This window comes from Vespa velutina, chromosome 9 (assembly GCF_912470025.1).
Source record: "Vespa velutina chromosome 9, iVesVel2.1, whole genome shotgun sequence".
Classification (NCBI taxonomy): domain Eukaryota; kingdom Metazoa; phylum Arthropoda; class Insecta; order Hymenoptera; family Vespidae; genus Vespa; species Vespa velutina.
Window position 1 is genome coordinate 8892129 of NC_062196.1, and position 138909 is coordinate 9031037.

General features: G+C 42.9%; 4 protein-coding genes and 1 long non-coding RNA gene across 14 annotated transcripts; 2 read left to right on the forward strand and 3 right to left on the reverse strand.

Moving 5' to 3' along the window:
- The first annotated feature begins 10434 nt into the window (after positions 1-10434).
- LOC124951777 (nephrin-like) lies at positions 10435-83792 on the forward strand. 5 transcript variants are annotated; one of them, XM_047500653.1, is made up of 14 exons: positions 10435-10896; positions 55318-55450; positions 56963-57171; positions 65595-65705; positions 65850-66053; positions 75784-75935; positions 77982-78126; positions 78384-78514; positions 78837-78996; positions 79754-80047; positions 81006-81314; positions 81509-81835; positions 81935-82125; positions 82320-83792. In XM_047500653.1, the coding sequence occupies exons 1-14, from the start codon at positions 10773-10775 to the stop codon at positions 82587-82589; spliced, it is 2760 nt and encodes a 919-aa protein (XP_047356609.1). In that variant the 5' UTR covers positions 10435-10772; the 3' UTR covers positions 82590-83792. The 5 variants fall into 5 exon arrangements, with proteins under 5 accessions (XP_047356609.1, XP_047356611.1, XP_047356608.1 ...); XM_047500652.1 differs by lacking the exon at positions 10435-10896 and adding an exon at positions 18251-22534 and having other exon boundaries at positions 82326-83792; XM_047500651.1 differs by lacking the exon at positions 10435-10896 and adding an exon at positions 18260-22534.
- A 1130-nt stretch (positions 83793-84922) lies between these two features.
- LOC124951779 (DNA primase small subunit-like) lies at positions 84923-92300 on the reverse strand. 5 transcript variants are annotated; one of them, XM_047500662.1, is made up of 10 exons: positions 92164-92300; positions 89424-89574; positions 89188-89357; positions 88934-89129; positions 88640-88850; positions 87779-88547; positions 87115-87699; positions 86843-87001; positions 86592-86760; positions 84923-85184 (listed from the first exon to the last, which is right to left on the reverse strand). In XM_047500662.1, the coding sequence occupies exons 2-6, from the start codon at positions 89486-89488 to the stop codon at positions 88191-88193; spliced, it is 999 nt and encodes a 332-aa protein (XP_047356618.1). In that variant the 5' UTR covers positions 89489-89574; positions 92164-92300; the 3' UTR covers positions 84923-85184; positions 86592-86760; positions 86843-87001; positions 87115-87699; positions 87779-88190. The 5 variants fall into 5 exon arrangements, with proteins under 5 accessions (XP_047356618.1, XP_047356617.1, XP_047356615.1 ...); XM_047500661.1 differs by lacking the exon at positions 92164-92300 and adding an exon at positions 89749-89937; XM_047500659.1 differs by lacking the exon at positions 92164-92300 and adding an exon at positions 89653-89937 and having other exon boundaries at positions 86843-86957.
- Positions 89959-93655, forward strand: LOC124951778 (intraflagellar transport protein 74 homolog). The gene is made up of 2 exons (XM_047500657.1): positions 89959-90425; positions 90583-93655. The coding sequence occupies exons 1-2, from the start codon at positions 90070-90072 to the stop codon at positions 92138-92140; spliced, it is 1914 nt and encodes a 637-aa protein (XP_047356613.1). The 5' UTR covers positions 89959-90069; the 3' UTR covers positions 92141-93655.
- On the reverse strand, positions 92111-95732 carry LOC124951775 (leucine-rich PPR motif-containing protein, mitochondrial-like). Of its 2 annotated transcripts, XM_047500650.1 has the most exons (4): positions 95021-95161; positions 92684-94908; positions 92453-92606; positions 92111-92358 (listed from the first exon to the last, which is right to left on the reverse strand). In XM_047500650.1, exons 2-4 carry the CDS (start codon positions 94901-94903, stop codon positions 92252-92254), a joined length of 2481 nt encoding a protein of 826 aa, XP_047356606.1. In that variant the 5' UTR covers positions 94904-94908; positions 95021-95161; the 3' UTR covers positions 92111-92251. The 2 variants fall into 2 exon arrangements, with proteins under 2 accessions (XP_047356606.1, XP_047356605.1); XM_047500649.1 differs by having other exon boundaries at positions 92684-95732.
- A 3259-nt stretch (positions 95733-98991) lies between these two features.
- On the reverse strand, positions 98992-100069 carry LOC124951504. Its single transcript, XR_007101623.1, has 2 exons — positions 99645-100069; positions 98992-99504 (listed from the first exon to the last, which is right to left on the reverse strand). It is a non-coding gene; the product is annotated as an uncharacterized LOC124951504 (long non-coding RNA).
- Positions 100070-138909: the final 38840 nt, after the last annotated feature.

The following is a 138909-nucleotide window of genomic DNA, read 5'->3' on the forward strand; positions in this document are numbered from 1 at the left end:
AAAGTTTGAGCGAAACTTTTTAACCGTCCTGAGATTTCAAAGTTGTAGGACAAGAAGACTCGGTCTGGCAAACGACTCGGTACTCAAACGCAAAAGTGCGAAGTAACGGTCGAACGTGAATATCGGCGTGTTTTTTTCGCGAAGCTGCGAGCTCTAAGGGGAACGCTCCGTTCCATTCCCGTTATATTATGGTTTTTCTCTATTATCGAAACTAGAAAAAGATTTGCCGAGAGATGAAGTTTTCGAACGGAGCGTGCCGATGGCCAGGAACGACTATCGATTCGTCCACCATAGTTTCTTTAGATCCCAGAGACACTTGAAATTTACTTTTGCCTTTCCTTTGTCCTTTCGTGTTACAGGCTTCGCGATTCTCCTTCGAGGATCACTGATTTAATCGATCAGTTTAGAAATAGCGATTTTCGATTGGTGCCGGCGAAGGAAAGCTAGATAAAACGAGATGTACCTTTCCGTTATCAGAATTACCGCGTAATTGAATTTCCTTGGAACGTACTTTAAAAGAAGGAGACAAAGTTTTGCGCGTGACTCGTTCATGATTTTACCAAGAATATTATTTTTACCTCGAGAGCACGGAGAAAAAAGCGAGGCTAGGAAGAAGAAGAAGAAGAAGAAGAAGAAGAAGAAGAAGAAGAAGAAGAAGAAGAAGAAGAAGAAGGAGGAGGAGGAGGAGGAGGAGGAGGAGGAGGAGAAGAAAAAGACGAAGAAGAATGAAGGAGAAACAAGGAGAAACAAGTACCGCTACCTCTTATTTCGAACTAAGAAAGATCTTAAGCTGGAAAAGAGCAAAGTGTAGGAGGACGAAGAAAAGATACGGAGCGTCGTTTGATCCTATCGGAACAGTACCCGAAGCTAGCTGACGCGATCGGTTCTAAAACGCTCGATTGGCTCTAAACAATCAGCTTTTTTCTTTTCTCAAAGTACGAGAGCGCACTCGACGCGATACGAGCTCGTTAGCAATAAGTTAAGAATTTCCTTTCGAAATCTTTATTTTAAAATTGCTCTGATCTTTTTCGAAAAAGAAAAAGAAAGAAAAGAGGAATCCGAATTTTCAAGAGCAGATCGAAACGAAAAGAAGATATTTCCTTCGTTTTCGAGAAACGCCCGTCTCCCAGATAATTGCCAGTTTTTTTTCTAACGGCCAGAGGAAAACAATTGACGCTAATTATCATGACGACGGCAAGTAACATCTAATTACCAACGTCGGCTTCTCGCCTCGCCCCTGCCTCGGCTCCCTCCCCCTCACTTCTCTCCGGCACTTACTCTTCTTTCTTCCTACCTCTCCGGACGCCTACTCTTTCTCCCTCTCTCTCTCTCTCTCTCAACGGACGACCAACTCGGTGTCTTTTTTTGTGGACCAAGAGATGATTTATCGAACGCTCGAGCTGCGCGCGGCTGAACAGCGTCGTTTTTTCGATGTCTACGAGAGAAACGAAACTGGACGAAGATAAGAGCCGTAGTCGTAGCCATGGACGTTCTCGACTCTGCGCTCGCTTTTCTTTCGCGTTAATTTCTTCTAACCTTTCCTCTCTCTCTCTCTCTCTCTCTCTCTCTCTCTCTCGCCCCCTCCAACGCTATGTCCTTAAACCAAAGAAAGGTCTGTTTGAAATTGTTTCGCCACATTTTTTTCGACCCTCCGCACGTCGCCGTTCCTCTTTCATTTATTTTCTCCTCGCGAGCTCTCTTTCTTCGATCAAAAGGAAGAGCGCGCACGCGCTTGTATTACGTACGTGTGTTCGCGCATGAGAAAAAGAAAGAAAGCGAGAAAAGTTGATAGAGCCGAGACCAAGAATGAGCGCGCGCTCTCTCTCTCTCTCTCTCTCGAGGCGCCCCTTTGTACGATGGAATTCAGAGAATACACGGACTCGAGTAATTCGCGCTCGTTTAACGTGAAATTTGAGAAAAATAGTAGACGGAGAAGAAGGAAAAAAATAGAAAAGAAGCTTTACATTTTTTTCCTCGATGTGTAATTTGAAAAAAGAAATGGTTACCGTGTGCTTGAAACAAAACAGACGAGGAACAGCGAGAGGGATGGGACTATTAAGGTCTCCGTATGATGACCCTTAAGGATGCAACCGTTAAGATCTTAAAATCGTTCCAAGTGCATTTAAAAAGGGATAATCCCTTTATTTACGAGCAAACACGTAGATATCATTCGTTGCTTCGTATTAACGAACGATTTCGTTCGATCGGCTAAAGGCAGAGAGAGAGAGAGAGAGAGAGAGAGAGAGAGAGAGAGAGAGAGAGAGCTAAAGAATGATTCCTTCGGAGACGTATTGAAAAAAGAAAACAAAAACTATTTATTAAGCACTCGCGTGCGGTATAATTGCCTGGAGTATATCTTTTCTTTTTTTTTTTTTTTCTTTTTCGAAAAATAATCGCAAATACTGGATGAGAGCTGATTCAGAATTAGTCGAATGGGAACAACGAACGGACAACGAACGTACAACGAACGGACAGCGAACGAACAACGAATGGACAACGAACGAACGTGGAGGAGGAAGATGAGTGGATAAAGTGTGGGTTGCTCGACGTAATTAATTAAAACGCGAATCACTTTGTCGGCGGATATCCTATGGGCGGTCGCCGTGCGCGATACGTACGTTGAAACGATTATTGCGACCGAATGAAATACAATATTCTTCATTCGACATCGATTAACCGATACTGCCCGCATAGAGATACGTCCTCCCCAGTCGTCACCACCCCATATCTTGTCTTTTGCGACGAATTATTCGCGCTGTATTATTTTATCAAGTTGGAAAATCGCATTAGAACGTCTCAAGCACGTTACCCTTCTGCGTTGAGCGTCCTTTGTGCGACGACCAGCTTCCGGTGGTGTCCTTCATAAAGGAGGCGCCGAAGCGAACGCGCTGTAATTTACAGTCGCTAAGAGGAGGTTTATAACGTTGTCTCGGGAAAACTGGAAATAGAAAGGGTCGATTAAGGGACGACACGATGGGAGGGAGAAAGAGTTTAAAACGATCTTAATCATGCATGTAGGTAGATAGGACGCGGTGAAAGGTGTAGGTACATAGGATGGAGGAGAAAGATGCACTTGCACTCGGGATACTCGGGAGAATGGGAACGATAGACAGAGAATTGGATATTGGAGAGGGAGGGACGGTTATCAATTAATTTTTTCAAAGCGCGATCGATGGAGTCCTCCTATATGTCACCGAATGCATAAATGTATGAGTGGTGTAGATTCGCTTCGGCAACGCCACGTCGACTTTAAAGAGCAATATGTCTCCTCCGTAGAAGGAGTACGATTCGTCGCAGTAGTATCGATGGGAAGCTGGACTACTCTTTCGCTCGGGCGCCGGGGGAAGGGGAGGGAAGGAGAGCTTGGAAACAAGGTGGATCTCTCGGCGCTGGTGCAATGAAAATTTCAAGGAGAGGGCTCTTGGAAGGCTTCGCCCTCGATGAGTGCCGTCGACCGCGGTAGTTCCTAGTGCGACACGAGTACGACGATACATCCCGATACTTTTTCCTCTATTTTCCATCTCGAACACGTTCCTAACCTATCCTATTATGTCTAAGGAAAGCGTCTAAAGGGAGAGAGAGAGAGAGAGAGAGAGAGAGAGAGAGAGAGAGAGAGAGAGAGAGAGAGAGAGAATTTTGCAGCAATAGCAGTTTCGACAATAACGGATCGCAGCTTGAGAAATAATGGCGCGAGTAATAGGAGCTCCGTCCCCGATAATGCGATCAATCGTAAGAATAAATTGCCAGGGTACAAAATAAGGGACTTGCAACGAACGGAATATATAGTTTGATGAATAGAAATTTAATAAGGGCGGGTAATCGGACGGGTGTCGCGAGTACGTTATTTTCCATGACTTTTACACTGCCGAACATACGGATGGATCTCTAACGATCGACGAAAGGAGACTGAGGAAGAGGAATACGAAGAAGAAGAAGAAGAAGAAGAAGAAGATAACGTCGGTGAGAAGGGAGACCATTAGGAAATATAGGCTCGTTAGGAAAATAAGAGAGACGAGAAAGAGTATCGCGGCTCTATCTATCTTCCTGCTATACATAGATTTATTCTTTTCTTTCTCGAGAAACGTCATTCCTATTTTCTTTGCTAGTTGATCTAATAACGATGCCAAAGGAAGAATAAAGGAAGGTAAAAGAGAAATGTAACTCGTCGAACGTCTCTTCGATGTATGCTCGTCCTTGCCTCCCGAAACTCCATTTAATTGGTATTACGAGCAGCACTCACGGAGATATAGAGCCCGCCAGCAAATGGTATTATATCAATATCGATACTTTTCCATGCATCCTATAAATTTATACCTATCCTCTCCTGGCTCCTCGAATATAATTTCACGAATTAATTCGCGTTCGAGATTACCAACAGATTTTACGTCTAAGCTCGTTTATCCGCTTATAAGCTCCTATTTGACAAGAAATATCACGAGGATGTGGTATCTGGCCGTTAAAATATCTATATACCACCGCTTTTATACCTACGGGCCATTTCGAATACCTTCGTCGTTTTCTTTCCTTCCTTCCTTCTCTTCCCCCTTATGCTTTCGCGCGAGACCCAAAGCACTTTTATTTTCTTCTTCATATATTGGCCCGCTCGCGAATACAAGTGTATATTTTATCGCGATGTCGGAAGTATCTTTGCCTATTCGAACGCGGTAAAATATTTCTCTTCGTAGACGGGTAGCAACGGGGACCGACGTTCGAGAAAAATTCTCGGTAAGCCTGGACACACGCTACGGAGAACTCTGCGTAGAAAATATCGGACATTATCTACGTGCGACGAATAAAAAAGAATGACCGGTGAAATAGAGGAACGGGACAATAGTAGCGTGCAAACAAAGCTTCGAATGGAGGAAGCGTAACGTTAAAAAAAGAAAAAAAAGAACTCACACACACACACACACACACACGGCGCAAAAGAGCAAACTAAATAAATCGTGGAAACGATAGCCGAGATGAAACGTCGAAATGGTATTCGCGGTTATTATTATAAACCATCTCCTTTTTATTTTCATTTTTCCCTTTTCCACCGTGGGTCAAAATCTAACGTATCAATGAAACGTTAATAGCGTGTATATAAAAAATGAGATGCGGGACGTGCCGGGAAAATCTCATTAAGCTATCGACCCAGCGCCATCAAATTGAGATTGCAAAGCGCCCAAAATTCTATTCCATTTCGTTAATGGAACTTGATTGGTCTCATGCCCAATTATGAATGATTGTCACGGCAAACGCGTAACGACGCACAATGCTTTCGATATTTTTACCCTTCTCCTCTACTCTCCATTCTCTCCAAGGGCTTTAGATACTGGTTAATTTCCATCGTCATATACACCTAAATCTGTGTATGATTTAACACAGTGCTGATCAAACGAATTTCTGACTCCTTTCGATAAGCTAAGAATTTAAAATGTGGTGTCGTATCCAGAAGAAACACTTTCTCCCGCGAATACATTTCTACCACTAAATTTTTCCAAACTCTTCTGCTATACGTTCATGCAAAATAAAAGTACTCGAATGACGGAAGACGAGAGACGTTGGGTGATATCCAAGTGGATCGACTTAAACGGATTAACCGAGAGAGGTCGGAAAGTATATGAGAAGAGTCGTGAAAGAGAGAGAGAGAGAGAGAGAGAGAGAGCCCGTGAGATTCGAAGGGAAAAGAGTAAAGAAAAAGTAGGCCGCGTAAAACTGGAACACCGATTGTTGCTATTCTTTCCTTTGCGCTTTATACTCTCTCTCTCTCTCTCTCCCTCTCCCTCTCTCTCCCTATCTGTGTCTCCTGTATAAAATAAGAAAAAACAAATATATAAATCCGAAAATCAGCCAGTTATGGATTCTCCACCCTTCGCACCTTTAAGATCCAAAGTGTTAACCCAAGTTAAGTGTTATATTAGCCTTCGATGAGCCGAATGAAACTTAACTTTAAGAATTTTAACGTGCCATCGGAAAAATTATGGAAACGAACCAGCTGTTCTTTTCGGTTCGTTTCTGTTTTTCCTGGAATCGGCATTGTCGCAAAGGAAAGAGATAGATAGATAGATAGATAGATAGATAGATAGAGAGAGAGAGAGAGAGAGAGGGAGGGAGAGAGAGAGAAAAGATTCGATGGAAAAGGAACGCAGTCAAGGGTGCGTTCGTCCGTAAAAGATTGTCGTTTTCTACGATGATATTTGTCGCCACGAAAGACTTTGAAACTTTATTCTTCCTCTCTTTTCCAGGCCTCTCTATTCATGTAAGAGAAAAAGAAAGAAAGAGAGTGAGAAATAGAGCGAACCGATTCAACGGTAGGTGTCGAGTAAAAGGATAAAACCGTGGGATACTTGCTTTTTCTTTCTTCTTTCTCCTTTCTCTTCTTTTAGGGAAACGCAATGGAATTGAAAGAGCCGCATGCCTTTACAGCACTTTACTCGCACTTGCTTCAAGCTCAATATTTACCATAAATTTATCTTTTAGGCATCGTCGATCCAATTTTTCCAAAGTAGACCGAGACAAGAGAGAGAGAGAGAGAGAGAGAAATTTGTTTCGACGCGCAGAAGATAGGACTGCGCCTCGTTAAATTTCATTCCGTCTATCCGTCTATCGCTCTGTTATATTTAGCCATAAAAGTGGCGTTATTATTCTCACTTTAGCGGAACGTACGACAGAGAGTGGCGGCGAGAGAGCGAGCGACGGACGGAAGGTGCCTTTAAGCTGTCCGATATCCGGTTCAACGTAGATACTGGCACGTGGCACGCGTCACGAGTATGTACGAGCGAAAAGAAAGGCAAAGACGAAGCAAGGTAGAACCATTCTCTATGTTCGCGTCTTCATAAATTTAAAGACACGTCAAATATAAAATGTAACGATTTCGGAAATTTATTCCTTTCGATGGCACGTGCTCCCTCGGGTTTCCGCGATATTACATCTGCCAGTGATATTTATCGAGAGTCGGTTTTCTATTTACGTACAACGAAATAAACGAGCTTCTCCTCTCTGTTTCTCTCTCTCTCTCTCTCTCTCTCTCTCTCTCTCTCTCTCTCTCTCCTTTCTATTTCTTTCATCAAATGGATACTGTGCTGGGTGCAAACTTTAGCGGTCATCTTCTTACGGCAAATCGTTGCTAAAGTTCTTTCCCTGTCCAAAGTATAAAATAAGTACTTTGTTCTTGCGATCCTCGCTGCAGTCATTCTGTAGCGCAAATATAAGCAGCTTTTTCATTTTCAAGCGTTATAAATATTTCATCGAATTTTTTGTTTCGTAAGAGAGGTGGATAAACTTATAAAATATTAGAAAAGCGGGCCAAGAGATAAACGTGCACGCGCGCGTGCGAGATAAAGCAGACCGTTGTGAAAAATGTTAAAACGACCGAAAGATCTCTCGTACGAGTAGGATTCCCTTGGAAATATATACATATACACACACGCGCGCGCGCGCGCGCGCATATTTTTTCTGGTTCTCTTAGAGCGAGTTCGAATAATGCGACTGGCTAATAACTGCAGCATCGAAGCTTATTTTTTGGCGTTTATTCGTAGATCAAAATCCGTTGGTACCTTGGCTCTCGACCTACCCCTTAAAGATATCAAGTCGAACGTTATAGAATACGCGTAGATCGGGAAAAAGAAGATGCGACCTTGTCGAAAAGTTTAGACGATTTAGGAGAGAAAAAATGTTAAGGACCGAATTACCCGCCCGCCCATTTCAAGTCCCTTTCATATTTCTAGATAAGAAATGAGCTATTCTCTCATTTTTCTTCCTCGATCGTCGTTAAGGACGGAAAGATTAGCATCGGTCCGTAAGTATCGCACGTACGATCGAGTCGTAGATCTTGTACGCTGCTTACGGTTATCGCCTTACCCAGCCGAGCACAGGTAGGCGTGTACCGTCGCACCCTCTTCGCTCTTATGAATAATGCCTAGGATATATCTCCGTCGTGGAACGTAGGAAGCTCGCGTTAACTTTGATATTTTTTCCAAACACGAATTTATCACGAAGCATAAAAGGACAGCGAGCTATCCCTTTGAATAACGGAAAACTCGAGTTCGACTCGTGTCCGAGTTGACGCGCGAGCCGTCCAACTGGCGAACGGCCAGATCTTCTTTTTCTCTTACGTCCGTGCTTCATCCATCGTTTATCGAACGATTAACGAACTTTCGTTCGTATGGACGAGTGGAGGTGCGTGCCTCTCCTATCCCCGTTTCTTTGAAAGAACGAAAGCATAGATTTTAAATCGAGTTACGGTATGATATCGGGGAATGCCTGTATCTACAAATTTCTTTCTTCGAGAGAAAAAAGTGGCCGATTCTCTCCTTTATATCCAACGCCCCATGAATACTTTCTAATACGATGTTTTCCTTGCCTCCTCTCTGATCCCTATTACTCCAGTTTACTCCCGTTTACAGATTCCTCCTCATCATCATCTTCTTCTTCCTCTTCTTCTTCCTCTTCTTCTTCTTCTTCTTCTTCTTATTTTTATCAAAAAGTTCCTCTATCGGGATTTAGTAATAGAGATTGCCATCGATTCGATGTAAATTTTGCAAGAACGAAGAGAAAATTAGTCTCCGTGATAACACGCAGAACGCAATACTCGTGATAATTACGGCGTATATTCAATTTCTCGGTACTTCATCGTTCTTGTAGCCGAGTTCTTCGTTCGCGAGGTTATTGGACGCGTTGATCGTTGTTATACGAGATTGCTCTGGAATATTTTCTGATTAACTCTTGTCCGATCTCGTTTCTCTATCGTGACACGTGATACAACGATACTGACAAGAACAAGAAGAAAAGCGATGCGAAAAAAGGGCTCGAGAGGCAAAAGAGTTAATCTTCGAAAGAAGAATAAGCAAAATGGAAAAAAGAAGGAAAGTCCGAAAGAATCGATTCGAGAAGCGAAATAAAAAGAGGGAGATGCAATGTTTTGTAAGAGTCATCCAGTAGTACCTTTTTTTTCTCTTCAAAAAACAATCTAGCAACGTGCCCCCCCCCTCTCTCTCTCTCTTTCTCTTGCAAGAAGTGCACGCGTGACAAAGATATATCTATTCGAAATCGGTCGACTTTAACGCGGAAATGTGAAATAAACGAGCATGTAAAAATCTCAATCCGGAAAAGAAATATATAAACGGTGGATGAGCGAGAGAGAACAGCTTTCATATCGTGCCGTCGACTTTGCGTTAAATTGCATTCCTACAGGCGACAACTCGATTCTAACGTTGCCAGACGTGCATTTGACCGCGAGTCACACGAGTATTTACTTTTAATATGAGAAACAATGTCTCTCGAATTTTCGATAATGAAAACGTACTCCTACTTGATCAAATCAAGTACGATCCTTCTTGGAGTTTTCGATAAATGAGGAAAGAAGAAAAGGGGGAAGAATGCTTTGTTTCGCCAGGCGCGTGTAAGAAGTTGGTCGGAGGCACGTTACGCGAGAAAAACCGTAGAGGTCGAGTATGAAGAGGAAGAAAGACACGGGGGGGAGAGAGAGAGAGAGAGAGAGAGAGAGAACAAGGGTCGTTCGTCGCGTTCAATACGCATGCGAGGTAAAGCGTGTGCGCGGGCGCGTACAACGCGGGAGGCCACTTTTCGATCGACGTAGCTCGCCACGTCGACGACGACGACGACGACGACGACGACGACGACGACGACGACGACGTCGACAACGACGACGACGACGACGACGACGACGACGACGACGACGACGACGACGACAAACACGACGAGAAAGAGGACAACGTGGACGTCGAGGAATAAGAAGAAGAAGAAGAAGAAGAAGAAGGAGAAGAAGAAGAAGAAGAAGAAGGAGAAGAAGAAGAAGAAGAAGAAGAAGAGAAGAAGAAGAAGACGAGAAGGAGAAGAAGGAGGTGGGAGAGAAGAAGAAGAAAGAGAAGGAGAAGGGGTAGAAGAAGAAAGAGGATCCACGAGGAGGACGCTGCTGATACTGCGGCCGGCGCCAGTGGCGTTAGTAGGGGTGCTGCTACCGGCGGTGGTAGTGGTGGTGGTGGTGGTAGTAGCGGTTAAACCGTTGGTGGGGGTGCCGGCGGCAGGTGAGCGCATCGCGGAGTGCGCCGTACACACGACTCCGTTCGTTTCAGACAATACGCTCTCGCGAAACGTGTACGTGCGCAGGAGGGTTTACGTATGTGTGCTTCGAGAGAGAGAGAGAGAGAGAGAAAGAGGGAGACAAGGAAATCTCGCCGACGGCGAGTGGCGCGCATTACGTCGTTGTCGTTCGAGTACCGCTACGTTTTCGCTCCATCGCTTGGCGGCTGCGTGCGAAAGAAAAGAGATAAATATAGCGGACTAGACTTGCGTGCGTAAAAAAGAAATTCGAGCTATCGGCTCTTTGGGTGCGAGGAAGGAGGGAGAGGATCGAGAGAGAGAGAGAGAGAGAGAGAGAGAGAGAGAGAGAGATAGGGGGGAGGGCGGGTGGGCGGGCGGGGAGGGAGAGGATAATAGTGCGTATCGTGCGTGTGCTTTTCGTTTCTCGAGAGAGCCGAGAGCAAAGGGAAAACGTGTCTGGGTCGGTGCAACGATGCAAGAATAAAGGAACTCGAAGACGTGTTCGCGAGTTATTTTCTCGTTTCCCCCTTGGAAAAGTGTCTCCCGTGAAAAGTTTTTCTATCGCGAAATGAGCGAAAGGTGCGCGAGATCCACGCTGCTTTCCGGAGGTGATGGTGATTTCGTTTGAAAGGAAAAACTAGAACGAGAAATGTGCGGTGGAACGTCGTTTTACGATTGCGATCGGTTGCTATGATCGAGCCGCGAAAGGTTAACGTCGAACGATCATGGTTTACCCGAGGCTGCACGTCGGGAGGAGTCTACGATCGAACGCAAACACGAGATATCTCAACGTCCTGATCGTGCCGCTCTTCCCGCTCTGGATTATCGGCGCGTTCTGCGTCAAAGATGGTAAGTGAATCCTCGTGTCGGTGTCGAAACAAGGCTCTCTCCTTTACTCTTCTATCGTTCGTTCCCTTTTAAATCCTTGAGCTTGCTTCCTCAAGAATTGAATTTGGATTTTTCGGAACGCGGAACGTTGTCCTAACGCGGCGGCATCGAGAGCTCGCGTAAAAGGGTCCCTTCTTCCCTATCGCTTTTCCCGCGAACGAAATGCCGCAAAATATACAGATGGATATCGAACAGAAGCGAGTGCGCTCGGCAAGTTCTCGGATAGTAATATTTTAGCACCCACGAATCGAAGCCAATATTCCTATCTTTTACGGATGCCTTCGGAGCTAACGCCGACGGTAGAAGCGCGTTTACATCGATGAAACGTATCTCTAATCGGCTCTTTTTCCGTCGTACCACCACCACCACCGGCTGGCTACGTTTTCTCGCCGATCGCTATTCTCTACGTAAGATCATCTCCCCTTATACTTTCAAATGGCACGCGTTACCGTTGCTTATTTATTAACGAAATGGCTCGTCGCAAAAGGGAGCGATTTCTTTTCCTCTCTTTTCCTTCTTTTACCCTTCTTTGCGCCAGACGATTTTAAATCATCGGCGAAACGAGGAAAAAGAGTCGGCCACGATGTAAGAAAGCCGTGGAAATAAATGCGCGATCGTTTATCCTTGTCGACTACGACGAGACCACCTTGATGTATAAAAGATAGTCGACGCTCGGTTCCGAAGTAAAAAGATCGTATGCAATGACGAGGACGCGTCGGTCGACGCGTAAAAGCGTCCTTTCTACGGGGAACTTGGCCGAGAGTCTGTAATTTGTTCACGAAATTGCATAGACCGGAATATGGTCAACGGTGCTCTCTAATCTCCCAGGAACTGCATTAGCTCGACCAGCAAATCGATGGCAAATAGATCCAGAGAGAGGGAGAGAGAGAGAGAGAGAGAGAGAGAGAGAGAGAGACGCGATCCAGAACGACACTCGAGAAGTTTATTAAGCGCGGGCGTTACAACGGGAATTAACATTTTTCCCAATATTTTGGGACTAACGCTTCGGATTACTAATAACGAAAAACGAATTTCTTTAACGAAAAAACGTTGGTTTTCTCTAGACGCGAGCCGAAAGACGTAAAAAAGAAAAATTTTCGCGCTGTACTAAAATTACGATGATAATATTCGTTCCGGTTCGAGGCTTAATGGCTTTTACACACCGATGAAAACCGTTAACGAACGGTTCCACCGTCGTTAGGATCGATCGAAAAATTCGTTCCAAGTGGATTACGCCGAAGAGATATATACTACGGGCCGTCTTTGATTTTGTTCTCGCGTTGAAACGCGAGGTCAAAGAATAGAGTAAGAATGAGGGACGTCGAGAGCAAATAAAATGCAAAAAGAAAAAAAGAAAAAAAGGAAAAAAGAATGGTCGAGAAACATTTATCGGCCGGGATATATGGGTTGTAAATGTTTCTCCAAAGTTACCCAAGTCCTCGTCTCGCTACATTTTAATAACCTTCGAAAAGTATCTTTACGAGTAAACTTTTTAAAAGGCTTAGAACTAGAGTTCGAGTTCCTAAATTCTTTTGGAAGTCGTCGAAGCTCTTGTCCCGAACTTGAAATCGAAGGAGAATGGAAAATGCTCGGCAAGAACGCAAAGCGGCGGCAAGTTCCTCCTTTCGAATGAAGTTGCACTTTAAAACGACGATATCGATCTTTTCTCGTCTACGACTTTTCTTGGAGTCTTAAAAATAATTTTCTTGGTTTGTTCTCGCTTACAAATCTCGTTACAAATCCCGTTCCGGTGTATCAGGAAATAAGAGAGAGAGAGAGAGAGAGAGAGAGAGAGAGAGAGAGAGAGAGAGAAATCTATCGAGCCGATAACGAAATTGCCTTTGCAAAAAAAGGAAGCGACGGAGCGCTTTGATCGAATTAAGAAAGTTGGCAAAGTTATTGAGGTAAGAGCACTCGCGAACAATAGCGCAATTTTATTAAACAATCTAGCCGTAAGAAAAACTTGCTTCCAATCTCGAGGATGGCGGCCTGCTTAAGAAGCGATAATTCATTACAGGCAGTTGGCGGATAGAGGCGCGCGCGCGCGCGCTGAGAAGATCGACGAGAAGATTAGACGGTCGGTTTATCATCGGATGAAACTTGCCGGATCTCGGGAGATCGTTCCTTCGACAAACAGATTCCAATCTAGCGTACCTATCTTCTCTCCGTCCATCCGTCCGCTCTAGGTCCCTCTGCCTATCAAAGTCAAGCCTCGCGACTATATTCTATTAAATCGAATATGGTACGTCCGAGGAATGACCCTTGTAACGCTCCATCGGCCGTTGGCCCGCGACTCTTCCAATTTCCGATTCATGGAATTTTAAAAACCCGGCTCGTCGCCGTAGAGAGCAGACGCGTAAAGGTAAATATCGGGTTCGACGCGTTTTCCAAAGTCATCTCCGAGACAAAGTTCGATCGATCGAAGGCGGATACGCGCGAGCGTGCGCGTACCCACGCGATACGACTCTTCTCCAGTCGTACACGCGCACGTACAAACGTTCGGGCAAATTTCTAACGGTCGTATTATGCGTCCGAACGTCGCTCGACGCGTCCGCAACACGCAAGACAAGTTCGATTGATTTTTGAAAGTCGTTTAAGCGTCGCACCGTCACTCTTCCCGCTTATTACCATTTTTCCTCGAAAAGAGAATTCGAGCACGTTCATCTTTTTTACCCCTTCCCATTTGCCCCTTCACGCGCGATCCTTATTCCTTGCAATTATACGGGGCTACGTTTTAATCGGCGATTTCGAAATTCATTTTCCTTTCTTTCTAATTCTACAACGATACTCGCGGCGTTGTACCGTGCGACCGTTTCATTAGCATGCTAATTTATGCGAGCGCGCAGTCCCTGCCCCCTTCCCGTTTACCGTACCTTCTATGCTCGTCCCCGACGACTGAATTTCTATTATATAGTAGTATCCACCTCGTGTCATTTAACCGCACGATATCTGTTCGTTCCCAATAGAATCTCATTGAGAAAATATTTTATTAGCTACCGTCATCGTTTATCGAAAGATCTCCTCTATCCTTATGCATCGAAATTGTGCGTTACCCGTGAATGAACGTTAATGAATGACTCGTCCACGCGAGGGCCGCATTCATTTTCTTATATGACCTTAGAGATCCTGTCGAACGACTCTCCAAAGAATAGTCCTTCTTCCATCCAGCGATCCCTTGTCTCGCGTGGCATCTTTGAAAAAAACCTTTTAGCTAAAAGTACTATTAACCGAGAGACACGAATAAAGACTTAAATTATTACCGCGACCACGACATCACCCTATTCTTAATTTAACGCGCCGAGTGCCGTCAAGCGTTGAATATTACAAGCCTGGCTGAGTTCCAAACCCTGTGGCTTTGCAGAATTAGTGCTACGTCTAACGGGAGGGGAGGGGGGGGGGGGTTAGATCGCGACGATGAGGTATCCATTTTCGATGAGACAGTTGCCACTGTCGTTGCGCGTATCTACCTAAACCCGACATCGCCATTATTAGAAGATGGAGGAAAGGTAGAAATGGAAAGGAAAGAAGTGCAAACGGTCGAGGGGAGAAAGGGGAAAAGTCATTGCGTTCTTACGGCTCTTTCATTCTTCCGTTCGTTCCTTCTTCCTTCCTTCCTTCCTTCCTTCCGTTCGTTCCTCCCTCCCTCCCTCCCTCTCGCCCTTCCGTTCTTCCTTCCTTTGACACGAAAAAAAAAAAAAAAAAAATCTCTTTACGCTTGCACGCACACCTCTCTCGTCGTTATTTCTTCGTTATTATTCGTCCGCTCCAGTTACTTAAAGGCTCGAGAGTGGTACAAGGAACGCAAACTATCTCGCGTAACAATACCACCCCTCGACACCCTACCCCTCGCCTCGATTTACCCCCTCGTCCCGATTTACCAATCCTCGAGAATCCTCGCGTTTGGCCACCATCCTCGCGTTCTCCTCTCGCATGACCCATTACTCGCCTTATTTTTTTCGAATTTAACACCGCTTGTACGAGCATTATTCATCTTATTTATCGTTCTTTACTACATTCTATACGATTTTACTTTTCGATCTTACTTTTCGATCTTACTTTTCGATCTTACTTTGAATGAGAAAATAAACAGGAAAGAGATTCGCTTGTTCCTCGAGGATTCTTGGAAGGTAGGTACGAAGAATGTCCTATATCGTTTTCGTAGTTACACGCAGACAGGCGATAGGCCGATGGTAGAAGTAGTGCCATTCACCGTGAAACGTCTCGAGATCTCGATCACGCAAATTGCTTCCTTCGGTTCCCCTTTCTTTCTCCATCCGCCGATAACGAGATTTCAAGATTTTCTCGGGTCAATGGCTAATAGCCGACGGAATAATTCACAATGGTCTTCTAATGAAGAACATTTCGCGAATAGTGAGTCGCCGTGGGGGGGGGGGGGGTTCTATCGATGATGAGACCTTCTAAACGTTATTATACCCGGCGTTAATCCGGAACGGTCGTTCGCGAATCTCATACTCGTTACGAGAGTTTTTAAGAACGAGAGAGAGCGAGCGAGAGAGAGAGAGAGAGAGAGAGAGAGAGAGAGGACGTATACAACGCCCTACTTATTTCCATCGTGCAACTCGCTTTGGCAAGCGCTTCTCCGTCATCATCGTATCACAACGTTCCTCTATCCAGCTAAGTTTACCTATATCTCGCGCGCAACCAAACGAGTTATTCCTTCCCTCCTTTAGCATGCCTTGGTAAGAAGAAACGCTCGAGAGTTGATGGAGGACAATACGCCGAGGGCATCGATAATCTCTGTATTACTCTCTCAGGGACCTACTTGCGCTACGTACGCAACGTAATGACCCGGCCCATCTTCAGCGCTAATCTTGCCAATCTTCATATCCTATAAGTACTCTTGAACTCGGGCTAAGTACGAGAGGTGCTTACTCGGCTCCTGGCGATGCTATCCACGATCGCGTTACACGTCGCAGCGACAGCTAGTACCCGCTCGACGGTAATTTCTCGAGAGTCCTTTCGCGCGTATCTCACAAAGAGAGACAAAGACACCGACGTCTAAATTACGTTCAAGATGGATGACGCGATTCAAACGCTATTCGAGAAGACGAAAGATGGTCCGATGTCGTCGAGGCTAGTTGGATTCTACGCGATTTCAACGACGGGTGAATTAGAGAGAACCATGTTGCCATTACAAACTCCTTTTTCACGAAAATCCGATAAATAATGAAAACGTTATCAGCGTAAATCGAGCCACGACGAAGAAGAATCCCTAACGAGCGTTTCACCACGAGTCAAACTCGCGAGCTAAATTCGCGAGCTTTAATGCTCTAAAGTGTCGGTCGACGTCGTAGCAAAAGTTAACGCCACGCGCGTAAGCAGTGCTAGCTTAAACCGCTGCCACCGTCCTTTTCCCAGAATTTCGTTCCTCTTTCCTTCCTTTCGTCCCTCGTACTCGTACGTTAATGAGCCAACCCTACTTTCGATGGAAACCGAATTACTCTACGCTCGGATGCTCCCATTCCCGTTCTCTCTTTCTCTCTTTCACATCGCTCGCTTTGTCGTAGACGGAGTTTCATTCGATGGCTAGTCGACGAGTTCTACGAGCGAATTTGCCCGATCGCAAAGTTAACTGCAGACTCCTACGTGGCAAAGGTCTCCGGCAAACTATATATATGCGCAAGTATCATTAAGGAACGAACGAGGTATTCGTTACGTAATATCTAAAATTTATGATAAACTACAAGTCCATACGATGGAAACTCATTGAAAAGTCATTTTTTAATCCAAACGATATATCGCGCCCTATGCGGGAACATAAAGAAAAACGAGGAGGTGAAAGACGATGTCGACGAAACGTCGATGGAACTTGGACTTTAAGCTAGCTCGTAAGTATTTCAAAGTGAAATGCAAACTGAAAGCAAACTACTCAGAGAAGATCGCTCGCACGCTCCTTGCGTACTCCCATGGTTATTGTTCGAAGCTTATCTTTGAAACGTGCTACAACAGAATTCTAGCTTTTAAGGCGCCACGAGACGCTTCGTTATTTCTAATAAAAACAATACTAACAGTACTGCTCGATACCAAAGTCCGCCGAAGCCTATTATTTCCATGTGCATCTCTTCGTCAAACTTTGCCAAGGCGAATAGAAAATAATGGGATAACGAATAAACGATTTTGCCGAGCGGAAGATGGAATATAATTTCTAATTTGGTACGCGTCTCGAATATGAGAGAGAGAGAGAGAGAGAGGGGTGGGTGGCTGAGGAAGAAGGAAGAAAGTAATTCTCTCATCGTACCTAACTCTTATATCCCGAGCAACGGATACGAGCAGGGGGTAAACGGCTTTTATCCTTCCACAGTTCGTTCCTTCGGCGAAATATTAGAAAGCCCGGGGAAAAAAGTCGTGCCGGTACATATTCCCACGTAAAAAAGTACACGAACGCAGAGTTCCTTACTCCGTAGCTAAACGCATGATTTATTTCCCTAGACGTAGCCACGATTCATAGTGCAAATACCTTCGAGTTCCGCGCGCACCTACTCGGTTCGCTCCACGAAAAGGTCAAATACGATCGTAACTCAGAGGTAGGCGGGGAAGTGAAAAAGGGGCAAAAGGACGTCCGCGCGCTCGACTACGCCTGCCTGCCGTTTAATGTCGCGACAACACGGGACTTTAACCTATAAACGCTTCGCGAGTAAGTGCCGTTTATGTGTGCGTACTTACGACCCGTTAATGCGAACGTTCTATGACGGCAAAGCACGGAAACATATTCTCTCCACCCTTGACTGTTATCCACCTCGTGTTACTAACTTTTTCCTCCCTTTACGCTAGTCTGTATCCAAAAAGACCCAACTACGATTCGTTTAATTCATTTTGCGGCTCTCTCCTTTTTTTTCGGTTTAATGAAAAACGTACGTATTTGCAGCGAGCGAAAAAATACCTAGGACGCAACTTGAAAGGAAGGTGGATCGAAAAGAGAACGAGTCGCATAACTAATTAGGCGATTAGAACCGTCCCTCCTCAAATCCACTCTTCGGGCTCGCTGCGTCTTGGAAACTCCAGCATCAAACTTCGCCTTTACGAAGAACATTAATCTTAGTTTCGAGTAACGTGCCCTCGTATGTACAGTCGTCCCGTCTCGTCTTCCATCTCGGACGTTCGCCTAGCGTCAATTACGTTTTATCGCTATAAATTCATTCCCGCGCGGAAAAGTACATATGTACGTAGAAAGGTATATATATATATATATATATATATATATATATATATATATATATATACGTGAGAGAAAATCGATTCTTCGATTTCCAAGAGTTTGCACGCGAGTCGCGAGGAGAGCCTTTTATCGGAAGAGCAAACCAGACGATTTACATGCTTTTCACGAGGGATAACACGGAAGTAGGCGATGAAAGGAAAGGATACCAAACGAGCGGGTTTCCTCGTGGCTCGTAAAAGAGTCAAGTCTGTCGCTCTACTGATTCATCGTTCCTTCGTTATCGTATGCTGTGTCAGGTGAAACTGGCTCAGCGTAATAAAAAATTCTGCGTCGCCGAAAACTATTGGACAGACGGACGGACGGACTGACCGACCGACAGACAGACAGACGGACGGACAGACGGACAGACGGACGGACAGACAGACAGACAGAGAGAGAGAGAGAGAGAGAGAGAAACAGACAGAGAGGGAGAGAGAGAGAGAGAGGACAAGGTAAGAGGAGGTCAAGCTTCGTAAGGTTGAAAAAGAAAGAAGAGAAGAAAGTGCAGGCTACAGCAACCGTCGAGGACGCACTTGTGGCGTCGTAACGACGTCCTTCTTGAGCAAAAATGGGAAAAAAAAGGCACGTTCGACCATATCGCCATTTACACGTTAGTCGTCTTCTTCTTCTTCCTCTCTTTCTTTTTCTAATAGGTATTGTTAAATTCAGTTGTACGCCATGAATGAGATAAAGATAGAGATAGAATAATACGCTGCAAAGATGCGCGCGCTTTGCTCCATTTTACGGCTCTACTCCGTGCATCCAATTGTAGATTGTATTATATTAACCATTGCACCCAACGTAATAATCCAGCGACGCATCGGGTTTACATATATTTGACGGCACTCCCCTCGTCTATCAATTACAAACCAACGGCACTTGTAATTCCGCTTAGTCGCAAGATCATAAACGTTTTACGGTGGACGACCCAGAGTGGCTCGGATTGCACACCGGTGGCCCTTTCTACGTACATATGTATACGCGTACGTGGTACGCCTCGGAGGAGGAATATTTATTATAATAAGACTTGTAAGAACGCGCTATATATCCATCCAACGATCTACGTCAATCGAGATGAAAATTTATCGATTTCACATACTCGAGAATCTTGAAGCAATGCAATTTATTCGCGAGAAAGAATCTAACGCGAGACAGTGGGGCACGTTAGCGCGCGAGTTACCTCGACGATTAACCGGAAGTGACGGGTTGCGGTGTACGCGGCGAACCGCTCGCCGTCGCTAACAGCGCTCAGCGCAAATCGTTCTCGATGGAGAATATCGCGAATGCTTTGCAATGACATTCGAATATCTATATGGTATATTGAGTTACGGTCTTGCGCAAAAGAACGTACCAATTTCCTTTTGAATCATTTTTCCAAAGAATCTTAACGAGTAGGGAACTTTTAGTAGGGACCGATGAAAAAGAAAAGAAAAGAAAAGGAAAGAAAAGAAAAAAAAGGAAAAAATTGAAAATAAAGATAAAGGAGAACGAAACGTCAAATTTCAATCGGATTTCTCTTCGTTTTCATTCGAATTTCTCCAATGGATAGGAGTTGCTCACGCTTTTACGAATGCCCGCGTTGATCTTTTGATACTATAGGACTCACCTCCATAGAACGTATTAGAACCGATATACGTATATGTAACCTATATATATATATATATATATATATACATATCGGTAGCGCGAAATTGTCCGTTTGCGCTATCCTTTTTCCCCGGTCGACGAGCTTTTAGCTTATTTGACTCTTTCACGAGGTACGAGGACGATGACGGCAACGACGACGATGACGGGAACGACGACGATGTCAAAACGAGCGCGTCCAAGGCATACCTCCCGTTCATTCGCAAAGGATGTTAAATAGAGGTACGAGCAACCAAATCGATACGCTCCGATTCCCATTCCACTTTTGTTTTACCGTTAATTCGCATCAGGTCACTCTACTCGGGCTCGAATGCGATCGTAATCGTTTTGATTATAGACCGAACGACGATGCAAATCATTTCTTTCGCTTTCCGCATCACCGAACGATATATTTACGGAATTCTATTCTAAACGGCGTTAACGATTCGAGATTCGTTATTTCCTCTGACAAAAGTTGTCGGCAGTGTCGTCTATATCGATCTCTCCTTCGACGATTTGAATTTCGAAGCCGCATCCGAGAGAGTCTGCTGACCTCTTCGACTCCATACCTACTAGGATAATATTGAGGTGTGTGTGTGTGTGTGTGTGTGTGTGAAATATACACACGTATATCCAACAGTTTCGTATTCGCCCCGGTTAGCTGCTGAATAAGAGGGAGGGAAAAGATATTCTATCTGAGCGCGCGTTAACTCGCGATTCTCCAGCCGCATCGGGGATGCTTGGGAATGCTCGAATATTCCAATATAGGTATAGCCTACATTCGGCCATTTCTGCCGAATGGAATTGCGTGTCACGCGCGCCTCGTCGAATCAATTTCGAGCTACGGCCGAAGCGTCGCTCGAAAAAACGATACTTTTTCATTTCGACTATATTTCTAGATTTGCCTCTATATATTTCTCCCTGTCGAAGAAACGTGAAATCTGCCTTTGTAATTCTACGCTATTCGAGTGAAAAATTAGAAGCAAATTTCAAGAAATATCAGGTGCGATTTTTATAGAGTAAGTAGTAATTGAAAATTATATCGGCTCGTGATCCTTCCGATTCGACGTTCGACGAACGACGACGAGTCCCCCGATTGTACAAACTATCCTACGTATCGCCTAAAGAACAATACCAAGGAAACGATAAAGGACACAAACGGAATGGGGAGATATATCGACGTTCCCGGGATATTACTCTTCGAAATATAATAGTCGAGAAATTCTTGTAAAATTAAAATAAAATTCATCCATTCGACTATCCATATTATCCATTTTTCCAGATTCCGTATAAGCGTTCGATGCGTCCGAGAAGAAGAGAAAAAGAAAAGAAAAGACGCGTGATTTTATGTAAAATATGCGTGCGTGCGTGCGTGCGTGCGTGCGTGCGTGCGTACGTACCGATCGGCCGTCGGTGATCGAAAAGACCGATAAAAGAGCGATAGAAAATAACCATACATATTTCGAGATATTACGCTTAAATTACATCGCCGACTTTTTCGATCCGAACCTATCGGCGACATAATCGAAAATCCACGTGTCTCATCGTTCTCGCCCGAGACAACCCAATTTCTCCAAGATGAACTCGGCCCCGTGTCCTGGTATCCATCATCCAAAGTGTTCGAAGGAGACCAAGAAAAAAGGATAAGAAAAAAAAAAAAAAAAGAAAAAAAAAGAAAAAAAAGAAAAAAAAAAGAAAAAAAAGAAAAAAAAGGAAAAAAAAGAAAAGAAAAAGAAAAAAAAAAAAAGAAGAAAAAGAAGAAAAGGAAAAGCTTCGAATGTCGATATCGGATCTACGAGGGCCTGCCTTCTACGAGGGTGCATAAACTTTTCTCTTAAAACTATTTACCAAGAGACGTAAGGGAGATGCGGTCGGCGAGGTAAAGGGGCTTACCAAGAAAGGAAGTAAGGAAGAAAAAAGGATAGAAAGTGTAAAAATAAGAAAGCGAGAGAAGAATCTTCGAGCTGAAATTGTATCGCTTGTGATGCATTACACCTTTATCGTTACAATAATAACGTCGTCATATCATATACGTTGGTACAACGAATGATATCGAATCGAAATGGTTTAGATATCGTGATTTTAAATAAAATTGAAATTATTTCGGTACGCGTTTAACAACGAAAACTGATATTTTTCGTTAACAGAAATATCATTTCCGATGTAGTAGTTTTCATTTAAATCCAAAAGAGATAGATCATTATCATAATTATAATATTAATATCGAAGATTCGAAATTTTTATCGTCATTCCAATTTCATATTATATGGATATTAATAATGAATATTAATTATCTATAATGTGAAAAGTAAAAATGTCAGTACCCAAATATCATTGGTGAGAGTTTTTGATCGAAAGTAAACGAAGATGGACAGCGGGAGATAGGAGGATGAAGACAGAGATAGAGAAAGAGCAGAGATATAGGAAGGCATCGAAACGAAACACACAATTTCACTAGAGGAGGTTATCCCCTGTGAAAGCGGATACGAGGTGGAAAGGTGGATGAAGCGCAGGGCTGAATAAGGGTGGAGTAAAAAGATCATACGGAAAGAATTATGGAAATAAAGCGTGGGCTCCAGAGTAGCTCGGGGCGCTTCCCGCCTCGCTCTCTCTCTCTCTCTCTCTCTCTCTCTCTCCCGCACCTGCAGAAAGAACTGGATGATGCTGCAGTGCAAGTTGCAGACAGCTTGCACGAACCGCTAAGAACGTATCGACGCTTAGACGTTCGTCGTAGCCGCAACGAGGACTGCGTCGAGCAAGGTAACCGCCGCTACCACCCATTTACACACCGCTCCTTTTTATTCCTACCTTTCGTCGAACTTTGAAACTTCATAATTACTATGCGGTTACGTTACGCGAGGAACATGGGTATATCTATATTTTTTACCAAGAGAAACGTAAACAGACAAGGACATTTGAGATATTTTAGCCAATTTCTGTCTGTTTGAAAGGAGACCTTATTTCTTTTAGTTTCGAGGAATCGTCGTCGTCGCCGTAGTAGAATACGTTTCTCCTAATTACCTTCGTTATTTCTATCGAAACGCTTTTATCGCTTCGCATATCTCGTAACTTTGAATTGAAAAATTCCGTGTATTATCGCTCCGATCTCGTTTATTTCGCTAGTACAGGATCCAACTACCGATTGTTTAGACTTTATGGATAACTACGCAGTACGAGGCTTTACATACATAAACAATCCCCGTGATATTATTCCATAGCTTTCCTATTCGCGTACTCTCGCGTAGCCGCGAAACGTTCGAATTTATCGACCACGGACGTCGACCAATGGGCGAAAAACGCATTCGAGAGAGTTCCACAGAATTCTCCACAGAATTCTCCACAAAAGCCACGGCTCAGCCGCCGCGCTCGTATCGGTTACCGGTGTTTCTCGAAAGCGAAATCTCGATTCGTCGAAATATCAAGGGTCGAAGGAAACGCATAGAAGGCGGAAACGTTCCTGAAAAATCCAAATCGCTAGGTTAGAAAAGTCGATGGCCGACGAAAAAACGTAGCGAGTGAATAAATTATGGAAATAAAGCACGGCTCGGTGGTCAGCGGTTTTCGCTCGGAAAGAACTCGAACGATGCGCTTCCGAGCGTAGAGGAGAGAGAGAGAGAGAGAGAGAGAAAGCTATTGTAACCAATGCAGGCAGAGTTCGACGTAGCACAGGCATAGGCCGTGTACCTCCACAATTAATATCGTCCGTGTTCTCTGTTCACCGCTACTACCACCGCGTCTATATCCACTATTTGATAACGCTCTGAATAATGGCTTTATTAAGCTTCGAAACGGAATGCGATTTATTCCAGTCGGTTTATCAATTAAATCCGTTCGATTGAAAAATACTGAATTAATTCGACGGAAAGAGACTGTCACGCGAGGAACGGAAATCGACAACCTGTAGATGTCGGCGTACCGGTAGGTGCACGCACCTCTTCCTCTTCGTGCGATTCCATGCTCGTTAAACGCATCCTGTTGACCTTTGAGATTCCCTATGTTACGCGAAGCACGATCGCACGATCAAAAGGGAATTTACGTTCCTACAAATTTTTCACGAATCTCGGAAATGTTTCACAGTCGTGTCATGGCATCGAAAGTCTTTTCTTTTTTTTTTTTTTTCTCCTTTTTCCTTCTTCACTTTCTTTTCAGCATCTTCTTATATAATATTTAACGTCTTAGTTTCGACGTAATTGGCTTCGGTAAATCGTATTGGCATCCGGTGAGTGAAGTTATTAAAGCCTAAGTAAAATATAAGGCAAACGAGTAGAGTTGAAAACCGCGACGAGACCGACCAAAAGGTTCGGCGAAAGCCACCAACTAACTCGTCCATTAACGCGCTAATAGACTCGGACGTGGTTGTGAACGCCAACTACGTATTTCAACTTACTTCTTGGTGGTTTGAAAATCAGTTCGTGAGTCGAAAACGCCTAATTTCCTTTAATTCAAACGGGAGAAACAAAGAAGGAAGAATAAGCGAACCCTAGAAATCGATACCTCGAACATTAGCCATCTTTTTCGTTTGGTGTTCTCCGCGACCAAAACTCACGTGTTCGTTCGCAGTAAATCGAGGTTGCGCGCAAATACCAATAAAGAGAGAGAGAGAGAGAGAGAGAGCGCGCGGAGTCGAGCTCGTATATCACTCGAAGAACGAAGGTAAGAAGGTGTACTACTCGAGGATCAAGGGGTGGCTGCCTCCTGACCAGCAGATACTCCAAATTCTAAATGCTACGGTAGAGCTTCGCGACGATAACCGAATCGAAAATACCTTGGAGAGGTGCAAATGGTAGAGAGAGAGAGAGAGAGAGATAGTAAACGAGATGTAATAAATATACGATGCACATGCGGGTCTATGCATCCGGAGAAATTCAAAGTTGGGCTAACGATCTCTGAAAGCCATATTTCACGGTCCTTACTTATGTACTTTCGAAAAGTATCGAGTACCGATCGCACGTCAGCCCGCCATAGATTTTCTCTTTAAACGGTCTAACCCTTTCGCGATAATTTCTCTTTTCGATGATTCGACATACGGGCGCCTATTGTGTTCGACTTAACCGATTATTTCGCGAATGGTTCCTTATGTAACGAATTGAACGAAACTTTATCAAGATATGAATGAAACTTTTAACCGGCGAATTAAAAGTTACGATAAACATTGAGTTTAGCTGCGTTCGAGAATACGAAGACGATGTTCATCGAGTCAGTAAAAAGAGCTCGCGTCGTATTTTACAATTTTTATTATTAGCTATTTGAAAGCTTCCTTCTAACATTCCACGCTTATTCCCTTCCAACATTCTAAATTTACCTGCAAGATATACCTTTTTCAAGCGATCGTTTATACCTACAGCTTATAAATAACAAAGAGCTTCGTTCGATTTCACTCGGTAATTCCGATGTAATATAACGAGTTGTGCGGGTCATAATCAGAAATCGTAATAGCGCAAGTTTAACGAATAAAAAATAAAGATACGCGCGAGTATACTTGATACGGGGAATGAAAGCGCGCGTTCCATCCCCATTCAAAATGCAACGCTTTGCTCTCTTCTTCTTTCCCCCCCCCCCCTTTCGCGAGTCGCGTCGTCTTTTCGTTGGCGCTATGAAATAAAAAAAAGACAAAGGTAGAAGATCTCTCGGAGAGCATTTTATTTCGTCCCGAATAAGTATTTGGTCAACAACAGCTTCGTTCCTTTACGGATATCAAATTTTCTCTACGAAAGATCTATTACCCCGGTCTTTTCGCTCTAACGCCTAATTCCGTAAATTCCTGAAAATCTCGTGAAGAGTACATGGATAACGACGTAAAGGAGATTATTTTCATATTTCCTTGGTTAACGATTAAACTTGAGCTTGCTTATAATAAAAATCCTCGCCTCTACCTACGTTCGGTCATTTAACTTTTTCCATTACATCGAGAGAACTCAACGGCGTGCTCTACGAATCCCTTTCTCTTTTCTAACCTCTAGTAGCCGGTGGTACTTTCCGTAACGCGCCTCTCCTTCCTTCCTTTCTTCCTTCATTTCTTTGGTCGCTATCTACACGCGTTCCTCATTCTACTTCTCGTGCTTTGCCAGAATCACTTCGAGGCTCCAATTACAGAGAAACATCGCGCGGCCGAGAGCAAACAACGACGGGTGGTGGATTAAGGATTTCCCAACGGCGAGAGTAACATTCTTCGATCCTACTACTACTACTACTACTACTACTACTGCCAGAGGAGTTCTCTCGTCGAATTTCATCCGTAAAGAAGGCCGGTTATAATCGAAAATCTTCCATATCTCCATCCATCTCTCCATCTCCTCTCGAAGGCGGGAGTAACGCGAATTGCAATGGCGTCGATGCGTTCTTGGTTACTCTCGATTATAATATATATATATACACACACATATATATATATATATCTGCTTCTAATTATCTCCGGAGCACTTAAACGATCCATCATTCGCTGTGGCCCACTCTCTAATGATAATTACCGGCAAATTAGGCGATCGCAGATTTAACTCGAACGATCGATCGAACCACTTGCGCGTAACGGTCCGACGCAAAGTCAAACCTTCCACTTTTCAAAGATTCCTTTTTTCGTTTTCGTTTTGTTTCGTTTCGACGCCGACGCGAGCACCAAAAGGACGAAACGTCCTAGCGACGAGAAAGGAGACTCGTTTACAAGCGCATTTTCGGAGTTAATTAGTCAACGATTTATAACTTTTTCGAGTCGGCTTTACGCCTATCTTTCGTTTATAAACTTTTGATTTCGTCGTCTATCGTCGTCCTTCGTTAACCTAACTATCCGACGTTCCTGCTGAGTATTCGATGAATCTTTATTGGTTTAATCGTTTAATTGGCCACCCTACAATCTTTTTTTTTGCCAAAGTCGAAAGTCGCTTTAATAAAATTGAAAAGTTCGTCATACGAAGTACTACGACGTGGCTTTTCAAGCGGCAACAAACGTAAGATACGAGTTAACGAACGTTCATACAATCTTTCTCCCTGAAAGTTGGAGGAGAGTAGTACTGTCGCGATACTACGTCGTTAATTCTTCGGCCGAGAAGAATGCTTCCTTTCGAGCTTCCCGAACGAGGAATAAAAAAGGGAGATGGGAAATGTGTTCGTTCCGATGGACGATCGCTTCATCGATCGACCCTTTTCGATTTCGACTCGCGAGAATTAGAATTAAAAGCTACTTTATCATCTTTACTTACTACTTAATTATTATTTAAGGTATTAGTCGTTTATTTAAACGTTTTAATGGTTTGGAAGCGGCCAAATACGTATAACGAATGTTCGGCGATAAGCGAGCATAAAAATCGTAAATTTTATTTCGCAACATATATTATCTATACATTAATACGGTACAAACTGATAATGCAGTACTAACTGTTATCATAATGACGTATGCATATGTATACGCCGCATACCCCTTGTTGAGCCTGCTCGCGTCATCTCCTGTTTATGCACGCGGATATATACCTATGCGGACGGAATATTTCCAGAGCGTATGCGCCGTGCGCACGACGAATCGCAAACGAGGAGCGCTCGGTGCTATTCGAGGAATATAACGAGTCGAGTCGATCGAACGAAAGAAAGTCGAAGAAATTCACAACGAAATCGTCCAAGTGTACCCCACTTGTCGGTATCTTGACGATTGAATGAAACGAAACAGATCTCTCTCTCTCTCTCTCTCTCGCTCTCTCACCTTGATTCGGCGGCGCCAAATGAAAAAAGCGAGCACCGAGCGAATTTCTCGAGAATGCCCGAGGATATTTCGTCGATGACGTTTGCACGAATGAATCGTGTATCGCCAAAACGTTTTTGATTATTCCGAGCGACGCGACGCCTAAAAATTCTACTTCCGAAGCGTCGATTCGTTGGTGAATTCGTTAACTCGAAATAGAGCCGAGAGAGAGAGAGAGAGAGAGAGTCAGTTGTCTCTCTCATTCCCATCCATCTCTTCATTCTATAATATACCTTTCGAATGCATTTCGAATATCTGTCGAATACTCGTCGAAAATAAAACTTCGTAAAGCTTTATTAAAGCGGATCGCTCCTTGTTTCAAGGCATTATTCGTAAGCTCGTCACTTTGGAACGATCCAAAAAGTAATAAATGGGAAGATCCTGAACGAGGCCCGTCGTTGCAACGTAAACGGAGTGGAGTGACAACGCGAGGATTCAGAATTTGGCAGAAATGTAGCGAAAGATGGTGGATAAAGTGCCGCGGCTGCAGGGAGGTCCGTTGCAACCATCAACCGTTATTCGCCAACGCAGCGCCTCGTCGAAACGACCTTTCCGCCTAATGAACAAATTCTATTAATGTCCGTATTAATATTCGTGTTCCGTGACCGAATGGATCGACACTCGATTTTCATAGGATAGGATGGAAATAGGATGGAATAAGAGCGGGCACGCAATTCGATAGTTTCGCGTTAATGCGCAAGTGGAAGCGTTCGCGAAAAAAATGCATTGCAGTTGCGAGGAACAATCCTCTCGATGCAGCTTTTTGACAGCCCTTGGATATCGATTAAAGATCAGGTTGAACAGAAGGTTGCTTTCGTTGACGTAGAACGATCGATTAAGCCGAATCCGAGATTGTAGGATCGAAAACGCATCCGAAGGTCCTAACGTCAAGATAATTACGTATTGCGTGCTCTCTGTGAACGTTTGCCAATCTCCCTCTCGATAATCGCCCTTCGCGCGTAGCGACTGCGAATTCGATGAAAATCTTGATAGCGCTTAATTAATTGATTTTCCCACGCCACGTATCGGGCGAACGACGATAAGCTCCGCGCTACGAGAAGAAGCTCGACGGGAGGAGAGGGAGCCGGTAAACGGCTATTAAAATTTAACGTGCCCGATAACACGCGACAACGACGAGAAATATCTCACCGGCGAACGATACGGAATGGGAACGAGAGGTGAGAGCTAAAATTACGTTTATATTCTCATTCGTTCAACGAGTATGCGCTTACAGCGTGGAAACTTTGACTCCGCGGAAACTGATCCAACGTGCACAAGCGTGCGTGTATTTTTCACGACTAATTTAACGACCGAGCGAGCGAGCGAGCGAGCGAGCGAGCGAGCGAACGAACGAACGAACGAACGAACGAACGAACGAACGAACGAACGATATAAAAGAGGGTGTCGAGATGTAAAAGAAAGGAAGGCAAAGAAAAAAGAAAAAAAAGAATATCTTCCGTGTTCGCGCAGTCTCGGCAAAAAAATATATTTTCCTTTCCTTCTTTTCGTATGAATTTTACATTCGCCATACCGATCTCCCGTGCTTCTCGTTAGTTTTTCATAAAGGAAATAAAAGAACTTATTTATAAACGACTGGGAACAACTAGAAAAGCACTATGAAGCAACGATCGAAGCTACTTTTGACGAATGCGAAATTGAAAGGCTCCTTTTTTTTCTTTTTTTTTTTTTTGGTAATGAAGGCGCGCTTATTTAATCTTTACTCTTGTCTCTCTTCGACCATATTATCCGGCTAAAAGATATTCTGAGCTAATCGTCGCAGAGTGGTCTTTTGGAAAAAAGGAAAAGAGAGAGAGAGAGAGAGAGAGAGAGAGAGAGGGAGAATACATAGGAGAGCATAGCCGAGCAAGCCTTAATATTTTACTTCTCTCTACTCGTAAATATTATGAATTACTCTTCCACCGGCTAATTCCAACGAGTCCGCACATTTTTTCATTCGCAAACGAGGAAAACTCGTTCGCGGCCAATTTAGCGATACGACGAACCGGCCAGCTTTGCGGGTATAACGCGTCAAGAACACTCTTAATCGTTTAATCCTCGAGAACGTAGTAATGGTTCGATATACAAAGAAGTTCGATATATTAGAGAAACTAGTTACTTTTTATTTCTTTCTTTCTTTTCTCTTCCCTTCCCCTCCCAATTTATCGCCTATTATCGACGAGGTCCATTCGTCGTGCTACGAATCATAATTATGGAAATGAAAGACATATGTTATATAAAGAAATTTCAAGAAATTCAGAAAGAGCCAATTCAATAATGAAAACCAAGCGTCCAAATGAAACGTAGCTTGAGAAAGCAGGAACCGCGCGGAGAATACAACGCGGAACAAAATTACACGCTATCCAGGTATTTACAATAGTTTCATTTTACGGACGCCGCCTATCGCTCATTCGGTTTAGTACTCGTGAGGGCGGCGAATAACGGGCACGTTGCCACGGCGAGTCCACCCCACACCTTTGCTCGTCGGCTCACCCGTGGTAACGCAGCGTGAGCCAGCCGCATCGAACGAGCAAAATTTTGTTGCCCGGCTTAACAATTACGCGATCAGTTACACGATTCCTCCCGTGGGATCGGCTGTGCGGTGGACAACGAAATCCATTGGTAACTCGATCATTGATCGATTTTACGCATCGACCGTACCTACTAACGCCTTTATATACTTTTTCTCTCTTTCTCGCTCAGAAGCGTGATTGTTGGAACACAAACGGTGTTTAGAACGACGAACGGATTCTATACGATTTTATACGACATGGACGAAGACGTTCTTTGCACCTCGAACGAACAAAATTAAGGGTAAAGCATGCGATAGGCGTCCATCGAGGATAAAACGAACATCCTCGATGGATGGAAAGATGCGATGTTCTTTCGCTAAAATTCTGCGATCGGCCGTCAAGCGGGAAAGAGCGCGAAATAAACGAATGCTGCTGCAGTTAACTGGCGGCGCATGGAAAACGAAATTTCAAATTAATTACAAGGAGCGACTAACGAGATAAGTTCATTCGCGTCAATTCAATTCAATTCGACGCTAACTGTCTCCCAATGAGTTATCGAAACAGCGTCTACGACGTTGCTCTCTCTCTCTCTCTCTCTCTCTCTCTCTCTCTCTCTCTCTCGGACAAGGAATTTATTACCAACGATAAAACTCGCGCTTTGTTTCGTCAACGAGGATATCCAATTAGTGAAATTACGATGATCGATAAACTCTGTAAACACGGCTAAAGAAAGTACACCGTATATTATCGGCAGTTAGCGAGGCAACGCAAAGATTTACATTTCCTAGATTGCAGTCGCGTCGTATATACCTACGTTCCGAGCATGCACTCACGCAACGGCGGCAGCAAGAAAAAAGAGACGCTAAAACGAAAGAAAGAAAATGAACGAGTTTACGAGCGTATCCTTACGAGCGTCTTGTGCGCACACCTAAAGAGGTAATTTTCGAAGGGAAGACACATTGCTAATTAAAGTATAGAACAGTTCCGGACAGTTTAGTCGGCCCGGTACTTTTCGGTAACATCAGCAGAATATATTTAAGCTGGCCAAGAAAACCACGTTACGCTTCCGTTGCTTTTCAGTCTAATAGCTTATCTTCGTAATAGGTGGTAGTAGGTTTAATCAAAACCAAGGGCTGGGGAATGAGAGAGAGAGGGAGAGAGAGAGAGAGAGAGAGAGAGAGATTCGATGCATAAGGGATCGAAAGTTTTTCCAGAGTCTTATTCATAGAGGCTCGTATCTCGTCGACATATCCATTTGCTTGGAGAAACACCTAATCAAGATTCCAACGAGGCGCAACCAGAGTCATTTCCAGAGGATGATGCGCACGAGACTGGAACGATAAGAAAAAGGGGAGGAATACTGCGCGCCAGAATTGTTGGAACGAGAGAGAGAGAGAGAGAGAGAGAGAGAGAGCCGCTCGAATTACGTCTCATCAGTGCGAGTAACGTGCAATATTCAAATTATCCTGCCGAGTGCCGGCACCTAATGAGAATGTATGCAAATAACCACGGTACCACCTTCGACGCTGATGCCAATCGACGCGCAGCATCTGCCGAGCGAGAGAAAGAGTATAACCCTCCGGTTATACCATTCTAGATCGTCCTCGATCAACGATTATTTGCTTCCGCTAATTATTACATAAGACTGCTCGCGATACGTCATCGTTGCGAGACTAGCAAATATCGACGAATAGGGAAAATCTCGAACGATTCGTCCTCAATTCTTCTTCGTTATCTTTAATTACGTATCCAGACGAATAAGACCAACGAGATCTGCCATATTCCCGAGTTATTAAGGATAGACAAATTTCCAACGTTGCGCCTGGATCGAATTGCTACATTTCGTTGCTCGTCGTGAATATTTTAAATGAAATAGTTCGAGAAACTCGGGTATCGTACAAAGGAACATGGAAAGCTCGACACGGCTCTAATGATAAAAACGTCAACGTCTCGTATTTCATTCAACGAAGATTCTCCCTAGCATAGTTGTCGCATAATTATTTTTATTACCGTCGCGATACGACGCGGTAAAGTACGACACGAAGAGGTACAAAGTAAAACTTTAGTAAGAGATAATATCGGCCGCGCCGCATTTACATCACGGACTATCATCCGTTGGAGCATATATGACAAACTCGTTCGAATTAATTCATTCACCGCGCCAAACTATTTATTAACGTGCCGACGCTCTAACGAACGCGCATTCATGTACGACGAGTACGTAAATAATGAGACGTTCTCCTCGTAATAATACGAATATTTTATTTTGCTGCGCGCAACGTTACAACGATACCTATTATTATTATGTGGACCGGAAAGTAATGTCGTTTCTGCGCATGTCGATATTTGATTGCGATTAAAAATAAAAACTTGTTAAAAATTTATTCGTTTGAATTTAATTTAAGTAAGCGACATTACTTTCCGGTCCACCTAATATTAGCCCGTAGCACGAATTTATCACAATATCGGACAAATAGCAGGCCACGTAACCTGCTATTCGATTAGAAACGATTCTTACGAGTCTTACGGAAAGAATCTAAAAGTCTTAAAGGTCAAGACGTGTTGTACTTACGCAAACGTAACGTAATATAATATTTGAAGTGAACAAATCTTTGAAGAAAAACGCTACGCTATTTATCCGTCGCACCGGTCAACCTTCGGATACCGAGTGCGAAAAGATTGCGAGTTTTCTTCTCAGACGGTACGTCGAGCATGGTTTTTCCTCGAAAACTCAATTTCTTTTTTTAACGAGAACGTTGACGAGCGAAGGGACTCGTTAACTCGTGCCTTCGATCACGAATTTAGCTCGAGTCAAGCATTCGAGATCGGTTATCGCATTCTTTTCGTTATATATCCCAAGTTCGAGGAAGACGGCCGGCGCGTTAATACCAAAGGAAAATTCCGTTCTTATAGAAGCGTAGACGTTTAATGCGTCCGGGGTGTGCTATACTCGGGGACGAACCCGAACGTCTATACGCGGGACTCGTCCAGCTTTCTTTAACCTTTTCGACAACATCAACGACAACGACGACACGAGCTGTGTAACGTTCATAAATCATCGGAGCGTCCAAGTTGCTGCGAATAAAAACAATGGCCTTTCAATATCGCAACGTAACGGATTACTCGAGGACGAGAAAACTATGAAGCAAGTCTGTAAGTAAACGGACGAAGCGAATCGCCGATAATAATTATAAGGGTTCTTCTTCTTCCCTTATAGTTATTCTCCTTTGGTATTAAATTAACGAATTTAGTAGCTTCGCTCCGATCTTTGATCTCTCTTTATCTCCGATAATATCTTTCCGATACAGTCGAGAGAAACGCATTATGTATCGAACGTTGAAGTTCGATCCCTGCCGGCGAAGAACATTGGCGCAGAGTAATGCCATAGATGCAAGAAAGGTGAGACGTGTAGAGGGTGGTCCATTGTGCGCGCTGCTGTCCTCGCTGGAAACAAAAGTTCGACTCGCTTCTCATCTCTCCGAGCAACGATCTATTCTTGCCTCGTCCCCAGCATATCCTTGCGGTCCTTGCTTCGGGGGCTCCGTGCTCTACCTGGGAACATAAAAAAAAAAAAAATATAAGAAAAAGGAACGCCCTTCGATCGAGAAAATGATCTTTCTTTTATGTTAATTCTCTTTGTGTTAATTCTCGAATAAAAACGTAAGAGCGCGACGTCTCGTTTCGTCTTCACGGTAGCTTCATTTCCGAGATAGACTCTCGGTGACGGGGAGACGATGACGTACGCAGGCACGTAGTCGCTCGGCCCGCCTTTGGACACAATTGGACCGCTGAGAATCTCCGTTTCTTTCGTTCCGTTCGTTTCCCTTTGTTCGCCTTCTTTCTCTTTTCTATTCGCTCCGAACGCTCGCGCGAAATTGGCTACTTTGAAAGCCGCCGAAGGTGTTGCTAAAAGGTCCGTTTATATTTTACGCCCGCCCAACTCTCCTTTTTTCTCTTTTTGCCTTTTTTGCTTCTTCTCCTTTCTCTTTTTTTTTTTTCTTTTTTTTTTTCTTTTTTTTCCTTTTCGTTTTTTCGCCCTGCCGCCGAGAGAACTAGAACACGTCGAAGCGAACCGAGCGCCATGTTTCGTACGGAACTCGCTCGTCGTTGGCATAAAAAAAAAAGTTTCTCGGTAAAAAAAAAATCCAAAGGGAAAGATAAAATAAAGGAAAAAAAAAAAAAAAAAAAAAAAAAAAAAGAGTAATTTTATCGGTCCGCCCGGACAAGCGATGCTTTAATTATTTGCTTATTAAGTCTCACGCTTCGCGCGTAATTTCGGTTCTAATGCCGTGCCCATTTTCCGTTATTAATCACGTTTCTGGTGATTCACGAGCTTGTTACGCTTGTTACCGTCATTATTTCGACGGATAATTATCACCGAGGACATTCGGTGAAACGTTCTTCTCTCGTTAACGATAAAAAAGAAAAAAAAGAAAAAAAAACAAAGAAAAAGAAAAAGTGAAAAGAGAGAAAAACGTGCGCGCGCGAGAGAGAGAGAGAGAGAGAGGGAAGAGGAAAGACGAAATCCAAGCTCTCGAATCGTCCTCTCCGTCGTTGCCTTCTTGTCCCTCGTAGGTAGACGTACGTATCCGTCGTAGCGTTAGGACCACGGGATAAAGCCTCGACAAAGCCTGGCAAGTTGTTAGAGCTTCCGTACGAGACTCCGGGGTCTATCCTCTTGAAAGTCGGTAATTAATCTTGGAACGTCGACTCGGTTTCCGTTTCGTGCGGCGTACTCGTCGTCGTCGTCGTCGTCGTCGTCGTCGTCGTCGTCGTCGTCGTCCTCGTCGTCGTCGTCGTCGTCGTAGTCGTCGTCGTTTTCCTCTTCGAGACTCTTTCGAACGCGACGCGGAGTCAGGCTCTTTTCAAAGTTTATAATCGATCCGTGATTTTGTCATTTTCGTCGTCATCCATTGCACTTTTTCGCAAGAGCTACGTGCAAATAGCACGAAACATGAAATATCGCTCCAACGTAGTTTCGTATAAAAAATATTGATCGTAGCGGGCAGCCGGCAAGTTGACGCAAACGCGAGGAGAAAAAACCCTAGATGGAAGAGAGACGAGAGAATAAAGGGTGCGTGCGGGTTCGCGCAACGGAGAAAGAGGGAGCAAATGCGAGTACGCTCGAAACTTGTCTCCGAGCCAACTTTTTCCACCTTAATTAACTGACCAAACACGGTAGGACGTTTATGACGTTTATGTACGTTTATGACGCATCGTAGTACCTATCTCTTATCGGCAAACGTTGAATCTCGTCGCCGAAGCTTTACGAGTCAAGCAGAGGGAGAGTAGGACGTAGGAAGAGAAGGTCGTCGAAAAAGAATCCGCGATAGCAATGGACCGACGCGTAATAGAGGTCGGAAGATTCGGAAAGTTCGCAAAGTTCGGCGCCTTGGAGAATTCAACGATCGCGACATACCCGGAAAATCTCTCGGGTCGCGCTTCCCGTACGCGGAACAATAACAATTCCATTTAGCAAAGTTAGAATCGGGAAAGTCGAGAAGCGTGTAACTCGAACGTAGTTCGTGACGCGTACGATCCATAAGAAAACGACGCGACTGCTTTATCGCAGTTTCGTTGCCTCGCGCGGAACCTCCTACGAAAGCTCCTGCCAAAGCTTCTACGAACTTTCGTTCGCGGAAAGAACTCGCCTAGTCCGAGTGAAACATTTGGCCGATAAAAAGAAAGAAAGAAAGACAGGAAAAAAGATACGTCGCTGTCCGTTAGCGCTTCAAACGAATTATCCCCAGAGAGAGAGAGAGAGAGAGAGAGAGAGAGAGACGTTACGGGAAGGGCATCAGCAGGATGGGGCCCGCGCGTGTCTTTCTCGCTCAAAGTCCTAACCAAAGTCCTAATACCGGTGTGCTAATACGCGCTTGCAAGCCCGTGGACAATGAGCTACATTAGCGAGAACGGGAGATTCCGTTTTCGAAAATATGCGAGCGCGACAACTTTTAAAATAAAAGTTGCCGAATGCGGGACAAATGCTCGGCCATTTCGGTTACAAAAACAAGTAAGCAGGTGGATCGTCGAGTAAAACTTTCATTCGGTGTTCATTCGGTCCGACGATTTCGTGGGGGACGAAAATTTCTCACAGATGTCAGATCTCTTCTTATTATTTTTCTTCTCGTACGGCTGAAAAGCTTTGAAAACTCGAAAAGCCCCGCTAACCAATGGCTCTTACGTGTTATCCGACCGGCAAGAATCGCTTCCAAAGCGATGCATACGGCTAGGAAACGTCAAAGCAAGGCATTCGCCTGGCGAACAAAGAGTGCCTCCATTTTAATATATACCGCAATTTGAATTATTGTTCCAACTTTGTTACCTTTCGACCTAGTATAAGAATATCGCAACAATGATTCTTTCTACATACTTTTTATTCCTACGTTTACGTCCTACAAATGTCAATTATCGTTCCTACGATATAAAGGGTTAAATGAAAAAGAGGAAAAAGAAAATTCGGACGGTACTTTGAATATTCTTTGTGACGTTATTACGTAACAAGGTCAATTGATAACGGTATCGTCGCGTCCCATCGGCCAATGCATTCTCTTCGGTCGAAAAAATATCGAGTAAGTAAGTAATTACATCTCTTCGATAAAAAAAATTCGATGCGCGCTCGTCTTTCGTTAAATCTTTCTAGCGAAGTTAGTTCCTTTGCCGAGGATTCGCTCTATTGACGGACCGAAGAGAAGAATCAAAGTTTGAAATCTCGCTCGCTACTTTGTATCGCTTTTTCGCGATAGTAGGTGCGAAAATGTATCCTTCCTACGAGTTTCTTTTTTTTTTTTCTCTCTCTCTCTCTTCTTTTCTTTTTAACGATACTCCGACGATGATAAGGGCATTTGTACAGCAGAAATTGTCGATCGTCAAAGTGGATTCGTAGCTAGGTGAAAGAAATTCGATCTCGTAAATAATTATCTCCCGGCCTAAGAATCAACGAATACGATTTAACGTTTCTAAATAACAGCTACGCTCGATCGTTCAGGCAAAGTACCGTCCGTGCACGTGCGAACGAAGGAGTAATTAAACTTTTTGGTAGAAATTAATATACATCGTACACGGCAGAAGCACGATCATCATCGCATTTCCCTTTAACGTAAAGCCTCGCCCGGCCTAATCAGTATTCAGTTTAAGCGGCGTACCAGCCCATTTACGATCTACCTAAAGCTATCCTATTATTGGCGCTGAGATAATAACTATACGAAAATCCAGCTCCCATTCTCTCTCTCTCTCTCTCTCTCTCTCTCTCTCTCTCTCGAGTGTTTCCTTCGCACGATCCAACGGAAACTTATTTCTCGCACGAGTGAAATTCATCGGGTGAACGTTATCCGACGAATGGTTGGAATCAACCCATCTACGAGCTCGTCGATCGTCTCGCGTCTTAATTTCGACTAATGGTCCTCGAAGAAGGATCGTTAAAACGAATGGCTCGCGATTGCCGTTGCTCACGTCGACGCTTCGAAAAAAAGAAAAGGATCGGAAGGAGTAAGTAAAACGGAATGTTCGTAAAACGGCAAGTGCCGAGGAAGAACGATCGTGAAAGAGAACGAGATTGCGCGCGCCTTGTATTTCTGGCAAAGTTTACCTAATCATCGGTAAACGGTTTATCCGCTCTCTCGTCCACACTATCCATCCGTTCGTCTCGCCTATCCTTTCCCTAATGTTATCCCAACTAGGACGTCGAGTGGAACAAGCTGGAATAGGGAATTTATTTCCCATGTGCGCTGCAAGGGTTGGAGTTAATCGTACCGTAGAATCGGAGACCTCTCGTCCAAGTAAATATCCAATTCTGCGGCCAATTGCCCGCCGTCGTTCGCCGACTGGCTGGTCCAACCGAGGTGCATTACGCGCTTGTAACGGTGCGCACTTCTTCTTCGTTAATAAAGGATATTAGGCGCAACCCGGACAATGGCCTAAGCTAACAAACTTTTTGCCCGCGAATAAGTTTGCTCAAACTTACGGGTACTTTTTCGTCGAGCGGGGATATTATCGAAAGAAGCCCGAAGAGCGTATTTGCGGGTTCGACTCTTAAGAGTCAGAGCGTACTTTTGAAAAAGGAACCGAAGAAACTTTCTAACGACTTTCTTTCCTCGTAGCACCGGGGATGGCGGCGAGGGAGGGGGTGAACGGGCTAGCTATCAGAGATTGTCGCGGGCAATCGTCCTTTTCGGGCCAAGCTCGTTCGCCGCGAGCTAGAGGTAACCAAGTAGAAATACTTGCTCGCGACTCCTTTCCTTCGCGGACGATACACCTCTAAATCCGATTGTCGCTACCATACGGAGGGAAAGAGGACGGAATAAAAAGTAAGGAGAAACGGAAGTATAGAAAAAGAGCCGGCTGCAAAGTCTCGGGGAAGACCGAACATAGGATTGGGAAGCTTCGAAACGCGACGAGGAGTAAGAAGTTACGAAAGGCGTTACTTTGCCAACTCGTCGTCCGTATCCGTGAAAAAGGAACGTCGACGCGAACGCGAAGGGGAAGAAAAGCCAGCGTTTTTCAAATAGAGAAAAATAAGGAGAGAAAGAGAATGCTGCGATCGTTTGCGGTGACCTAAAAAAGCTCGAAACTAATTTATAGTGCCACTTAAATATCTCTACTCGAGGTGGATTGTGTCTCGCGTGTGTGGCGGAGCGAGAGGGAGAGAGAGAGAGGGAGGGAGAGAGAGAGAGAGAGAGAGAGAGAGAGAGAGAGAGAGAGCAAACGCGAAGGTAGTAGTCGACGAGAATAGAAGAAAAGTTAAGGACAGAAGAGGAAAATCGACTTGACGGAAGTTTAAGTTCTTTTGTAAACGGGGCACCCTTTAGCCCTCATCCGCCACCACCCTTTATCACTTTCTCTTCTATCTCTCCTTTTTCTTAACGAGCAAATGGCTTTCGAAACGGAGGGAAGAGAAGAGGAGAGATGGGAAAAGCGAGAAAGGTACGCCCAACCGGAATGGTGGTGGGCTCCAACTACCGACAAGAGTGTAGCAACGCAGGAGCCATTCAACTAATCGTTTTCTTCCTCCTCCGCTTTTCTCCGAAAAACTTTCCATCCTCGAGTTTGACTCTCTCTCTCTCTCTCTCTACCGAATACCTAGCCGTTCTCTCGACAATGTCGGTGAGTCGCAAGACTCCTACCATAGTTGCCTTTTAATTACAAGACATCGGCTATAGGATGCATTTGAGAAAAATGTCGGAGAAATAACAAAGACGAAGACGAGGACGATATGGAAAATGAGAAAATAAATCGTCTCTCGTTTAGAGAGAGGAGGCGCTCTCGCTCGACGTTTTACTGCCCTTTATAACGGCGTGCTTTAAAGTGTCTCAGCTGCCTCTAACGATTTTCAAAGGTATTCTCGAACGTTGGAGACGAAGCGGTGTTGTTCCTTTCCCTCTCCTGTCTCTCGCTCGCTCGAACGACAAAGCTGTCGTGGCAATTATCTCCAAACGCGTGCAATTACTTTGAGGCCAAAAGCAAACTCTCCGGTCTAGCACATTTTCTCTCTCTCTCTCTCTCTCTCTCTCTCTCTCTCTTTTCCCCCTCCCCCCCCTCTCTCTCTCCATCGGAAGATTCGACGACCTTCCTTTCTAGACCATCTCGAGATCGTTGCCGTACGAGGTTAATTAATTACGCCTTGCGAAGCTACAAAAGACGCGGACAATAGGCGGCAACGTGACTTGCCTGTTTTCGATACAATGTTCTTACCTACGAGTGAACGCAAATGCATTGTTAGCGATTTCAGGATGCACTGCAGTATCGAGTTTTGTCGTAAAAAGAATTCTTATGAATCGAATGAAGAAAAAGGAATCGTGTAACAGAGAGAAAAAGTCGAAAGACGTAGATATCTAAAACTTTAAACATACATATTAAGGTTCCCATGGCGTCTAGCATGGACGCTTTCGTTGTCAGCCTCATAGAATGAATTTAGTGGTTGAACTTTTACCAAAAGAATACAAAGGCGATTCATCGAGTGTTTTAATCCACGTAGCACGTTCGAAATTTCATTCAAACCACCGGACGGATCGTAATGAAATTTTCACTAGAGACTGTTTCCTGAATACAAATATGGAGGAAAGTTCAACTTCTTCTCGAGTCCTTCGACTTGTACGGTGGTTCTCCTTGTTACCACCCGTCCGCACACGTACACGATGATAATTACAAAGGACCAAAGGAAAAAAATTGGTAAATAAGTAAAATTGAACGATGATAAGGAGGAAGCTTGGGGAAGAAGAAATTCGGATAGATCTTTTCCCTTTTTCTTTTTTATTTTTTCATTTTTTTTTTTTTTTTTTTTTTTATTTCTCCTGGGTCGCGCATGCTTCTCGATAGACGACGCATTAAATTGAGCCGAGGTCGTAACATCCGCGCTCACGAACAATGATCGCGAATAAATTATGTCGCCGGAAGGTGACCCGAAATGTAGATAAATTTTCAGAGCGTATTAATACTTTCCGCACAATCGGAAGCTCGTCTTGCGGCGGAGCTCGCAAAATAGAGTTTCGCTGATAGATTGCCACTCCGGGTGTGAAAATTGCCTTGAAATTGAAGCGTCCACTTTGTAAGAAGAAGAATCGTGGATACGTGGAACGTAATCTCTCCTCTCCTTTCTATCTTCGTTTCTCTTAACGACGTAAGAACACGTTGCACCGAATTTCAATGCTTACGCGATAGGGAGATATTATTATCGATTTTGGTTTCTCTTTAACGAGAAGCAACGAAATTATTAAGATTTAAAAAGGGTCAAGGAAGCTTCGTAAGGGCTAATAAAAATTGGATAGTTTTTATTGGCGGTGCTCACCGTCGAAGGATCAAAAGGAGTGACTTTGGAAGAAAGGCGAGGCGCCAACGTGGGGAAGAGAAAAGAAGAGGGGTTATAGCGGTGACCCGTGGCCAAGGGAATGGCTCGCGTGCGGATCATCGATTTTCAGCACCTCCGGCTGGCGGCGTTTGACGGACCGAGAGAAGGGGTCGGACGAAGGAACAAGGGCCTCCCGGGTGTATGGGGGAGGCTGGCTCTCTCTTTCGCAAATTCTATCGGCCGGCTGCCGATAGGGAGCACGCCGGCATCGAGCGAGTTTTCGTCGTTACGATCGCGACTTTGACGCACGCGCGACGCCTCGATAAATTAATAGGAAGGATATCTTGGTCCTCTGTGCCAAAGTTATAGCGCTGTTAACGATACCGTTATTAACGTAGGTCATAGATGGAAACGTTCGCTCGTTCGAGTACACTCGATTCATCGGACACTGATTTCCTCCAATTGCGTAGCCGTCGTTAAACCGATCATTCATCGACGCATATCCAGCCTGGTCCGTCCGTCGTATTGCAATGTATTTTATCGATCAAATCGTTTCTCGCTTAGCAATTGTTACGGAAAGTCTTTAACGCGGGCGCGACCCGAAAAACAAGCGTTACCCGGATACTTTCAATTCCGCGAGACGGTGATTTAGGAAATATGAGAGCAAGTTTGCGCGCCCTCGGCTTCCCTGGAGCGAGGCCAAAGTCAAAAAGCACTCGGTCCGCCCGAGGCGATACATATTTTTCACGGCCGTCTCTCGCGCATAAGCGCGAGTATATCTATCGCGTATACTTATCCACGTTGTACATACTTACGTAACTATGGGGAAGGAGAATAGAGACAGAAAGAGAATGAAGATGGGCCAAACGTACGGAAAAGGAGAAACGGAATGTTATAGCTCCTCGCGCCCTACAAAATTTTCTTCTTGTTTTTCGATACCTGCTGCGGGAGAAGTTCTCCCTTTCTTTTCAAAAAAAAAAAAAAAAAAAAAAAAAAAAAAAAAAAAAAAAAAAAAAAAAAAAAAAGGTGGATCGCGCGAGTCCTCTCTAACGGATCTTACGAATCGAAATTCCGAAGAAAACGAGGAAAACGTTAGAATATAAGAATGATAAAGATAGGAGAATCCAATCTGGATTTTCGACGCTTTTTATTTGTTTCCATGCGAAACCTACTATTTTCGATCGAACGAAGGCGACGAGATCGCTGCTAATCGCTAAGAAAGAGCAGTCCTTCGGAAGAAAGGGAACAGAGACTTTAAAGTACTTTGCTCGAGAAAAATACTTATTATCTCGAAGAAACTTTGTATCCCTTTCATATCAATTCAATATTATAGGGCGTTCATCCAAGAAATCATTTCACCGATCAACGATCCATTGTAACACGTACGTTTAGGTTCGTTTAAGATGGAAAAAGAAAAAAGAAAACAACGTTTCAGAAACGCGCTAAAGTATATCTTTTCCGGTAGTACTTGCGTTACATCATTTATAATATCGATAGATCGCAAGTAATACCAACCCATGCGGAGGCTAGCTCCAAGCATACGAGAGATCCAAGGGCTAAAATAACATACCGCGAGTCGTTAGTCGCGTTTAACGAACCGCTCGACTATCCCATATAATAATAAACTTACTTGTAATATTCAATTAATAAAGTTGAAATAAAAATATTCGATAACAAAACAGCCAAGGAGATACCTTCAATGTATGAATTAATCTTCCGTCTTCGAAGATGCGTACTCGCCCCTGAATACTCTATAGGAATGAAGATCTTCTTCTGACCTTCTCCGAGGGAGAGAGACCTCCGTTCTCTGTTTCGTGAAATTTCTCGGAAACACACGGCTCAACGTTTATTTATATGCCGAGTGCTACTCATCTCTTTCTATCGAAACTAAATATTTACATACGCACGCCTAAATAATTGACGGATGATCCCTTCCTGCTCTCCTTCTCTATTCTTCAAAGTCTCAAAGATGTAAGATCGATTTCTAAAGAAGGATTATTGCGCGCTTGTGTAATCGAGTCGAATGTATAAAATGTCGATCGATCATACTTATTGGTAGAAAATTATAAATCATTTTATTTTCGCGAATATCCTTTCAACGCGATCATGCGAAGGATACGCGGTTAGAGAAGGAGTTCTGAGAGTATTGATCGGTACGTAGGAAGAGAGTTCAAGTCAGGAAAAATATACTGATTAGCTAAAATTAAAAAATTTTTATTATAGAATCGAGTAAACACCGTACGGACATGCGTCAGCGTGTCCAAGATGGCGATCCAAATCAGCAGCAAAAGGAAAGGAAAAGCGCCAATGCGGATACATCGCGAGTCAATGAAAATATTAATTTTTGCTATTATTATTAATAAGAGCATACGTTATAAAATATGACAAATGTTATTAATCGGAATGTTGCAAATAATAAGTTTCTTTTTTCTTTTAGATTGGAAAATAATTATGCTTTTGCAAAATAAATAAGTATGTACGTAAAATATAGATTTCCATTATAATAAATAATTTTCAAATTTATTTCTATTCATACATTTTCGCGAAGAAAATTCGATATCCCCGAAGCGACAATCATAATGAGGAATATAAAAAGAAAAGATTTTCCAATCGGCAATCGAACTCGAAACGGCAAGCGCTTATGCAAAGCATTTTATATACGAGTCTATTCGTTTCGACGCATAATATTTCTTACCTATTGCATGTATATATTTGCATGTACGCGTCGAAGGAGAAGGATAGTTTTCTTTCGGACAAATATTCGGCTTTCATCCCGATTAAAGGGGCGCGGCTTTCAAGAGACGGAATTCGATCGGCACGCCTTCATGCTCGTAATCCGACGCGGATATTCGTTTAAAACTTTCTTGCATACCAGCTCGAACCGAAACTTTCTTAGAGTTTATAGAGGAAATTGGCAGAAAGGCCGGTTCATCGCGCACGCTCTTGAGAGAGAGAGAGAGAGAGAGAGAGCGAGGGCGAGCTTTAACGCGGACGATCGGTAAGCGAGCATCGTTACAAACTCTACGCGATTTCTGTCAGAATCATTCGTATTCCTAACGCGTATCTCCATCTGCATACGGCTCAGCCGAGTATCATAAATGTCAAAAATTATAACTATATTATTCGAATCGGAACGAATGCTTCGAAAATGTATTCGTAATTTCAATTTATGCTCGTTAATTTATATTCCAGGCAAACGTTGTGCAAACGATAAAACAGTGTTAGACGATTGGAAATATTTCATTGAAATTGATCTCTCCCTTACTCTTGCATATTTTTCTCGCCTGTGCATAACTCTGCTAGAAATCAATCTTGCCTTCTACCATTACATTTCGTCATTACTTCGTATAATACGGTTTCTATTATTGCCGATAATTGGCTTATTTATTAGCGGTAATTAAATTGACCTGCGGCCATCATCGGCCAACAACGTGGTTTCTCTATTATTTTGGCAGCAACGAGATTTGTGGTCCTTCCCCCCCCCCCTCTCTCTCTCTCTCTCTCTCCATATCCCTCCTGCCCCCGGTTTTCTCAGGGGGAGAGAGAGAGAGGGAGAGAGAGAGAGAGAGAGAGAGAGAGAAGGAAAGAAGAAGAAGAAGAAGAAGAACGACATTGCCGCGCGACCGTGATCGATGCACGCTTGTCGGCACGCTCTGCGTGAGACGTAACACCCGCGAGCAATGCACGATTATTGGAAAAAGAAAAGAAATGTCGAGAGCGATACTCGTCGAATCGAAATTAAACGAGATTTGTGCAATTTTAAACGTTCTTTTTAATCCTTTCGTAATACGATTTTATTTTCGTATGTTTGCTAAGAGGTAAGCTAGGAAAGTATCTCTCTTCTTTCCTTTTTATTCGCTCTCTCTCTCTCTCTCTGCAAACGACACTCTTGGCCGTTGACTTTCTGGCGGTACTCGTTTTACCGAGCATTCTACGAAACAAAATATCTCGGTGCTCGCGTTGGCCCGTGTTGCCATCCGTATAGGAATAGGGCGCCCGCCGCGTGGATCGATAGCCGGCGCATGGCCGCAGGGACGTACAACGCGCCACCGAAAAACTTTCCTCCCTCTCTCTCTCTCTTACTCTACTACTAGTTTTCCTCCTCTCTGGTATTCGTGGTCAACGAAAAGACGAAAGTTTCGGGTAAAACACGTTGCAAGATCATTCCGACACTCGTAACCGATCGTGTCACGTCTGTCAACCACTATCTCTACTATATTGGCCGAGCCATACTTTTTCTTTCTCCGCACTTTACCAAGACGTTCTCGCGAGTACCGAAATCGATATTAGAGATTTTTATATATACTCGATGTTTCCGAAACGGATGATAAACTAGAAAGTTGGTTGCTCGCTAAACGACCCTTTGAAAATCTCGTGTATGCGCGAGAGTAATTTGAAAATCTGACGTGTCATAAATAACGCGATTTTACGATAATTTAGCGTGCTTACGAAGGAAACGAAGAGAACTAAGAAAAATCGTAAAAAACCTTTGGTCGATCGCGTAAACCTCGTAAACGATATCGTAATATTAGAAAGAGAGTAGAGTTTCTTGATCGGAGAACAAATGTCCCTCCTTCCTTCCTAGAGTCTCTAAGAAAAACTCGAACGTTTCGTTGTTTCATTTCGTAGATTGTGACGTTTATAACGTCGAAAGAAGAGAAAATATATTGCGTCACTGCCGTATCATCCAGGCTACATATTCATTCATATTCGTTTCTAACCAAGTTTACATCGAAAAGCTTCTTCAAGTACGTTTTATATAAACACGATTTCATTGTGAAATTAAACGAAAATGTGTATTTAAAAAAAAAGATATAAATTTTTTCGGAAAAATCGAGAAATGAATTAAAGCGATTGATGAAATCGCGTTAGGTAAAAAAAGTAAAAGCTAACGTTTCCCATTTCAAAAAATCTCAACGAAGGAAAATGACGATTCGTTGATTCGAAACGCGTTGACAATAATTGATAAAAATGTATTCGTTCGTTTCGTAATTTTATGAAATAAACGATATACGCTCGGCAAGGGAGAAGGAAAAAACTTGATAAAGGCGAGTTTCGAGAGGGAGGGAGGGAGGGAGGGAGGGAGAGAGATTTCGAAATGCGAAGAATTAATAAGAAATCTCGAATTCCTATTTCGAATCTGAGAATATGCCGAGGATCGAGCGAACCTGGCATATACCGCCGCGTGCTTGGTATTTCCGACGACGGCACGTCACGTTACGACATAGTTATTCCGAAAATTTGCCGAACGTCGACGGGATCTCTCGCATACGCGCTTATATCACTAAATTACGCGCTGTTCGTCCTCTCGGCCGCGACCAGGAGGATAAGAATTTAAATATCGAGAAGATACCTTGGTCGTTATTAATTAGCTCGATTTATACGGTATTCATAGAGACGTTAAAAAAAAAAGAAGATAAGCAAACGTCTTGGTCAAAAAGAAAACGCAAAAACGCGCGAAAGTTAATTAACGATCGATGGCCGTCGCGCACTCGTCGGAGAAAATACGAGTAAGGGAAGACAAGCGTTCCGAGACATTTCGCTAAAACTTTTGAAATGATCTCATTTGCCGTCCCTCGTAATCGTACAACTCCAAGCTGATAATTTGATGACTTTAAACTTTGGCAGAAAAACTTTTTAACGAGTTACTTCGAAGAATACCGAGCTTTCCTTTCCCTTTTCGGTTTTTACCATCTCCTTTTCCTAGAAGGAGAGAGAGAGAGAGAGAGAGAGAGAGAGAGATTTCTTAGGCATCCCCAACATCGTAAAAAATTCACTTATTCAACGAAGCTACGATTAATCCAAGATCCTAAATAATTCGTACGATTGTGACGCGATCGAAAAAGCCTCGAGGGAACGTAGAAGCGGACTCGCTTAAAGTATCACCTGTTGGTCCTTTCGTTCGTTGATGCCACGGATGCGTAGGCAAAGGGATTATTTTTGAGCCGGAGGAAATTTGACACGATCGGTCGCATCACGGAGCCCAACTCTTACTCGTACTCTTTCGTCCCATTTCGCCTTTCGCCATAGCGCTAAGCGCTAACGACGCTAAACAAATATATTCTCCTCGCTCTCCGTCAAAAGAGAGAGTTCCTACGTGAGAGAATTTTTATCGTCGCACCTGTTGGTCCTATCGACAGATTCATAGACGTTGCCAATGTCGCCATAATTCTTCAATCTCGATCTGACATTAATTAATACCTAATAGATAGTACCGATAGAAACGAAGACGTGCGGAGAATTTGTCCTTCGAATTATCCAATCGAAGGATCCCTATCGGTAATAGTTTCTCTTGCAAGAAGTAAATACGTTTTGTTCGCGCGCCCGCAGCAAATTTATTCGGCAAGGGGCGCCCCGACATCGGCATAAAGACTCGAGCGTTGCCGTCCGCGTTTATCTAGGCAGAAGAAGTTTATCGTCGCACTTGTTGATAACGCGACGAATAGAGCATTGGCAGGTTTATCAGGCGTGCCGCACCGGCGTACCAGGCGACAGTCCCTTATCTAAATGGTCGAATCCCGATTAAGCCGCGACGGGAAGGAGAAAATGAAAGAAAAAGGAACGATAGTATCGATAGTATTGCCGGCACCTGTTGTTCGCGTTGACTCTTCGTCACATTTTTCATCGCCTCCAAGATATAATATACCCTGACCTCGAGGCATTATCTTTTCCCGTATTCGCTCGACTCCTCGCTTTTCGTCGTCTCGGCTTTTCCACATTTCGTTCAGTCGTAGCGAATGTTCTTGGGCCGATCGTACCGAAGAGACCGAACCGATGGCACCTGTTGAACGTTCCGCGATACGTTCGATGAATTATTCCCACGTCCTAACGTCGCGCGTTTCGCGACTTTGAGCAGTCACGCGTAGTCCGCGTTCGCATCCACTAAGCATTGTCTCCTGAATAGAAATTCCAAAGAAAATCCATCAATTCGGAAGCTCGAGTCAGAAGCGACGAAAAATTTGGCAAAGAGATCGATATTTTAGAAAACGCTACGAGAGGTATATACCCAAAGACAAGTAGTATACTTGGGTAGGTACGAATGAAGGAAAATAGAAGAGCGTCTCGATGAGTCCATGATTTGCGCGCGCGCGCGCGCCTCAATCGAGACCAACCATTTTCTGCCTCTACGTTCTCCTACGTTCTTCGAGGCGTCGCATACGCGTAAGCGAATCGTGTAGTCGTTCGAACGAAATCGAAGGTTCGAAGGTAGCTCTTCGTAATTCCTATTACGAGCGTTCTCCTAAACTTAAGAGAAAAGATTTCGCGCTATCGCGAGAGATAAGTCATTTTCCCAGTTACACGCTGCATCGTCTAATTTCACTTACGGGAGTCTAAGTATACATAGGGCAACTGTAAGCTCCACGAAAAGCGATTAATGTTACGTTTGTATAAGAGAAATTCAAGACCAATTACGTCGTTGGATAAGGATGGAGAAACGTCTTTCCATCCTTATTCATTAAAATCCTCTAACCGATATTTAACATCGTAACAAACTATCTCCGAATTATTCGTTCGAGTAGTACGCGTTATATGATTGTTCCAACTGTAAATAATGAAATGTTTCTCGTTTAAATTCTCGACGTTCCATGATTAAATATCATTGATAAAGTTCGAGTCGGTAATAAGGCTACTGGACAACTTTTAATGAATCCCCATTGTAGAAAGACTGAAAGAGAAATGGACGTTTTTGTCGGGCCATTTGTCGTGCCGTTTTTCTCGGGCCGAGAAAAAAAAAAGAAAATGAGAAAAAAAAATAAAGACAATTAAGACGAGTAAGAAAGAACGCAACTCTCGCAGGAAAGATCATCGGATAATCGTTAAAGAGAATGAGCGGCTGCGTAGGCGGAGATAAGTCAAGACGGTTTAATCCCCGATTCTCTCGCTGTTCTCAAACAAATCCTGCAAAATTCTCTACGACGAACGTCGTGAGCCAATAGGAGAGAATTACTCTCGACCAGCAAAATTCTGACCGCCGAAAAATGTAAGCTCGCTCGCTCGCTCGCTCTCTCTCTCTCTCTCTGATTGTTGGTTTCTCTCGTTTACGGAGTATAAGCGGAGAAAAAATGTATCGCATATCCAGAGCGTTCGCGAATCGAATGGAAACTAATATCTCTCAAATATATCAGACTCTCGTGAAATGTAAGGCTCAGAAAGATGAGGGAGAACGCGATAGAGGGATATCTCTATCGCGTTCTCCCTCAGATGAAAGAGATAGGTGGTAGCGTGCAATCTTGCCACCTATAACCACCTATACGTCGTCGTTCTCATCGATCGGCCCGAGCGAAACCTTCCCCGGTAAGCCGCACTATCCCCTTCGATCCACCTGCGAGGCAGCCGTTTACCCTGTCGTACCACCGTTGGTGGTTCGACCGACGGTTGGACCGACCGTCGTTTCCTTGCTCGGCCAACCACGTTTCATTTATTTTCATCGTGTTTCCTTTTCACTCGATTCTTCTAATTCGCGTTCGCCATCCTTCCTCCTCTCTCCCTCACCCTTTCTCTCTCTCTCTCGCTCGCTCCCTCGTCAGGCAACCTGACACCAATGTGATTCGACGCGAGCATCTCGTGCTCTCTGGAATTCGCTCTCTCTCTCTCTCTCTCTCTGATGTTCTTTCTCGCCACCCACGGAATTATTATTCGCGCGTCACCGGCAAATTGAATGCAAGTATTCGAAGGAAGAACGAAAAAGAGAAGAAAGAGAAGATGGAAAGGTAGGTAAGGGTGGAAATGATGGAAGGGTAGAGATGAGACGTGACTGGAGAATCGCCGACGCGTTATCTCCTTTTGCCGGAGAAAACGCAGAACTTAATGGGTTTTGCCTTCTCTCGTAGACGTCTGAAAGGAAGAGTCCGAAAGGAAAAGGAAAAGAAATAGAGAGAGAGATAGAGAGAGAGAGAGAGAGAGAGAGAGAGAGAGAGAGAGAGAGAGAGAGAGAGAGAGAGAGAGAGCGAGAGCGAGAGCGAGAGCGAGAGCGAGAGCGAAAGGGCGCGACGACGTCAACGAGGGAAAAAGTAAGGGAAAAGATAGTCCCCTCGCGAGAGTCCACCGTGATTTTTATCGCGATACGTGACCCGTGCCAGCTACGTTATTTTAGAAATTCGCTCGGAGAGAAGCAGAGTCGACCCGCCGAAATTACGTTTGTGTCGAATTAAAGCTCCTACTTTGTCTCGCCACGGCCGACTCGTCCACGTCGACGTGACGCGATACGAGAGAGGGATCACATATGCGGACTTTTAAATTGGATGGAGACGCCTCATTTCGAGTAACGAAATAACGTCCGAGCAAAGGACGTGCCAGGAGATTCTCTCATACGGTCAATGGGCTCGAACTTGAAAAAACAAGCGTCGTCTGTGCCGTCGCCCTCGCGAACAGAACAAAATGTGAAGCGTTCCTTCGTACAAGGACCAAAAGAAGAATCCCTTTCGGTCTGAAACATATAAAGATAGATAAGAAGGAAGAGCCCCTCGACGCCAAAGTGTTTGAATTCGAGAGATTGAGAAGAAATTCAATTATCTCGCCAATTTCGAAAAGATTCGGCCTGATTTTTTCAAGGATAATTTGTTGAACGATCGGTATTTCACGGCCCGGTCTCTGAATCGACCTTCTATCGAATTCGCTCGTTAGAAAATCGATGGCCTGCCGTCGCGTCGAATCGATGACTCTATCAAGAGAGTTACGCGAACTTTGGTTAATCCGACCGATTCTTTACCAAATCCGTAGTTACTTTCCGTAAGTTCGTTCAAACACGAGGACTACCGTACAGCTATCGACGCGAAACTTTATAAAAACGATCTGTATTTTCGATCGTAACGTTTGATCGGAAATAGGCCAAGCAAATGTCGGAATTACCTATATACTCGACGGCTGAAAAATATCCGTCTTTATTAGATTTCCTAACGGATCACCAAACTCGATCTACGATAACTTTCATAGGCACGGTATTTCCTTGTGCGTTCACTAAGAAATATTTAGGTTCAAAAGCCATAAGAATCGTGGCCACATATAATAAATAAATGAAGTTTTCCCCCATAGCTCTTGCTAGTCGGTAATAGATAAGAATGATAATATGGCGCGAAAGGAGGATAAGTTTGAAGAAAACCCTTAGATTATCTTTCCTCGTAGGTCTAAGACCTTTGAAGGTCACCAACGCCCTAATGCCGAAGGAGAAATTACGAGAGAGACCCTTGGATTTTCTTATAGTTTAACCGTTATATATCGTCCGTTTCTGGGATGTGCTTACGAAAGCAAAAGACTCTTCGAGTGTCATCTGGAAGTAAACGAAAGTGACGTCGTCCGAGGAATATAAAATACAATCTATCGCTACGAATCGAAGAGGTTTCGTAAGGCATAGTTTTAACGCTCGCGCGAACATTGTGCCTCGCGATTCTCCGAATTGAATAGCGAGCAAAACTACATGCTGGTACATTTAACGCCATAGCAATGGAAGGCAAAAGAATAAAGGACGAAGAAAATGGTGGAAACGAAACCAATGGCGCGCGCTGCCAGCGTACACGTTGAAGCTCCGAATAAAGGGAGAGAGAGAGAGAGAGAGAGAGAGAGAGAGAAAGAGCATGCCTCTGGCTCCGGAATACAAATGGGAAGATGGCCATTGTTATAGGGCATCCGACTTGTGATCAAAGTTGCTGCGATTCTAGGCTATCTATGTTGCCATGGAAATGGAACGTCTTCGGCCGCTACCATCGACGATGAGCACAAGACGCAAGTCTGTGAATTGGGCTAAGACCGGCTTGGCAAATTCTACAAATGGAATTGTGGGCCGCCTTCGCTTCCGTTCGCGAATACGTCGAGAATACATCGAGAATACGGTGCTGCGACAATGTGTCTGCACCGGACGCGAATACGCGTCCATGTAGTAGATACATACATACTATATATACATAGACACATGCTCGTGACAGTGCGATCGAGGAGAATTACCGAGAACCAACGTCAATATTTGAAGCGGCTAAAGCTCATACTATTTGCCAAGACGTCTTTCGTCGACGTTCACACCGTCGACGATAATCTCGATTCCATTTAACACCGTTCAAACGTCTCGCGGATATAGCGTTTAGCGAGCCTAGACGTACGCATATCGTACCTTTTTATCGTACCTTTTTATCGTACCTTTTTTCATATTCGTCGGCTATTTGATCGCCGTCGGATAAAAAATTTATCGTCTTAACGAGAAGAATGATCGACGCTGAATCGTACCGTTAAACGTACGAACGTACTTTCGATTTATATCTATTTTATACGAAGAAGCATAAAGGCTCATCCTAAAATCGATCGTCTATCTCATTAAGCGCAAAAAAAGAACGGCCAAATGGGCCGCTTGCGGTATCGGCCCCGTTCTCTGCCATTGCTAATTACTTAAACGACCTTTGGCCACTCGCATTTCTAAAGAACAGAGATAACGCTCTATTCTCTCATCTTCCCTTCTTCTAAAGAATAAGAGAATAAGAAAGTATGGGCCGAATTAGGAAAAAGATGAAATATGATCGACGGCGTAACAAAAAAAAGAAAGAAGAAGAAAAAAAAAAAGAAAAGAAAAAAAAGAAAAAAGTTTACAAATAACACCTGGTCATCCCCACCTATAAGTATAGATGCAGACTTTATGTACGAGAGCCGATTAATCCTTCGAGTCAATTCAAATAATTTGCTAGTCGCAATATTGACGCGAGGAAGTACATAATTTGGACAAATTAACGCGAACAGGGGGAAAATTAATGACAAGGTGTGGTTAATAACGTGATGTAACGGAAAATGAGCATGTTCGATGAACATTATCGAATAAGGGTCTCGACAATGTTTGCAGGAATAATTCGCGAGTACGACTGCGCCTGCGAGTTTGGACAAGCACGGCGATACGTCGACGGCCGTGTATTTTCATCGATACTATTTTCTAATGGCAAGCAAACGCCTTTCCTAGCCTTTCCTTCTTTCTACCGTTAAATATAAAAAAAAAAAAAAGAAGAAAAAGAAAAACTTTTGCCACTTCCAACACCCCAATTCTCGCTCTCGGTCACGAGCCTCTCGAACAAAGGGGCAACCTCAACAAGGTTGTTGTTTCCTTATGCGCCTATCGATCGGCTCGTTCGAAGCCGATCACCTTAGGAAAACCGACCATAACCACGTCGAGTAGGTGTTACCAACGCGTTCCTCTTTATTTCAGCCGAATAAAAAAAGGTACGAGCGGCTTTTCACCGAATTTTCATATTCGTCGTGTAAAAGGCGTGAACGAGGATACGCCGAGGAGACGAGCGGGAGAAGTCATTGGAGAGAATTAAAACGACTTGAACGTCGTCGAAGATCGCGAGCAATTAGTCGGAATAGATGGAATAGAAGGAAAGGAGACGCGATGTAGGAACGAGGAGATAGAAAGCGGTATCACCTATTACCCTCTCTTACCGATTCTATAATTAGACCTTCAATGTCGGCCCCTACCTATTTCTACGTCTATTCGTTATCGCTTGCGAAACAATCGCAAGTAAATAATTGGATCGTTCCCATTGGTACACGTGAAATTCTACGTGAGCCGCACGAAATCCTATTAATTCGAAACTGCGGTCTGCGCTTACAATAAGTGCGGAACCTGTACACGCGCGTCGATTCGTCGTCTGTCGTCTGCCGTCTGCCGTCTGTCGTTATTCCTCCGTTACTCTCTGCGGGTACGTGAACTGCAATTAACTGACTAAATAATAACCGATATAATTTCCCTTTCCCACGGCCACCCGCCCATCCTCTGGATCTGAACCTGCACAATATAATACGTAGGAGAGAAATAGGAAAAAACGTCTCGAACGTTCGCGCTAAAGCTTAAATATAAAGAGGTTCTCTAAAGAGAATATCGTTTTTTTGTCCGTTTGAAACGATTGTATTTCGCGTTAATGCAAGGCCGCGATGCAGAGGCGCGCGCCGAACGCGTTTAAAATATACCAACGTTAGCTCATATACATATAGAGATGACAAAGCATTTTCGCACATATTACGAGCTAATCGTCCTCTAACGAGCCTCAGAGATCTCGTTTCTCCTCCCGTACGCTCTTCTTCCCAATTTAGACGGCGAGAGGCTGTACCGACAATGCTGTACGTTTTAACGAGTAAACGATCGTTAATTACCGTTGAAAATTGTTGTTGGAACGAGCGCGTTAACAAGCCCCAGTACTAATTCGAAGGAAGAAAATTATCGAAAGGACGGAAATGGAAGGGCGGGCCACGTCTATCTCTTCTATCGTAGAAAAGATAAGTTTCTCTTCTTTGAAGAAATTTGTACAAATTTTTATTAATTTTGGATCGATCGACGTATACTATCGACCATTCTACATAATGATATTATATCCATAGATTAGGCGTTCGTACGTGTATACATAAGCGTATTTTGGTAATTGAACGATATATCTTTATCGATCGTTAATCGGCGAACATTGGCTACGAGGCGAAGCATAGGGATCCTACCCTTAAATTTATACCCTTAATGAGTTAAATCAGAAGGAGGACGGGCGACGGTTCGTCGGAAAGCGATGTTCCTGGAACGAGGAATGCCATTCCCCTTTGATATTATCGATTTCTCCCCGTGGTCGGGTTCGATCGTTCGGTTCGACCGATTCGTGGCTGATTAGGCCGACCAATCGGCAACTGCTAACACCGTACCGCATCGGCCCCGCTATATATATATATGACGATTACGACACAAAGGTATGACGTATAAACGATGTATATACCTTTATAAAATACCAATGTAAACGTCAAACGGCGCAGCTGGAGAAAAAGGGGAAGGTATCGTATCGATAACGTAGCTTTCTCTTGGCGCGATCCTATCAGTAGATCGGTTCAGATTCGGCATATCGACGAATCGTCGACAAATGGGGTGTAGTCGGGGGAGAAGAACGAGACACGTCTTATATAGAAATTTTTCGCCAAACCCTCGAACGGTCGATTTAGCTCGATCGCACCTGCGGCTCTCTTGCGTTTGTCTCCTCTCTCTCTCTCTCTCTCTCTCTCTCTCTCTCTCTATAGGCGCTTCAGGATAAATTTTCATGGAAAGTCAACGCGAATCTACATCCCTTTTCCCAACGTATAGAAAATAGACTTTTATCGTTTTAGCCTTTCGTCGCGTTCCTATTTCACCAATATTTTCTCAACTCCGGCCTCTGAGTAACGCTGGGAATTTGGTCAAAAATTTACGACGAGCCACTCTCGTCGTAAGGACGAGAACGCGCGTATCGTATTTTTATCGCGTATTTTATCGCGTAATTTACGTTGACCCGGTGTCCGGCGAATACTTGATTATCGACCAAAGTCAGAGATATGATAAAACGGTCGCGGGGAAAGTATAAGGGTATGAGGATGGCTAATACATTTGTTCCGGTTAATATTTGTCCTCGACTCGCGCGAGCCTTTACGATAAAATAGGCCATTCGGACTCGCGCGAGTCTCTCCTACCTTCATCGATAAACATTCCAGCAAGCGTATAACGCCACTTTGAATTTCATATCAACCGGCCTTGTTTCTCTCTGTTTAGTACCCATATCGCACATCGTGGCACTGGTCGGAGATCCCACCTATCTTCCCTGCGACATATCAACTACCCACGAAGGAGATTCGGTACATCTTGTGCTCTGGTATCGCGAGGATCTTGGAACATCGGTTTACAGGTGAGATGCAATCAGTGTATACATATACCAACATGTACATACAAATACGCGCATTCTCTCCTTACTGTATTCTCTCTTACACAAATACATGCACACATACATACCCTATCTATCTATCCTTCTATCCATCTACGAATGTACAAACTGGCGTCGGTCGTTGTCTCTATCGGTCCGCACCAGGCTACATACATCTCGTCGACACAATGCGAGATTGGTGGTCGCTTTTAACCGAAAATTGCCTTCGAACTCGATTTTCGTCTCGCATCGGGGATACATACCTATTTATATACCTACATAAGCGTGCGCCATGTATACATTTTATATATAAAGTGTGTGTATATATATATATATATATATGTATACACTTTATATATATATATATATATATATATATATATATCTCACAGACACACAAACACGTATCGCCAAGTCTTTCGGCGAACTAAACTATCTAGATGGTGTCTTCTACACCGTACAAAGCATTGAGAAATGAGTTTTCCAACTACTCATAATCGCGAACCTAAAAATAACTAGAGTCGCTCGGAGTAGCAACTTTTGGAAATAGTTGGAGAGTTTATGATATAAGCGCAAAGAGACACATACAAAGGTGGAGAGAACGCGAGAGAGCGAGTTCTTACAACATCCGCGATCGAGTAAGCACGTTAACTATGCGAAATATATAGTCATGGAATGCCGCAGTGTAATCGGTATCGCAAACTTGGCTCACGCTACCAAACAGTGAGTGTAATTGGTCCTAATTGATCCTATCTGAATAATGCCAAGACTGGAAACCTGTTACCATTGAATTACGTTAGGAGCGAGCGTTACGTCCAAAAATTCCATTGAAAGCCGAGCTTTTCCTAGAATCTATAACGATATGTAGTAATAAATATAAAATTGAGTCTACTTCGAGATCGAAACATTTTCTATCTCGTAAAAAAAGGAAAAAAAAAAAAAAAAAAAAACAAAATGAATCTTGCTAATCTTATAAGAAACGCTCTCTTTTAAATTTTTATATCCGCCAATACACTGTTTCACCCGAACGAACAAAAATTCTCGATAATGAATACTATTTTCACGGCTTATTAATTTCAATTTGAAGCTCTAGGAAAAGCTTTAAAACTCATATATGTAGAAACTACCCGATGGATTACACGATTAAACGATTTCGTGCTTGCACGTCGCTAACACAGATATACTCGTACTTGTAATATACATATATAGTATAGGTATAGGTACTGTTCCCTCGCACACACACGCGCACACACACCGCATTGTGCCATTCTTTAGTAAATTATCCTTAAATATTCTCCGTTGAAATTATCAAAATTTATTTCTCGTTGCTCTTCCTTTCCCTCGACACATTCGCACGCAAGAAAGGAACTTCCAAATTTGAGAATTGAAGATTGTGTGTGTGTGTGTGTGTGCGCGCGCGCGCGCGCGCGTGTGTTCGTTCGAGGCAGCTGGTCACGAGCCGAGACTCATCGGTATAATAAAGCGATTCTGTCGCAGCGTCGACGCCAGAGATCGAGACTTTGGTATAGCCGAGAGATGGTCGGACGACACGGTGTTCTCGAGTCGAGCTTACTTCATGCCAGACAAGAAACCGGCCGAGCTGGGCGTGGATCACATAAGGGAGGAAGACGCTGGTATTTATCGGTGTCGGGTCGACTTCCAAATCGGCCAAACGCGAAACTCCAAAGTCAATTTAACGGTGATAGGTAAGAACGAAACGATCTTTCGACAAATCTCTTTCATTTCCCTTAATCGTAAGAATATTTTTCTACCGACGAGGAACGTAGCCTCGGAAAGTGGCTTCGATCGAATTCACTCTTTTTCGATCGAATCCACTTTCAACGATATATTCGCAAATCTTTCCTGAGTTTTTATTCAAAATTCGTATTCTTCCCCCCGGGGTCGCCTTCTTTTTTTTTCTTTTCTTGTTTTTTGTTTTTTTTCTTTTTTTGCATCTATGCACGCCGCGCGCGGTATTACTACAGCTCTCTCCTTTTCCGGCTTTCTTCTTTCTTCCTTGAAATCTCTTAGGAACACGGAAATACTCGGGGCTTCGTACCAAACGGATATTATTCCTCTGGTGTGAGATTTCAGTCTGAGATACATACTCCGAGAGCGTAACCGAAACGTTTGACATTTTTCCGCATTGGAAAGGTCGCGCGCGAGAGCTTCCAAGATGCAAAGGGGTTTTCAAAAGGGTTTTCCACGGTATAGTCGCACTGGATGTCTCCTACCTTCTTACAACGTTACAGTATGTTGCACGTTAGATATATGTGAACGGTCGTCCTCGCTCTCTCACGAGCCACTATAATCTAACAATACGTCTCTCGTCAGTAGACGCGGCAAACGGCAAAAGGCCAACGGTCTCGATTTATAGTCAACGTTCTGCAGTTGACATTTGTTGAACGTATGTATGCACGCATGGATCCGGTTATACGAGAACCTACCTCGATATACGAATAGAAAATATCTATCGCGTTTCTCCTGTGCGCGCACATTTCTTCACGCGTTCGCATCACCTACTAGCGCGCATGCCTACTGCGTTTTTCCAGGCGTAAGCTATGAAATATAAGCGATCGATGAATTATCTTTTTTATCGACAATCGAGCTCGGAGTCGCGTCGATATCTCGCATCCGAAACGTAAATCTCTCTTGAATTGAAGGAAAAATAACGAAAAAGTAAAAGAGAGAAGCCCCTACGCCGTTTCCGTGTATCTTAAACGTTGAAACGTTTCTCGGATTTCTCTCGCGATCGCGACGTTGTAAAGGAACGAAATCTATAGCGGGGCCACGCGCATTGGTAAAAGAATGGCGGAGAACGTTGAACGTTGAGATGAACTACTCCGGCAAAAGAAAGGAAAGAAAGGAAAATAAGAAGGGAAAAAGGGTAGAGGGAAAAGGAAGAGGTTGTTATAACGCAATGGAGAGGGGGAGGAGAGTGAATGAGGGAGGGAGGGAGGGGGGGAGAGAGAGAGAGAGAGAGAGAGAGAGAGAGAAGGGAAAAAAGAATCCAATTAACAATCCCGTTCAGAAGTTATGGAGATGCCCTGGCCGAGCATGCCGTGCCGGTCTCGTTGCTTTTTCTCCTCGGCATGTGCCGAGGAATTTTTCCCGCGGGATAATTAGCCCCTTCTACCGAACAACCCCCGACCTCACCCGGAGCATGCTCCGGACAGAAGCCCTCGTAAACGCGAACGTTGGTAAACCTTTTCCAGATGAACGCCAATTAACGTGCTTTCTCCGCTCTCCTCGGTACCCTCCTACTACTCTTCCGTCGTACTTTGCTAAAATTGCTAGTTGCACATCGGTCTCTCTATCTTTTTCTTTCATTTCTCTCTTCCTCTCTCTCTCTCTCTCTCTCTCTCTCTCTCTCTCTCTCTCTCTCCCGCGTGTTCGCAAGGCGCGTGTCGTTTTCGAAACACGTACGCGCATAAACGCGAACGGAAGAGAGCGACCTTTCGTTAAAAGCGAAAAAGGAAACGGCGTTAAAGAGAGCACTCGAGGAATTTAAATCGCGCTTCTCGCAAGCCAACAGCCGTCTGTGTCAAAGAGAAAAAAAAAGAAAAAGAGAAGAAAAAAGAAAAAAGAAAAGGAACGAGAGGAGAGGGCACGAGTGCGAGCGGATAGCGATGTCACGCCAGAGGATGTTTTCGAATGCCCGACAAGACGCTTCCCTACTCTCTTTCTTTCTCCACTCATTTTTCAACCTCAATAATCTCTCTTATTAAATATTTGTACTTTTGTTGTGGCAAAGCCCATCGCAAGGAGTAACGAGGAGGTATAAATAAATGTATCTGCTGCGAGGGATCGACGTTACTCGTTATCAAATCGAATAGTCTACCTTCGAGTAATCCGATATTAATTCGATGATGTTCGCGCTCGAATAAACTATCGCTCCTTCGCTAAAGGCCCCCATTTAATAATCCAACGATTGGTTCACGTTGGCCTATCCAAAGTTGCAATCATAAAAGTGTATATCGACGTAAGGTGATATTAATAACGGGTAAATATATTATTATAGAAAGCAAACGAGCGAAAGGAGTAATATGGTCTAACGACGGAATAAGGATGGAAGTAGGTTCGAAAAATAAAAGGAAATAAAGTAAGAATCGAGGAGGCGAACCGTCGAGAAAGTCTTTTACGTTTCAAGAGAAGAATAAGAACGAAGAGTCATAAATTGGATCGAAAAGAATTTATCAAGTTCGTTACTTCGAAAAACGACGCTTGCCACCGCGTACTTCTTGCGGCACGTCACGATATACGATAGACATCGATTCTTCGATTTTCAAGAAGCTTTACAAACTCCTTTCTCTGTGAAACGCGAGAACTCTTTCGTGGGAACGACTCGCGTTATAATCGTAAATCATGTTCAAACTTGAATATATAACGCACATCTTTTCTACAATCAACTGTCCCACGGATTTGTGAAATTTTCCGTATTATAGACTTTGAAATTTACCTATTCCTCTTTTCCCGTGTTATCAAATGCGTTTGATCACCCGTCAAAGTTGCGAACGAAATCGCCTTTCCGTAACAAACTTTTGGCGCTATCCGTTGACGTTAGGATGAGGGTTAGTTAGGACGCTGCCGAGGGAGGGGGAGTTGGGCCGCGCGCGCGATAGAGAGAAAAGAAGAAGAAAGGAAAAGAGGCGGTAACCTTTCGCTCGAATTGTTCTCTCGAAAGGTAATCGATCTGGATTTTCTCTCACTCGTCTTCTCGACCTCGAACTTTTAATAGTATTTTACTTTTAAGTACACTTCCGTCCGGATGATGCATCTGGTGCAGACGCGAAAGACGATCGAGTCGAAATTCCCTCGTAGAAAGTTAATAAGAAAAAAGTGGGGGACGAGAGAGAGAGAGAGAGAGAGAGAGAGAGAGCGAAAAAACGACACGTAAAACCATGTTCGACGAAGGGATTCAACGGGAACGACCTTGCTCCTTCTTTTTTTTCCTCTTTATTAAACGAGAGCTCTTTTTCTTTCGAACAATCAGAGCGACTCTCGATTCTCCTCATTTTTCTCCTTTGCTATGCCATCTTTCTCTCTCTCTCTCTCTCTCTCTCTTCCCTTCATTTTCTCTTTATCGATCATCCGCTTTGATGAGCGAAATTGACTGTGAAAATATATAATAGAAGAGACGTCGAGCCATTTGCAAAATTGGAAACACTCGATGGAAATGTACATTCCTGTTGAAGATGGAAGTAAATATGAGCTAGAATACGATCGAGTTCGTGCTTTCCAACTTGTCGACATTTCTATGAAGTGCTTGCGAATGAAGATCGAAAAAGTTAATTGTAAAGCGACAGGTGCCCGGCTAAAGAAATCTCGCGTAGAAGAACTGTCTCAGCAGTTAGAATCTTGAGGGATCTATTGGAAATGATTGGCCAAGATTTAGTGTATTAGATAAGATCGATTCGGTTTATGTGAAACAGAGAGAAGTACGGCTCTGCCGTTAATTCGCATTTAAAAAGTACTTTTACCGTTATAAATGCAATCACGTTCTAGAGAAATAAAAGGAAAAAGGATTTTGCTAACGAGAACGGGAAGAGCATCGTCGATGGACGTACGAAGTAGTTTGGAGAAGCGGACGTAGTTGAAACGCTGCTTGAAAATGTACTTGAATTCAATTGTTTGAAAGTAGCTCCGTAATCGGTTCGCTCTCGTCGTTACCGACGGTAAATAGAAAGGCCGCACCTGTTAGAAATCACGGAAGAAGGTCCTCGTTCGCGAAGCTAGGGAAGATCCGAGGACGTCACGTTGAGTTTTCGAGGAAGGAAATAATTACGCTGTTCGTGGTACACTCTGCCTCAGAATTCTCTCTCTCTCTCTCTCTCTCTCTCTGTAGGTCCTTACGTACGATACGTACTTGGATACGTAGGTTGTTTAAATGGCCGAATATCTCGATCACATTTTGCGAGGAACAGTAAGTCGTTCGAAGGAGGAAGTAGGTAGGAAGGTAAGGTTTAGAAAGAGAACAAGGATGTTCTTTCGATTAGCCGTAACGTGCACGCGAATAAATTTCACGAACGGATAAAAATTTTACGAACGGATAAAAGTTATCGTTGATGAGTAGAACGCGATCCACCGGATAAAATTTGGGGGAAACATTGAGAATAGGAACGCGCGCAGCTATCCAAGCTGAATAATAAAAGCGCTTTCGGAGCTCTTGGGTATCTCGGTGATCAAATTTCGTGGCGGAAGGATGGAAAAAAACGAGATCGATCGATTTATCCGTTCGAAAAGGGAAGAGAGGAGAAGAGGTGAATTTGTCGAAATTCACGCGTGAACACGCAAGAGAGATGCGAACGAGTATCCTCCCCTTCCCTCCTCTCTCTCTCTCTCTCTCTCTCTCTCTCTCTCTCTCTCTCTATCCATTTATTGGTCCATCCAAACAAACTCTCGGAGGCGATAGCAAGAACGACGAATAACAAACGAATGGTCCTTTGTGTATCGAATATATCGAAAGTTGCTCGAGTTACTCGCGCTAGAAGAACCGATAAGTCTATCAATCATTTTCCAACGCGGATTAAAACGAACGCGCGGACGTACTAATCGACGACATTCTTGAAATTCCTTGGTTCCGCTTCCGCGAAACTTGATAGGAGCAGAGAACTAGCGGAGAACAAGCTCGCAAAGAGTCGAGTTACATGGCGCAAACGTCTGTTGCAAACAACCGCAAAGGGAAAGGTAAAAGTTGAGAAAATTCAAGCGCACGGACCTGATGGCTGCAGTTTCGCAGCCTTAAACACTCGCATTACGTCATTTCAAATCTATGCGAGGCAAAGTTTGTCAAAAGAACCCATACCCGTCGGCACTGCCTTTCGAGTTTGTCATTTCTCTTTTCCTCAATGGCACGTATAACTACGCGCGGTATTTCTGGCACGTAATATGGTATGACGACGCGAATATAGTCGAGAATAAATCTATTCTTATGTATCCTCATTTTCGAGAGGAAAATAATAAAGAAATCGAGGCCGAGGAAGGCCAAAGAACAGAAAGAAAATGGAAATGAACGCGTTCGAACTATCGCGAGTTTCGAATTATCGCGAACGTTAGACGTAAAGACGACGACGACGACGACGACGACGACGACGACGACGACGACGACGACGACGACGACGTTATCGATAGAAGCAAGTTGATATCCACTACTACTAGTGTGTGCTCTTGCTCGTTTCCTTAACGAGCGCTCTCGTGGCAGCTGAATTGGCAAAGAGATGACTATTCGCGTATAAGCCGCGCTAACAAACGAGCCGCCGAGCTTTCGCTCCTCCGAAAAAAGAAAAAAAAAGAAACAAAAAGAAAAAAGGAAAAAAAAGGAAAACAAAGGCTTACGTCAGCCCGCTCGGCGGACTGTGACAAACTTTAATAATTCGCAATAATTAATATGATGCATTCCCGCGAAAAAAAAAAAAAAGAAAATTCTTTCTAATATTCTCGGTATAATTCGGTAACCTCGAGGAAATATTATAATTGTTACGTCGCGGTGGTGATCGCGTTCCTAAAAGTGGCAGCGATATCGATGATCCTCCGACGAATACTATCCTCAGGAATGCCAACTGACGCTGCATAAAATGCACAAATTGCGTGTCTGTCGAAATTAACGAGCCGCGATAGCGACGCCCGTCGAAATCATAAGAGCGAGAAATGCGCTTTAGCACGCTCGACTTCGTTATGGAAATTTGGATTTCATCTCACGGTGCATTCTTGTAATATTCCAATCATTATTAATAAAGCAGCCACGCACTTCGCACCCGGATGCGCGTAATTGCAAACAATTTTCCCGGATTAATCGCTTTGTTCGCGGGAAAACGCGGTCGGCGCGATTCGGTAATGCTATTAAAAAACGATGTATCGGTTTTCTTTCTTTATCACTTTTTTTCCTTTTGGTTCGGTGGAAAAGAAAAGTAAAATCGCTTAAACGTTTCCAAGTGAAATCAACGGTACGGCACCGGCAATGACAAAAGGAGAAATAAAAGCGACCGTAAATGACCGAAGCTCTGATCGAAAGACCGAGATCTCGTATCGGTTTCGATTTACATAGGAATAATCGCGTATCGATGTCCTATAGAAGACGCATTAGAAGCCCGTTAATTATTATTTCGCCCTAAGTTCCCTTTGTCGGCCTGTGTCTCTCTGTGTTTCAAGTTTCGAGCTTCGCGACGACAATTACTTGGTCGTCGACTAATCGCCTCGTCCGAGAAGGGAGGGGAAGATTTCCCAAAATGAAAATATTTTTCTTAAAGCCATAAAGGATCAGATCCGTTCGTACGGTCTTCGGGACTAATGAGAAAGCGCTTCGAGGATACATCTCGTTTGCTCTTGAAATCTACCACGCTGGAAGGAATGAAATTTCGATCGTCTTTATCTCTCCTTCTCCATTCAATTCCGTTGGGCGAATTTCATCTTCCATCCGTTTCCATGGTCGGGGATTCGCGAATCTCGCCCTACATCTGAATCAACAACGTTGAAAGGTACTTTTCCCGAACACGATAGGACAATCTTATTTCATCGGATAGACTTCGATGGTAGAGACACGGGAGATAAAGAATTGGAGAAAGTTGGAAGAGAGGAAGAAAAATGAAAGGGAAAAACACGTTCGGTGCTCTTCCACGTCCTTGTTCGTGCAAACGCTACGATGCTTACCGCGACATTAAATTCCATTCATAGATCCTTTCCAAAAGACTTGGAAATACTTGGCAAAATTCCACGACGCGGTAAACCACCGTCGCGCCTCTTCCCTTTTCCTACTCGTCCATTCGAGTGAAAAAGAGTGAGAAAGAGAGAAGATTCGATAACGGTTCTCACGATTCGCGACTTTTTACGCTCTCGGGAAAGGAGACACTTTTCTCTCTCTCTCTCTCTCTCTCTCGCGCGCGCGCGCATGTGCTTCGAGATCTTAACGGCAGAGTTAAAGGAAGGACGGTACGAAATAACGTGACAATTGCGGAAAGGAATAAAAGAAAATAAAAGAGACAAAGAACCACGAAAGAAACTCGATCATCTCTCGTTTCTTTTCTCGGTTCTCGAGCGCCTCGCTCCGAAAGGATAACAAGAGATTAGAAGAGGTTTAGAAGATACGATCGAGCGAGGGAAAGAGCGAGAGGGAAACAAAAGTATTAGTAAACGTGGCCTAAGAAAACCAAGAGTTTCCAAAGAGTGTATGGGAAATCGAAAGAAAAATAAAAAAATTAAGAGAGAGAGAGAGAGAGAGAGAGAGGAGAAATATGGAGCCGATTTCGACGTACGTTTAATAAGAGAAGAAACGTAAAAGAAAAAGGGCATAGCGTACAATCCGTAGTATGAAATTTTGCTACACAGAAAAAACTACGGACTAAGATCGGAGTAGTTTGCCTGTAGGGTGAATCAGAATCTGGCAGGTACTCGTCTTCCTCTTCTACTAGCACAAAAGGAACAAGTACGAGACGATTCTCTTTGTGTCCGAGGAAATGCGCCAGAAATGGTTGTCCGTGCTAGCGAAGGAGAGAAAGTGCCGAAGCAATTATCGTAATGGCGGTCTTCAAACCGCGGAACGTCGCGAAATTATTACGGCGTTGAACGAGGGGGCGGTACGTCTCTCAAGAAGCAGGAGCAAAAGATAGGAGAATGATCTTTGATATTCAGCTCCTTCGTCGGAGATACGATCGCACATATGCGATGTTTCTCTAACGAAAACGAAGATGGCCGTCCTCCTCTCGTAACGTGAATTAGAGTATCGACTTTTTGCAATTGTAATTTCTCCATCGCATTACCAATAATACCAGCTCGATACCGCTCGATGCAGTTTTCTTTTCCATGCTATCGCGACGGCAATAGGTACAGGTGGCTGGCTTCTATGAACTAGACGTGCGCGATATCGATTTCAGATTTCAATTTAATGCCGTCTCACGATATCCGAAGCATCCGAAGATCTTCCAATACCAATTTCGCGTTATCGGACTTTCGCTTGATGGCGAGCGACCGAGAGAGAGAGAGAGAGAGAGAGAGAGAGAGAGAGAGAGAGAGACAAGCGCCGAATGCAGAGGCCTTTTCATAGATGCACGACTGGCGCGACCGTGAATCTTTTCTTTTTTTTCTTTGCTAATACCACGTGCGAATATCTACGTTCTCGTATCCGTCCACTTTTCAGTTCCACCTCACAGAATCGTGATCGTCGACGAAAGAGGCATCGCTCGGGACAAGACGGCAGGACCCTACGCGGATGGCGACTCCTTGCGGCTCTACTGTGACGTGTATGGCGGTAAGTAAGAATACTTAGACACATAGGCAGAATAGATATGCGAGGAATCATCAATTTGTGGTGTCTCCAACGAGGAAAAGAAAGAAATATTATATCTCGTATAATTTGAACGAATACAATTTCTATGATATGTTTCCTTCACAGGCAAGCCGCCGCCCACTGTGACCTGGTACCGTAACAACAATTTCATGAATAACAAAACGATGAACGTACGTAGCGGCGTGACGCGCAGCGAGATCGTGATAAAAAATTTGGGACGAGACGACGTTCTCTCGGAGCTGACCTGCAACGCGACGAATAATAACAGATCGCTCCCGCTGTCCTCGACCATTCGACTGGATATGAATTGTAAGTATCTATCCGTTCGAAGCAATAAAACAAAGCAAACAAAAGAGTCGCGACGCGACGCTTCGCTCAAGTAGATACGCTGAATGGACGACTATAAATATTCTCTCGGCGATTCAAAGAGTCTTTTCGCCTCTACCGATCGTCGACTCTAGTTCCTACTAGTTCGATGTATTATCGAAAAATCAACCTTATATTGTGTCTTATATTTTATTCATTTCAATCGAAACATTTTCTTCGAATATTTTTAATTATAAGCAGAATTTTCAACTCTAGATTCCATCGGCCAAGAAGAAGAAGAAGGATAAAGTTTGGTAAGCAAAAATCAAAACTAAAAACGCATTTATGACGAATAGACAAGTGGATTACGCGATGGCAGATATCGTAGTGCGAACGAACAATCGTAGAAATACCATATCGCTTTTTCACAAGAGCGAGTTACGGTCGGTCGAAGAGCCGGGTATTTCGATGGTACTTTGTTATTGACATGCTATCGGTACGCTGGGTGATGTTTATCGGGATAACAGAAAAACCGATGGTCATTTTTCTAGCTTCACCTGCGAGCTCGGCGAGAAAAACACCGACAGCGAGAGAGAGAGAGAGAGAGAGAGAGAGAGAGAAAGAGATATACGCCGCCGATCAAGATAGGAGATTTTTCGGCTGGCTATACGCCGTTCGTCAAGTTGCCTTTAGAGCGTCGAAAGCGAGTGGCTAAACGTGACCAAGCTCGAAAGCGCGTTTAATCTCGACCGCAGCACGCTGCTATTATGAAAAGATACATCTACCTCGACCTGGTGTCCACATAAAAAGCTGTTATCGTACGATCGTGCTATAAACTTGCTCCCTTAATTTATGCAACGCGTTACAGTTTCTTCGTATAAGACGAGAATATCGTCCATTCGAAAGCGTTCCTATCGTTACAGTGACTATTACTACCATTGCTGCTGCTGCTGCTGCTGCTATCGCCAATGGGAGACAGAGAGAGAGAGAGAGAGAGAGAGAGAGAGAGAGATCGCGCAGATGTTATCCCGTAAATCTTCCTAACACTACACATACTGGAGATCAAATAGCTTGGTAGCGGTGTGATACGCACGTTATGTTACAAGTAAATCAAGATGGACGAGACACAATACATAGCCGTAGGTAGAAAAGATAGACTCTTACGTATACTCGCTTCTACCCTCGCGCTTAAGAAGCTTCGACGATTCCCCTTGGGTGCTTTGTATTCTTGAAGAGAAACGTGTCTTGTCCCTGGTTACAGTGCGTAAGAGCCCAGTGGGTAAAAGAAACAGACGAGTAAAAGAAAAACGGTGAAACCAAGGGAAGTGATGTTTCGTGCGATCATTAAAGGGCGAATAATATCTCTGCGACTGAAATTCACTCACCCCCTGCCCACTCACTCTCTCTCTCTCTCTCCCTCTCTCTCTCTCTCTCTCTCTCTCTCTCTCTCTCTCTCTCTCTCTCTGCAAAGTGAATTCCATTATCTCGCGCCACCAACCCTTACATCTTCGATAACGTTCGATAGCAAATACCGCACCGCGTTTTATCACACCGCCAACGTTTTATCAGTGCCCACACGTTAATTCCGTTGCTCGAGAAAGGAACATTTTACGATACCCATATTCGCCACGCTACCTTTCATCTTCTTCTTTTTCCTCTAAGCGAAGCAACTTGATTATCATTATTATCATCATCATCATTGTTGTTGTTGTTGCCGCTACTGCTGCCGCTGCTGTTATTGCTATTGTTGTCATTACGTCGCTTTTTCATGGCGAATACATTAATGTTATCAATTCAATTGTCGTGCTCCGTTAGCTACATCAATGGAAAACGAATAAAAATGAGGATAATTGAAAAAAAAAAAAAAATAAAGACAATGGACGAGATGAAGAATGTGCGACAAAGAACAAAAGTAAATATACCGTTTGCATGAGACCATTAAAAATGTGTGGACAAAGCGAGGAGTTGAATGGCGAAAGAAATAATCTGCTACATCCAACACAGCTTTCGCATTAACTAGCGATTAATTGAACGACCGCGACCGGAGGCTTTTACGCGATTTCGACGTGCGAGTAAGCGATCAAAGTTTATATACGCCATTCGCGCAACATTGAAAGAAAACGATTTAATAACGTACGAGATAACCTTAAATACGCTCGATGCGTTTTTTGCGAATAAGGAGAATATATGAAAATAAAACCGTCGAAAAGATTTTCCGTTTACGCTACCTATTTGATTAAACGTTTATGTTTTTGCACCAAGATGCTTTTGGCAAAGTTTCGACACGGATCAAGAGTTAACGATAAGAAAAAGAAGATATGATAAAAATCGTAACATATTTATCGGCTTCTTCAGATGAAACTTTATAAGAGATAATAATTTACAATTAGCCACGTTTCGAATAAGCGTCGTTTTATTTCGACGATTGATCGAGATAGACTCGCTAATGAAATCTAGCTAAATGAAAACGCAGGGTGGTCGATGATTCGTTTAGGTCGATGATCATATAGGAACGTAGAGGAGGATTAAATACGCGCGTCTTTTTTTTTCGCGACGTCGGGAATGGTGCTTTTCCGTCTTTCAAGAGTCATCGTTAAAGAGTCCGCAAAGCAGTAGTTTCTCCTTTAAACGTGCGATCCTTCGTGCTTTTTCAAAGTGCTTATTCGGGAGATCGAGATTGCATTGGTCGACAATGCCTACGCTAATTGGAGCGCGACTCCTACCGATGCGAGAAAAGAAAAGAGGGAAGCTATTAGAATGACGTACACAAATGATTTCTTTATAAATGACACTTCCCTCCTAGCAACACCTTGCTCGTCGACACGTTAAAAGTAGCTGCATTTAAAGGGAAAGACAAATTCAAAGAGAGCGACGATTCGACACTAAAGAAAAAAGAAAAAAAAAAAAAAAAAAACGCATCTTCCTGTTAATTCCATAAAAATAACGTTTCGTTCTGATATTGTTCGAGACGCGATAACATATTATCTTCCCAGAAGCAAACCTTCCCGTGATTTTGCGTTTCGGCTCGCCGAAACATCTCGCATGTAGAGCATTTCGATATATTTTATAGAATATTGACCGACGATCGGAATACGTTTTACCGATCGAACGTTCTATCTCGTTATATCCATATGTATCCATGATCGATCTATGGCGTCAGGTACAACGAACGATACGATAAAGAGAAAGAAAATTCATAGAGGATTATGGAATAAAGAGGAACCGTTGATAAGCCGCATCGACGATGTGGGCTCCTCGTTCACGGTTGAAAAGTAAATTCAAAGACACGTGGCTGGATCTCGGCGATCTCTCGAGTAAGAAGAAGCGATCATCTGCCGGAGACTCAGGGAATCGCGACGATGCTTGAATTTCATTATCTGCTGGAAATTGAATTTCGCCGATCAATTACTCGATTCGAAAAGAGGAGGAAGGAAAGGCGCGTGCAAGATGGATGCGGGAATCGTTCCGAGCGCGGATTCTCCTCCGCAAAAAAATCTTAACGGCTGCGCTCGAACGGCTGATACGTCTCCTTTTTTTAAAAAAATACATCTATCCTTTCACTCCCTCTCCAGATATTATCATATTTAGGCTCTCTCTCTCTCTCTCTCTCTCTCTCTCTCTCTCTCTCTCTCTCTCCCCCCTATTCCCTAGAAATGTCTTTGTTCGAGCGAATTTTTCTTCGCGAACGATATCTACGATAATAACGTCTACCCGAATTAGCGCGCGTTATTATTTAGAAACACGCGCTATTAATAGAAGAATTAATTATATCGCATCGAGGCTCCTCGTTTATCGTATAGAGGTCCTTCTGCACCTTCCAGAGTAATTCTACGCGTTATCTTTATTTATTATTGCCACCCAGCTTATATACGTAACAACGTGTTACATAATATGCACGTACGTCCATGGATATGCCTATATACTTGCCTTTGCGATGCGTATGCATACGTATGCAAATGCAAGGTTTATACGCTCGGTCGAATATACACGGAGGGTCGAAGCGTCGAAACGCAGGCCGCTTTTCATCGAAGGATCCTTATCCGCAAAGTTTGGCTTTCATTCGCTTTGCAATTCAATTCGTTGAATCTTCCAAGGATATATCCTTCTCCACGTTTCGCTATCATTTTCGACAATTTCGATCGAACGTAGATCGGTATTTTCCTTTCCTAACATGGGAGGAAATGCAACGAAATCATTATTTCAACTTGCAATTTGTTATCTCCTTCTTACTTCTTACGTCGTGTCGCCTCAAGGTGTTTGCGTGCACGGTATAATATCTCCAAGATTTAACGTCTCTCTCACACGCATACACGCATACACGCATACACGCGTACACGTTCTCTCTTCATTCGCCAACTCTCTGTGCCAACCGAGAGTTGTCCGACGGGACGACGAAACAATTACTTTGCTCGGTACTACGATATCATCGCGTTGGATTATCCGTACGACGTGTGCACGCATGAGATGATCGAGTTATGAATGATATCTCTCCACTCGCCCGAATATAACACTTTATATCAATTTCCTCGCGCTTATACTCGATACCATCTTTTCCCTCGAGTTTCCTTCTCCGAATCAAATGGGAGAGAGAGAGAGAGAGAGAGAGAGACGAGCAATTATCATATAAAAGCGAAGAGATAGGCAGTATCTAATGTCATAAAATCAAAACCGTCGAGACAATAGAACGTTGTCCATAGAGGATAGTCAATGTTGAAATTATCTTAATCTTTTAGAATTTTCCTTAGACAAGCTTCTTAGAATTTTTATATTATAAAATAAATATTAGCGATATGATGGGAATGCGAACGATAGAAAAATAATTCCACGGATTTTTTATGACTTCATCTCGCATTTATAATATTTATGCAAACTCGAAAGGTCCTGCACGAGTTTTTCTCATCGAAATCATCTCCGATCGTAATTCGTTAAGAAAAAGTAAGACGTCGAAATTGCCCCCATCTCTTTTTCCTTTTATAACGACCGAGACCAATGGTTGAATCAATTCCACCGATTAATAACTTTCAATTCAGGCAGAGAATCGTGTATTTGAAGAAAAGGAAAAAATCTTCAATATGGGTGATTTTAAAGACATTGCCATTCGGTCGCTATTCGGTAAAAGTAAATTGAACTTGAAAAAGTTTAAAGCAAAAGTTAAACCCTATGTTTCCGTTAAAAGCAGTATTTGAAGAACATTGTCTCGAAAGAATTAAATAGAAAGTTTAGGGCGACGATTTACGAGGAAACGTATAATATAATAATAATTCGCACGGAATAGACGTTTCCGAGCGAACGAAACACGTTGTATAACGTGTATCGTTGGACAAGTAGTCACACAGTCGAGGCAAGGTAAAGCTGACGCGTGTCAGTGGTAACCGGCGCCAGGTGGCAATAAATATTGCAACTACTCTCGTATTCCTAGAGAAAAAGTCTGATGCAAGGAGGAAAGGGAATGGAGCATCGGGAATATTTCTTGGTCGGCGTTGATCCATGGCGTCCTTTTAAAAACGTAACATCTTTCCAACTCTCTCTCTCTCTCTCTCTCTCTCTCTCTCTCTCTCTCTCTCACCCCCTCGCCCTCTCGCTCTCTGAATGGATATCCGGCATCGTTGAATAGACCTTCCCTCTTGCTCTCGCTCCTCGCTCTGTCAAGAGAGGAGACTGGCCTGAATTTCTAAGCGAGGAAAATGTTACCGGTGTGCGACGGACATGAGGAACAGAAGCGCGAAAGCTTAGCCTTAGGCGGTAAGGATGACTGCCGAGTGCGAAGACGACTACCAAGACGTCTAGTAGGAGGGCGGAACGCGGATAAAAAGGCCGAAGAGGATCGACGTAGAGTTGGAAAAGAAAGGACGGACCCTACCATAGAGAAGCTTTTCAGCGTAAAGTCGCGCACTCACGAGCGAGACGTACTATGTATACCATATGGCAAGTACCTAGTTACATACGTCGGTAGGTAAGTACCGTATACACGGCTTAACGTTGCAACGAGAATAAATGCGTATCCCTTGCATTGGAATATCGGGGCGTGCTCGACGCGAACGAAGCTTTCTCCTCTCTCCTTTCAAAAGAGCACACTTTGGGGTTTTATAAACGATACCTATTTCTATTTCAAACTCCTATAACAAACATAGGCCAAAATTATCGTCAGGCGAGGATGTGACTTGGGGATTTTCTTATTGCACGCTCGAGCGACGATTATAAATTTGTATGTGATTCAAGTTGAAGCGTATGAACTGCCGCATCCAATGCCTTTTTATCCATTCATTAAGTACTATAAGTTTCAAACAGTCAAGATAATTGCGTATTAAACGAACGTTTCGGCGAAACAAAGCGAATGACTCGATGAGTCGAGATAGTTACCGAATTACAAATGTCGCGGTGAAATTCTATCCGCTAATTCCACTTGGTTCTCTTCGAACCGAATACCGAAGGCACTCATCCTAATTTACAGTCAACAAAAGCGTCGATAAATCAATGAAAATGAATGCACTATGCCGCGGACACGGCGCGGCGACGAGATGAATTTCTCGATAAAGGATCTCGAGCCTACAAGGGAGAGAGAGAGGGAGAGAGAGAGAGAGAGGCGATAGAGAATGTAGCAAACTAGACGGCAAATCGACGTTGAAACGAGTTTTATTTCATACATCAAGTATAGGTGTACGCGTATGAGAGATATTCGAAATCCCTTTGTACGACTAACCCCAATTGTTTGGGAACGGCACACGTTCGATTCGTCTTCTCGTTAGACGACAAATCGCACAGTTATTATAAGTCCTTCTGACGCGGTATAAAGATTATATTAGAAACGAGCCCGTGCAAGAGATGAAAGTAAAGAGAAATATAGAAGTGATTCTCATAAAGCGCGAAAGGACGATTTAACTCGTAGCTACAGATTATCCTACGTTCCACGGTAATTTGAACAGCATAGAGAATTACCCGCGTGACCGTACGCTCCTGCTTATCTGCCAGAGTTTCCACAAGGGACGATAACATTCCTGCTCGGTATCGATTTAAACGCGCCAAATCCAAAATAATCTTTCGTTTATTTGTGGTCGCTTTTGACCATAAAATATGTATCCTATCCGGAATCGAACGAACGAACCTGCGAAACCAAACAATGCTTGCCCTTAGAAAAATTTCTATCTATACCTAACTAAGATCGTTATCCACGTGAGTAGGCAGTTTGGGAAAATAACGTTGCCAGTACCCTTAACGACGTTCACATATTTTTTTTAAGAGCGCGCTCAGGTCTGGCATATCAGCAAAATTCGCTTCCACACACAGACAGACAGAGAGAGAGAGAGAGAGAGAGAGACCTTCGGAAAGCAATAGGAGCTAATCTCGTACAAAAGGTTTTTGCCACTTTTACAGGGCCGCTCTTACAGATAGAGACTGTGGTAGACTGTCCTAAATTTTAAGCACGCTGCAGAGGCACGTACGAGGTAGAACAAGTGCTTCGGAACAAGGTTTCCTGCATATTCTCTCCCACACACGCACATAGGCACACTCTTCTCGTATCCCTTCTGGCCCAATCTGTACTCGAACCAACCTACAGCTCAGGCAGACTCTCGAACGGGGTACGCGTACGTACCGGCTGTTTGTATAATACGCGTGACAAATCCCGCGTTAGCCGGAATCGCGGATTAATGAACGGCCTCGTTATACGCGACGCGAACCGCGCTTGTTTATCGTCGACCGTTCTCTGTCGGCAGCACCGATGCGACGTACACTTGAAAATCGATAACCATTAGCCATGCATAGATTCGCTAGGTCGTACAGTCGCATTGTACACGACATAGAGCCGCTTTAACGAAAAACACGCGTGTATCTCAAGGACGCGTCGGAAGGAAAATGATTTTTATCAATATTTCGTTTCCTCGAACATACCACATTCACTTTCTCTTTTCGCATCGTCTTTCATTTGACGATTTCCATCCAATATTCTCTTGTCCTCTTACTAGAAACTTTTTTCTTCCTCGTAGATGGCACAAGCCCTCGTGGCTCCTATAAAAATGGGAATCGTTCGACGCACACTCACGGGACTCAATCTCGTTCCTTCGGAAAAGTACGTATCTGAAACGTACGACACAATATGTACCTTGTCTCCTAACACATTTCTCTTTTTCATCGAAGCGTCTCTTTACGACGATAGACGATAGAGTTCTTTGGAAATATCCAACGGAGAACGATTATTTTTGTTCGAAAAACAAAATCACGTAATATTAACGGAGGAGAGATCGATCATTGGAATCATTCAATAATTAACGAACTCTCGAAAACACCTTTTTAATCAAGCTACGTCGCACGGTATACTCGAATTTTCTTCCTTTTCATCATAGAGAGAAATATTCTAAGAGCATCCTCGTATATGCGCGCTTCTCATCTAAATTTTCAAAAATACCGACCGATCGTGGTCGAACATGCGCCCGTCAAAGGCCCGTCAAAGCGCAACCGGAGCACAGTGAAAAAGCCATCAAGGAGGACTACTCGTATACGTCTTCGATCTCACGTTTTGCGCGAATAATAAAATAAGAACGACGTAAATAGAAGGGAATACATGCGATACGTGTATCTAACGTGTCGTACGATATATACATGTTAAACTTTATGAATGCCATCGAGCGAACGGTTCTTTCTTCTCCATTTCACTAACGAAAATTTGTCTTTTACCGGACAAAGAATTTCAAGATCGCGACGAGGGGGTGGGGGGTGGGGGGAAAGGGAGGGAGGGAGAGAGAGAGAGAGAGAGAGAGAGAGAGAGAGAGAGAGAGAGAGAGTGAGAGAGACAGGCAGACGGACAGTTAAACGGAGAGTGAGTGTGTGTGAGAGAGAGAGAGAGAGAGAGACAAAGGTGGACGTTTCAAAGACAAAGAGAAGTCGAGCAAAGACGGTGGACAATTTTCCGAATAACTCGATTCTCGTTCCTGGCGAAGGCTGCGACGCAGCACAAATGATGTATAGCTTTATAACAAAGAGAATTTATCAACGTCAATTTGTCGCAGTATAGCACGTCCTCTCGGTTACACCGGTGCTATCGCGAAAAGAGGAATTAGAAAGAGAGAACAATGAGAGAGGATTGATTATCCTGCGGGGAACGATTCTCTAAAAATACGAGACAAAACCAAGATCCGTAAGTTAATTGCAGGACTTATAATTCGTTTTAATTATTTTCATCTAGAAAATAATGACTCGTCTACCCAACGATAACTTATCCAACGCAGCGCGTAGCAAGACGCATAAAGAAATTACAAATGCTTTGACACTTTTTGCAGGAAATCATTAAGTAATTGAAAAAATATTTCTCGCTATTTAAATATACGTTCATATCGAGAGTTTCAATATCATGAACGCTTATCATGGACCATATTCCATCCGCTCTGTTTATTGCAAAATACAAACGATCGCATTATACCGCAGCTTTATTTTCCGACGCGATATATTTTATCGCGTTAAGGTATCGTATAAAATGTTTTAATTACATGGTTCTCCGGTATACGAGATAGAATTTATCTTTTCATCGCAATTATAGAAATTTATTGCCACATCTCGACTCGGATGTGGAAAAAAAGGAAAAAATAAAAAAATGAAACTGAAAAGGTAGGCCTTTATAAAGGCCTACGCGTTGTAGCATTTTAAAGGAGAAAAGAAAAAGAAAGTCCTTTAAAAGGAGGAGGAAGAAGAAGGAAGAAGGAGAGAAAAAAAGAGAAAGGAATAAAATTAACAACTGTTTCAGTCAGCCCGCTGGAAGTGAAAATAAGGGATGCTAATCAGCCTCTATCGGCCGGCAAAAGGTACGAGCTCGTATGCAGGACTTCCGGTTCGCGACCACCGGCGATTGTGACCTGGTGGAGGAATGGTCAACGTTTAGTGGATTCCAAGGAAACGGTGAGAAAATGGGAATCATAATTCCAATAGCTTCTTCTCGCGAGTGACTCGAATCGAATTTAAAAATCGACGAAATAGTCAAGTAAAAGGTAAGAGGGAAAGAGGAAGAATGCCGTGCCGTGCCGTGCCGTGCCGTGCCGTGCCGTGCCGTGCCATGCCGCGCCGGCTCAATGATATAGGAAGATAGTGTCTAGGAAGTGTAGGAAGAAAGAAATTCGTTAAGAGTACTTCGCCAAGAATCAGATTATTGGCCCTTTTTATCGCACAAGTAGTAGGACGTAAGAAAAGACGTAACGAAAAATGCTTTCGATATTCGATTTGTACGATAGAACAATGTATATAATTTTGTGACTCTCTGGCGTCCTTTTCTTCGGCGTTCCTTCGAGCGGTCCCATATACGAGCCATAAAATAGAGCCAACCATGTGTGCGTATCCTGAAGGCTAGCTCGTGCTCGCGCACATTAACTTAGCGTGTATTCGTCGAAATGGCGTGTGAGATATCGTTATCATGAGCTCGTGCCGCGGCTTAAGCCGCCGGTAAAAGCGTCGTTAAGAGCCCGAGGTAATTTAAATCAAAGTAAGCCACTGACGCGATAACGCCGCACCGCGCCGTTCGCATCCTTCTCCCTTTAACCTTGCAACAACTAGCTCACTCGTGCGCGGACGTGCCAACCCATGGATACCGTCCTAGCGAGCACGTAATTAAGCTAAATTGATGCGTGACAGTCGGCTTGCCGGTGTTGCTTTTAATTAATTGATACGCCGCCACGAATTACTCCGTGTTTACGAATGATTAGTCGCAATTGCGAGTGCAATCAGCGTACCAAAAAAAATACCTATTCTTTACGACTCGATTTCATCGAATATGCCACGGTAAAGAAAACAGAGAACTCACCGTTCAACTTTGCGCGTTGTGGAAGAAGAAGAAGAGGAAGAAGAAGAGGAAGAAGAAAAACCCTCTCTGCGTTTTCCTATAGATTATAGTTTGCCGCTCGTATTTCTCTCGGCCGCTTCCCACTTTCACCCCTCACGCTCCATCGGTCCCTTGCTCTCTCTCTCTCTCTCTCTCTCTCTATATATATATATATATATATATATATATATATATATATATATGTATGTATATGTGTGTGTGTGTGTATATATATATATATATACACACACACATACATATATGTATATGTATATAATATATATATTATATATATATATATATCCCTTTTGTTTAAGTTTCTTATATAAGCAACAAAACAAAGTGTTACAGCACCAAGTGTATCGAGTCTGAAACAATATTTCCTTTTGGTAATTCTCCCTTCTTCGAAGAGTTGCATCTTTCCCTGTCCGTACGACAATTCAAATATTTACATCGTCGTCTTATCGGATTAAAAAAAAAAAAATAAGAAAAAGACTCCATAGATCGGAAGCACAGCAAAAATTCTTTCCTTCCGTGATATCTCAGGCCATATAAGAAAGAAGATCGAAATAAGAGAATGTAGAAATGAGCATACGCAGTAGGTAGTCGTAGTTTAGGTCGATCGAAAATTCGTCGGCGAGAGATATACGCCGAGGGAAAAATAAGAGCTTCTGAAACGACTTCCTTCCATCCATCACTCGTAATCCCTTTCGCGTCCTTGCCACGTCTCGATGCGACGTAGTCCTTCGTGTTATCGGAGCAGCTTGCGACTTGCTATCGATTCGACTGAGACGCGACGATCGGAGCGGAAAAATGCACTTCCGCCACAATGAAATTGGCTGAAAAAGATTCAGCGTCTTTTCTTCCTCTTTACCCCCTCCCCCCGCTCTCGCATCGATAATAAGAAAAAGTACAGATCGATCGAGGATTTTGACTCGAGTTCGAGCATTCTTTCCCTCTTTCCGATGATAGATAAGCTCTTGACGTATGTATAATTCATATAGTGGAAAAATGTAAGATAAAGGTAAGGAGATAAGAATTGAGGGAACGAGAGCAAATATAAGAAAATAACAAATAAAAAAGAAGAAGAAAAAATAGAAAAGGAATAAAAGTTGTGGGCGACGTTGTTACAGACCTCGAGCGATGGGAACACGACCAGCAGCGTCTTATCTTTCATGGCGACCAAAGCAGATGCCGGTAGACACTTGTCATGCCGAGCTGAAAATTCGATCATGGGAAGCGCGCCGATAGAGGACGACTGGATACTCGAGATACAATGTAAGAGTATTAACGACGCATTTTATCTTGCCCGAAGAACATTGAAACAGCGTTTGTCATTGACGTTACGGACGTAAATTCTTTTCGTTATTACTTCTCTTCGTTTTTCCTTTTCTTCTCTCTCTCTCTCTCTCTCTCTCTCTCTCTCTCTCTCTCTCTCTCTCTCTTCTCTTTCCTTTCCGGCCGGTAGAACCGCACAACCTTTTTCCCGTTAGCGTTATTCAAGCGTTCGCTCGTCGATCGATCCATATTTACAGACACGCCGGAGACGAAAATACAACTGGGAACATCCTTGGACCCTAGCACCATTCGAGAAGGTATGGACGTCTATTTCGATTGTCTGATACAAGCGGAGCCGCCGGTTACCAAAGTCGAGTGGCGTCATCAGGTATAACAAATTTTTCCCCTTTTACTTTTTCGATTCGTTTCGGTAATAATAAAAAACCTAGAAAAGAGATATATCCTGTACATGTGTCTATATAAATATATATATATATATATATATATAAATGTATATACATATAGATATATATCCGAATGTAATCTTTATAAGTAAGCTTACTTAAGTCGTTTTATTCAAGTTCTATAAATTTTGCGACGATTAGTCATGATACGAACGGCAAAGAGGTAGCTTCTTCGCCGAATAGTGAGATTTTCTTTCATCATCTCTCCGTACCAATGAATTAAACATCGTGAAATTGTTCTTATAGGGCAAGGCACTTTATCACAACGTAACGCAAGGTATTATAATCAGTAACCAGAGTTTGGTACTCCAAGGAGTCGACCGCAAGAGCGCTGGCAATTACACGTGCGTGGGATACAACGTCGAGGGCGATGGGGAAAGCTCGCCTTTCTATTTGAACGTCATGTGTGAGTATAGCGACCGCGCGAAGCGACGTTCACCTACGAGCTACGTAGAGTAATAGAGGCGGTGAGTTGCGCGTCGGTTCTGCGCGTCTGCGGGCAGACTGCATCGGCTCGATGGTATATTACGGATATATATATATATATATATATATATATATATATAAATATATATAATTACGTACACTCGTACGTTATTATCTTTTACGCGAAAAGAGGAAGAAGAAGAAGCAGCGCGGAAAATTATTGCCACGAAACCCTGACATTCCACTTTCATAAACGCGACAACGTTATATAATCTATATGTATATCAGCGACAACGGTGATGAAATAAAAGCGATTTCGAAGGGAATTTGACCGGAAAGCGAATCGTCGCGCGTCGCCTCGTTCGTCATTAATCTTTCGACTTTCCATCGATTATAAATATGAAAATTAAATCCCACGGTTTAATAATCCTGCCAATATATAATACATATACCTACATAAGTACGTATCTACCCGTTATAAATTTATAACAAACATGTCCGCTTATTTGGTTTGAATTATTATTAAATCCTCCTATAAAAGCGCACACGGAAAGGATATGACGGCGTCGACAAGGATATTGGAATTCCGCCCTATCAATTTTGCTTATTAAATTATTAATGGCGTACGTTAGCACATAATTTTGGTAAAATCTATTTCCCATTACTTTCTCGCGTTAATTTGCATTTGGCGAAAGCCAACTCGATCGAATCCTCTATATATTTAAATATTTTTACAGTCGCTCCAACTTGCAAGCCGAACCAAACAAAGTTCCACGGTGTTGCTAAACAAGAAAAGGCCAACATATCCTGTCAAGTGGAAGCGAATCCCGCGGAAGTACAGTTCCGGTGGACGTTCAACAATTCTGCGGAGAGTATCGACGTTGCCGCGGGTCATATCGCCAGAGCAGGCACATCCTCGATCGTTTCGTACACGCCAATGACGGAATTGGATTACGGAACGTTGCTATGTTGGGCCACGAATCGTATAGGGCATCAACAAGTGCCTTGCGTCTATCACATTATACCCGCCGGTGAGTTATCCTTATGCAGCAACGATCACGAAAATCGAAAGACCTCGATAATCGAATATCGAATGTCGCCGCTGGCATTGCCGAGCACAAAGGTAATATCCGGCCGTTTTCCTTTTGTCGTCGGGACTTTCGAGTCTACTCAAAGTTTTCCAAGATAGGCTATACGTATATATATATATATATATATATATACACCTATGATAAATCCATGCTCGCTTGTCGAACTTGAGAGATATGTGTACACATACATATATTTCGTCATCCGAGCGAATCTTTGTTGCGACGCGAGTTCCTTGAAAATCAAACTAAATTGCTATCATCATTTTTCCGCTAAAGATAAAAGCCCTAGTGGACTTGGAGTCGCAAAAATTCATCGCGCACGATTTTTCACGGAGAACGAAAGTATTCTCTCTCTCTCTCTCTCTCTCTCTCTCTCTCTCTGGTTTTTGTTATCTGGAACAACCGTGCTTCCGGCGCGTCGCGCCACGCGATATTCTTTGAAAAAGAAAGAGAGGGAGGAAAAAAGAAAAAAAAACTACAAGAAAAGAGAAAATATTTTCCCTCTCTCTCGGCCACGCGACACATCCTACCTTTCCCCCTTACCGCGGCTATATTTTCAAAAGGTAAGCTTGGAAAAATAGCGCGAAAGAGGTACCTATAGAGGTACTTACCTATAGAGGTATCCCCACGAAGGAACAATGGGCATTTGCATTCCTTTTGTCGGCTTCGTTAAGCCACCTAAGATATTGCGCTCTTTTCTAAAGGCTCATCGATCGCGCGCGTTTTATCCAAACGTACTTTTATATAAACTCGTTTTATCTGGGTTAAAAAAGAAAAAAAAGAAAAGAAAGGAAGAAAAGAAAAAAAAAAGAAAGACGAACGAATCGAACGAATTTGGAGGTTGAGAGGAACTTGATTTATCGTAACTATCTCTTTCGCCCTCCCTATACTGACACAGGTCGTCCGGATATGGTACACAATTGTACTACCTCTAACACATCGACCAACTCGTTTTCGGTGCGATGCACCGAGGGCTTCAACGGCGGCTTACCGCAATCCTTTCTTCTCGAGGTGAGGGAGAGCAACAGCCAGGAATTGCGTGCAAATTTAACGTCGCCGGTGCCGCGTTTCAGCGTCGCTCAACTCGAGTCCGGTGCTCTTTATCAGGCGTGCATTTACGCGTACAACGATAAAGGACGCAGCGAGGCAATGGTCGTGCAGGCAGGAACGTTGAGGCTCCCTGAAAAACAATTAACATCCGAGTCAGGTAAACGACCAGTCTTTTTTCTCGCAACGATCTTTTTATAGCCACAAATTAATCTCGAGATATCGGAGGGAGAGTATGTCGTTGGGATTGCAAAAGTAACAATCGTACTCTCCTACCTTTCCTCCGGTCCTAAAAGGACGAATTAGACGGACGGAATAAATATGGAAAATAAGATCAGTCGTTGGTTATTTCAGAAAGGCCACGGCAAAACGTTAGATTAACGCCGATGTTCAGTGTCATGATCGGCGTGATAACGGCCTTGATAATCGTCGCGGTAATAGTCATGATCGTTTTGAGGATCCAACACACGAACGTCGAGGAACGTGGCAAATCGCAAATGGAGGAACATGGGAAGCAAACGAAATCGGTCCCGATACAGCGCGAACTGAGATTCCGCGAAGGTAGCAGCCTTCTCAACGACGAAAAGCATCCAGGTAGTCCATTCAGGAAATTGGAAACAAGCGGTGACTTGAGTGAGAGCGACGAAAAGAATCCGGACATTATACCTCAACAAATTACCGGTTCGTATCGTATTGCATGCACATCTGTGACGATCGAAAAACGTTTTTTCACTTTTCTAATATCAATCGTTAATTATCCGTTCGTGCGTGTTTTCTCAGGAGACGAGCCCTCGGAATACTTGAGAAAAAGACGATTGGTATCGACGATAGAAACCTCTCCGTCTAGAAGTCTCTTGGAACACTCTACCATCACTTCTTTAACCGGGCACGGCAGCTACGTTGGCTACTGCACCATTCGCAACGGGATGCCCCTGCACGAATTTTCAAATTTATCTACCAAACACAAAAGTGTAAGAAAAAATGCCGTTGTCTCTTTCCCTTGAAAGAGAGAGAGAGAGAGAGAGAGAGAGAGAGAGAGAGAGAGAGAGAGAGAGAGAGAGGGGGGGTGCGACTGAGAGGGCGGGGGAAGGGTGGATGGGGGGGGGGGGGCTGGGTTAATGATACGACTAAAGGGGGAAAGATAAAAATCAAAAAGATCCTTCAGTTTCAGCCCATCATCGGGAGCGTGTACGACGATGGAGTGTGCACCCTACCGAGACAACACTGGCCGACTCAGAACGTTCAATCGATGACGATGAGTCCACCGATGTTGTACACAGGGTTAGGAGTCGTCGGCAGGACCTGTCCAAGTACATGCACGCTCTTGTCGAAGGACATCGAAACGAGAGTTCCTGCTCAGTGCTGCGTCCAGTCGCAAAAAGAGGCGACCGTGACTACACCCGTTGTGATGGCCAAAAGAGAAAGCTCGGTGTGACGCTGTAATTGACGAATCCTTGAGAACTACACCATGTATTAGAAAAGAAAAAAAGAAGATTCATTGTTAATTATCTTATCGCTTGCGAAAGAAGTACGAAAGAGAGAGAAAACGTATGTGACGCACGTCGTATGTGAGTTCAACAACACAAGCCTCTTTTATTTTAACAAATTTATTTCCTACCCCATAAATGATATCGTCATTTTACGAACTTATGTTGAATCAAGTGCCCTTTTTATATTAAAGGAAGACTTTGAAACTGATACTGCGTCGATGAATGTGTATGGATGTGAATCGAGAGAGAGAGAGAGAGAGAGAGAGAGCGCGCGCGCGAGCGAGCCGTGTGTACGAACGCGTGACATTTAGTACGAATGCCTACACATACACGTGTGTAGTACGTGCCTGCGTGTGCTTGTACATATATAAATATACATATGTACAGTTGAGAATGAGAAAGTGTGTATATATACAGGCACACGCATGTACCTCCATGCATACACTTGAGAATACACAAAGGAACACATATACACAGCGTCGCGTAATTTATGTACTGTATATACCTTTGGAACATGGAAGATATTTTATACAAATCAATAGCATAAAGTTTATTCAACTTTTACTACGGTACATACTGTACAATTTGTCTAGTCGATGTAAGTAAAAAATACGTAGACGAAATTCAAAAATCGATCGTGCAACCAGAATAACGTATACTGAAAAGGGTTAATTCGTTGGTGCGATATCGTGTGAAAAATCGATCGCACGGCGCGGCGTGCCGGAGCCGGCAAAAGTTAAAAACGTAGACTGTTGGGAAAGGGGATCGAAAGCGAGGAAACGCGATAGAAACATATCGTTTGGTTTTTCACCATGAAAACCGAACAAAACGTTTGAAAAGGGGGGAGGGGAGAGAGAGAGAGAGAGAGAGAGAGAGAGAGAGAGAGAGTGTGTGTGTGTGTGAGTGTGTAAAGGAATAACGCGTTCGAACAAAAAAAAAAAAAAAAAAAAAAGAAAAAAAGAAAAAAAGAAAAAAAGAAAAAAAAAGATAAAAAAGGAAAAAAAGAAAAAGGAGGAAAAAAGAAAACGAACGACGACGACGACGACGAAAAGCAAGTCAAAGCAAGTCCCCTGGTTTCTTTCAGTCTACAATATTCTGGATTTTATTGTAACGTTAACTATCTGTATGATAATGTCTTTAAAAGAAAATAACATTTTCCCCTTTTTGCGAATAATCGTACTAACGACACACAAATATGAGCGTTGTTTTATAAAGAAGGGGAAAAAAAAGAAGAATGAATCTTTATCTTAACTCTTCAAATTAGATGAATGCCGATTTAATTAAGTTAAGTCTGTCACTCGTGGTACGTAATTGCGATAGTCCTAAAAATTACTGCCTGTTTCGATGCTTAAGAAAATCTTGTTGGAAATCTAATGTATCACCGGAGGTCATTTCTCGTTGCCTCTCCCATGTATTATAACTGAACGTATCGTTAATCGTTATAAGGACGAATATGCCCGGCCGTGCGAATAGGTACCCTCTTCTGCGTCACGCAGCGAGGAGGGCTGCCGCGTTTCAGCCGCGTTTCAACCGTGGTTCCTTCCTGTAGATCTGCAAATTTGTATAAAAGAGCAAAATGTGCGAGTGTATGGCTTTCGTCGATTATCGATTTCGTTACCGGCGCCGGCGATACGACGACGGTACGTTACCTATGTTCTAACGTAGAAAGAAAATAAATCGATTTCCATTTCCGCGATTTAAGATTAAGGGGATGCATAGAAAGTGGATGACATTTTGCTTCGTCTTGTAAATACCAACTTTGAATGATGAAGCGAGTAACAGAAAAATATTTGAAGCGGTGAAAAGGATAAAAAAGAAAAAGAGGAGAGAGAAAAGTTGAAGCTGAAAGGTCCGAATAAAGTTTATACGGCGTTTAGGTACATAGCTGAGAAAGCGTCTGTCTTTCCGCCAGAGTCATTTGTTAATAAACTGAACGTCGAAACTGAACTTTTCTCTAAACTTCTACGTGAATGTGTTCTTTCGATCGCTAGACATTAAGTTATATCTCTGAGAAATCTGACTATATAATGTTTACTAAATGAATTGTTAATTATTATTGCCATTGATGGAATTGATGTTGGTACATAATCGAATGTACTATCGACATATGTACACGTTAGTGATTGATAAATTGGAAAATGCGTAATTTATCCTTGTAAGAAATTTTACACGAAATCAAAGAAAACACACAGAGAGATACGCACCAAATAAAAGGAGGACTTTGTTCGTCCTTTCGCATGTTCGAGTTCGGTCGTAAATGTTGACGATACGATGAATAATAACTCTGATCGTTTATTTTCAACTCGTAAATGTTAAATGCAAAAAATTTCACAAGACTCGAAAAGTCTCCTACTTAAGTTTCTCGTCGTGATATAACTAACATAATAGAAAATAAAACACGTTCGATGATATCGTCAAATTGAACATTTCGCAAGTCTATGTTTTCTTCCTCATTGGATCTTCGCCTTTTTCTCGATCGACGCATTTCTCCAACGCGCCATAACGAGGCATATTGTCCGACGTAGCTGGCCAACTTGTATCTGTAAAATGATCGTATCAATGTTTGACGAACGTGTCTCACGTTGCCATTTCATGATATTCGTTATCCACTTATAAAACCAATGCCTATTAGAATGGGTAAAAGAATGCTTGCGTATAGAATTCGGCCGACGAATAATACGGATGTAACAATCAATATATAACATCGGCTACGAGGGCCAACCAAGTTTTGTAATATATACCGTTTGAGGAAATTGTGATCTAGCGTAACGCAATGAAATTATTTGAATTTGTGAGCGCAACTTTTTAACTGAAAACGTAAGGCACTATCATCCGTGTCAGTCTCGTTCATTAGATCCTATTGATACGTCAAAAGAGATGATAATTACGTCGGTTTGTATAAGTTATTAAATTTCCATCAGCAGTTCTGAAAGAGACATAGCAGGGCGCATAAATATACGCGATATGTATGAAAGTTTCGTTTCGAATAGGAGCCGGCATCGCTGACATACAATTGTACTTTTGCTGGAAATACAATACCTTGGAAAATGTTCAGACTTCTTAGGAAAATAATGCTTAACGGTATAAAGAGAATATAGATACGCGTCTTCTATTATATTTATGCTCTTAGCAAGGGCGAAAAATTTATGAGGTATCATGTATCCGCTCGTAAGATACAACCCAGACCTTCTTCCGTCGCGATAAATTACACATAAACTAGTACTTATTCTCTCAGACATTCTTCCTGATACCAAAGTATTGAAATGAGAAAAAAGAAATATTTTTAAAAAGCAACAAAAAGGAAAGAAAGAATCAAAAAACGAAACAAAAGAAAACATCAACGGAGGATAAGTATTGCGTAAGTTTATCAAATGAACGTACGTGACGGCTAGAACGTGCCGAGACGCGAGTCCAAAGTGCTTGTTCTTGTTTCTTCTATCGCGAACGACGTAGTGGCACGACCACGAATCATATTTCTCGCATATACTGTACGATTCGTGGATTAATTCGATATGATTGAAATGAAAGGATTCGTTAGAATAAGAGTATCGTCGAGGCACCGTACTGCTCGAACCGTACTGCCTGAACCGGGGGTTTCTGCTTTCTGCCAGAGAAACACTGACATTTGTATGTAATATGTACTTATCGTATAGTTTAGTATCATCTTTGTGTATCCTCATAAAAAGAAGAAAAAAAGAAAAAAAACAAAAAAAGAAAAAAAAGAAAAAAAGGAAAAAAAGAGAAAAAAAGAAAAAAAAAAAGAAAAGAAAAGAAAAAGAAAAGAAAAAGGAAAAAAAGATCGTTTTTTTTTTTGATATTGTAAATATTCTCTAATAAATAATCGTTTTTATTCAAGGCCAGAATCTGTCAAATCCTTTGGCCCGAATCGCGCCTTCTCGTGCACGTGAATAATGTAAAAGTAAAATAAAGAATGTAAATTCGATTACCATCGTAAAATTCTATAAAGGGTACTTCGGTGTAAACTCGTAAATAATCTTCGACGGTCTTCAATACGCTTGACTTTGCGTTTAACAAGAATTCCAAGACGGTACTTTCGGGAAGATACTGCGGTACTTTCTCATTTAAATGATATAAAATTTCTACAGCGTCGTTCGCCTATTAAAAAGGACAATGAACATAGACGATTGTCGTTTTTATACAAATACGTATATCTACATATTTGTCGATCTCTACTCACACCGTCGCGCATTACTCTTGATATATAGTCACACAGATGATATAATTTCATGCAGCAATTTGAAATTTGTCTTTTAATATCCTCTAGCGTTTGCTTTTCTATCCTTTCCAATAAGCTAGGTGCCAGCGTGTAAACGTGAAACCAATCGATGAAAAATCTCTACGAGAACAATGGAAGGAAAATAATAAACAAAGCTATGCAGGCGCCTTGCCTTTTACGTTCATAACTCACGTGATTAACGTGATGATACGTCGGTAAAACAATAGCCTTACCAAATTTTCCTTCTCCGTTCTTATTCTCACAGATGCCTTTGACATGCATGTAAATAACGTCTTCCGGGCCCTATTAACATAAACTTATCGAATTAAGTTACTCGGAATGAGTGCGCATCTCCTTATGTCATCTCCTTGTCTCTCCCATCATTCCTGTCGTTTCATCTCTCATCTCCTTTCACATGTCTTTTTTCAATAACCTTCAGACAGGCCAAACTTATGGCGATTTTATTGTGCTGTTTCTTTCTTTTTTTTTTTTTTTTTTTTTCTTCTTCTTGTTCAATCTTGTTTAACACAATTTTACAATTTTACGTACCTCCAAGAGATGTATGTAAAATCTTGGATAAATGAGTAACAAACCGGTTACGAGATTTTCGTTCAAATTACCGTGCAGTCCTTTGACGATCCTTCTCATTACCTGTAGGAAATGCAGGGTAAAAAATAGTTCTTCAAAGTTTAACGGGCAATTTTTTGCTTTATGAGCAATGTATATCGGGCCAAAATATCATTTAAGGCAACCTCTTGGAATTCCTCCGAACTATGAAAATATTCTCCGAAATATGAGAATCGTGTTACGTATGTACTCTGAAAATGGCATAATTGTGCGTTATCGAATAATATAGTGGGCATAGATGGATAAAGCGAACAATATAATCATATTTACATAGTTAATAATCTTTAAATTTTTTTCCACCACATCCAATAAACTTTTTCTCGTTGTCCCTGCCATCTTGGCCGTGCCTAATGCTATAATCCAATAATGTATATGTGCCATGTGCTATATGCTATACGCTGAAAACAAAAAGTGATCGTCCAACGACGATGATGCAAATTCAGATCGCACATTTGAGAATAAAAAGGTCTATTGAATAGACCTTTTGATTGATCTATTCCTTCCTTTATCTTTGCTAACCATTAAGGACCCTAAGGACACGTGAGAAGATATCTCTGCAAGACGATGACGATATACATTGGGGATAAAGGCGAATAGAAATGCACAGGAAAAGTACGAGCTCCATTTAAGTACACTCCAGAACCGTTTTAACGATAAATTTCATTTAACATTGATTATAATTTTACTTCGTTTGTATTACTCGTTTTACAAATCTTTGAAAAATATCCATAGGTTTCCTTAAACTAGTCTCGTGATGATCACTTCCATAACCTACGTCTCCTTCGAACGACCGATTTCTCCTTAGAATATTAATTTCGTTAATCAACTGTTTTGTCGTAGGAGTGGCCGACGGATCAAACTTTTCTACTTCGTCTAAGTCGAACGGTATAACGATTTTGCCAGTTTCATTGTGCACAGAAAATGGGCATCTCAACAAATGCGTTGTACCCTCTGTTACATTCCTATCAAATCTTGGACCGCAATAATGCAACTTTACATGATCTAGATATTCATCCAGTCCCTTCCAATAATTTATGCCCTACGTAGAGAATCGAGTATTTATAAAAATTTATATATTATAGCGCCAGGAATTTGATTATTAAAATACTTAGAAGTAAGTTTCAATCGTACGGAATTAATCATATTTTTATGATATTCGGTGAATGAGTTCCACCTATCGATACTGCTTATGCGATCATTAAATAATTGCTTAACGTCTGTCTGTGCCTCGTTATCGGGAAGTAGAGCCAGAAAATAATCGACTCCCTCCTCCGTACCAAGTAGATTTTGATCTACGATGCATAAAGGTATAAATTCAGGCTCTATGATAGCAAGAACGCGCCTGAAATATTTCATTGTTTATATTTATGTTCTGTTAAAATGATTATCAAACGTGATGAACGAAGGAAATGACTGAGAGAGAACCTGTCGTAATAATTCAACTTTCTTATTTCGAAATGGTCCTCCTTGATGAAACACTTTAACGTTTCATGTCCCATATAATTCAATATCCCATTGCGTTTACTTTGATTCAATATTCTAGCAGCTTTATCGCAAACCCAACAATGTATTCCTCTTCTTCCGGAAAAGATCCACAGTATATGATCGTAACCAAAATCATCTAGACAGAAAGAGATTCATATTGATAAATATGATCTAATAATGGCCCAAATACTTACGTCTTAAACATATATTTAATATTTTGCAGGCGATAACAATGTACTTCCAACATCTTGTACAGATATCAGATCCCTTGCAGCACGTCCTCACGTCGTCGTAGTCAGAAATATCTACATCAAAGACCAGTTCCTTCTCGACGAAGAACTTTGCTATACTTTTGCAGCGCGGACTGAAATTTTTCTTCATTTTACTTCTATCTTTCTTGAATACTCTCTCGTTAACTCTATTCACTTACGGCGTGTTATATATCGCACCAATATTTATTGCTATTGGAAGTTCCTTAAGAATAGTTGCCTTCATCTGACTAGGAATTGGAAAAGATTTGTTTCTAATGAACAATTGATTTAATAGTCTCAATGAAAATTCTCTGAATGATATGTTGGCGACTGAAAGAAGAAAAAAAAACTGTTAGATATTGTTTGTCGTACGAGATATAACATGAGATAGTTCTTGTAATTCGATACCGTCTCCATAACCTAACCAAGTACATAGCTCTTCGTACGGAAATAATATTTCATAATAAATATCAAGATATTTGTAAATATTTTCGTTGCACGTACTCATTGTCAATGCTAATTGTCAAAGCGTTACTTTTTAACAAAATGACAAACTTTACAGTTTACACGGCACAAAGTAAAAACTCTATACTTGCCACTGACGGCAATTAGGTTAGGTTTCGTTGCCGTGGCAACGAGAACGTAAACATCGACGAACGAATCAGAAATATTTTCTATACTATCCCCGTTCACTTTAGTACCGCGCGTCGAAGAGAGAAAAGCAAGCCTGGCTGAGGGGGGGAGAGAGAGAGAGAGAGAGAGAGAGAGAGAGAAGAAAGCAATAAAGAGAAGAAAAATCATTCAACTGTCAGTTTTCGCCCTCCGATGAATCTCGAGGGCGAAGCGGGTAACGAAAAGCAAATGGAAAGGCCGGTGACTCGTTGGCGCCGCGAGACGCTCGACAAGACCTTAAAAAAAAAGATCGAAAGTAATGAAATCGAAAGACCAACCTCTAGAAGAGGAATCAAAGAGGAGATCGAAGAGTACGGTAGTAGCTTTCGATCCGCGACTCCTGCGGCTAGAAATGCGCCATTGGCCGTTAGGACACCTTCGGCTTCTATTTCGGGTTTGTCTCGTTTGAATACGGGACTATCGATGTCCGGTCTGGAAAGACCCATTACCCAGCACGGAATTGCCTCTATCCGTCCTGGTACTGCTGGCAGAGGCACGTCGATGACGAGGTTCGTTATCATTCCTTTCTTTTACGAATCGAATCAATACCTTACTTACTTACCTACTTACTTTTCGTTAACGATTGGTTAATTTATAATTTATTTATTCTTTTTTCTTTCTTTTCTTTTCTTTTCTTTTTTTCTTTTTCTTTTTTCAATCATACAGACAAGTTCAGGACAAAAGATATTACGAGGGACTCGTACAATTAAAAATGCGAGAATTGTCGCAAGAGATGGCGACTATCGTACGGGACATCGACATGCAGAACAAGGAAAGGGCCACTATATTGCATTACGATAAAAGGGCGAAGGATTTGGCAGGGGAATTAACGGCGTTACAGGGAGAACTCGCCGATTATAATATCGTCGTCGATAAAATGAGCTCGAACATTGAAAAGGAATCGATGGACCAAGAGACGAAAGAACTGTTATCGAGAAACGAACGGTCCATGGCCGAGATAGAGGATATGTTCGAGCGTAGGCAAGAAATGGAGCAACGATTGCGTAGAACGGAAAAGGAAATGGGAACGGTGAGGGAACGTACGGAAAAATTGATCGACATGATGGATCCAGGTACGAGAGAAAGGTACGAGATATTGCGGAAGGAAAAGGTTAAGGTCGAGAAAACGATCGCCCTTATGCAGGAGGAACTGGAGGTGTTGTCGAAGGAACAGGACCACTTCGAGGAACAAATGGCGTTGTCCCCGTTTAAACAGGAGGCCGTTAAGTTACACGTTAAAATTATGGACGGCGAATATAAGAGGGATAAACTGAGGGAGGAAGAGGGCAACAGATTGCCGCCTGAAAAAGAAAGGGAGGAATTATTGGTGAAGATAAAACAGGACAATATGGAGATGGCGGCCGCGGAGGCCCAACTCGCGGGTAAAAAGAAACGTCTGGCCGAGGTGGAGGTGGAATTGGAACGATTGGAGACAGATTTGGAGGATGGCAATGCCGATAAACAAACGAAATATAAAGAGTTACGAAAGCGTGAGGAAGTTATGGAGCAATTCGCTGCCACCTTCGACGACAATAAAGCCGAAGAAATGGAAAGGATAAGGAAATTGGAGATATCGATAGTCGAGTATTTGGAAAGAATATCGAACGGCGGCGGTGACGCGGATGGGCATAACTTAACGAGGAACGAGGAGGTTTTATTGATTCTAAATAAGTCCAAGCACGAGGATTATTACGAGACCGGCGAGCGTACTACGGCAAATAATATTAATAATAATCGAAGTTTCGAAGTGTTAAGAAACGATTATATCGATTTAAAAGAGACATTGCGCAAATTGGAAATATTGGAGGATAAATTGAGATTAGAAATAGGCGATATTAATGAACAAACGCACGGCAGGGAATATGAATTAATTCAGTTGGAAGATTTCAATGGTTTCAAAGTGAAAGATCAAATGAAACGCGAGGATGCGAATGTCGAGCATAAAAGGTTGATGGACGAGCGAACGATCGGCGAGGTAGAATTGAAAACTGTCAATGATGATTATAAACGAATCAAGGAGCGTTTCAACGATAATAGAATTTTTCTCGAGATTGAGGCGCTTGAAAAGAAATTAATCGATCTAAGGGAAGAAAATAAAAAGAGCAATGATTTAATCGTACGACAAAAGGAACAAGTTGATTATTTACCGCGTAAACAGCAAGCCTTGAAATTGATGAAAGAATACGGTACGATACTCGAAGAAAATTCCAAAACTCTTTATTGAATGAACTCTCTTAGCTCTCTTACCATTTTTCTTATCTTCATTCGAAGATTATTCAAATAGGGCTCAATGGCGTGTTAAATAATTACATTTCATAATCGTTCTTTCCTCGTTTTATTGGGCCGCGCGGAACTTACTTATATACTTTTTAGTCGGCCTTATCGATTCCCTTTCCATTTCTCTGAGTAATCGGTCAGCTCCCTCGCTATCATTATTTTGATCTGTCGATGATTTTGGAATAAGTGTATCTTAAATGTACTCTTAAAGCATATATATATATATATATATATATATAAGTATATGATAAGTACATACCATAGATCGAAAGTATGTAATCGCACAAAAGATTTACATTTATGTTCTTGGTATACTTGATGACTTCGAATATAGTTAACGATATATTCAGCTTACTGTCGTTATCGTAATTGCGAATATCGTTAATCAATAGTTTCATTTGCACGTCTCGCATCTGAGGGAAGAAAAAGATAAATAACACAATGTGACATATAATATAATATTGTATAAATGATGAAAAACAAAATAGACCTGAAATATCTCCCGTAATTGTTCGATTTCACCGAGTTCCGCCAATGCCAGGATCAACTTTACCACAGCCACTGGCTCTCCGTGAATATCTCTTATACTGTTTAAAACCTTCTTCAACTTATTCTTAATATCCGGTATCGACGAATCACCCATATGCCTAACCAATATTCCTAATAATATTTGTTTCGCCGGGGTTTGCTTATATTTCTTCGCACACCGTAGAAAACTATCCACGGCAGATTCTATGTCGTTTCTCTCAATATGACTTTTTACCAATGGATTGAGTAAACTATTCTCCAATTTACAATAATTATTCTTAACGAGAGTTATTAACATTTTTTCGGCATCGCCATGACGCTCGCCATTCGTTATCGCAGACAACAATCGCAAACATTTGCCAGTAACATTCATAGAAGCATTAATATTTTTAATATCGTTTATCGCATTGAATGCATCGTCCAATCTATTGTTTTTCACCAAACAAATAGCATACGATAATATTTTATTATTATCTAACATGAAATGATTGAAATTATTTCGAATTTCATTTAACTCAACTTCGGCTTTATCCAATAGATTATTTTTTACATACAAATCAAATAACATCGCTCTCATTCCTGGTGTCCAATCGATATTATTAGAAATAATTTCTTCCTTTATACCCTCGGCACCCTTTAAATCGTTACATTTACAATATCGTTCGAGTAATTTCTTAATCGCTCCACGAGTTTTCAGATTTTTAGATTTAAGTTCTATAATATGATTACGCAGTTCCTCGGTGTCCATCTTATTTGGATGCGGATTCAATGATAATATCAAATCTGACGAGTCACCTTTCACACTCATATCTATTTCCTTGTAGTCCATGTCTTTCAATAAATCCTCGATAGCTTTCCATTCGTCCATCTCCGATAAATTTATCTCAACAATGCGTTTCTTCATGACTTCGATCTCTCCCCTTGGCAATATTACTTTATATTTTTTTAATATTTGTAAAAATTCAATAAGCCGCTGCAACTTTTTAAACTCGGCTGCGTCGTTTAATAATCCATTCAAAATATACAAATAGGGTGGCTTCATCGTATAAAGAATTTTTAACATCAACGACGTGAAAGCCAACTTGTCGGTTGCTTTATCATATCCCTGGACAAGAGACTTTTCCAAGTAACTGTCACAAAAATTAATTTTCACTTTGAATTTAGATTGCAATAAAATTAGATCCTTTAATTTGTTTTCACGCAAGAGAAAGGCACTGACGCTTTCTATCACGCTCATATAATTAATTCCATTATCGATCAATCTTTTCGTCATCTCAATAGGATCAACGAAATTAAGATTCGCAAAAGGTAATACGTAATCAATGAGCGTATCTTTATCCATCTCGACGTTCGAGGATATCATGTGCTTAATGAGAGAGTAAAACTTGTTTCTGTCTGCGCTACCATGCGCTTCTATTAACAAAGGCCAATAATAATGAGAACGCACCGGCATGCCGTTCTTTCTCATTTCCTCGAATAAACTAAGAGCCAAAGATATCCTGCCTTTGGACAAGGCAACTTCGGTAGCTTCGTTTATGACAAACGGAGAATATTTATGATCTATGATTTCGTGTATCATTTTTAAAATATCCTCGTCCGATTTATCCAATTGTATTCCCTCGTTTACAAAGTGTCTGACATATTCCACGCAAATATTCATAACCTTTGATTCCGTAGGAAGATTAATTATCATCTTGAGTGCATTTTTCCTTTTACCGGCATATATGAGCTCGATAATGGCATTAGTAATTAAAGATAAATCATTTAATTTCAACGATACAGGTAGAAATTTTAAAATCCTATCTACGTGCTCCTCGTATCCACAACGAATGAGAATTTTTATTACGTCGATTATATTCGTAACACTAGGATGGTACTCTTGAAAAATGTCTATAACGTTTGATATAACGCCGGTCCTTGCATAACCGTACGCTAAGTAAACGTAAGTTTCGGTAGATGGGACGATCTCATGGAATTTCATTTCTTCGATTACTTTATAAGCCTCCTCGATATTCCCCTGCATGGCATTTGCTTTGACAATCACATCGAACGTTTCCTTGCTCCAACGATTTATTCCCCCTTTCATTTTCTTTATCATATTGACGGTTAATTCAGAATCACCAGTTTTTGATATTACATTCAATAGAGAACAATATATCCTCTGATCGGGTTCTATGGTCATATTATCTAAAAATTCACGGGGATTTATAAATTCCAAATTTTGCGCGTAAACTTCAAGGAGGACATTATAATGTTTCAACGTTATTTCACACCCTTTCCTTTCGAGCAAATTCCATACCTTTTTAGTTAACTTTCGTCTTGTTAGGAGATCGACACCGGATAACAATTCGCCGCAACATTTCAGCAATATCAAATCAATATTGTCCAATAGTACATTGTTCGTTTTCTCATAGATTTGAATAATTTCCTCTATATCATTTAGATAGACCCTACCATTTCGTAGATTTATACAAAAATTTAAAATTTTGTTTTCTAACGTGTTGAACGTTAACGAAGGAGAACAATTAGAAATCGCCGAATTATGAAAATCAAGGTGTTGCCCTTCGTATTTCTTCAAATCAATGCTATCGTTCTTCTCAACAAAGTATTTCTCAAAACTACAAAATCTTTGATAACTGCTCACGTAGGTCTTTTTGTAATATTTCAATAGTCGAGAAAACCTATTGTACAATGCCATATCGATAAGAATTTGGTCCTTCTGATACCCACATTACAAGAGAAAGATATCTTTTTCGTATTTCACACAATCTTTCTAACCTTAAAATTATAGTTTCATCGTTGGTCGCGGCTTAGTCCGCTACCGTTGCTGATACGATTCGTTGACAAATTTCTTTTTCGTACAATCAAATATACATTTTTATCTAGACGACTGCATACGACTAATTAATACGAGAAGATTAAAGACTTAAGAGAAAAACTTGAGCGAAACTTAATGCATGATCGCTTAGCTATTTGATAAAACGCGACGTATGCGATGGGGGTATATAGCTAAATTATACTTCGCCTCGCTTTCTCGAGATGGCACCAGTGCTCCTATCGACGATTTTTCCATTTGATCAACGTAGTAGGAAAACAGTCAAACTGCCAACGTTATTAACTGCATTGTATCAATTTGAAAATAAATCTTGCGAATAAAAAGGATAGAAAGGATAGAAATCGATTTATTTAGAAATAATCCTTTCTACGAATTGCACTGACCGAGAAAAAGAAAAGAAATATAAATAAATGAGTGAAATGACATTTTTATGAAAAATATGCAAGTGCGGAAGGAAAAAACATTTGTATGCCGGTTGTACCTGATTTTTTATTTATTTCTTCTTTTACTTTATTTTGCGTATGAGATATTGAAAATTATGAATTATCAGAGATATCATTCTTCCTGACCGATATATTTTTCATTGGATGAAACAAATGAGAAAATTGAAGAAGTAGTCACACTCAACACGCTATTAAATTACATACATCGATTACATCGTACAAGAAAAGTACACGCACAAAACACACGGTGATTATAGATGAATAAATAAGCGATTAAATAAGCGCTACATTTGTAAAAGCTCAAACTTGATGACTACGAGTAAAATATTAAACGTTAATTACCTAATGACAATATCTGATTATATCTATATATACATATATATATAATAGCGCGTACATATTGCGCATTGTTCTTTATTTAAAATATTATATATATATATATATATATATATATATATATATAGATATACGCATAATTATTACAGTCGAAAGTTATATAAAAATTAAAAGATACACACGCAATTCCAATTTTCCAGGGAGAAAAGTTGAGAAGCTTAGAATGAGGGAATCTTGGAATAAAAAGACGTCCACTTAACTCAATTACTTATTAAGAACGCACGCATAATGATTTTCTTTCTTACACAAGTAGTCTCGACGAAAGAACATACAAGTACTTATTTATTGTCTTAATGACCTAGCTCTAGGTGTCCTAGGACTGAGATCGAGTACCCTACTTGTATCTCCAAGAGAAGATCGCGCATCGATCTACTGCGTCGAATACTTTCGGGTTTTTTGTCCAGGAATTTCTTGACTAGATCCCACTCATGATAATATATCTTCGTATATTAATCTTTTATTTACAATTTTACTAGACTAGATTTTACGATTAGATATTTTATTATCAACCACTGATTCATTACCGATTTGCAAAATCAACTCTGATCTGATCGCTTTGAAATATCTCTAATCAGTCTCTATGGATTTGCAAGGATACGAATTTTCCTTTCCTTTCTATTTTCTTTCCCTTTCCCTTCCTTTTTTTTTTTTCTTTTCTTTTTCTTTTAACCATTTTTCCTTTTTTTTTTTTTCTTTTTTCTTTTTTCTTTTTCTCATTTGCTACGAGCATACTTAACTACAATTTTACTCGCGATAAGTATTACATTACGATAAATTTCGTATATAAATTTCGTATCGTCGTATTTTATCTTATTACGAATTACTTATTAGAATAAGCACAGCCGCGTAAATACTCATTCACTTGTGTATTTTCAAACGATACAAATCCGTAGAGAAAGGTGGACGATCTAATTTAATCGTGGAAGTTGGTTTGCTTTCTTCTTTAAAGTACGATACACTTTCGTACGATAAGTTCGATTATGATATACCTGTCTTATAGTTAATCTTAACTCTATCTTAGATCGCGCACTATGCGTATTATATTAAACTAATCTAGTACCTTATTACTAATCTAGTACCTTATAGTAGCTGCCATAACGGACATCAACGGATTATCGAACGATTATCATTAAATATCAAGGACGAATAATATATGCGATAGTAAATAGATAATATGCGATAAGGAGGATGTTTTACCGATTGGGAGTGCCAAAAGAGGAAAAAGGAAAAAATCGATGCAACGTAATAAAAAGGATATGGATAGGATGAAATTCATGCATAGGATGAAATTTTGATCGAAATTGATATTGCGTTCCTTGAACGTAAATTCGATGAGATAATGGTACATAGAGCGAGAGGAAAAATATTACTAATTCCTGAGACGTCGATTCCCTTCGTCAATGTGAAAATGATTCGAATTTCACCTTTGTTTTGGCATAGAGACGGTGTTTATGGCATCGCATCCACGGGCAGTGATATGGTTTTGGCGGTGCATTGCGTACGCGACATGCGACATGCGATATACGACGTACGATTTACTTACATAAATATACATGATCCAGTAAAGATGTCGTAAAGAAATAGTACTTAAACATCTCGTATCTCGTATAGGATCGAAATCGAAGCCGAAACGATTTATTATACGTTTCATCGAGAATTGCATTTATGGTTGGCCTGCATATTCGCTTTATATAATATATAATAAATTAACTTTACTTTTGATTTTGGCCCAATAATTACCTTGATTCGTGACTATCAATTTCAAATGACTAGAACATGGTACAAAAAGACTAGATTCAAAAGGAGCAAACGAGGAAAATTTCTCAAAAGTTCTTCCTCGTCGAATTACTACGATATTCTAAAAGGAAATAAATCATTTCCCTTCGTCCGATAGAATGTGCTGTACGGATATTTAAACTGATTGGAACTAATGAGACATTATTTACGATTACCCGATCAAACGTTATCTCAGCTTTGCGACTAGAATAAGTTAGATTGGAGAATGATTTAGACTAGAATCATAAGGATTTACTCGAATCTTACTAATTAAAAGTAGATTTTGGACTAGTTCATGACTAGAGACAATCTGGAGCATGACTAGAGGATGACTAGAGCATAAGCTACACGCGCACACACACACACACACACACACACACATATATATATATATATGTATATATTAGATAGACACAAATCTATGACGATCCTAATATATTTTCTTTCAAACACTTTTTTGTCATTTATCCTATACTTTTGGTATCGGCTCGTTGTACACCTTTCATATTCATCATAGTAATATAGATAAGTAGGGAAAGAAAAGAAGGAAAGAAATTCTACGATACTTATTTCCAAGTCTCGCTGTATACGTGCGCGTGTATGTGTGCGTGTGTGTGTGAGCGCGCGTATGTGCGTGTGTGTGTGTGTGTGTGTGTGTGTGTGTGTGGTTGCGCGCGCGCGCGCGCGTATATATATATATATATATATATATATATATATATATATATATATATATGCGCACATACACGCGTGCGCGCGATCTCTTTGAATTAAAATAGACTTAGTGGTCGGTATTAAATATAGATACTTAAGGACTCGTTAAGTTTACTAAAACTTATATTAGATTCGAATATAAATATCAGCCGCGCATCAAGAACAAAAAGTAGAATCTTACATCCGCGTAAAACGTAGATCCCTTTGGCGCCTGAACGTCGCCCGTTCGGTAGGTTCGATAGGTTGATTCGGCAGAAGTCCCTTGATTTCCACGAGAATATGACAGAGAAAGGGCCAAATATATCTTAAGTGAGTTGGAAATCTTTCTTTCGTTATGTATCCAGAAGATTGCGTCAGTTTAATCTTTTCTCTTTGTCAATTTTCATCCTTTCTCGTTAGATTTAATTAGATTATGAGCGACTTTCGAGGCCAACGATCGTCGTATTCGTGAGACGAAAGAGTCCATTTTTGTACTCGAATGAACGTATCAAAATCAATTTTGATAACGAGCGAGCCATTAACTAATAATTGTACTCTTGGCATCAGTACTCTGCGTTTCTCCCAATCCTTCTTCTTCTTCTTCTTCTTCTTCTTCGTCGTCGTCGTTAACCCTCATCGCTAAGCGATAAATTTACAAATTCAATTTATGTACAATCTTTTCTCCTTTTCGGATAATAAGAAATAAAAGCTTTCCTCAGTCTTTTCTCTTTCGTTGGTCATGCGAGCCATGTTATCAGATAATCCAGTACTCTATTTACCTTGGATGTTCGATCGGCACGCTCGTCGCGCTTTTAACCTCGGCGTTAAGTTATTGCTCTTCTTCCAAGGATTTCTCTTTCTCTCTCTCTCTCTCTCTCTCTCTCTCTCGTCCAATCCACTCCAGATGTTTCCTCCTATCCAGAATCCTGGCGAGTGGAAGAGCGGTGACGAGCGCACGTCCGTTCGGTGATTTCAATCCAGTAGCTCGTTCCGGGAAAGCGGGATGGAAGGTCGCATGACCCCCGGAGGATGGATCGACTGCGTTTTCGTGATAGATAAAGAGAGATGATAGAGGGAAGAGAGAGGGACAGGAGGGAGGAAGCAGGGAACAGAGTCCTCCGAGGGTCACGCAAGCGCACACTCGCTCGCCTGCTCGCAGACTAACCCTAACTCGGCTTGGTATCGGGCTCGCACGCGTCTCCACCCCACCATCGGACTGCCATTATCCCCACCAGGCCAGCTTCGTTTCCCCTCCACCGAGCTTGTTCCCCTTTCCCCTCCGTACCCCCCGTCGAAGAATTTAGCCCGTTTTCGCTCCCTTTACCCTCACCCACGAAACCCTGGATCCTCCCACTAACTGCGCGTACGCCGTCACGTCGATCTTTCCCCTTCGAAAGGCGTCATTGGTGCCGCCAAGATATACACGGACACGTCTCCCTTCCATCGACTACCGTCCGCGCGATCTCTGTCGCTTTTATCCTAAACCGTCACCATCCTGTCACCTTACGGCCAATGTCTTATATCCTAAACCCCGATCGAGACCGACCGGTCGCCAACACGGGGGAGCCTACGAGAAAATAATCGCTATAACAATTTCTTAACCATTTCTCTCATTTCCAGTAATCCAGACATAGTCTAAGGCGCATAGCCGAAATGCACCTTGAAATATAATAGACATGCGCCCGGGCAACATCTGTCTCCAAGCGAAACGTTTCGATGTAGCCTTCGGCGTGCATGGTGCAGCTTGCGTCGGTGGTCCTCCCCCGAGGACCGGGGTTTGACGCGGATAAAGAGCGCGGAGTTTTGCGAAACGATTCAACGTCAGGGTTGTCGTCGAAGGAACCAAAAGCTATATTGTTCTGGATAATGGACCGCGACGCGACGGATCGAAGGGAGCTAAAGGTCCTGTCAGATCGACCAAAATATGCTTGCGTGGCACGCGTCGAGATTTTCTAACGGAAAGGGTGCGAAACGTCCCTCGATGAGGTCCCACAAAGATTCAAGCTACTACATTCATGGGTTGCAGCGGGGATTAGGTCGCAGGCACGCGACATAAGGCGCGCTGTTTTTTTACCATTGGAGTGCTGACTCGCGCTTAAGTATTCCCCATACTTTTTATTCGATATCTCGATTGTTTCAGTAGTATTTTCAAGTGGAAAAACGAAAGTTAACGCGAGGCTTTATATCGTCGTCGACATTTGGACGCGGTCCGGCGTCGTTTATGAACGTCGATGTCGATGTTCAAAGAAGAGGGCGATCCCCTCCCCGAATTTGATACGGAACAAAGAAATTCTATGACTCGTTGTCCCTGTAACACGTTGGCACGCGTCTAAATCTATCCTCCTTTCCAACGTCGCAAATGGATTGCGCCCAGGCTTGCTCCTCTATTCCTACATATATAAAATACATAGCCCGTAGAGATAGCCATAGAAATTTTCACATGGGGAATATATCTCGAGTATATCTCATTGTATTGTCGCTGGACGATGCCTCTATCTTCTCTTTTTTCGACGTTGATCGTTCCAAGCCTTTCTTCTCGTCAGAAACACCTGTAACTTGATTCCGTGACATCGTCGTTCCGACAATCGACGTGTACAATCGCGCAACTCGTCGTAGATGCGGGTGGTTACATTGGCATTCGTGGCCTATTCATCGAGTTTCAAGGTTCGCGCACAATGTCAAGCCCTCATTAAGCCCTCTTTAACGAGAACGATTATTGCACGCCGATCGTCGCTCGTCATTGTCGCATTGGCATATTAGGTACCTACCTACTTACAATTAGTAACCAATTATACTCGTTCGCTCGAGAGTATAGAACGATGACGTTTGAATCATCAAAGCGTAATCGCCTATTAAATGGTCACGTACGAATCGTTTTATGATTTCCCGAGAGATAGATCGATAGGGATGGGTGGGTATGGGTGGTGGTGGTGGTGGTGGTGGGGGGGGGGCCGCGGCGGAGGGAATGATATTTAGAACGCTGACCAGTGTACCCGCGATGCATAAAATAGGCACAATCGATCAGGATAATCCCAATCTCCTTATCTCGGCGAACGTCGACAGATGTGCTCGTCCTGTGCTCGACAAATGCTGTTACGTGCCAAATACGTGGCTATATCTTTTATCTATCATCACCCCTAACTCCATTCGCGTTCCTCCTCCTTCGTATCCCATTTATATGCAAACAGAACTCGCGATAGAGTAAAATTAAAGAAAAGAAGAAAAACCATAGACGATAGAGTAAAAATTTGTAAAAGTAAGCAAAAGAATCGGGACTTTTTCAATCAAAGTCACAAAGCCGGAAATACATTAGACAGAGACATCGTATAGGATGCAGAAACTAAATGGTCGGTTCGCAGCTGCGAAACGATATCGCGTGTTTCGAGCCCAAAAGGAATATCAAGGATATGGTTCAATTAACCGAGTATGCCTGCCGAATGGGACATCACTATAGCGCACTTCGTTATTACCAAACGGTATAATATACGGAGCATCAATATAAATCATCCATTCTTTACCGAGCCGCCTTACCGAACCGTGGACTTCGTGATAGAAATAACAAACTCGACTTTTGGTATCGAACTTATCCAAGATCTCCCAGTCACGCTAACGATTAGAGCGAATAATAAACTCGTGGAAATCGAGACGCGTTAAGGGCACTCAACCTTATCGAAATTCGAATACGATGCCAGTCATGTCAACATCTGTTTCTACGTCTTCGAGAGTCTTTCATTCGTTAGAAAATAAAATGTTATTTCAGCGAGGCGCTATCTCACACCGGCTGCTCGCTCGAATGAATCGAATCGATTTCTCCGTTCGAAAGCCAAATGCCAAATTTCCCTCGCTAAGATCTATATACTATTTTCTAATTCAATTTATAAACAAACAATTAGAATAAATCTCCTTTGGCAAATCAAATTATGTCCTTCGGATGCAATCTAAGTGTATCAGGCATGCGATAACGACGTGCGATGATTTCTTCCTACGAACAGGTGGGCCAGTCATCAAAATAGAAACCGTTGGTATAGTTCATCGAGCGAAATGCCCTTTTTGTTCGACGAGTGGCACGATCGAACAATAGCGTTCGTCCGAGAACACGACACTCGTGACAGAAAGAACAAAGGTGCCTCGCCGCCGAGAGCTTTCGAATCCTTTTATTGTTCCCTTCCTTGTATCGCGTCCAACCGTTGGACTCGTAACAATTCCCCCCATTCGATCAGTCGACGTCGGCGTCGGCGTCGGCGTCGGCGTCGGCCTCGCGAGACGATGAGCCGTGAAACGATCTGATCGTTCGCTGGAAATCCATAGAACGCGAGTATGCTGATCGGCACGGTTCGCGTGGTTGGGGGCCGTGGGAGGGGAGAGAGGGGAGGGGTAGAAGCTGCAACAGGTGGGCCCTTTCAAGGACTCGCCAATCCCTTTCGCACCCTCTTACGTTGCATAATGACGAATGCGGCCGTTCTCTCTGGAGAGAAAAAAGAAGAAGAAGAAGAAGACGAAGAAGAAAAAACAAAGAAAGAACGTTTCAATTCGACGGAAAGAAGGCGTAACGATAACGAGAATAATATACGCCATTCTTCGTATATTCAAATGATTTTTCATTCAATTGCGACATCAAATAAAACGTCTCTATCCACATAGGTATGCGTAACCTACCTACCTACGTAAGAATCATTGGCTATCGTAGATGGACAGAAAAGCAATATATTTATCTCGCAGACGAAACCGAGGAAAATATTCTTGGCGCGTTTCAACAAGGCCCGGCCTACCTTTGAACATATGTCGTATCGTCGACACGATAGACGAAACAATAAATGCAGGGAGAACGCTGAGAGATAGCTAATGACCGTAATGCATAGGTTCGACGCGGGGTCTATCTTTTTTTTTCCACGGTAAGCCATAAACACGTAAATGCGTTGTGTAGGTGCGTTTCACTTTGGAACGTGGCCCGTGAGAATGTACTAAACGTAACGGTTTAACCGTTACGTCGGCCGTGAAAATGCGACCAATTATACGTATCACGAGGATCGGTCATGTGCTGAATTTACCTGAAAGGTGAGGCCTTTTCTCTTCATCCATCTTTATTTTTTACCCCTTCGCTGGGCAAAGTGTAGTTTGGCTGGCGTTTCCCTTAGCTGTAGAATTGAAAGAGGATAAGAGAAGAGAAGGTTGGTGGTTCTACAGTCGCCAATCGTTATACGACGACTATAATGTTAGCGTTTGCCTTTTCCGTTCCTTCTCCGTGGCTGCGCTTTCAAGGTAGAAATTATGTGCGCGACGATATGACGCGATAGATTCGCGATATCCCTTTCGTAGCCACGAAATGTTTGCACATCGTGAAAGCGATCGTCTATGTGGAAGTGCGCAATCGAATAGCTTTTATCGCCTTGAAAGACGTTACGTGTGCGACGTAGATCTAGCCGTACCATCTAGATAAATAGAGGTGGCCTTATCATGATGTATTTAATACTCGTAAGAGAGAACGACAAAACATCGAATCTTTCGTTCGTTTACGCGCGTTTATGCGCCAATCCTAACAATGAAAGCAAACTCGTCAACGAATCCGTATATACTTCAACGTGCGAGTGGGAGGATCGACACTTACGAATGGCAGCTTGCTAAGGACTCCGGTGACACCGTAATGCCATCGTGCAGATTCCCATCAAGTCGATTACTTACTTTTTTTCTATTGCTATAGGACCTCGCGATAGCACCAAACAGTTAGATTCGCAAAGTAGTTTGAAAGTGTTCGGTTATGCGTTACCGTTTCGTTTAACGATCCAGATATCTAAGAATATCCTGCAGCGAAAGCTCCCTTGAATTATTACTTACCTTCGGAGGTTCGAACGGATGGATAACGTTGATTTAAAATGTATTACTTTAAAAAGACGTTATACACGAGTTACTCGATCGTTCCGATGTAATCCAAGTACTTGGGAGAGTCGATATAGGTATTACCGTTCGTACTCTCTATTTCTGTTCGCATATTGACCTCGCTTAATTATTACTCGACTATAAGATTCCCAATTTTGGCTTGCACAGAGTCAGATCGACGCGGGATAAAGCAAGCGAGTTCTCACGAAGCAATCATAGTGGAGAGCCTTCGTGTTGGACGACAATATACGTGCGCGGCTCTAACCGCAGGAGATCTATATCGAACGCCTTCCACGCTGCTAATTTTCATCTCGGACTCGTTTAATTGTAAGCCCTTACGGCGTCGTGAGGTAACCGCATTAGAGGAACTAATCTCGCGGATTGCCCGCCAAGATACTGCCCCTTTCGAAACAGCGAACTGGCCCCCGTCCAGCCCCTCCTTTCTTTTCAACGATTCGAATATAACATTTCCATTCGCGACGCTCGAGAAATACGTTCCCGTTCTCGTTCTCGTTCGCGTTCTCGTTCTCGTTCTCGTTCTCGTTCTCGGTCTCGGTCTTACTTTTAAAGCGAAGAATTTTTTGAAAAATTCACCCAACATTATATCGCGTCACGCTCCATGAGGAGGGCTATCGTTAAAGAAACAAGAAAAACGATGCTTTTAATCTAGCGTGATTCTCACGTCAAACGATAATATTGACCGGAACACGTTCCGCGTCTGAGTTCCTTATTTAATCTTTATGGGCCGGACGCTTAGTTCGTGGCCTCTCGTGGTAATATAATTCTCTCTTACGGACGCGCGTGTAAAAGAGGAAGGGAGCTATAGCAGGGGAAGGATATCAGAAGCCGGCCGTCTCCTGGAAATATTATAGCCTTAGCATATATGTACCTGGTGTAAAATTATGTAGTACCTATTCCTCCCTTCCTAGTGGACCCGTGGCCCCGTGCACGCGGTATCGAATATACCTCGTTATATTACGTGGCCGTTCTTTTTTCTTGTTTTTTCTTTTCTTCTTCTTCTTCTTCTTCTTTTTTTTTTTTCTTTTTTTTTTTTCTTTTTCCTTTTTTTATCTCTTCTAAACGAGTAAGAGGATCCTCCTTGGCACGTGCCAGGATGCGAATATACGTCTCGGGGCGAGTGCGCGTCTCATAGATATCGCAGATGGATGTGATAAAAAAGAAATCTCCCAGCTTCGCTCGGTATCGATCCATCCTCCTTCTTCCGATCAATCGACGACGAAGCGTTTTCATAAAACGCTACGACGTCATCTTGCGTACATTCACGGGTTTTTTCACGGGGAAACTTGCTTCTATCGAATACCGATATCTATCGCGCCGATCATTCCAAATCGATATCGTTGGAGGTGTATAAAGTCGCGAATCTCGGGTCTTTCGGCCTCGAGAAGAACCGACTATCGTTTCTCCAATTTCGAATACAGTAAGCTCGGAAAAGATGCTGGGATATTGGCATAAAAGCGATAATTGGCATTAAAGAAAAGAAAAAGAAATGGGAGGGAGGAAAGCATTGCTGCCAGACTATTACAATCGTAGATCTTATCGTTAAATCGTGGAATTTCGAAAGGAAAGCTTTCGAACAAAGAACATATTTCATTCCTATCGTTCGGTGCAACGACATCGATATCTAATTCACGAAGAGCAAAAAAGTCAGGGAAAGAGACGTAAGCGCCGGTGAATTAGAAGAATCGAATCGAAAGGGCTCGACATCGTCTATTCCCTTTGTGCCACCGACCGAGTGGTGTCGCGATGACATACTGCGAGTCTCCTCGGGGGGTGCTTCACGAAGGAGGATTATGAAAAGACCAAGAAATAGACTCCCTTGTTACCTTATTTTCTTCCTATTGTTAGTTCCATTCGATATCCATTCGATATCGAGGCGTACATAAGAGAATCAGACGTAGGTCGACGACACGAAATCCAATCTTTGGATCTCTCCATCTACCCACGATCCTTCCAAGGATCCACCTACGATAAATTTTTTTCTTTGGCCCCTCAACTTATCGATAATTACTCCTTTTTGCGTTTTCGATTACGCTCGCTCGTTGCCTCGATCCTGGCGACACATTTTGACACGGTGATGAACGCATGGCGATACGCGGCATAAGGTGGATAATCTCCTCGTGGGACGATTTCGGACGGTCGGTCATGCGTTTACGTCCGTCACCAGTCAGGTGAGAACGGCGTTCCCGCAGATTTCTCGGAACGAACGTTACAAACTTTCATTTCTAAGTTAATACTTCTTTCGTTCTCCTTTTTCCTCTTCATCGCGTACTTGGCTGGAGTTTGTTCGGACGAACGAGATCCTTTTTCGTATTACTTTTCGAGACCGTTTTTAATATTATTAAGGAGTTTTTTGGCTTTACCAGAAGGAAGCCCCGCTTGGCCGACGCATTAATTCCACCTGGTATTCCTCCTTTTCTTTCGGCGCGGATGCGGGCGCGCGGGCTTTCTTAATCGCGAGATCGTTTGGAGAAACCCTCCGGTAGAGGATAGAACGCGTCGGATGGAATGGATCATAAAAGCAAAGCGGGCATCTTCGCGAGGCGACGACGAGAAGCCCCTGAGAAAATCCCCACGACGTATGGTTTCCGAATATTTTTACGTTATACCTACTCGCGCGCGTATCGAATCAATCGATTCGAGGCTCGATTGTGTACCCTTCCCACGCGATCGCAACCGGTGAAAGGTTGCATCCTCGGTACAGGTGAAGAAGAGAGGGAGTCGAAAAGGCGACTCGTTTGCCGAGCAGAGCTATTCTATGGGAACGCGTTGTCCCTACGAAGGGGGAGTTTACCTCCCGACTTCCGTTCATATCTCCTATCTCTCTTCCCTTCGATCATTTTATGCGCCTATATCGAACGAAGTCGAGAGACTGGAAGACTTCCGTTGCGCTCTTTCCCTGTGGAATCCTATTTAAAAAGAACAAAATTGATATATTTGCCAGCCATGCTATATGCTCTATGCTATATACCTGGAGGAGACATTTACGTAGGTGGAGAAGAGTCGCAAGAGAAACACCGTAAAAGGCAATAGTCGCACATAGAGAGAATGTATACAGGAAGGAAGTGTCGTGGTCGTTCTTCCGGGCAGCTGCTCTGGATATCGGAATATAGGCACTACGGTAAAGTAATCCACTATAGGACACCGTACAAGTGCCATTACCGTAGGGAGGGCATCAAGGGCTTCATTTGATACTCGGCGGTTCATAATTAGGATCCGGATAAATATAATATTTGAGAACCCTCCGCCGAGTGCACCCCAAGGGGATCATTTCTCTCTCTCTCTCTCTCTCTCTCTCTCTCTCTCTCTCTCTCTCTCTCTCTTCATCGGTATAACAAACTCCTTTTCGAGAATCATCGCGCGATATCAGATATCGATCGACGATAAAATTGAGAAATTTTGGGAAAAGAAAAGAAAAAAATAAACGTCAACGACATTCGATAAAATGCCGAAAATTGGAGAAAATAATTAAGGCCGCGCCAGTTTTGCTGCCTCTGTGTTAATAAACTTCAATTAAAAGTTCATTGATGTTAAGAATTTTAATTGCAATCAAGGCGGCATGCCCGTCGGTTATCTAATTATCAAAGGAACTCGAGATCCATATCTTTTGACGAGATTGATCGGCACGTAGCAATTCGCAATATTCTTAACAGAGTGCTTGAGCGTTCAAGAAAACCTTGATAAGGTTCAATTTCCGAGAGAGAGAGAGAGAGAGAGAGAGAGAGAGAGAGAGAGGGGGGGGGGGGAGGGAGAAGGGACGAAGATACGAAGCGAGGGAGGTAATTTTTCATAGCCGTCTTGAGAGTGAAGTTGACGCTAATAACTAGTCATTTATCGGAACGGATCCTTCTCTCTTTCCTTCTCTTCTTCGTATAACAATTATGAAATATTACATTACCGACTTTCTTTACAGCTACCTTTCCACTATTCCGAATAACCAATTTTGATAGGATAATTTCTGACGTATCTTTTTCCAAGAAAAGATACCCTTTCGTACATAGATATTATAGAATACGATCGATAATTCGAGCGATTGATTTTCTTACTCGTTGAATTACGATGAGAGCGATAATTTAATAGGTCGGATAGACTTATCAATTATTTGACTTATCAATTATAGATACTATTAACGTCTAAGGATCGTAATTGGACAAAAAGGAGCGAGTCCTTTCTCTTGTGAAAATAAAACAAGTTACCAGGGTGAACGGAGAAGAAGGTAATCTCGATTCGATTGAGATCGCTCGAGAAGCTTATATTTAAATGAAAATATAATCTACCCGCAGATACGATCCCTCAGGCGCACTCGAAGAGAATCCATATTCGAAAGCTTACAGGTAAATCGTGGAGCCCGTATAGATGGCAAACGGTTACCTACACGGCCACTTTAAAGTCTCTCACGAGAGTTTCGAAGAAGTTTTTGATCGGTCCGCCCGCTTTTAAAACGTCCTACCCCTATGCCCATCGATATATGTATTTCAATGATCCGTCGTTGTGAACGACGTACGCGTATTATACGTAGACGGCCGGCTCGGCGAAGTTATCGTTCGATCGGTAAAATGGAAAGACATTTTGATCTCCTCGACTCCGAGATCCTTCGACATTTTCCATTCGGATTTCATTTTAATATCCATTGCCCGTCTAAGAAAGAGAAAGCAATATCGGTCTTTGAGGCGTGACAACGGTTTCCACCGACTCCGATAACTCCCGAGGGTTGTTCCAATCCGATGATTAAGATCTCAGACGGAGTCTTTTCCTGCGGTCGTCGTCGGCGATAGCGGTGACCAGACACGCTCGGCATGTGGCCAATGGTGTGACGGGGAACCTCGGCGGTGCTCCCGCTGCGCGCTGCTCTACGCACTATTTACGAAGGGATGCTGGTGGACAGATGCGTAAGTGGACGCAACCCCCCTTCTCGATAAAAAAAAAAAAAAAAAAAAAGAAGGGACGGACTCGTATACTTACGCATCGCCGAAGGTCGAAGGAAGAAGCATCGAGAGTAGGAGCGCGCAATCATTTTTATCGGTTGCACGAAAATCTTGTTGACACTAGATCTATTTGGCACCAACGAATTTTTCCTATTCAATACTGTTTTTTTTTTTTTTTTTTTTTTTTTTTTTTTTTTTTTTTTTTTTTTTTTCTATTCGACGACTTTTACGCACCGCGGCGGGATAAAGAGCAACAAGAGTAAGCATTGAAATCGAATCGAAAAAGTGACAATGTTCCTCCGATAGGCTTTTATCCTTTGGCCGAACAAACGGTACGCGCCAAGAGTCTCTTTTATTTTTTTCTTTTTTTCGATCGACTCGAAGACGACGTGGTCGAGGTGAACTCGCCGTTCGATTTTATTTGCCGCACCATTTTCTACGAGCACGACTCGTCCTCGAACGGACGACCTACCTTTTCCATCGTCTCTTCGACGTTGCCCTACTACTCTTTCCTTTTTATTCCATTGCCCTGTCTCGCCCGCATCATCGAGAGCTTACGCACAGATGCGTCTTGTTGGAAATAGGCCAGCTCGATATCGTTGGAAGAAGCGCCAGGGAACTATTACGAACTATTATATGCCGAACAGATCCTACCAGCTGTTTCACTAATTTCTATATTATCAATAAAATGGACGCTTCCTCGTAATTCAGGAAAAAAAAAAAAAAAAAAAAGAAAAAATTCACTTTTATCATGTGTATCCGATCCTTTTAACGTCGATACGAGGCAATTCCGTGATAACGGAAGCTTGGCCCTTCTTAGTCGACGCACATAGTCGAGCCAATCGAATTTATTTTCGAACCGCGATACCCCCATGTCAAATACAATTTATCAAAGCGTCATACGACGCGTGGCATCGTTCGCCTGCGACGACGAAAAGTTCGTCGTTTGATAAGAACAGAGACTATATTGGTTAACTAGTTTTCAACAATGCGATAAAGTCGATAGGTAAGATAACTTTGGTTTTAGCTTTGGTTTTAGCTTTCGACAGAGAACATTATCGCTTCCAGTACCGACGAGAGCTTCGAACTAAAATGGGAAGAACATTTTTATCTCAAAATACACATTTATTACCAACTTATGTGCTTTGGATTAACTTACACCTGCATCGAATCGTTTCCATCGTCGTATCTTATTTTTTCCTACGACGCGTACTAGGGCTAAGAATTTTTAATACCCTATCTGACGTCGTCAGCTAAGAATATCTCACAAATTTATATTTAAGGAAAGCCAATAAAAATGACTCGGTCAAGGAACGAGCGCGTGTCGCGACCCTCTTTCCTTGCTATCCCAAGTCCATCGGATTATACTGTTGTCGGCAATAACGCACGCGCGTTTCGCCACGTGCTTTCAAGATCTTATCTATGAAAATGCATGGAAATAAGAGATACGCAGGCTTATCTTGGATGCACATAGATACTGTATACTCCCTGTATATTAGCTGTATATTAAAATATCCAAAGGTGAGTTCCATCTCCGTTGCAAAGAAATTTTTCGGACTGGCACCGTTTAGTTTTAGTCGCATATACTTTTTCGTTCTTGTCTAAACATACGCGCACATAAGCGTATCTTGTCTACGACCACAGGGGCGCTCTTGTGTGAAAATGCACACGTGCCGAGGAGGATACGCGATCGGATACGATGGAATACGAACGTAGAGAACCTAGTGTGCGTGCGTGCGTGCGTGCGCGCGTAAGTGCGCGCATAAGTGCGCGCGTAAGTGCGTGCCCGCTGCGTTCGTGCGTGCGTGCGTGCGTGCGTAGCCCGGTGCAAGTAGTAGGAAGTTTCGAGCTTCCTATAAACGGTAGTAGTGCTCGCCTTTCCCCTCTTCCCTCCTGCGGTACACACATGCAGATAGGGCCAGGTGGTGTGACGTGGCTCTCTTATGGGGGTATATATGGAGGGGCGGGGGGGGGGCCCCTTTGGACAGCTGCAGTCGTAGATCCATACAATGCAGGAATATAAAAAAGGATGAAAGTAAGGGGCAGGAGGAAGGGTAGCCTCGTGGCTTCGAAACAGGAGTACTGCGATTGGAAGAGGGAAGAGAGAGAGAGAGAGAGAGAGAGAGAGAGAGAGGGAGAGAGGGAGACGGCTGCCCCGACCATAGGCTTAACTACGTCCTTTCGTTCTTTACTTAGTCCTTAGTCAACTAAGATCATCCGAAATTTTAATTGGGCTGACGAATTTCTTTTCTCTTACGTGCCATTTCAAGCTACGACACAATTTTTTCTATTTCCAAAGACTATTTTCTTCTCTCCATTTCTCTTTCACGATCAAGCAACATGACTTGAACATTTCTCCTTTCATGTCTTACGCCAATGAAAGAACTCTTATAGAACGTCATAAGTCTTTGGAGGTACGCATTCGACCGTCTTTCAAGACTACGTGGGTTTTGGTAAGTAGCATGACGTCATCGTCAGAGTACGTCATAAGACGGGACGGAAAGCAGGTTGTATTGAGAGAAAGAGAGTCGCACACCAGGCTCAAGGTGGATCGTTCGTGTAAAATCTTTACAACTCCTACGGTGTTTACAAAGCGTCGTCACCTTCCACCTTGGGAAGGGCTTTTCTTCGAGGGAACGTAACGCACACAAAAAGAACCGACCTCTTCGAAGTCGTCGCGAAGCCATCGAGATTATGAACCACGATGTAAAAAAAAAAAGGAGATGCAAGGTGCAAAGTTTATTCTTCATTTCCGCCCTACAACTCGTCTCCAAACGCTTTCTTCATTGCCTTTTAACTTTCGCTTGGTGTTTCTACGAGGTAAATAAATGAGCCTCTCGCGATAGGCTCATTTCGAACATTCTGACACGCGAGAACGGAGCTCGCGGTGAAAGTAATAGCGCAAGAACAATGTCCGGTTAGAATTTAGGAAATGTTGCTTTTTCACGTGTGACACGGCCAAGCGCTCGCCGAAAAAGATTCGTCTCTATATTTTCATCTGATGATTCTACAACATAATATCTCCCTTCTTAATTGGGTTTCTCCTTTCGATCGAAAGTCACACGCATATGTCGTTTCTTTCGTTCGAAATAATACAGTAGTCTCGCGCATATGGGAAACGTAGACCGTTATCTATCGATAAAATCGCATAAACTCGCTTCACGCGTGTACACCGAAGGGTATACGGATTTGCTGTATGTTCTAAGAGAACGAATACATTTCCGCGAGTAAACACGCGCACGTTTCTCATTAAGTTAATTGCGTTTATACTAATTACACGAACGAGCCAGCGACGTCTGGATATCGTGAATTCTATCGACGATGCTATCGGGGATTCTATCAGGAGATTCCTGAACGAACGTTCAAATAGCGTCTCTAAATTAAAGAGGGATGAAGCTTTAATAAATGTAAGCTCATCGAATAATGATCCTATTCTCGTTTGTTATCTCGTCGACTAAAAAAAGACCGTCAAGTTATGAAAATGCGCGCTAACGATCGGCATCTACGTACATCTGCGTATGTAGATGATATGTCCCATATGGTGCAATGTTTACAAGCGCGTATAACGTTACGATGCTTAGCTATTAATTAATTAGCTCGACGGATCGGTATCGAAGATAAACCTACCTATCTTTCCTCGGCCGTCGGTTTTCGCTCTATATATACGTAGCTGTATGAGTATAGTGCGTAGCTATATAAGTGTGCGACCGATTGTCTCATTGTTTCCATACGTGCGAAGCACGCACGCGCATAGACTTAATTTCTTTTAGATCGAACGAAATGGAATCTTTTCCAAAAGAATACCTTTTAGTTTTCCTTATCTAATATAGAAGGGAAGAATGAATGGGAAAAGAAAAAAAAGATATTTTTTTTTAAAGGAAAATAGATTTCTTTCGTAATTTGTATATACGTGTACCTACGTTTTTTTATTCGGCTTCCCTAAAACTGTAATTAATTCTCTCGGACGTTATCTAAACAAGGTATCCTTAAAACGGCGCGTATGAGAAGAAAAAAGATGAAAGGTAAGAGGGGGAGGCAAAGAGAAAGAAGGAAAGCCCTGGCTCGTGGCAGGGTCCCGTAGGACATAGGCACACGCCACAAGCTCTGGGAAGGCAGTCATTCGTATAGGACGCGTGCGGCGGCACTAGTAGGAGCGCGAGCGAACAAACAAAGGCGAAAATCGTGCATTGTGGCGGTGCTTATTGTTAGGCAGAAAGCTGTGCAGCATCGAGTCCGGGCAGCTGCACAGCTCTCTCTCTCTCTCTCTCTCTCTCTCTCTCTCTCTCTCTCTCTCTCTCTCTCTCTCGTACCCCACCCCTCCCCCTAGTAGATCTCTTTTTTCCCTACCGCGACCTCGAGGGTTGTCGTAGAGGGGTGGTATGGACGGGTGGTGCAGACGGCTGGTACGTACAAACGAGTGATTTTAGCTGTCTGTCGTATCGCTGCTGGATACGCGAGAAAATTCGATTCGTCGTATATATAATGGCACCGTAATGCCTCTGGAATGCGCTCCATGACTATCTAAGATATCTCTTTCCGTTCGAGATCCCATTAGGAAATCTAATTATGACAATTACTTGTCTTGACTGCGTAAGAGAAAAAAAAAAACTTTACTTTAGGACATCGCACACGTGTTTCATATTTATATTTACATCCTTTCCCAATGGTTCCGGTAAAGACTAACGTTTCTCTGTTTGGTCGAGCGAAAGTATGGTTGCGTCCGTGAAAGTGGTTTCGCCGAACGAGGGGTTGGCAAGCACCTCTAAAGGGGCGCAGCGAGGTGAAACGGCAAGCTGAAATCTGAAGGTCTGTGCGGCCACCTGGACAATCCTTTCGGGACGCGTGAACACGCGTCGAACAGATGTGCGTGTGTGCATGCGTGTACGTGAAAACGTCCCGAGAGCGATAACAATTGTTCCTTTTAATCGTCAATTTCGTTCGGGCCAAATCCATCGAAGATTCAAACTCCTTCGACGTAATTTTACACCGGCAGATACATATATGTAGCACACTCGCTTAAGGATGTTAAGTCGAATGTAAAGTTGATAAAGCGTCGTCAAAAGCTAATAATGGTCGTCATGGCTATCGTCATGGACGACAAACGAAACATAGCGGAATGCGTTCGCGATCTTTTCAACGTTGAATTCCTCGGTCTTAATCGAACTTCGTTCCGCATTTCGTTTCGTTTCGTTCGCCCTTCTTCTTGGCACATCGAAGCACGAGGGAGCATCTTTATGGTTTCTTGACGCAGGTCGTATTACGTCCGCTTCATTCATGACGCGGGATCCACGTGGACGATGCCACGCATGTGCGCGTCCTCGTTGTATCCCTTTCTCCTTCGTATCGTTTTTTTTTTAACCATTAATACGAAACCAATACCGCTTCTCAATGACAGGGAATGAAAAAGGAAGACGAACAAGCGAACAAACGAAGAGACTACGCTCGACGTCTTCTCAAACAACTCCTTCTTCTACATTCGTACCCTTTTCGGCACCTTTTCACTTAACCTGCTTCCTTCCCCTTTCGGCAAGTGCCGGCGCCCATTCATTCTTTCTTTTTTTCTACTCCTTCTTCTTCTTTCAAGGCTCCGCCGAAACGCCCGCAATAAACGACCGCAGACACGCGTGAACGCGTGTCGTAAATGCGTGTAAGTTACAAGGAGTAGGCACGAAAGCACAGCGGCAACTTCCGGTCTTCTAGTCAACACCAAACTAAAGTTCCCTTCTTACACGGGCTTCTAAGGGTGAGCGTTCTTTCTAAGGACGTGAGCCCTTGAATGGAAGAAAGATTACGTCTCCCTTCCTTAGGGCCGGGACCTCTTCGCCGAGGGTCGTTGCGCAAATAAAACGCGCTCGTTAGGTGTTACACGGAGGCACGCGACGGGCAGGTCTTATTCTCTTTCTCTCCCTTCTCTTTCCCCGCCTTCTCCTCCTTCTTTCCTCGTCGAAGTTGAAAACGAAATGCTGACACCAATCGAGATACCAATACCTCTTATCGAAAAGCATTGGATTTGAAACTATGTTGCTTATAAGAGGAGCACTCGCCGTTCGTGCGACAGTGAAGAAGGATCGATCGAGAATACATCGGATGAGAGAATGAGAGCAATAGGTGCTTTATTCAAGATCAAGGTTAATGGTTACAAAGACGTGTTTCGTCAACAAACTCGTTGGACTCGCTTCGAGTCCGAGAACAACGGGATCAATAGGAGCGCCAATATTTATTTCCATCGTATGCATACGTACATAAGGTAGAGGTTATCGTTCACGTTATAGACCAAGTCAGACCGAAATATCTTTGGGACGAGCGTCGCGTCTAAATGCGGAATGAGCAAGCTCGGATACGCGTTCAAGGAATAACTCGCACTAATGACTGACTCGCAATTATGAAATATATGTCCATTTTCGTTATTCCCTTGCCCTTTGAACCTATCTCCGTTATTGCGACAGCAATTTCGAATCGATCGAAAGAAAAGAAATGTTTGATAGAGGAGTGCACGTCTCACTCGCGAAATTATTGCCCAAGGCGTTCCTTCGATGAATCAAGAAAGCTTCGATATGGCGTATAAATCAAATAGAGTCGCAAATTGCGGCACGTGAAGGTGCCGAATCGGGATATCCCCCTATCGTCTTTTTTTTTTTAGGAAGGAGTCACGGGGTGAGTCATCACCTGGTCCGAGGGGATTGTCCGTCGGTCGGTCGGTCGGTCGGTCGCAGTTCGAAAGGGCAGGTGAGGCCTCGTCCTCGTGGGGTGCCACGCACCTCGGCAACCTACGAGAAGGGAGAAGAGAAGGCCTACCGAATAAGAGAAGGAAGGCGAGTGTGTTCGCGCGAGCCCGTTTAACTATGCGTATGTTCGCGCAGAGATTACTTTGCGACTCATCGAAAGGTATCGACTTTCATTAAAGTTACCTGAACGGGCGAAAACGAGCGACGCTCGATTCTTCGATCCGACCCTTCCTTCCTTCCTTCCTTCCTTCCTTCCTTCCTTCCTTCCTTCCTTCCTTCCTTTCTTCCTTCCTTCCTTCCTTCCTTCCTTCCTTCCTTCCTTCCTTCCTTCCTTTCACGTTCCCGTACGATTATATTCCTAAAAGCTCTAATTGAAACTATATCCGTGGAATTTAAAGAGTATAATACGCAGAGAGCGTCGAACGGCGCGTGCAATGAATTTCATTTTAAGACGACTGTCTCGTCATGGCATTAATTATTTCATTGGAAAATCGAACTTGTTTGAAATTAAAAATTCTGCTTCAGAGCTGCTCGTCCCCTGCTGCGGATGCGCGAATCTTCCTCTTCGAAATACTTACCCGCATATCCATCTATTATAACTGCTTATGACGTCGTGCGAGAAAGGAAAAATGCTTGTAAAGAAAAAGAAAAAAAGAAAAAGAAAGAAAAAACAAAAGGAAGAAGAAAAAATCTCAAATTATAAATCCAATCTCCATTAATCTGTTCGATTAACTTTTCAAATTTATTCGCTGACTTTACACTTTCGTTGTACATCATCTCGATGTATCAACGTTCCCATCCCCATTGGTCGTTCTATGTCCGTAGGCGCGCAATTACATCGATCGAATTCGATGAGACAGGTGAAGGCAGGAGGTATTTTTCGCTGCCGGAGGGGGATAGTTCGGCCGCGCGATTCAAACTTTCTCTTTCCCCATGAACGATGATAGATTAAACTAATTTTTTGAAATTCAAACAACGAAGATAATGGAGAGTAACCCTCGCGCAACTTTGCCGATAGAATAATTCAAACCGAGGCCGAAAAACGTTATGAAAATTACATGCTCTTTCTGTCTCTACTACTTGCTATATTATAGTCGTGGCAACTGAGAAACGAAACATTTTTTATTTTTCAACTAACTTTCTTTTTCCATCCCTTCTGCTCGTCTTCCCCTCGCGCTTCCATCTGCGTTTTCCCTCGCTCTCTCTCTCTCTCTCTCTCTCTCTCTCCCTCTCTCTCTCTCCTCCTCCCGTCCTTTTCTGCGAAATCGGATATTTCGTTAGGAATCACTTTCCGTTGGAAAGTTCAAAGGGTAGAAATTCGACATAAGCATTCGAATATCGCTGAGGTAACGCCCGTGAACGTCGCTATGGACACCCATCGTAGATTAGTGCGCGCGTTCTAGCGGAGCCTTTGAACATCGACCATATGGTATGTTGGCGGTACACGGCCTATGATTTGTACGGACCCCAGCGACGCGACTCGTAGGTACGCGCCCGTAAGATTTCATTAATTACCATTGTCACACTCTCGGCTCGAGCCCGAACAAAAAGAGAAAAACCGATCGGAGCATATTAACGGAGCCGGAGTCCTCGGCTTATTAACGTCGCGCGCCATATCAGAACGAGCTATGATATTTAGAACGCAATTAAATCGAAACTTGGTCGAGAGACCGTCTGCTCATACTCGATCAGATATAGATAATAATAAAAAGTCAATTTACCCGTTCGACGGAGACAATCGATTATCGAGCAAATTGAAACGTTACGTGTGCGTCCGTGTTGCGTCGACGATGCGATTTCCTTGTCAGGCGATGATATAGATCGTTATTTTGGTGTATGACATTTCGTGTATGACACCGTATTAAAGATATTTTCGGATTCGATCGGTCCTAACGATGTTCGAGAGTAAAAATAATTAATCGATCTTATTGTCCTTCAGACGTAACAATATGATTTATTTTTTTCCTTTTCTTTTGTTCTTTCTCATCTAGAGCGAAAGAAACTGTGACTGTTTGATGAAATGACAACGGCAGTTGAATTAAAGTACCATCTATTACTATTGTATTTATTCGATTATTCACGTGCTACGGTGCTGAACACATCGAGCGATTTAATATCAAATTTATAGCAAATTTGCTCAACAATCTGTTCTCGACTTTAACGCTATATCGAGGTTGCAGGAGGAGGGGTGGTACTCTCGAAGAAAACGTTTAAGAGGCACTTTCTATGCAAATTCATTGCATCCGTGTGCGACTTTTCCCGCGCCTCTTGTTCCCTTCTTCCATCTCGGACTCTTGGGCAGCATTCAATTTACTTATATATTGTATTACAATTTCGCGTACAGTTCCGAGCTGAAAATTGGCATAAAAATTGACTACTCCGACGACACCTTTCCTTTTCTATTATGACTTTCGCTTTTCACAGAATACGAAATAAGGAGCGCGCCTCGGTGTCAATTATAATAATAATAATAATAATAATAATAATAATAATAATAATAATAATAATAATAATTCATCCGAGGGAAGTAGCATTTATCCAAGTAACGAAAAAACAAGAAAAAAGAAGAAAAAAGAGAGAAAGAAAAATAATAATCGCAAAAATTGCCGTACGACTAGGTATAGATTATTAATATACCCGCATATAGATGAAAGTACATACGTGGATGGAAAAAATGTGTAATTTCAAGGAAAACTTTTCTCCCGTTGGTAGGATGAGAAAACGTTCCTTGGAAAATCCATAACGTTTCCGACACGCTGTTGCGCGACGGCTTTTTAACTTATTCATAGACCTGTTGAAGCGTCCTGAAGATGCGTTTAGGGCGCGAGGAGATGCCGAATCCCTCCTGTCGCTAGAGCAGATACAAGGGAGGTAGTTAACGCCCTTCCGTCGTTCATGGGGATGAAATCACTACAGTGGCCAAGGACTCGTGAAATTGCCCGTTTTAAATACAACGTATTCTCCTTCCGTCTCGGCTCTCTTTCTCAATTCCCTTTTTCCTCTTTCATTTCCGACGTAGCTTATTCCTGGCACTTCTTGGCGACCAACGCAACCAAGGACCGATTTTCCAACGAATCCCAGTACACGCATTCGCCAGGCCTGTCGCCTGCTATACCGCGAGCCAACGCGCGATCGTCGCGCGTATTTCGATCGAGTCGAATAGAAGAGGTAGCAGTACGTACGTACGTACGTACGCGTGAATCATCAGACCGTGCCTCTCCACGAATCTCTTATTTTTATCAAAAACTATTTCTTCGACGCTGATAGACTATACGGTAGAAATAAATGTAAAAAGAGAAAAAATAAAGAAAATCGCGATCGATTTCCTTATGCAGGTACGAGTTTGTTGCGAAGGGATTACGCGACGTATCGGAAAAGAACACGTCGATTAAGTTTCGAAAACTCGACGTTTAACGGAATCGATCGCGGAATACCTCGCATGACGAGGCATGCGTCGCCATAATAATTGGCCGGGGATGCGTTACGCACCGTATAAAACCAAGTAAAAGAGGGCTCCGAGTTCTCTTCGAGGGTGCTACACGCGAACCTACAAGCCCGGTCATGATTCACCTGGCCCATTACGTTACTATAGTTACTCGAGTACATCCTTGGGGGCTTGAATTCCGTGCATTACTTTCCAACCTTCCCAACTCCGATTCATTAGCTCTATCCTAAAAAGACGATAGATGCTGTTAACCGAACAAAAAACAATATTTTTCCTGATATCCAGAAACGAGACTCGGACATTATCGTCCAGTACACTAAGATCCGTAAAATCGTCGACTTTTATGCAGCGTGCCAATAAAATCGTTGCATATTTGACAATCGACAAATTCTCTTAATTGGCAAATTAGTGCGTTGCGTTGTCCTTAACTTAATAAAAGATACTTTTTATTTGACTTTGTTCTGCGAGCCAAACTGACTTTTCAGAGCCGGGAATGACTTTACTTGTCTCATTTGATAGCAAAAGCACGACGAAGGGAAAGACCGAGGAAATCAGTGGATGACTCGAGGTGTGCTGGTGTCTAGACGGTATAGTCGTCCTCTTTCTCGTCGTCATCATCGTCGTCCTCTTTCTCGTCGTCGTCGTCGTCGTCGTCGTCGTCGTCGTCGTCGTCGTCGTCGTCGTCGTAGTCGTAGTCGTCGTCGTCGTCGTCGCACTGACTCACTCGACACCAGACATCCGACGCGGGACTGCCGTTAGGGGTACTGGCTAAATATTGCGTGCACGCAATGACACACGCTGCTTTGAAATAGTTCCACAACTCCGCCACGCGCGTTGATTCAACCCAAGCTTTCGACGTTCCCGACTTTCTTCCTCGGCCAGGGTCAACCGACTTATAGGCCGAGCGAAACATTTTCGAATCGAATTAAGGAGAAAAACAATTACTTCGATTACGTATCGTGTCACTTTTCAAGGTAATTTAACGAACCCAGCAAGGAGAAAAAGAAAAATAGACGATTAAAAGAGAAAGATTAAGTGCCGGGTAATAATTTACAGAGAAGAACTCTATAATTGGAGCTTTAATCTTGTTTACGGCAAAGGGATCAAGAGTTCTCTGTCAGGGTCGCGTGTACCCGGCGAGGCGCAGCGCAGCGCGAGCATTCCTACGCGGCCGGCGTTACCGAAAATAGATTTTCTTTGGTATAATGCCGAGGACTCCCGCCGTTTCTGGGACATCGACTAAAAGAAAATCGATGAAAACGCGTATTTCTGCCTTTTCTACATTATTTTTGGCTCGCGTACCAACAAGTCATCCTGATCGCGAATTCATCCCGAGTTAATCCTCCTCACTTTTCGAGCTAATCCTAAATTTCTAACGAAGAACTATAACGGGGAAAGAGGAGATTTCTAAGGCTAATCGTCGAACGAGGATCACGTCCTCGTATACATCCTCGTTTTAATCGCGTTACCCGAATCGCGATGGCTGATTCACCGAACATAACATGGCATAGCTTCTCTCGTCGATGCTGGCTTTTGAGTCATAAAACGGGAACGGCATCACGTGTGATACATTGAGCTCGGTTCACCGGTGGCAGTGTGTCACGCGAGCGGGTGGACGAGCGTGCCGGCGCGCCGCGCGACGCGTCCGCGGCAGCGGCGTCGCGACGTTCTCGCGTCTCCCAAAAGGTTGGCGCGGCGCGGCGCCCAGCAGGTCGTCGCCGGCGAACAAACGACGCGACGCTCGAAACGGCAAGAGCAACGCTTTTTCTTCTTCTCACCAAGTTCAATGACCTCTGGCGATCCCATCTCTTTCGCCGTTCGCCTTCGCCTCGTTCCCGCCTTGTTCCCGCCTCGTTCCCGCCTTGTTCCGATTGTATCATTTTACCGATTTCTGGCTCAAGGGCACCTATCCTTTTCCGATATATGTTTAATCGTCCTATCGACGAAAATTCGTTCTCGGAGATATTCGATAGTTGAAAAATTTTCGATTTCGATGAGCCTGAACGGAAGAAACTGATTGAACTCGTCGTCGTTATCCTAGGATCGCGACACGTGTGCGCGAAAAATGCTTTACCAGTTCGTGCGGGAGAATTATGGCCGTTTAATTGCTGCTACGGTGACCCGAAGGCATCAGTGGCCGAAGGGGCCTCGAACCCTTCGAAAAGAAACCGACGGTTGACTGTTGGGTGAATCATGCCAACGACCAACAACGCCGATGCGGTCCCCGCGATGCGTGCAGGTTGGTACGCACCTGCGTTACTTCTCTAATACCCCATCGATCTTCAACGATCGATTCGAGAAAAGAGAAAGAGCTATGAAATTCGAATAATAACGTGTCTCCTCTACCATTACGACTATTTTTCATTATCAAAAAGTATATAAGAATATTTTCAAACGCCCTATGCGCCGCCTATAAATATCTATTGATAACGAAAAGCGAGACTAATGGTCGCGAAGAGATAATAACAGCTTATATACCTATCTACTTCTTCTGTCAGCGGCACGCGCTCATTAAAGGGCAGTTGCTTGAGTCGCGCGCTACCGTTGCCATTGTGAGCCCTTCGCTAGGGCATGTCTTCAATACTGAAGATTGGAGAAAAAAAGCAAAGAATAAAGAAACAGCCGGTTCGTATTCGGTCCGTGTCATGAATGGCAAAAGCTGCAATCTGCTAGCAAACTCTCTTCTACTAATAGGGCCTTGACTTTACGCGCTTTTCGTTTCTGAAAAGTGAATAGAAGCGGACAAAACTAATGGGACGCGTCTTCCACGAATGGATTTTAAGTATCTCGAGGTTGCTGAAATTCTATGAACGCTAACGATAACACACAGTGCTAACAATAACATCGCAGCTTTGTCAACGGTGAGCATATGCCAAGGTGGATGCAGGAGAATCGTGCTATTTTCTACCGACTCCTCGAGGATGTCCTCGTCCAAGTTTCTTTATCCTCATCGCAGACTCTCCCGTTCGTCCTCGATAACGACGTTAAAGATTAAGAAGGGTGGGTGGGACGCATGAGAGAGAGAGAGAGAGAGAGAGAGAGAGAGAGAGAGAGAGAGAGAGAGACGAAGGAAAGGTTGTCGGGCTTCACGCCTATAAATGCTCGCTAGCGTTTCGCGACACGTCGGAGAGTGAGCGCAGCTTTGTTGACTTTTCTTGGTGGGATAGTCGGTGCACTTCCTGTTTCCCTTTAAACGGATTACGTCGCAGTATTAGCTTCGCTATTCAGAAGTAGACAGGCAACGGGGAACCCTTTCGAGCGCCACGTGAATACGGCAATTAACGCGTACACCTCGAATTACCGAAAGCTCCTACTGGCGTTACTGCTGGTGTAGGTGGAACTGGAGATAAAGGAGAGGAGAGAAGCGTCGTGCGAAGCTTGATGCTGCAAATAAGCTCGTCGCGCGCTCTCGCTCGCTCGCGTTAATAGGGTTAAACGGAAGCTTCGTTCGCTTCGCGGAGAGTGCTTTACCAAGTAACGAAGTTATTCGAAGTAACTGACGGCCCGAGAGAGAGAGAGAGAGAGAGAGAGAGAGAGAGAGAAAAGCACGCGAATACGTTACGTCGCAAACGAGTACCGTGCGTTGCGTTATCGTCCAATAATTTATTCCACACGGATTTTCTCGCTTCCATCTAGTACATAGACCATCTCGTTAAATAATTTCCATTGCGATCTTCGATTTTGGATTTCCTCGTGAAACTTGGGAATCTCCGGTCGATTCGTAGACTAATCATAAGATAGCTTTGCGATAAATATCTAATCGATAATAAGGTAATAGTGAACGGTGGGGCGGGGAGGGGGGAGGGGGGCGGTAGGACAGGGAAAGTAGAACGAGTCGTCGTTCGCCGAGGAATTTACAAAACTAGTCCGACAAGTCGTTTGTAAAAAAAAAGTTACTTTATCCGAACAACGGCGTACGTCACGACAACGACTTAATCGATCGCATGCAACGACCACATACAGCTGTCCTATTACGAGTTCGTGTTTACACGCAGCGCGACACGCACGAGTGTACGCGGATCGGTGAGAAAGTAAATCAGACACGTGCCGCACGTAATTGCTCACAGCGACGATTTTTAATAAACTACCAACTAACCCTGCTACGGTCGACTCTAGCCGTCTAACCATCCGTTACAACCATCCCCCATAGAAGCAACGAAATTATGTAGCTATTTTATTCCCATACGTACCGATAGAACTTCACCAATCAAACGAAGTAGAAAAAAATTCTTGACTCTCGTCAAAAATCCTTCATTACTACTCGGTCTTTCGGCTTAATAGTAGAACAAAGGTCTGGTATTAAATCAATGTACCCGTTTCTTCAGCTTCTCCAATCCCCTTGCGGCGAACGAGGTTGCAAAAGAGTCGTCCCCTCTTCAAATTCTAACGATGACTCACACGACGCACCGTCGCGACGGCAGGGCAGGTACCACGTATTTTATCGTCGCGTTATCTTCACCCTCGGCGTTGGCGAGCCATCGTGGTCCTCCACCATGTATTACCTGTGCTGTGCCGTGCGTGCGCGCGCGCGCCCACGTGTCCGTATCTATACGTATACGGATACGTACGCGAAGGAGTCGCGATAGTTAGGGATCGCGTATCGCGTGCGTAAGTACGTCCGACCCTCTAGACTCTAGACCGCCTCTAATCCGGCTCGTCTTTCTTGCTTCCGTTTCTACGAAAATCCGATTCTCACGATTTTCCTATTAAAATATCACCCGCAAAAATATCTCAAAGACGAAAGATCCAATCGTCGCGAGTAAACGTCTACGAGGAGAAAACTAAAAGTTTGCATTAGAATGCCACGCGACCACTCGATTTGCCCTCGAACTCGATTTGTCCACTGCTCGGGCCATTGTCGAGTCTCGAGAATTCACAACGTAGGTCGCGTGTCGACGTCCAGAGCGATTCAACTTGACGTTTTCTCAACGCTCCTCATTGTCGTTTACGTTTTTTACCGTCCCTCGGTCAGCTCTCTCGCCCTCTTGTCGCCCGTGGTGGCCCGTGTTGCGCCAAAAAAGAAAAAAAAAAAAAAAAAAAACGAAAAACGGCAACTCTCGGAAGATATCGAAGAATTATTCGAAAAGCTTGCGACAATATTGATCGAAGCTATCGAACCGAAGAGAGGATGAAAGGCGAAAGGTCGTTAATCGAGTCCAAGTCCGAGCTCGAGCGCTAGGGCTAATCAAATCGAGCTTGGCCCCTTTTTAATTAACCCTCGGTATCATCGTTCGAATCGGCGGAGCAGCACGGTCAATCCGATCAAATACCCGAAGGCCCCAAATAGGTGGAAGAAGCAAAGTGGGAGGAGGAAGAGGAAGAGGAAGAGACACGGTACCTATCGGTGTTGTCTCTTTTTTGTTGTAAATTCTCGTCCTCCTGTTTACCGACGGGATCCAACGTCAAAAGCCACCGACGGTAGAAGGAATCTGTTCGATGTTGCACGACCTTCCAGCATCCGCAAATCCTCCCTATAACCACGCATATACTCGCCATAATGCGCCAAAAGAGAGTTCTCAATTTTAAAGCGAGGATTCTACCACGCTTCTAAACGTACATAGTATCCATTTATCTAGTCCTTTGCCTAACCAGCCCTTACTCCAGTCCTCTTTCGATCCTTTTCGCATACGCCTCCCCACTCCCCCCCCCTCCCCCCTACGCAGAACGCGCCGAGCAGGGTTATTTCCTTTGACGGCGGCTTGTTGATTTTCTCTCGCATCTCGCTACGAGCAATCGAAAACGCTTGAAAGAGCTCGAGAAGTTGTTCGGTAGAAAAAAAAAAAAAAAAAAGAAAAAAAAAGAAAAAAAAAGAAAAAAAAAAGAAAGGAAATATCACGCGCTTCGTCGAACGGGTATGATCGAAAGTAGGAAAAGTACATGTAAACGACAAATCTTTTCGTTAAAATTATCGCCGATCGAATAATATCCGGGATTGTCTTGGACGGCGAACGTTTCTCCTAAACCAAGAGAAAGAAAATGATGAGAGAGAGAGGGAGACACGAGGAATTAATTCACTTCAAGGTTGAATCGAGGCTGGATCGAAGTTGGCGTTGGTCGTAGCACGTGCCGGTGCACGCGTCGCCACGAGATCGCAAATTTTCTACTTTCCCTTGGTCATCGTCTCTACCCTCCGTCATTTCGACGTCGGTCTCTACAAGTCTTTCCCATCGTACCCAAATCGTCCGGTCAAAGAGCGCGTTAAAGGAAATATTACTTTCGCAACAAGTACGTATTTAACATTACGCAGGATTTCCATTTTTTATGATCGTTTCTTTGAAAATTATAACCAATTTGTATAAGTGTTTATAATACCTAAGTAGATTTGATATTTTTTCTTTTTTTCGTGTAAAGAGACAGGAGAACAATGACGATTTTAAAAATGATAAGGGCCATCGTGATGAAGCATCAAACTGCTACTACAATGACTACAGTATCCCCGAGCCGTGAAAGAGACCCAAGGGAGGAAGGGTTTAGTCACTCGAGAAAAGAGGGGATCGCTGTGGTTTTATAGTGTGTTACTCGACGAGTATGATAATGTAATATCGTTGATGGTCCGTTTTGAGGCGGTCGCGTGCCGGCTCGCTTCTCGGTATCGGGGCCATAATCAAATTTCGAAAAATGCATTTTAGACCGTCGGAAATGTTATCCGACTTGTAGTTCATTTCGACGAATTATCGACGACGAATCGTGTGGGTTCCTTCGACCATGGCGAAACCATACTCGTGGCAATGATCTCGAAAGATACGCGACTCGAACGATTGTTTTCATGTTTTGTGAACATTCTACGCGCAGATATACGCCCGAACATATAGCGCAGGCAATTTTGCACGACATTAATATTCTTAAAAGTACGTCCGAAGAGGAATCCGCAGGGCATTTAATTTACGCTCGAGCAGTAAGGTGTAATTCGTAACGTCGAGCTTAGGCGTCGACTTCGAATTCGTTTATCCATTTCGCTCGGATTACGGCGCGTTTCACGGAGAAACACGACACGGTGCGGCACGTCGAGAGACCGACCATGTAAACCAATTTGCACGCCATGAAACGAACGGCTAAGAGACCGAACCCCTCGGACCGTAGGATCTATCCGGGGGACAGTGACGGAGATACGGGGCCGCAGTTATTTCCCACAGGAATTGGTGCCAGTGTGCATCCTCGAGGAGCACGTTCCCACAGGAACTCCAGGCAGGATTCTATGGGAACTCGAAGAGGAGCATAGAAAGGACCGTTGCCTACCGAGAATGCCTGAACGAGCCTAGCTAAAACAATAGAAGGAGGATCCTCGTTATCGAACCGGTCCCTCCGATGACATTCTTTTCATCTCTCCGATAAACGAACGCTCACCTTACCGAAGATAGTTTCTCTTTTATCTTTTCTTTTGCTCCTTTTCCCTTATTCTTTTCCTTCTCGCTTTGTACCACCTTCGCTTTGTACCACCACGCTCGCCTTCTTATCCACGTCGTTCATCGAAGTCGTGACTCGAATTACGTAGCGCGAATGAGAAGTGTAAGCGCGAATAATGTATTCCGCCCTCGCACGATGATTACGTACGCGGAGAGAGAGGCGCCTCTGTCTAATGTCGAATAATTACACGGAGTAATAATTACTAATCGTGCCTTGCGAGAACGGTACAACTACGTGTAGAACGACGAAGAGGTAAAATAGAAGCGGGGAAAGAAGAAAAGAGTAGAGTCAAATCGCCGGACACTTACTTAATGAAATTTCGAACTCTACCATCATAATATATAACGAAGATCATTCTACATTGGGAACCGCGAGATCGTAGAGATGGGTAGTATCGAAATCGTCCATTCTCACGCCATAAAAGTAGGTAAATTCGCAATTTACGCGAGATGATAAAAATCGTGCTGAGGACGTGCTGAGGAACAGGGACCAAAATACGGACCAACGTTGAGCGACTGGGAAAATAGTTGAGTAAAACTAATCGTCAATAGCCTCACCCCTCTGTTAAGCAACGACCAAAGTATTGGAATATTCGTGGAGGCAGGGGTGTCGACTGGCTCCCATAGACGAAACTCCAATGCAACCTCTGTCCATTGTACGAGTGTTTGTGCGTGCGCACCTTCTGCTCGATAATTCACATCCTACGAGAACGACGCTCGAACTCTTTTCGACGCGTGGGAACGTCCTTCTTGTCTTTCCTACTCTTTTCATTTACAAATTACGCTTCGTAAGTTCGATCGGACTTTGAAAACTTTCGTAGAAAGTTTATATTACCGAGAATCGAAAACGTTTACTGCCTATCCATCCAGTCGCATTTAAGTCGCTTTCGAGGGAGAGAAAAGAGCGTAAGGAAAAAGTAGTAACAGCCTTACACTACTCGCGTCCTAAGGTAGAGTCAAAGAATGCACGCGTGACGTGCCGGGGCCGGCTGATGCCTGTGAACCGAGGCGCGTATGCAAATGAATTCCACTTGAAAAGACGCGTGTCCTCGACTAGGGAAATTGAGAGAGAGAGAGAGAGAGAGAGAGAGAGAGAGAGAGGAGGGCGAATAGAAATTTCTACGTTTTCCTCGGCTGCGCGAAAAAAAAAGACGGAATACGATCTGAGAGAGATAAGGAGAAGTCAAGGAAATGCGGCAGGAGGTGAAAAAAAGAAAAAAAGAAAAGGAAAAAAAAACGATGGAGAGGGTGGAAAAGAAGGTAGCAACGTTGGTAGGAACGTTTAAAAATCAACGTTCGACGATAGGCGAACGCGTGCACGCTTCAACCGCGAGTCCTCGATTGCCTTAATCGAATCCAATCTCCTCTCTTTTTTTTTCTCTTTCGGACCGAAGAGGAAAAGGGTTGAAACGCGTGCGCGCACTCCGGCATTTACGTTAATAATTTTATCGCTCGCAGGCCGTTCTCGCGAGACCGGTCCATTTAGACGCACGCTCGATTCTCCCTTATTTTCGTTTACATTACCTACACGTATGCGTCCGAACATACGTGTGGTCGCGTTTATATGCGTACTCGAAGCAGAATAGGCATAATTACTGCGTGCAAGAGACGGCAAACTGGCACGTCGGAGATATCTAGCACGTTGAGTCTATTTTTTTTTTTTTTCTTTTCTTTTCTTTTCTTTTCTTTCCTTTTCGTTTTTCCAAGTCCCAAGTGACTTCCAAGAAATAATTCAATATGCAAAGAGGCCGCGACGAAGCGAAAGAACCGCGATTCGAGAGGGAGAGAATACTTTTTACTTGTGCCCGTCATTTGGAAAAAAAAAAAAAAGAAAAAGGAAATTAAAGCAACGATGCTTCCTCGCGAGGCTCTTGGAAATTTCGGCATTTACCTCGGCGATTCTTTGCGCAACAAGTGCTCGATCTATCCTTCGCCAAAGCGAAAGTCGAACACGAACACCCTCGAGCATCGCATTGCCAACGCGGCACTCCCTTTACGGCTTAATTTTCAAAGTTCCGTTCCAAAAGCCCATGGACATCGAGGTCAGTTCGTTGAAATTATTAAGCGGGACGAGAGCTCATCGCAAGAGAATATCAACGATAGATGTTTTAGATAGGAATATGTGAGACATATTGAATGCCCAGACTAACTGCCTTCGCTATGCGATGATACATTCCGTTGCACATGACTTAACATCGCCGTGGGGAAGAACGCGCGCGATTTCATAGACAGAATTTCATAGCTTCCCATTAGCGGCTATCCCGAGCTCTCCTCCATCCTCGGTCCTTCGGTCGCGGAGTAATGGAACTCTGATTACAACTCATCGTACATATAGGTCCTTTTGTTATACGCGTGCGAACGCGCACAGATACATCTATATATACATATACATATACATACATATATATATACATATATATATATATATATATATATATATATATATATATATGTCAGCATGCGATACCGTTTTACTCTAATGACATTTAAAACGTACAATCACATTATGAATGATTATGTTGCGCCTTTGCGATATCGATCGATCGTCGTTTGATCGTACCGAAGATAGCGACGCGTCCCAACATCGATCCTAATAGTTTTGCCAATCGTACGACGCGCCGAACTTTTTTTCGAAGACCTTTAGCCGTTGCCACTCTTCCTTAGAATCGCGTCGTTACGTTTAAAATCTCCGCGTCCGATATATACATTAGCATTAGCTCGATCAATATTGAAATCGTCGAAACGAGAGATACGTTCGAATAATATCGAGGATAAAATTCCGTCGTAGGCGATGTTAACCTGTCGCTAGGTGCATATCGATGAATAAAGAATACCATTTCGCTATACGCGACTTGGATGGGCTTATGGGACGCGTCCTTGGCGAATATAACAGTGAAATACTTGAAATGATATATCATCGGCTCGATATCATCGATATCATTGAGGGCTATGAGTTTGAGAAAAATTGATAAGAGGAGTTTGCATTATCGATACAACAAGGTGATTATTTTCCTAGACGGGATGTCCCATTTATAAGAATCTCTTATCTTGGAACGTTCGTTCGTCCGCTATATAACACACGCACGCACGCACGCACGCACGCACGCACACATATATAAATTAATAGGTATCCTCCAATATTCACATTGATCCCAATCGGAGAAGGCGAGCGATGCGTAAGGCGCATGCATCTTTTACGCCGAAAGAGAAATCATCGAGAGCGTCTGCGATCGACCGCTTTATTAGCAAGGAATTACGCAAGGAGGGAAAAGTTAAGTGCGCAAGATGTGCGCTCTCATCGAGGATCGCACAGGCGAACGTTGGATTTATGAGTCCGTTAGAAGGATCTACGATGTTCAAAGTTCCTCCGAGGATTCTCTGGATCATCGTAAACGTCACAGCAGGGATAGGAAAGCGCCGTCGATAGGAAATACGAGAGCAATCCGAACGGCATCGCTTTTCATTGATCGCCTAAAGAGCGACTTTCAGCGTGACGACGACTTCGTGCCACGTTTTCGTACTCATTGTCAAAGGAATTGGTGTCCAAAGTTTACGACGAAATATCTTTGCGAGCCGAAAGAGGGAGAACGGCCGACGACGTCTCTCCGTAGAAGCATCTCCAAGAGTCTCGTGTCCGTGACGCCGAAAGTCTATTCGATCGGCTTGTACGAATCGAGGAAGAAGACGAGAAGAAAGATTTATTTCGATACGGAAGATGACCGAGAGCGCGCCGTCGAATACTTTAAAGACCGCGCTCCTTTGGCACGCAGGTAATAAGAAGATAACAAACTTTTACTCCTCCCTATCGTTCCCTATGGTTTTAAAAAATTATAAACAATTGTACGTTTAACCGCGCAGGAGTCTCTCCCGAAACGAAATCTGCTCGAAGAAATGGATCCCAGATTTGTTCTCGTCGTCGACCATGTCTATACATCTTATTTCAATTCCTACCGAGTTACACTTACCCATTTTAAAGGAAAGCGTCCTCCGATCGAACGCCGCGACGACGAACGAATCGACTCGCCGATCTCCCAGTCGGCAAGGTCTCCTCGTGGATTATGATAAGTTCGATCGGAACGAGTGCGAAAGGAAAAAGAAAGTTTCAGATGCGACGTTCATCTCGAAACGATTTATATCGAACGTAGGCACGTTAACGGACCAAGATCCTCATAAGGGACTCGCAAAGGATCTCCTTTTAGAAGATATTTCTTCGAACGGATCTTCCATGTCCAACCGTTGCAGAGAATTTTTCACTCCGATAGAAACGACGAGAGAGCTGCGATCCGAATCGGAAGAATACTACAGCGAGAACGGAATCCTCGAGGATATCAGGAAAAGAATAGACAAAGATTTCGATAGGTCTTCCTCGAGGGCCGAAGAAGACTTTTCTTATTCCGATGATACAAGCTTCTTCGACAAGCCTTGTTATCTCGACCACGAAGACCTTTTAGATCCCAAAGACGATCATTTCCTAACGAGCATCGAACAATCGAAATCCTTACCGATAATACCCACGCACCGTCGATCCTCCAAATCCGTAACGTCCTTGTCATCCGTCCAAGATGATTTTTTCGATCTATCCAGTCAACGTGTATCTATATCGAAGGACACGCTCGACGAATCCTACGATTTCGGCGATCCTTCTCGTTCGAGCATTAATTCCACGATTTACCAGGACTACGCGATTTCTCATGATTTTCCATTCGCTCGCCAAAACATCAATACGAAATGGGATGATAAAATTCTTTCCGTAAGATCTTCGCTCGATTATACCGACCTAGGAAGCGCGGCAAGCGTAGCAAGCGTATTCTCTATTTCGAACGGTTTAACGAACAAAAAGTTCGAAGGCCCTACGTCTGAGGATAAACCGATTAAAACGGGTGCTTTAACTTTGTCGAAGAGGAAATTAGATACAACGTTCTCGCGGGTTGGATCCTCGAGATGGGAGAAATTATCGGAACATCGGCTCGTAGAATCTATAGATTCGGGCGTACTGACGGACTATTCTCGATACGATCTTCATGCTTGCGGGAGCACCTGCGTAGAAGGGAATGCAAATGCTTTTTATATTCACGAAAGACAAAAGCTTCACGGAGATACTTCGTACATGGCGTCGGATAGCGTTTGTTCCGACGATTCTCTCGATAGGCGCGTCGACAGTGCCGTGAGAAAATGTACCGAGGATTTGGTATTACTCGAACGACGAGTTAAACTCAAACTGAAGAACTTCGGTGGTCCGCACGAAACATCGAAAGGGAATTTATTTGCTTTATTCGATTGGTCTAGCGGGGACGAATGTATCGGTAGTATTTCCACGCCTTCCTTGGTGTCTCTCACGGATTCCGAAGCGATCTGATCGATCGAATGAGGGGATATGACAGAAAACAAAAAAGAAAAAAAAAAGAAAAAAGAAAGGAAAAAAAACATAAAAAAAAAGGAACAAAAAAAAAAAAAAAAAAAAAAAAAGAAACGTGTTCTCGTTTGAAAATGTTCTTTTCTTTTTTTTTTCTACATTAATCTGCGCTTAATATTTTGTTTTGATGGAGCGACGATGACTAGTCCTCGATAAAATACTTCGATGTGCGTTTACGTATGAACGTTCTCGCACGTTTAATTTAATATTCGCGTAAACAAGTGCGAAAGGAACAAAGTCGTCTGCGAAAAATAATTGGTAGAACGAATTGGTCGTACGATTCAATGAGTTAACGAGGTGTCGACGACGTCGTACGAGACGATCGAGACGTAGTCACGATGTGGAGACACGTCGACACGTCGAATCTGATTGTAAGCTTTCAGGAGAGGTGCGCGCGTTCGACCGCATCGTTAGACCATCCTGTTGTCCGCTTCTCTCTGTCCGTTTCCTCTGTGGTTTCCTTTGAAGCTGGACGAGAAACGAGCTCGCCCGTCCGTCCGTCCGTTCGTCCGTTCGTCCGTTCGTCCGTTCGTCCGTTCGTCCGTCCGTTCGATGCCCGGCCGAGCGGAAATGCATAAAGCAGTCAGACGCGCGATTCAAGACGCGCGTATTGTTCCTATTTTAACAGACTTTCCTTGTCCTTTGAGCGAGAACCGAGAATACATGTACACTCTCGATAATACACTCTTGATCATCGTCATTGGGTTCCCATCGGAGAGTTAGATCGAAACTCGTCTATTAGGCAGTAGCCTATGCCGGTTGACTAGTGGAAGCGTATGAAAGCGTATGAAGGAGTACGGAAGCGTATGGAGCTTTGATAGGAGCGACAAGGAGAATCCTCGAGCCCGATCGTGTTCCACATCGCGAATCCGAGATTACCGTGATATTTATTTCCTTCTTTGGTCGGACTCACGTCGGAACGAGGGGTAATGCACGAACCGTAGAACGGCACGGCACGGCATCAAAGAACTCTCAGGGAATTAGGTAGCGCGGATATCTCGCGTAAGATGCTTTACCACGGCTGATCCCTCCTGGCATTGAATGCGAGAACCTTGATACAAGCCCACCGACCGGAATACGCTTTTTCCTAATTCCCATCTTACGATGAAAGTAATTATACCTACGTTTCTTAGACGCCTCTTCTTCGTAGGCGCAATCCAGACGTAAGCGCGCACCTTCCTATACAATTCCTTCCTTTTGTCGCCTTGCGCGCCACAAAAAATCACTTTTAATCTACACTTTATACGTACATTTACACTTTAATCTTACCTATATACAGTAAAAATCCGTTCGCTTTTTAAAGCGTTCTCCCAGGTCTCCCAACTTGGTCGACAAACTGAAACAGCAGGCCTTCGCGCAATATATCTTCGCCATCGGATGTCCGATTCTTTCATCGTCATTATACATTGTACATATGTAACGATCCAAAAGTAAGTGCTTTTAATCCTCTCTCTCTCTCTCTCTCTCTCTCTCTCTCTCTCTCTCTCTCGCTCGCTCGCTCGCTCGCTCGCTCGCTCCCCCCCCCCCCCCCGCCTCCCTAGACCTGTACGCGTATAACTGCGAAACAAAAGATAAAGTTTCTCTTCTTAAGGATATTAAGGTTAATGACGATCAAACCTTAATCTTTTTCCCTTTACTTGCTTTCACCATTTTTTCTCGTCAATCTCACGTCGAAAGTCCCTTCACGTTGAAACTTTTATTCCAAAGACAGATACTCCAAATAGATTCTTCCAATCGGCAAATTCTCAAGACACGCCTCCTCCAAAGCTTTTACAGTTATTATCCTCGATATATTTGTCGTTTACGACGATCGAACATCGATGTGCGCCGACGATATTCTAGCGCGTACGAGCCACGTTTTTACGACAAGGGGATTACAATTGTTTGCCCACCGATAAAAGCACCGTTTGTCCCGTCTCTGTTTGTTCATCTCTCAAATACCTAGTAAGTACTTACTCGCTTACTTACGTCGTCCACGTAAACGCGCCTTGTCTTTTCGCCTATCGAGTTCCAATTCTCGAGCTTTTTCCGCGCGACGAAACTTTCTCGGTCTACCTCAAAATGGATACTTTTCCCTTTTACATCTATGCGCGTATCTCTCTATCTTTTATAATATCTCTCCATCCTAGAACTCGTATATATTAAAGAATTTAAAAAAACTTTGTAAAATCTATGAATATAATAGTTGCCCGATGTAATTCATCGATCGGTGGTGGAAGAGCAAGGAAAAGTTCCTATTTGACTCTCTGAGAATTCAGCTTTGTCATCATTTCAGAAATGAAAGCGTTTGTTTTTTCACAGATTACTGGAGCTATTGTAAGCATACACGACGGTATAGGGAGAGAACGGCGCGAGTTTATACAGGGGATTTGTCTCTATTCGGGCAGTGCCCCTAAACAGTAAGCGGTCGAAACAATTATATGATTCGCAACGATCTCCTTGATCCTACGGATTCTCGAGACGCGGTAATCTAATCTCCGTCAATTTCATGGTTGGCATTCCGGTCTCGTATCTTAAACGGTTCGAGTTAATGGTCAAACGGTTTTCCCAACTCCCCTCCCCAATCCTTATATATAGGCTTCTTTTTCGTTCCTCTTCGTACGAAGGTAGATGTATGAAATTTCTGGGAAAAAATTCGTCAAAATACTAGCTTCGTCGGTATATAGCATCATGGTGGTGGTGGTGGTGGTGGTGGTGGTGTGGGTGTACCCGATAAGAGGCGCTCTTGAGCGACCAGGAAAATTCTATTTCGTCGGGCGAATAGCAAAGCGAAGATGACAAAGTCAAGGAGGAAAATTGCGAAATTGCTTCCTGCAACGGCGGCCAACGCAGTCGCTTAGGCGATATATCCTCGGTCTCGATCTCGCCCTCGCTCTCGTCCTCATCCCTCTCTAGTTCGTCCTCGTCCTCGCCCCCGCGACGAAAGACGTAGGTAAGACCCTCGGGACTAAAGTAGATTCCCTCGATCCCTTTGTCGGCCCTCAATCGAGAGAATGTCGGCACGATCTCTACCTGAAATCGCACGAATCTCCTAGAAATGCACCGCCAATCAAATTCCAGGTTGATGCCTGCTAGGTTGCCAGCTCGAACAAGGGGAGAAAAAGGAAAAGTAAAAGAAAAAGTAAAAGAAAAAGTGAAGATGATCTAAGTGAAAATGATCGACGATTTTGGAATATATAATATTTTTTATTATTCCACGAGTTGGTAATTGGCCGGATAATACTAAATTATTCTTATTTATCTCGTTGCACGCGATCCGCCAGAGGATTAAACCCGTTGTTTCTTTCAGGGGCTTTCATCGTTCGGCTACTTTGATCGAACAGAAGTGAGAAAATTTCAACTAGCCAAGTAAGAGGGAACGTATTAGTAATCGTTGCGAAGGACTTTGAAAAATCAGCCTCTTGGGTTTAAAGCTCTTTATCCCCAGGGAGGGTGCGCGACACGTTTCTTTATCCGTTCGGCACAAAGGTTCCACGAAGATTACAGGACTACCGAATCCCTCTATACTAAGTCTATACGAAAGGGCATTATGGCGACAGATAGTAAAGTAATATGCCAGGGCATCGTGTGCATGGACAATAGAGGGAGAGAGAGAGAGAGAGAGAGAGAGAGAGAGAGAGAGTCGAATCATTTTGTCTTTGTCCTTTCCCTTCTTACGATATTCGAAGTCGAACGCTTACCATCGTACTGGTAGCTGGAAATCATCTGAAGGAACAAGATAGAAAAAGAAAAGTCGGGTCTTCGATTTAATCTCTGTATCGTATATTTAAGAAAACCAAAACCTTATATATATATATATATATATATATATATATATATACACAATTAATATATGTACCTACATGATCAATGCTTGGAGGAGATTTATTCTCTCTCAAGTTACTTATTATCCGCGTCCTATCGTTAGAATATAGCTAAAGCGAGATACACATAAATAATTGTGTTATTATACATTTATACATACATCGCGTACATACGTACAATAGTTTTATTCGTCATTTATTTGGATTCGCATGCAATTATGTAGTGACTAAATTTCTTCCTTTTGTGGGTAGCAATAAAAATGCTTATTCGTATTGCAAGCGGTAACGCAGAGACTAGATCGCGGTCTTTCATAAAAGACTTTAATGGCTTTAATCAAACGAGCTTATATTACGGAAACGTAAATTAAAATTGCATTCTTCCCGAAGAAAAAAACAAAACAAAAGAAAAACAGAAACAAACAAAAAGGAGAAAGAACAAAAAAGAAAACAAAAAAATGGGCACTTTCTTGCGTAATTATAAGCCCTATTTTAAGCTGTTACACAGGTGATTAGATTCCCTTCTCTTCCTTTCTTCATTTGTTCTTATAAATATTTCTTACAATTACGACGATGATATTTACTTATACAATAATTACATTCATCTCGCATTCGCTTTGATTCTTACTTTGATTTTTTTAAAAAGAGGAATCCATCGATCGGTCTTGAAAAAGTTTAAATACTTCGTTTAAACTTTTAAGCACGTAATACAAATAGATGCACTGATAGAGATGATTCATGTACATCCGCGGACAAAAATGCGGACGTGCATTTTGATCTGCAGCTGTACGTAGTTGTGCGATTCCCACTTTGCCGCTTAACTCGAATATGTTTGCTAGACGTTTAACGTTCCTATCAACGCTCCTTTATACTTTCATATCTTGGCATTCGAAAGATCTCTCTTCTATCGAGAATGAAATTTTTATCATAAGACTGTCGGAGGTAACACGACATTTACATATATTATTTCCACTATAAAATACTCTTCCATTCTAAATGGTAGTAGAACGAAGAATATAACGCAAGATAAAATGAAAAGTTAACGATGGAACATTTTTCTTTCAATGTGTGCGTTACGAGTATCACGAATGCAGACCTTCTGCGTTACACTAAAATCTATAAAATACGAAATTTTGCTATTGCGCAAATCCAACTCGTAATATCCTCGTAATATCAATTACAAAAAAGTCACATCTCTGTCGTTTTCACATTGTCGTTTCAAATATTCAGTTAGCAACTTGGCTCGTTCATACTTAACCCTTTCGCATTGGCACGCTTTTTCTGATAATGTTATCGCTGTAACTTGTATTTACGCTGTAGGTACGCCGTATGATACGCCGACGACTCGACACTGATATACACATATAGCATCTACGGACGCCAATAATCGATTACGAACGAAACGATAACGTTTCCTTCTATCAAAAACTTTTTTAATGAGGTTTTTTCTTTTTTCTCTTTTTTTCTTTTTTTTTCTTTTTGTTTCTTTTTTTTTTTTTTTTCTTTTCTATACAATCCAAAATTACTCTTTAGAAAATAACGTCAAATTTATTTTACACAGGCAATTATATTCCGTTGGAAATATTATATTTTCGATCTACGCATAAGAATATAATGTCATTTTAATTTAATTACAGGGAGCGACGATATTGCAAAAATGTAAAAAATAAAAAGAGAGAGATAATTAATATTTAATTTTTGGCGAAGGAAAAGGCGAATAATTTAAAAACACGTTACGTTACACGCGCTCTTCGGAGCGAAAGGGTTAAAAGGAGTTAGAAATGTTCAATCAGAAACGCGTATCCAATCAGCAATAATGCTCCTAGGGAGAACACTTGACACTTGAGAATACCGTATCCGTAAATACCGTTTCGAAAAATCGCGTCCACCTAAATATAATACATTTTATAATATATACTTAACGGTAAGCTTGTAAAACGAAGCACGACTAGAGTACCGTTGGAGATTCTCGTGACTAGACGTCATTTGATTTAACCTTAACTATCTTTGATATTTAGCTGTATGACAGTGATACGTCGATCGCATCCCCTGGACCGGTGGATATATATATATATATATATATATATATATATATATGTATACATATATATATATATATATATTTATTTATTTATTTATTGGATATCTTAAAACGAGTACTTTAACGCTAATACGTGCGATTGAATATTATTCAGTAACCAGACCGAAGCGAGCGAAGAATTTTACGCTCAACACGAATCGAGATCTTGACGCTTGATACGCTTCCTCCTCGCGCCTATGTACACCCTACCCTACAACCTGACCTACCGTCACTATCTACACATTTACATCGAACAAAATCCGCCCAGGATCAATTCCCACTTTTACAGAAATTTACAAACTCAAGCCGACACGTTCATTGCGCCCGTCTTATATTTCCCGACTTCTTACGCTTTCTTTTT

What these genes read in the sequence shown, in the direction of transcription:
- LOC124951777 (XM_047500651.1), top strand. Translation starts at nt 22,330, where the DNA reads ATGGAAATAAAGCGTGGGCTCCAGAGTAGCTCGGGGCGCTTCCCGCCT. An exon ending in CTTGGAACATCGGTTTACAG is followed by an intron (nt 55,451 to 56,962) that starts GTGAGATGCAAT and finishes ATTCTGTCGCAG; the next exon opens with CGTCGACGCCAGAGATCGAG. An exon ending in CTATCACATTATACCCGCCG is followed by an intron (nt 80,048 to 81,005) that starts GTGAGTTATCCT and finishes ATACTGACACAG; the next exon opens with GTCGTCCGGATATGGTACAC.
- LOC124951779 (XM_047500659.1), bottom strand. Translation starts at nt 89,752, where the DNA reads ATGAGTACGTGCAACGAAAATATTTACAAATATCTTGATATTTATTAT. An exon ending in GGTGCGATATATAACACGCC is followed by an intron (nt 89,358 to 89,423) that starts GTAAGTGAATAG and finishes GAAAAATTTCAG; the next exon opens with TCCGCGCTGCAAAAGTATAG. An exon ending in AAGTTGAATTATTACGACAG is followed by an intron (nt 88,851 to 88,933) that starts GTTCTCTCTCAG and finishes GAAATATTTCAG; the next exon opens with GCGCGTTCTTGCTATCATAG.
- LOC124951778 (XM_047500657.1), top strand. Translation starts at nt 90,070, where the DNA reads ATGAATCTCGAGGGCGAAGCGGGTAACGAAAAGCAAATGGAAAGGCCG. An exon ending in AGAGGCACGTCGATGACGAG is followed by an intron (nt 90,426 to 90,582) that starts GTTCGTTATCAT and finishes TCAATCATACAG; the next exon opens with ACAAGTTCAGGACAAAAGAT.
- LOC124951775 (XM_047500649.1), bottom strand. Translation starts at nt 95,419, where the DNA reads ATGGCATTGTACAATAGGTTTTCTCGACTATTGAAATATTACAAAAAG. An exon ending in AATTACGGGAGATATTTCAG is followed by an intron (nt 92,607 to 92,683) that starts GTCTATTTTGTT and finishes TTCTTCCCTCAG; the next exon opens with ATGCGAGACGTGCAAATGAA. An exon ending in TTACATACTTTCGATCTATG is followed by an intron (nt 92,359 to 92,452) that starts GTATGTACTTAT and finishes AATCATCGACAG; the next exon opens with ATCAAAATAATGATAGCGAG.